At 39.9% G+C, this 111745-nt stretch overlaps 2 protein-coding genes across 3 annotated transcripts; one reads left to right on the top strand and one right to left on the bottom strand.

Moving 5' to 3' along the window:
* The first annotated feature begins 533 nt into the window (after positions 1-533).
* On the top strand, positions 534-33830 carry ACE2 (angiotensin I converting enzyme 2). 2 transcript variants are annotated; one of them, XM_017812242.1, is made up of 20 exons: positions 534-564; positions 8645-8975; positions 11810-11968; positions 13874-13967; positions 14580-14723; positions 16038-16150; positions 16693-16801; positions 17497-17594; positions 19037-19206; positions 20254-20480; positions 21267-21411; positions 22990-23088; positions 23748-23870; positions 24226-24398; positions 25311-25369; positions 29661-29761; positions 30764-30880; positions 32142-32336; positions 32994-33119; positions 33509-33830. In XM_017812242.1, the coding sequence occupies exons 2-19, from the start codon at positions 8787-8789 to the stop codon at positions 33112-33114; spliced, it is 2436 nt and encodes an 811-aa protein (XP_017667731.1). In that variant the 5' UTR covers positions 534-564; positions 8645-8786; the 3' UTR covers positions 33115-33119; positions 33509-33830. The 2 variants fall into 2 exon arrangements, with proteins under 2 accessions (XP_017667731.1, XP_017667729.1); XM_017812240.1 differs by having other exon boundaries at positions 32994-33830.
* Positions 33831-36589: 2759 nt separating this feature from the next.
* On the bottom strand, positions 36590-66178 carry BMX (BMX non-receptor tyrosine kinase). Its single transcript, XM_017812219.1, is given in 18 exon segments — positions 36590-36655; positions 37651-37805; positions 39681-39791; positions 40715-40778; positions 42489-42581; positions 42583-42709; positions 43565-43727; positions 44034-44061; positions 44484-44517; positions 44934-45045; positions 45048-45067; positions 50676-50828; positions 55326-55414; positions 58933-59074; positions 59684-59784; positions 60760-60827; positions 60984-61042; positions 66171-66178. Coding segments are annotated over 18 exon segments (1593 nt in total).
* Between the last annotated feature and the right edge of the window lie 45567 nt (positions 66179-111745).

Genomic DNA, 111745 nt, shown 5'->3' with positions numbered 1-111745 from the left:
ATTAATAAATTACTTATGAGTGATAATATCTCAGTGCTTCAAAATTACCATTCACAACATATAAGTATTTCTCACAGGAATGTCAAAGATGAAGCTTACCAGTGTTGAAGGGAACATACAGAGTACAGTGTTGCTATTGCTTCCTCAGTCGTTGCTCCAAGGTCTCTCACTCGGGCAGTTTTATTGAGGTAATTCAGATCCCATCATTTCTAAACCTTCACACTTTTCACATCCTTTCTATGACAGATAGCCACATCTCGGTGCAACCACAATGGATCGTTGTAACTGCAGCACCTCTGCAAGAACCTGTGAAAGATTTCAGTGAGAACAGCTTAGCAATGCAAGAGTAACCTCTAGCTATCCGGTAAGATTTACTGTTATCCTGTATTGTACTTTATGATATCGAAATAAAATGCACTTGAGATGAAAAAGGGCCAAGCTTATCTGAGCATACTTCTCAAGGCCTGAACGAAGGTTCTGTTCAGCCTATGGCACTGGCTAGCAACTTGAAAATAGATTGAAAGCCTCTGAACAAAACATTATGCAATGTGGGCTGACTCTGAGGTAAGTTTTTAATCACTGTCTTCCTCCCAGTTCACCTCGTAGCTGCATAATTACTTTACAGCAGTTTGGCGTAATTTTCTGCTAATGATGACATGGGATTCACCCAGAGCATACATCTTGCTTACTCTCTGCTGACAGAAAATGTCTTGAGAGAAGCAAATGATACATGAACGGGCAGATACCACACTTAGCAACACTTTGAAGTCAGTGTTGGTATTAGCTCTTTCACTGAAATAGATACCACGAATGAGGTTAATCAAGGGCATAGTGCTATATGGAAGAAATAAATCTCTAGTCTGTGCAGCAGGATCATATTAGAAAAAAATGAGCACTTTTATTTGGTAAAACCTGTCTCCAGAGCCTGCAAATGGTACGATGACAATGTATATCCCTGGAGGATGTGGCCAAGATATTTTTTATGTACTTTCACCTTTTTTTTCCTCTAAACCACCTGCCATGCAACACCTGATAACAAACAGGAGAGTGAGTAATAAGCAATATAGACTATAAGGGGAATTGCTTCCTAAAAAAATGAGTTGCTTCTGCTTCCAGTTACGTTTGTGCTGTGCCAATGAATTTTGAAAATGGTACATGGTGTGCTCAAGACTGAATTGTTTCGTTTACAAGAGCTGTGTTTGAGAAAAGAGAGGAGAAGGGAAAATTCAATGAAATGAAGCAATAAACCCAGAGTAGTTCTGATTTAAGAAAATCTGCAACGTTTATCACTAGCTCCACATCCCCAGCAAGCTGACATTTCAGAAAGGACATTACCGTTCTGTTCAGTTTACTTGAGAGGGAGCATTGATGTCTAAGCTAGAATGAGCACAAATCATGCATAAGTAAGTTGTTTATGCTGTCAGTTATTAGGTACACATTTAGAGTGCTGAAGAACATTGGGAACTCTGCAGTGCCCTCTTTAAATTAGGGACCACATTAGTGGTGCCACAACCATTTGCTGTGCACAACCTTCAGAGTTGTACCAACCACAGACTGGCATTGTAAATGAAATTAGTAGTCCTTGTTTATCAATATTTATTTAGGGAATATTGCAAACTGTGGGCAGATGCTGAAGTCCTTACTCACGCTCTTCTGCCACTTGCTTTAAGGAAAGCTAATCACTCTGTCCTGCAAACTAATGCTTACTCTGTGTGGAAAAAACTACACTGAAGCTTGTTCTGTCACAGCAGCATTTGCCTCTTCTCTTCCAGGACACTGCACAAAGTCTCGACAGAGTCTGTCTGTGGTATTTACCCCTAAGCATCTCCCTGTTAGCCTACCTTGAAGCCTGGTACTCACAACTGCACCCAGTATTCTCCTGGGGCTCTGCTGGTGCTGAAGAGCCTGGAGGGGTGACCTCATGGGCCTTGTGCAGACTATATGCACCCATTTTTCTGTCTGGGTACAATGTTTGCTTCTGTCACATTGGTCTTCATGGAGAACCCTTTCCTGGCTGTGCTTTCATAAAGGGCCACCTTTGTTCTACATTTTGAGGAAAGCCAGTCTATTGTTTCTGCTGTTGTTCACAAAAGAGAAGGGTGAAGTGGGCACAAGGAGCCTCAGGGCAGGATTCAACTCTTGTTGCTTCATCACTGTGAGAATGAAATAATTCCCAAATTAATACAAATCACAGTTTTAGCACAAGAGCTTCTGGTTTGATAATTTTTTTCAAGAACTGGGCATCAGTTTTGACCAAGCAAGGAATGTTATCACATCTTGACAGAAGAGTTTTTCATGTGTAAGCTCCCACATGTGGGAAAACAAAAGAAATTACTTTCAAGCTAAGGGCAGAAGCACAACAAAGACATGGAATAACTCAGTGAAAAGTAGGAGTCTGTGATTCTAGATACTCTTAAACTGACCAAATTTCTGAGGCTCAGATGCCCTCAGAAATTTGGTCAGTTCATCAGTGCAGTGACTGTGACTCATGAAATGAACTGTTTTAAATATGTCTAGTTTTTATGGAAAATGCAGTGACCAGCTGTCCACAATGAGTAATCTGTGCTTGACTTTCTATAAGTAGATCCTTTTGGCCTCTCTTGTTTTTGTTTCCTTTTAATGTGGCATGCAAGAAGGGATGTGTGCAACAAAATGACACCACAGCTTCCTACACTAACAGACAATTGCTAATGAAAAATTTGCAGTTAGATATGCCTAATTTCACAGACTGAACTTGCTAGTTTTCAAATCACATAAAGCTAAAGTACATTGACAGTGATGAGTGGTACACACTTGCCAGCACAAATATGTCAGTATGTTCAGTTTTATGAATACATTAAGCACTGTGAATGCACTTAGCATAATAGACTTGCATTTTAACTGGATATTTTGTGACTGGATTGATGTTTGCATTAGTTCAGAGGAATTCCACCTTTATAGCACAAATTCGACTTTGTTCTGAGTAAAGTCAGCAGGTTCAGTAGGAACCAAATTTGACCTAAGATCAAAAGGTAAAGTTTGATTTTGCTGGTCTGTCCTCTTCCTTCCTACTGTGTTTCCCTTTCCCTTAGAGGTGGCAATTTGAAGGTATCAAAGCATCTTATCAGCTACAGCAATGGCTAAATGGAAAACATTTATTTTCAGAGAAACTGCAAGAGTGAGCCGGCATTATCTCTTCATCAGCTTCTGCCTCTCTCCTATAATTTAAATTCTAATTGCTACAAATTACAGTATATAGTTTTTATCAGTTGTGGACCAACAGGAATTTTAGACCTTGGACTAATATTCTTTATGATCTTGTATCTAAACAACTTTGCATGTGCTGATGTGCGAACACATGGTCACTGTAAATGAACTGAGACTGCTCACTCCCACCTTAGTAAAACTGAAATGAGAAATGTGGGTTGCTTGGATGAAAAGCCATGTTTCACAGGATCCATACCCTTCCCTTCACTGGTGGGACAAGGTGGCTTTTTGTAATAGACAAGGTGTAAGGAATACAGAACACCATGCCCCTGAGTCGTTGCCTTTCCTCTACCTTCTCAACATGGTCTTGATTTTGACTGTAGCCTTCAAAAATAACACTTCATGATATCCTAATTTAACCTGCCAGTTCGTATACTCATCACCTTCCTGAAAATCGTTCAGCTTCAAAGCTTTCTCCTAAACCTTGCAAAAACACTTTGGTTTCCCGATGCTTCGGGCAGCTGACAGCATCTTTACACAGCTCCTGATGTTGTCTTCAGATGAGAGGCTTGCCCCTGCCTACAGGGCACTTTCTCCCTTGGTGATGCTGAGCACTCTGACTTGGAAAACAGCCACCAGCCTGTTGGCAACCTTTGAGTGCAAATTTGTTGAGTGGAAGTGACAGCTTTTCTATCTGAAAAACAGGGAGTGGATCAGCCTGCCTTGGAACAGGAGGTTATGGAGAGGTACGGATTTGTTGTCAAAGCCACTGGCCCCAGCCTTGGACCAGTGGCATACAAACCCCTCCCTGCTCCAGGATGTCACTGGGATATGGCTATGTGGTTGAACCAGCTGCAGGAGGTGGGTGCCAGCCAAGTGGAAACCTCCCTTCCCTTCTCCCCTCTGAGGTGGATGTCCTAAGTGGGGCAGCAGGAGCAGAGTCTCTGTACCCTGCACGCGCCGCCTTGACCTCCATTCATGCTGGGCAACAGAGAATTAATCTGACCAGCCACTCATCTGCCCTGTGTCGTTCCTACAGAGGAAGAGCCAGCTGAGCCCAAACTGCTGACGCTCGAGCTTAGACTGTCTGCTGGTACATGCCTTTTCCATGGGAGCTCATCCCTGATGGCTCAGATGTCGAGCAGGACAGGCTGTGCCTGCCTGCAGAAGAGTAGAGATATCCACCCTCCTTGCTGCCACACAGCTCTGCTCCCCACCTAGAGATCGGACACAAGGATCTCATGAAAGCCTCCTCTCGTAGGAGTGTTCCCAGCAGGAAAGCCCGGGTTGCATGGGCTGAGTGCAGCTGGTAAGCCAGGGAGCCAGCTCCCCAGTCCCAGCACTGGCAGGAGGGCTTTCATCCGAGAAAAGGCGGATGTCACGCATGCAGAAGAGTTAATCATGTGGGAAAAAGGCTGTTCGGGGGATTAAAAGGACTATTTGCCCAGCCCCCAGTTTGAAGAACGAGAAAGAGGGAGAGGATCGGGGATTGCCCCCCAGTGATGCCCAGGTGCAGCTGGGGCAGCACGGCCCCTCTCCCAGCACTGCTGCAGGGAGATGTGTGGAGGGGCTGAAGCCACCCCTGGGCTGTCCACTGCCTCCATAAAGGCACTTTACGGGAGTCCTCAGAGCAAGGATTTGCCAGGTATTTAACTGATGTACACTGCTCTTTGGCAAGCGGCAGAGCAGTGACAGAGAGCGGGGCAGCTGCAGCACTGTGCAGGCAGTGGGGTGGCTGTCCCACGGCAGCTTTTCTTCCCTGGGGATGCTCCAGGCTGTGCAGCCACAGCCCTTCAGAGCCCCTCTTCACAAACTGATCACTGAGTAATGCTTATGTCTGTCCTTTATGCACTAGGCAGAATGACATAGTGTAGCAGAGAGCTTAAACAGTGCTGCTGTGTGGAAAAAAATGGCCTGATAATGGTATTTTAAGTCATTTTAAGGGTGTGTGGTGGCCAATACACAACATAGAGGTTTCTTATTGAGGCATGTCCGAAATGCAATTCTCTGTTATTGCAGTCCTGGTTTCATAGCACAGCTTAGCCAATATGAGTGATGAGGCAGAAAACTGCTCAAACAGAGGCAGGGTATGGATGAACATTGGTGGGCAGCAATCTAAGCAGATGTCAGAGAACTTGGACCCTGGGGACGGGACTGGGAGTATCAGGTAGGAGCTGGGAGCCACAACTCACGCTGCAGCCTAGGGGGTGGAGGGGAGGACTGGCACACTGGAGGAGAAGGAGCACATCAGGTTACATGCAGCCTTTGTTCTGTAACGGCGGCAAGCTGAGAGTTGCTTTGCTCCAAGGAAAGCAGGCTGGTTGCCACCTCATATGACAACATATTTGGTTGAGATCAGGTTTAAACTCCCAGTTGCTCTTCTTCTATCACCTAAATCCATTGGCTTCTGCCTTGCTGCCCTGGCTGGAGGTGTGAATTTCCTGAAAAGGCTCAAGATACTTTCCTTTCTCAGCTGTTTACTCTTTCCTTTTTCTGTGGCACAAACTGTCTCCATGCTCTCACCAGCTTTCCGGACCAGCATGAAGGTCCACCCCAAGAAATACTCCCATCTTATCCAAGAATGGATGGCCACCACCATCTTGAGCAACATAAATTACTCTCAGCTGAGCCTGGCCATCCTGCAGAAAGCCTGCCATGGTAGTAAGGCTGACACACTCACTCCAGAGGGTGGTTGGGCACCAGAACAGGCTCCCCGGGGAAGTGGTCACAGCACCAAGCCTGACAGAGTACAAGAAGCATTTGAACAATGCTCTCAGGCACATGGTGTGACTCTTGGGGTGTCCTGTGCAGGGCCAGGAGTTGGACTTGGATGATCCTTGTGGGTCCCTTTCAAGTCGGGATATTCTAGGATTCTATGATCCTATGTATCCAGTGGTCTCCCATGTGTCTGCTTAATGGGAACAAATCCATCCATGAAAGTTTGATGTTTGTTGAGTCCAGTGACTCCTCACTGTTGTAACACTATTTCTCAAAACAAAACTTCGTGCTAATCTCACATCTTGATTTTTTTTCTCTTGTGTAAAGGCAATGGCAAGAAAGGTGGAATGTAATTATTGCATTATTCCTCAGATATAATATCAAGGTTTGCATTTAGATATGCAATAGAAAAGAACATAGAAATAGGTCTAAAAATTTGCAGCACAATTCAACATGACTCTGCCTGTTACGTTTTCAGCTCACCACATTGTTTGCACACACACTCAAATACAGGTGCAGATGCACTCCCTATATGAAATGAGGTGACACCCTTCTCTCCCCTTCAGGTATTCCACAAGTATTCCACTGTTTAAGGTCCCCTGGGTCCTGCAGGCATCCCTTGGGGGTTTCAGAGCTGTGCATGGGCATGTGACAGTGGCAGACTGGACAAGGAGCAGAGGTGACTCCTGCATCATGGCAGGGAGGTGACAACTATCAGAGCTGCCCCTGAGGAAGGCACCAGAGCACTGTGAAGGGGGGAAAAATAGCACCTGCATGTAAAAAGGCGTTTTGTCTTCAGCCAGCCCTGTTTCAGTACCCTAAAAAGTACTGATTCAATGATTGTGCAGTTAACTTGACACCATAGAAGAGAAAATAAAAGAATTGAAGAGTCATCATAATCCCTGTTCTCTACTGAAGAAGAAGAAATCATATCAAGGTAATAATAGACATAACTCTCTGCTCTGACATACAACAGCTAAAACAACAACACAAGAAGAAGCTTTCAAAATTTCACCAGGTAACAGTCTCACTGGCAAATTAAAAAATGATGAGCAAGACAAGAATCACAGAAGGCATGTAATTACTTAAGTACAGCCTTCATGGTTCTCATTCAAGAAGGTGAGTCATTTTAAGTGAGACCTCTCCTGGGCCTTAGTGTTTCCCATATGATCTACATGTAGGAGGAGAAAACCTATGTGTTAACAGGTTTGCAGGCATTGTGAAGCTGGAGGTCCTTTGAAGGATTACAGTTCCAAACAGTCATAACATTTTGAAAAGTGTTCTGAAATCAGTGTGATGGAACTTCAGCCCAGACAAATTCAAAATGCAGTAATTAATTCCACCCTAGAACCAGATGTACAGAGACAAAAAAGGGAATGGCTGAGAAAGTAGCACTACCAGAAGGATTTCAACTAGAATATGAGTTGATGGTGGCTAATCTCACCAGAAAGAAGGTGCGTATCACTGAGGAACAGCATGCAAGATGCTCCAGTGATTGCACTACTGGTCATTGGTAAGGTTTCAGTTATGTTCAGATGTGGACACCATTGCTGAGGAAGCACAAAATGTGGCAAGTCTGGATGGCACCAAGAAGAGTAACAAAAAATTTAAGGAACAGGATCTCTAGGAGAGGGTTGAGTGAATGTTGTTAATTTTCCCTTGAAGAAAAAGATTGTTAGAGGATTGGACATGGATGACAGAGATCACTTGTCCAGAGGACATGGATCCCAGAAGATACTGAAGCAAGGTGCTTCCTCAAGGTCCCTGTTTTCTGGCTGTGCTTGCTGGGGATGTCTGTGGCTGGTGGCCCTGCTGAGGCCGTCCTGTGTTCAGCCCATCGTAGGTGTGAGGGCTGGAGCTCCTTTCCCAGGGTTTGGCAATGAATGCACTGATTGCTGTTGCTCCCACGTAGGCAGACTCATAGTGGTTTTGAAGAAGCTCTCCTCTGGTTGGAAAACAACCCCATGGATGTCGCTACAGAGTTGCATCTCAAAATCTCCCCCACAAGATGCAAAACAGAACTAACCAAGTGATCCTGAGAAGAAATAGGCTAATTTAAAAAGTACTAAGGCGTCTGATCGATAAGCTCAACCCAACCTGCATTTCCAGAGCTAATTCATGCATTGATTTTCCCACTGATTTTCAGTAACCACAAGGTTCCTGGCTAGATTAGCAAAGGTATTTAGATCTTAAGATGGAGTCATTTTAGTAGTCTTAGTCACCTTAGTACTTAAATCCAGTTGATTTATAGTTCAGATTAGGTCTCTATGCAAGATGTGATCCCGTGAAGTGAGCACATTTAAATTTCTGGGTTTATATGCCTTCACTGCTTTGAAAAGGAGGTCTGTTCTCCAAATCACCTGGGCTTTGAAAAGCCTTTTAAAACATGGGCCTAAACATGCAACCAGGTACCTTATCTCAGGCTAACTGGGGTTTCTTCCTGCATGGGAATTAAGGTTCTTGGCTTAGTGTTTCAGTGAAGTTTCTAAATATTTTTACAGCTCATCACCAACCTGTTAAAGGATTCACAGACTCTGAGCTACCAAAGACACGGGTAGGCTATAGATAAAGTGATCAGCTGTATCATTGACAGCACATTTGGGAAACATTAACCAAAAGTAAAAGCCTTTTATAAGAAGGCCATAAAATGGGCAGGAGTAATTATGTTTTTCCAAAGTTAATCATTGACTTTTGTTTATTTGGCTTTTTATAAAAAACTTTTTCCTTTCTCTCCTGTAAGGAATAAAACCTATAAAAGGACCAGCAAATTGGATTCAGCCTTTCTTCTTCACGCTGGCCATGCTTGAAGGCTGATGAGACAAAGGCTGACAGAGAAGCTTACTGGAGGAAACCTACTTCATTGAGAGGTTCTCAGCCTGGACATGAATATGTTGGTCCACCTCTGGCTTCTCTGTGGTCTGATCACTGCTGTGACCCCTCAGAATGTCAACCAACAAGCCCAAAATTTTCTAGAACAGTTTAACAGGATGGCAGAAAATATCAGCTACGAGAGCTCCATTGCCTCATGGAACTACAACACCAACATCACTGAGGAGAACGCCAAGAAAATGGTAAGTGCTCCATCCCGTGGGTTTTACTGTTGTCATAGGAATCTGACAGCTACTTTCTGGTTTATTCTGGAGTTCCACCAAGCTTGGCTGAAATTGTTACTTGATATCTGTGGTTTAGTTTGAGGAGGGTAGAGGGGCTTGCTTTAACATAGCAATGCCTCACCGGGTGTGCTTGGGCCACTACTAGCCTCTACAGCCTTGGGTTGGTACCTGGACTGCCTTTGCACTGCACAGGGATGGCTGGAGCCTGGGCTTGTCCCTAGCCGTCACTTGGAGTCACCCCAGTGAGTGGAGGGAAAAGGCAAGGATGCTCTGCATGTTCGTTCCCAAAATCTGTGTTGAATGGAGAGAGATGTGACTGAATTTATGCCGGGCTTTTTACTGGCACAGCCATCGCTCTCTCTTCTCTGGTCCTGAAATTGTTTTGCTTCTCAGTGAATATGCAAACATTTTCTGAATGTAGGTATTCTATTAAATGTTTGCTGATGGGTTTATATGGTGGTCCACACCAGTTATCCAGTGGGGGACTTTTCCCCCTGCCTCCATCACTCTTCTCATAGTCAGGGCTGTTGCTATGCTGCCTGGAGGTATTAAACTGGGAAAAATGAATCGAGATCATCGACTACCAATTGCCAGCAGTGGAGTTTGTAGTACAGTGGTCTAGTATATTGGTTTGAAAGTCAATTTCTATCTGCAGGAAGGACCATGGCATTTATACCTATACTGTCTTGCAAAACAGTTCTTGCTTCTCAACACTAGCCTCTGGTTTTCCCAGACAACAGGAGCTCTAGGCAAGAACAGGGCTTTTTGAGAGCAGGCATCTATGGCCTGGCTGGTTACTGATATTGCCATGCCTCAGCCCAGCATCTTGTGAGCTCAGAGCCTCTCAAAATGCACAAAAACACCTTGAATTTTGTAGCTGTGTGTATTTTAAAGTTAACTCAAGCTTTAGAGAAAAGAATTTAGGGCATAAAAATGAAGCTCAACACTGTACATCTATTTTTGCATAATGGCTTGTCTTCCACTTTGTGGTCATATAGCTTAATTGAAACATGGTTTAATTATCATATTTCTTAATTAAAGCAAGGAGACTGGTTGCTGGAAGAAATTCAAATGACTAATCATTGTCAATCTGGAATGCTTTCCAAGGCACCAGGTGCTTAAACTGTAACGTTTCCAAACACATAAAATGAAAGCCTCATGTATTATTTCCAGCATTAATGAGATGATAATAAAATACACGAGAAGATACCAGCAATAAGAACCAATTAGTCCATTGCTCAGAGAGAATGTTTTCTCTTGCTTGATCTCTTCAGCAGCACTGGTAAGAAACCCACTGATTCCTCTTTTCCTTTTCTGCTGGAAGAGAGTTAATGAATACTGTCCCTTCTGGCTCCTTTCCATCCATTTTCCTTGTAATCATGTCACAAACCCTATAACTATTCCTCTGAGTTACCAACAAGTTCCTCTAATTGTGGAAATATCAGACAGCAAGTTAACTTCTTTCCTCTGGCTTTTGTAGCCAAAGAGCCCCCCCTTCTGCCCCGCCACTCCTAAGGCACCTCTCTGTCCCTGCTTAGGAGAAGGAGCTCAGGAACACATTTTCACAGTGATGCTCTTCCTCTGGGTGCTTATCAAGCTCTTGCCCACTTAGCTTTGCATGCTCTCATGAAAGGGAGAGTTTGGAAAATCTCCCAGTGGTGGCTGCTGTCCTGCAGAGGGGCTGCATGGGCAGGGGAGACGCAGGGACAGGACTGCCAAGGGCTTACATCTGCCACTGCTTCTCTCTGCTGGAGCCTAGAGCAGGTACAGTGGGCACTGCACACACGGCACACCTGGGGTTGGACAGCCCGGGCACAGCCCTGGCAAAAGCCTTGGCCTTGCTGTGTGTTTGTACAGGGGTGAAAGGTGACTGAAGGAGCTCTTCAGGCACAGTATGACATTTGTGTTTCCTGATTCCTCAGGAGGGAGGGACGGCTGTTATAGGTGCCCTCTCCACAACCTGGGAAGTATCGGTAATAAGCACAATCAATTAAACTGTCTGAAGGACCCAGGTCAATCAGTATTGTTCTTGTTGCCATTTGGAATGGGTGCCAATGTGCTAAACTGTGTACAAATACGCTAGAAAAAGGTGAATAAGACATTCCCAAATCCAAACAATGCTCTTATGGTGCTACTTTGTGCACTGAAATGTGGGAGTTTCACATGTATGTGCATAATTGCAGCAATGGTAAAAGCAATCTCATAAAATGTTGAGGGTTTGCATGCCCAATTTAGGCAATTGCCTAGAGCCTCCTATGTCCAAGTATAAAATAAAAGAAAAATTTATTTATCAATATTTCAGAAGAAAGTGATATTTGGATAATGAAAAGACTCAGTATCAATATCTTCTGCTGTTGCTGTTGGCTGCTTCTCTGCCACTGCTACTGCACCAAAAATAGGAAGTGACATCTGTGTTACCGACCTGTTTGTGCCCTTTCTTGTTTCCTCACAGGTGGGCAAAGAAAAGCACTAAAGGAAGAATAGGTGGTGATTTAGAGTAGCAGGGAACACAGAAAAGTGACACTGGATCAATTATAACAAGCAAGGTGTGAGGAGACAGTCATGCTTTTTGTTATTTCCAAAGAAAAATGGTTATCTGGATGTGTGAGTAAAACAAGGTCAAAAAGCTCTCCAGCCATTTCACTGTGCAGTGCAAGTGCTCAATCCGCAATCCACAAGTGTTCTCTACAAATGAAGTTCTCTACAGAAGTAATATTTTTGCCCACTGAGTACATTGGGCTGCTGCACTCTTTGGGAGGGAATAATTCAGGGTTTGTTTGAACCCCTTGCAGAACGAGGCAAGTGCCAAGTGGTCTGCATTTTACGACGAGGCCTCTAGGAATGCCAGCAGCTTCCCAGTAGACAGCATTGAGGATAACCTCATCAAGCTCCAGATCCAGATTCTCCAGGACAGAGGATCATCTGTGCTGTCACCAGAAAAATATAACAGAGTAAGTTGCTGAATGTACCTCATTTATGTTGGGTGAGTTGAGCTGTCTCCCACAACACCCTCAAGTGAGAGCATGGTGCTGTTGCCACTCTGCTTGTCTTGCGATGATGGTGTGTGTGATAGGGAAGAGTACCTGTTCTAGATGTTTGTAGGAATACAGGACTGGAAGGGGGTGTCTAGCCTAGGAAGCTGATTGCCATTCAAGTCAGCAGTTTTGCCATTGAATGAATTTCAAGCACACGCACAACACGAGCGTGCCTCAGAGTTGTCCTTGCACAAATGACAGGATTAGTCATAAGAGAAAAAAAGGACCTATGGTAAGTGCTTGGTGAAGTCCAGACCTAGGGCAATGAGCAGAAAGAGATGGCTGAAAGGACATCCATTGAGTCAAAAAGGTGCACGTGGTGCATTATCAAACTGTGACAAAGAGAGGATGTTTTGTTGCAGTGGGCACCTTGGGATACCTGAAACTGGGGAGGGCTGGTGACCTCCTTCCACAGAAAGCCACTGAAGGCCAACAAGATTTAGCAAGACTCATAAGGAGATTTGACATTTGCACTGGCAAGTTCATGTAAGAGGCAGGTGTATGGATAATGACTATTTGTGAAATTGGAGTGAGCAGCTATGCAGACTCAAAAGGGATTTATAGCCAATCATAACCAAACACTTGAGAGTCAAATTAGTTTCATTTTGCTGGAGATCGAATTGACACATAGCATTGAGTCATGGGAACCTACAGTCCGGGATCCTACAATGCTAATTATTGAAGGATCCTGAGATTTTTCTGCTAAGTGCTAGCAGTGCTAACCACCATAGAAAAAAACCAGTGGATTGGCTGAATCTCTTGTATCTCCAAATGAGATGTGTTTCTCGAAAGACACATTACGTTGGCGGGAATGCTGACAGTTTATACAAACTTATATTTATTTTGGAGCATAACAGTGCACTGGTGGTAATGCTGTCTCAGTTGAGGAGGTATTTTCTTCAGTACCCTCACTGTTCAGATATTTAGAGTTTCCTAGATAATGGCCTTTGAGACTGAAGTTGTTGATTCTTTCTTGAAAAGTGACTTTTTGTAGAGTCTGATGGGATTCAATAGAAATATTTAGGTATTCTTCACTAATACAAAAATTTCCCTGGGCACCATTTTAATGCTGACAGAGATAAAGTCAGAGCTAATCACTAACTACCCCTCCCACTGACAGCTGTTTATAGTTCTGATTTAGAGATCTAAATGAGAAATTTCATAGTCCTAAAGGAAAAGCTAAAAGTGGTACATATATTTCTTGAGTCATGAAAACATGAAAACATTAAAATAAACTCAAAAAAACAAAGCTACATAGCATAGGTTCTGAGGTGATTTCAGATGGGTTTTGGCCTTCAGCTGAGCCAAGACATGAGCCATAACTTCTCTGTGATGATGTATAAGCAGATATATGCAATCAGTGTGATGTGACATTAAAACCACAAGCAACAGTCAGCCTGGCAGCATCTGCAGAAGGGGCCCTTTTGCTGCCATTCAAAGCCATGATCTCCCTAGGAAGTTAATGTGGGTTCATGCTTATGGAACCACATTGCTAAACTTTTATTGTTTTATTGCTGCTGTGTATTTATAGCTTTCCTGTGACAGTCAGTGCTCATTAAATCCAGCGATCTGTTTGACTGGATATTCAGAACCTGTAGGTTACATCATATATTTGGGAGATTATCTGTCTTCTCCAGCTAGGTCTGGTTCACTAATGCATTTAGGCAAATTCTTTCATTAAAATCTACTGAGTTTAAACATATGCTTCAATGCTAAGCTGGTGGGTGAAGTGTTGAATCAAGCTCTTAAGGAATTAGCATAATTGGCTGTTATTTTGCACAGAGTGGGTTTCTAACAGACTGTCTTGCATCTAACTTGCAGCTGGGCACTGTGCTAAGTACAATGAGTACCATCTACAGCACTGGGACCGTCTGTAAAACCAATGATCCATCTGAGTGTTTGGTGCTGGAACCAGGTACGGTACTAACCACTGCCCCTACTGTGTCCTTTACCCTGAGGGTGCGCAAAGAGAAAGCCCAAGGGTGGCTCCTGACTGCAAGGGGACAGGCAGTAATTTCAATAGATATATCCTGCTATCTAAAGCTTAGTCATAATTTAATTGCACCTTGCAGTTCAGGGAACTCCAGTGGGCCTGCTGCCCACGAGACATACTGTCTCCTCCTTGTAGTAGACAAAATTTGGAGAGGGCTGCTCAGTTTGTTTGGCAGCCTGCCTGTCACCTGGGGTTTGCCTACATCACAGAAAATTTAATTTTTTTCCCCTGCTGTCAAAGTCTTGTTGGAATCAATGCTGTGTTGAGGCCAGTCCCAAGAACTCTACCAACTCAAGGGAGGGCAATGCAGAGAGAGCATTTAAGACACTCATGATCTGCTCCATGCTTCTTAAAAAGAAGGGAAAAACCTTAAATGAGAGAAGGATACAATAAAATAATGGGATATTTCAGTATATCAAACACAAAGTGCTTTCTTCTCAGTTCATGAAATTTCTTTCACTTGGGTTCATTTGCCTGCTGTGAAAGAAAAAGTCTGCTTTTTTAAGGCCCAGTACTTAATTTTCATTCTGACAGGTCTGGATGCTATTATGGCTGACAGCACTGATTATCATGAGAGACTGTGGGCCTGGGAAGGCTGGAGAGCTGATGTTGGCAGGATGATGAGACCATTATACGAAGAGTATGTTGAGCTTGAAAACGAGGTTGCGAAGCTTAATAGTAAGTAATTTTTTTTTTAATAATTTTTGTTTTCCATAAACTAGCAAACATACTGCAGTCTTGCACAATTTGCCCAGGAATTCAAAACTCGTACATAATTTGCACATAATTTGCTCTTGGTATGCACGTCCCAAAGTAGGACGCAATGCTGACAGATGCCATTGACCAGATCAGAGGTTTCTTACCAGCCTGGAACACCAGGCACCTTTTTGTTGGCACCCTTCTTTGTGGCACTTTTTCCAAAGGCCATAATGTATCAGTGCCCTTCATTACATACTGTCTTACCCAGAATTGCACTGCTTGTAACTTATGGCTAAGCACACTTGATTTGAACAACTTCTGAGTGCTGTTGAGTTTTGGGAACATCTCCTCTTTCCTATGGGCCTTGACCTTCTTTCTGGAACCACAATCATTGGTAGCACTTATAAGCATTATTCCTGAGCAGGAATGATCAGATTTAGTAGGCCTGGGCCAGCATATGCAGCTGGGTGTTTAAAAAGGATTTTGGACTAAGTGTGCTTCCAGTCTGAGATCTCCAGACAAATCATAGGAAACTGTCTTTTCAAGGAACAATGGCAGGTGGCTGCTAATTTTCTTTTGGGGTCTTCTAAGATAGCTTCTGAAGTTGCTACATCATCTGTCTTTTGGACAAACTGCAGCTGTATCACCTGCTTTCCTATACTCCTTGTGTTGCAAAACTTGTCAAGCTGGAGCTAGAGACAAGGGATAAGAAAATATAGTCCAAATAGTTAGACAGGGAAAACCCTCAAATATTAAGAAATGGTCATTATGACTTTCCTTCATACGACTAAGGAAGAAACTTCAGCAATGAGCCACTTCTACTCCAGGCTTGATGGAGCTCTGTGGACTGGAAGATTTAGTGGAACTGGGAGCTCAGTTTCAATTGGGGTATCTCCATCTGTCTTGGTGGATTAGTTGCTGGAAGAGGGGGCCCATATTTAATGTTCACCAGCCTATACCTTTGGTGAGAACAAACCCCTTGATATCCAGCTGTCCCTCAGGAGCTTCAGTCAGGAGTGATGATTTCCTCTGACCTCCATCTCCAGATGGAATGACCCTAATTAGCAGATAACCATGACTGCAATTTCTGAATTTCTTGGAAACCTCCCATACCTGCATGTTCATGGGACAGAGCCTCAGGGAGCTCTCTACTTCCTGCTAGACCCAAACTATCTTGCACTTTGCCTTTTTGCTTTGGGGGAAGGCTGCAGGTCACCATGGGATCAGAAGGGAGCTGCAGACCTAAGCAGTGCCACATGTGGTGTCCTGATGTGATGCATCCATGCTTTACAGATTATTCTGACTATGGAGATTACTGGAGAGCAAATTATGAAGCAAATTTTCCAAAAGATTATGAATACAGCCGTGACCAGCTGATAGAAGATGTGGAGAAGACATTTGAGCAGGTAGAGGCAGAAGAAGCTCTCACCTGGGTTGTGTTTTGAAATGGTGGGCTCAGATGTTGATGTTATGAAAAAAGATGAGACCACCTCTAAACTGGCTGATTGCAGTCTACCTGGGTTTAACAGATGTTGGGAGACACACATGAGATTTTTATCTCTGCAGCCATTCTAGGACCAGCTTGGTCCCCTTGGGCTGCATTGTCCCCAAAGGCTGAGAGAGGGAGCTCTGTAAGTCTGTGTCTCTCATCCAGGTAGGGTCCATGGCAGGAGGTATGTCTCCTGTGGGGTAGATGGCATCCTTGATACTCTGCATTTAAAGTTAGCAATGCTCCCTTCCTCATACCTGAACATGACTTCTGGGGCTAGGATCTGGACTCAGTGCTTGAGCCCTGAGGCAGGGAGCAAAGCTCAGCTGCAGGTTTGGGGTGCACTTATCTGCCAGGAGAATTTTGTCAGAGGCATCTTCAAGGCTTTCTGTTTAGGAGTGACGAGTGGCATAGAGCAAAGTGAAAATAATTAGTTTCCTTCTCCTTCTCTGCCATCAGATAAAACCTCTGTACCAGCAGCTGCATGCCTACGTGAGACACCACCTGGAGCGAGTGTACGGCCCCAAGCTCATCAGCTCCACAGGATGCCTCCCTGCTCACTTGCTGGGTATGTCAACATGTCCATGTCACGCAAGCCTGACTTTATACACAGGACAATCACCTTCAAGGCATGAGGGAAGAGAGTAATTTGATTGTTTAATCATGATAGTAGCAAAAAGGTTACAGATAAGAGAAGGGGAGAGGAGAAATGGAGAAATTCCTGGCAGAGATGACACGAGTGCTTAGCAGCAGAGGCAGGAAGAGAAGGCAAGTTGTCCTCATCCTCACCAGAGCTGGCAACACACAACTCAGAACTCTAGCATTGGGCTGGGGCATTTCCCTCCCCTTTGCAGCACTGGTCATCCTTAGAAATGAGAGTTTCGGAGAGAGTTGTTTTTCCTTTCAAATCTTAAACTCCCGCATTTCACGACTTTGCTTTCAAAGCATGCAGCATCAAGCTGCTGTAATTGTTGTGTACTTGAATATAGCACGGAAATCACATAGACTAACAACGTGGATGTTCAGTTCTGAAACTATATTGTACAAGAATATCTGACATTGGGTAATAAAAGCATCTTTGATGTGAGTTTGACCTATGCATGACTTCCCAGAACTGCTCCCCTCCACATCTGGATCAGACCAGTTTAGATATATAGAAATCCCTATTTATGACACTGCACAATTTATAGAGCTGTCTGGCACTTTTGGACAATACATAATAAATAATTGAAAGTATTTCTATGTTTCTCTCTTTTTATGAAGGTGATATGTGGGGTAGGTTTTGGACAAATCTGTATGCCTTGACTGTTCCCTATCCAGCCAAACCCAACATTGACGTAACTGATGCAATGGTTCAAAAGGTAAGACATGCATTTATGCATTGCATTGTGTAACAAATCTAGACAGTAGAAAAATTAGGCACCAAGTGTCAGCTGCTCTCTAGAAAACCATGGCTTCCCTCAGGCAGACACACTGCCAACAAAACATTGCTTTATGCATCCTTTTTTTGCTTTTCACCTTAATGTGTTTATGCATTTTTCACTGTACCTTTCCCCTTAGCTGTTCTCTTTCTTCCTACACCCAAGGCTCCAAGTCTATTTTCCTCTGAGACATCTATCCATTAAGAGATATATTTTGAACATATAAATATTTTAGGAGTTGGCTGGTATCAAATATGATCTTTGCCAGTCATTACCATAATAAAATAGTTTGTACATCACAGTTTGTTTCATTTTTGTCAGTCTTGTTTATTTGCATACATCTAGGAAACTGCATTGCTGCCTGTTATCTTTTGATAACTGCATAGCACCATAAGGTCTGTGTTTGAGATCTGTAGTGCTAAAAGCTGCGATGGCACCTTTACCAGACCAAGAATAGGGGTGAAGACAACTCTCTGCAGTCTTGCCTAAGCTTCACTTCTTTTAAAAAATAAACAATGATAGGTGGAATTTGATTTTTGAAATGTGCTTATTCACCTGGAATCTAACCTTCTGTCATAGGGAGCACTCCATGCAGATGTTATGCTGATAAGAGAAAAGAAACAGCTAAAGGTGATTCATTAGCAGTTTGCAAAAGTCTGCATCATTCTCACCTCTATTTTATGCTGCTGATCCCCCATCAAAAATCTGTATCTGTTGAAGTATCATCACAAGGAGGGGCAAAGGCTGAGCTCCTCCTTGTTGGTTGATGTCCCTAGTTAAGAATTCTCATCCACCTGAGCTGTTTGCCACCTAGATCTCTGTGAAAGCTAAAGTCCAGTAAATGCAGAGCTTCTGATATGTAGGATAATAAAACTGCTGAACGGCAAAAATATCTCGGGCATTACCACACAGTCACAACCTGATAAGCAACTCCCACAGACACATTTGCCAGGTTTTATAGTTCTAGCTGAAATCTGTCATGCTCGTCTTCTGGGAATGTAGCTCCACTCCATCAAATGAGTTGACCCAAGTTGACTGAAGTGGCTGAAGGGTCAGATCCCAGATCTGGCATGCTACTGACAGGAATGTCTTTCTTATCTTACCATATCTTTTATTGAGAACTTCTCTGGTCTGGGTCAGGTGCTATCAGCTGAACCTCTGAGTGCAGAAACCTATTTTGTTCTCAGGGAAAACACTTAATTCCAGTTCCAAGCAGAATTTCCAGAAGTGCCAGAGGCGCAGACACTACTATCTTACTCTCAGTAAACCAGGTGCTGATCTGAAGTTCCTTGGAGATAAAGTCAGCTGCCCTGCATTAAGGAAGCCATTGGGAACAGGCTCCATGAAGAAGCAGTGGGTATTGGTGGCATTTTCTCTTTCAGGGGTGGACTGCAAATAAAATATTCCAAGCTGCTGAGGCCTTCTTCACCTCCGTTGGCCTTTATAACATGACTGAGGGCTTCTGGACAAACTCTATGCTCATAGAGCCGACTGATGGCAGGAAGGTTGTCTGCCACCCAACGGCATGGGATCTGGGGAATAACGATTACAGGTACTGAAATTGCTATGATCCCCTTTTATACCATCTCCTAGAATAAACATATTTTCACTAAAGGTGCAACATCCTGGTTTAAGTTATAATTTCTCCTACTTTATTTTTTTCTGGTTGATAAGAGGGGAAAGGAAGACAAGATCCTGTAGGACTGTTAACTTTTCTGTGTAACTTTTTCCATGAAGGTCTAAGAACTACTCTCAAATTTTAGCTGAGAAGTGACTATTATTTATATGATTTAGAGAAATAATGACTATATTCTAGGGCTTAAGGAATAAGCAGAAAAGCAGGTGCTTGTGGATACCAGTGAGATTTGCGGACAACTGCATATTCTGCATCAATGGCACCGGGTCCCTGGGTAACAAGAGAAAATCTCCTGAGGGCCCACTGTCAATCTTTAGCAGAGAGATCCAGTTTCATAAAAATCCATCAATCTCTTCCATGTTTGGGAAAGGAGAAGGACGACAAGTCCCCACACAATGAAGTTTTTTGGCAGGAATTCTGTCCCCTCTTGCAGTCCCCACAGTTACCCAGGGAAAGAGCCTGGTCTCCAGCAAAGCCTTAGTGAAAGCCATCAGCCTCACACCTTAGCGCTCTGGGGAAGGTGAAAAGAAACCCGATTTGGAAGAAATTTCTTTATTAAAAAGTTCCTACAAGAGGATGAAGTAGCAGGAGTCACCAACACACAGGGTTTTTCACACTACTATCTTCCTAAGATTGGTGGTGGTTACTCATTCCCACACACACAGTGAGTTTATTGCTAGGTTTTAGGAAGCAGCTGCTTTCTCACAAAACAGCGATTTTCTCTTACTCTCTGCACAATTTCAAGGTGACTGAAGGTGTTTTGCCTAGTTCCCCTCAAAGCCTCACTCTTGCAGGAAGAACTGCACTGCATAGCAGGATGTAGCAGCCCAGGTTTTGTGAGGGGCAAGGGGCATTAGCAAGCTCTGGAGGGGCTTTGCCCCATGGTTGTGGCAGACAGGGCTGAGGCAGCCACTGCCTAGGCCACTGTCTCTCTAACCACAAGCACGTTGTTCTGGTGTGCAGGATCAAGATGTGCACCAAAGTGACCATGGATGACTTCCTGACTGCACACCACGAGATGGGCCACATCGAGTACGACATGGCATACTCTGCACAGCCCTACCTGCTGAGAAGCGGTGCCAACGAGGGCTTCCATGAAGCAGTAGGGGAAATAATGTCGCTTTCTGCAGCCACTCCTGAGCACTTGAAATCTCTTGATCTCCTAGAGCCAACCTTCCAAGAGGATGAAGGTAAATAAATGCATAAATATTATGTATTTAAGTGAAAGCACTTGCAGGCCTTATTATGCCTGCGAACTCAGCAATCAGCTGAGAAGCTTCTGAAAATCTTACTACACTAATTTGCCAAAAATACTATTTTTTCCCCAAATCACATTGTAGAGCAAGGATCACGGCTTTACAATGATGCTACATAATTCAGAAACAAATAGTTAGCACTTCATTATCTTTGGTACTGAATTCGTCCTTAAATCTTCATAGTTCATTTAGATGAGTCTCCACAACACTTTTCAATTTCTGTTGCATGAATCCGTACATATCTCTATCAAGGTATGTATTTAGCAGTTCAAATGAAACTGCAACCTTGAGATTTACATCTCCCATTTGAGTGAATATTGAGTGATAACATGTCAGCCCTTGTTATAATGCAGTTTGTCTGGCTTCCCTGGAGTATTGCCTTAGAATGATGATGTACATTTTTGACATTTTTAGATGTCTTCAACTCAAAATTCCCCAGAGCCTGGGAGGGCTCTCAGTGAAGGATAATGAAATGCAAATGCCAAAGGCCAAGGTTATTTAAGAGGTTGGGTGAAAGAAAGAGGGATAAAACTGCATATAATACCTAAGGATTTTACCTTATGTTTTTTTTCAGTTGTATTCTTCCTTCCATGTTTTCTTTAGTGAAAATCTGTGATTCAAACAAGATGTAAGCATTAACTGTAAAAGGAAGCAACTTTAGCCATCAAATCAGATACTAATTGTTACCATAACCATTACCTTAACTGCTTCTCTCTTCAGAAACTGAAATCAACTTTCTGCTCAAGCAAGCACTAACAATTGTTGGAACAATGCCTTTTACTTACATGCTTGAGAAGTGGAGGTGGATGGTGTTTAGGGGTGACATTACAAAGGAGGAATGGACAAAACGGTGGTGGGAGATGAAGTAAGTTTGTAAAACAAAGAGGATTTTTTTCAAATGAACCTGCAAAACCAACCCTTCATAGTTACTCAACATATTGAGGAGTTTGTGCCCCCATAGGGCAGGATCTGTTTCTCTGGGTGTTTCTACAAATCTCTGTAGAGTGTCAGCTAGAAACACCCAGTGTGGTTCACACAATATCTCACAAGCCATGTATCCCCATTATTACTGTGTACAGCCCCAGGCATTTACCTTGCCTCTCAAAATACTTTCCCCACCATTTTTAATGTCAGTTTCCTGATAAAGACAGCACACAGTGTTCCAGATCAACACTGCTGTCCCCCTGATTCATGCCCCAAGACATCTTTGTAGCTTAAGTGCTTAAGTACAGCCCTTCCCTAAGTCTCATTGGTCATGTGTTCTGGTGTGCTCCCCACATCTTCAAGGACAAGTGGAAAGTGAAGTTCATCACACTTGCCAACCTGAGAAGCATGCAGATCTCAATCTACCAACTATCTGTGCACACTTCTTTGCTTTGTGTTTCCTCCCCACTGTCTAGTGGGTTTGGAGACAAATTGTCTGAAAGGTTCCAGACTGATTCTTTCCTTTCTTATATATTAAGATCCCAGCTTTATTTGTCAAGAAAATACAGTTCCCTTGGCAAATAACATCCAAAAGTGCATTATCAGATTACGCCCACCAGTCAATCTATTTTCACCACCTTGGAGCTCAAGATTTAAAAGTAGTTTGATTCAGATTACATTTTGGAATTTCTCAGGTTGGTTATAATATGGGGACAGAAAAAGACGAAGAAACCAAACAAGCCCCACACTGAAAATGGAGCTTGCCCTCTGACATGAACATGAACACTAAGCCTCTGTCAGCAAACAGAATCTATAATAAAACTTGATATATGCAAGCTTCCTGACCTACTGTAAAAATCAATCAGCTTCAATGTATTCAAAAGTAGCAGAGATGTCAGATAAACAGAGAATGACAAATTGTTCAGGGAAGCTTATCACATCTGTTGCAGTGGCACCGCAAAGCTCTGCTGGAACAAGAACTTGAAATATGAGCATACAGAACGTATTTCCGTGAAAGCTTATTACCATTTTCAGAACTTAGAGCATGGGTTTGTTTCTGTAGTGCTGCTCAGGAAACACACTCTCAGGAGAGGAAAATAAAGAGAAACCTCCTCTACAGCCCAGTGGCACAGGAGGGCATCCACCTTTTGGGTCGCCCAGTCTCTGCATGCTCTTACCCAGAGCAAAAACAAAGGTCTCAACTTGGGATGGCCCAGGGCATGAGGTGTGTGTGTGAATCTCATCTTGTAGATTCTTTTATACCATTAATTCCTCCCTGCACACCCTGCTATTATACAAATCATTTCCTTGCACTCTTAGTTTCAAAGCAGCTTCCTCTCTGTGGTCTCCAGCTGTGGAGCAAAACTTGCTTGGGGTTACTGGAAGCTGTATGGAATTCTTCTGTTTGGAAATGAGAGAGGTACCCATACGTATCAGACAAAACAGAAGAAAAGCTGAGTTAGATTATTTTTCTTTATTGTCTCTTAACAAAAACCCTGTGTTTTTCCTTCATCCCTAGGAGACAAATAGTTGGTGTTGTGGAACCAGTCCCTCATGATGAAACCTATTGCGACCCTGCAGCACTGTTCCATGTGGCCAATGATTACTCCTTCATAAGGTAGTGCAATGTTTAATTCATTACTTAAATTTTGGCTACAGAACAAGCCCCAGCTACCTGAAACATCTACTGGAAGGTCTCGGGACTGAATCTTATTTTGTTTAAAGTCCAGACTGAAGGTCATTGATTTCAATGGAAGTGTTTCTGTGGACATCAAGGGCTGCTCCACAATAATCTCTGAGCAGTGAGGAGGCTGCTGAGCTTCTTGCTGAGCAGAGAAGCTTCATGCTGCCATCAAACCAGCAGAAGCATTTCTATATGAGGTGTTTACCTCTTGGGGAGTCACAGTGCTTTGTGTCACTTGGGCCACGCACATGAAGCCCTGAAGCAACTAACTCTGAACATCCCTCTGTGTCCCATCCATTACATTTTAGAGGGTTCAGCCAAAGTGGAGAGCTGGGCTTAAAAACCTTACTCTCTCCTGTTTTTTGTGGCAACAAACAGATCTGGGGCTCTTCTGCTGCATTTGATCATGGCATTTTTTTAGATTCGAGCAAGCTTAGCCTATAATATCATCTGGCTTCTCTCCCTGCAGTGCAGCCCCCCACATAGGAGTGATGGCTGACACAGCAGAGCTTTTCGAAGGCCAAGGGCCTGCGGGCTTCCTTGCCAGACAACTAACAAAACCTGTACCTCCCTTTTCCTTGCCCTTCCTTTAGGTATTACACCCGGACCATCTATCAGTTCCAGTTTCAGGAGGCACTTTGCAAGGCAGCTAACCATACTGGCCCTCTTCACAAATGTGATATAACCAACTCCACTGCAGCTGGTGAGAAGCTGAGGTAATGAAGCAAATTTCTCACACGTGTAAATCAGAGTATAACAAAGCCTAAGTCATCCTCGAAAGCTTCTGGAGTTAATGAGGTTGCATCAAGGATGAACCGAGCTTGGAAATTTAGCGTGTATCTGCTCAGTTCATTTGGACAAGTTGACTAGATTTATGTACACTGATGTTCTAAACATTGAAGGTTTAATTAGTTGTTAATGGAAATAAAATATTTTTATTAATAGGAATGATAGGAGAAAAGAGGGAATTCAGAAGCAAATAAGAAAACTTTTATAGTGATCACAGAGTATTTTGCTATTCTAGATGGAATGTGGCAATAACATATATTACTTCTCATTTCACATACACAGACAATTGCTGTCATTAGGCAGATCCAAGCCCTGGACTGAAGCACTGGAAAGTGTAACAGGAGAGAAATACATGAATGCAACACCTTTGCTCCACTACTTCGAACCTTTATATGAATGGCTGAAAAAAAACAATTCTGGAAGATTCATTGGTTGGAAAACAGACTGGGCTCCATGTACGTATGGCTTGTGAGTGATTTAAGGACTCCTGTCAGTCCTCACAACTCTTGATTAGCAAAGTCCCTCTCTGTTGAAGGCTGTTGAAGGCTCTTCTCCATAGGGAAGAGGGTTATGGGAAATACAAACCAAGCAGTAAGTTTTACTCACAGGAAAATGGACTGGCTTCCTCATGGCCAGAGCTGAAGAAGTCAGCACAAGGTTTGTCAGAGCCCCACCCAGTTTTCAGAAATTGAGGTGGATTTGGGTTTTTTTTTGTCATAGAGGCAGCTCTCAGAGTGTGGGATGGCTGTACAAAAGGAAGAAAGATCAGAGGCTTGGACTTGTGTGGCACTTGCCTGAAAGCAGTGGACCTGTTTGGTAGGGCTGGCAACCACTGGTCCTGGGAGCCAGCAGACCCTGACCTGGGGGCATAGGGACAAACCAGGGCAAAAAAAATTAGTACTGTGTTTTTTTACTGTCATGTGTTAGTCAAAGATGGGAGCTCAAGGGGAGGAAAAGGAGAAAAATGCATTTTTCAGCCTATTGTGGAGACAATAATTGTTGAACCACTCAGGTTATATATGTGTAATCACTATCTGTACTTGAGAGTACCATAATTCTTACAATGCTGTGCTAGTCTCTAATGCTGGGATTCACCTAACCAGACCAACATCTGCATCTAAGCTGCTCCTCCCCAGTGGTGGGAAATAGGAATTTTTCTTCTGTCTGCTGCAAAGCCAGGCTTGGGGACTGAACAGCTCACATGCATGTTTGCAGTAGTGGTAACTGAAAGGAAACAAGATCAATCCCACCAAGATCTCTAGGAGGAGCAGGGGAGCCCATAAGGAAACTAGCCACCCCAGTGTTTCCCAGGGACAGACTTTCTGTTAATGCAGCTCTAACAAGGCCCTTGTTTCTTTTTAAACCAGATTCCAGTGATGCCATCAAAGTGCGCATCAGCCTGAAGTCAGCGCTGGGGGACCAGGCGGTGAGTGTGTTTGTGCTATGGCTCCCTTCCCATTGCTCAGGCAACAGGGATGGTGTACTAATGGCTCTCAGAAAATAAGGCAGGATATAGCTGATCTTTGTGTCTGAAGAGTGGCATCATCTCAGGTGAAAACTTATCACATACAAGATGTCTTGTCTGAGTTTCTGGTCAAGACTCCCCCTAGAATCAGTGAAGGGACTTTCTCCAGAAAGTGATCCCACCCATTTTAAGAGAGACATCTCAGCTAGATGAGTTACTCCATGGAGATACCAATCACAGTTATTCACCTGCTACAGGACAGGCCTGGAGGGCTAACATAGGGAAACCTGTAAGCCTGAAAAGGGCTGTGTTTTTCCCAGCTATGTTGATTTGTCTAATAAGTCCTCTACCTAATTTCTTCTAATATTAGTTATCGTGGCTATGGTGTCTGACTTCAGAAGTTATTACAGCCGCTACTTCACATTTAATGTGGGGCTAAAGCAGAGGGGTTGATTCCAACACTCTATTCTTAAATGCTCTTGACTTCAAACTAAAACACTGCTGTCAGCCTTTCTTTGTAGATTTTTCTTTGCAGATTTTTCTTTGCCTGTTTGCTGTAATCTTTCTGGGCCCTGATATATTCGACTGCCTCCCTGCCCTCCAACCCTTATGCAGAGACAGCTTTGTTATTGAGAGGGGGAGAGTGCAGTGCAGCTACTTCTCTTTCAGATGAGGAGAAGGGCTTTCATTCCCAAGAGCTTGTCTGCTTTTCCCAATTATACCAGCTGGTCCAATAAAATGTATTAGAGCAACCAAAAAAACTCATCAAAGCCAAAGATGGCTTTTACAATTTTAACAGAGCATTGGCTTAGCCCATCTGCTTAACCCAGGCTGAAAATTTGCTCCTTATTCTAGCTGTTCCTCTATATGCTAATCTCAGGGAGGCAGTGTAGAAGGCTTAAGTGGAGACACTTCATTCCTCTTAAGAGCCATTTTCACCTTGCAGAAAATTAGTAATTTTCCAAGAATGAGTATGTCATCCAGCAGGTCATTTAGACCTGCGTGTTGGAACCTATTGCACTAGCTAGGACACAATAACATGGGCTCATTTTTCATATGAATTGGTGCTCTTTCTTCTATCACTCTCTCATATGTAAGCCCTACTGGAGTTTTATTGCTTCCTAGACTGCTGAGTTGAGTTAGATACAATTCAAAACTGATATCAACAGCATGAAAAGGTTCCATATTAAAAGACATTTATTAGTCATTATGGTTAATGTTTAGCTTAATACCATTTTTATGCCTGCCTTTTGCCATCACAGTCTTTTGTTGTGCAATTGAGCAGCTGTAAAACAATCTCATACAGATTACTTAATTTGAATTCTTGTATGGACAGTAGGTTCTTAAACTCTGAAAAGCAAGCCATACATTTTCCTCTCAGAACCTGTCCACATCACCAACTTGCAAAAAACCTTTTCCATTCTGTTTCTTTCTGCCTCCCCATGATTTTCCCTTATGCTGGGCCCCTGGGGACATGACTGAATGCTGGTATGTCAGGAGCAGGTAGTGGTACATGCACGAACTGGCACAGAGAAAAGGCAGGGGGAATCTCGGTTAGGAATCTCAGCCCAGCTACACAGAGCAGTATGTTTTGGCTGCTTTACATGGCTCACAGTGCACAGAAGCTGTGAACCCAGTGCAATCGTTTGTCTAAGATGAATTTCAAGTTGCTTTGCACTGTTAGGGCAGTAGAAAGCATTCTGAGTATGCCGGTATGTATTTCTGCTCTGGAGAGAGCAGAAAGGGAACAATTCCCCCCTTGAGCAGAGGCAGAGCTGCGCTGGGGTGGCCGAGGGGGCAGCTGCAGCTCATGCCGGCAGTTCTGTGCCTCTCAGCTACAGATCTCGACCCTGGCTGCTACCAGCAGGAGAGTTTCAATAGCCCAAAGTTCTGGCAAATTAAGCATCCAGACTCATGGATGGGCTTAATGCCAGCTGTACCAGAGCGTGCGCTGCTGCAATTACCCTGCTAATTGTTTCCAGGCCAATGAGATTAGAGCTGCATCACTGGATCACCAGTGTAGCTGAAGAGTCTGAAACACCCATGGCTTTGCTTCATCTGGGGCTTTATGGAAGTGTCCTCCTAAAGGAACCTGCTACAGGATCCCCACTGAATCTCTTGGGTTATGTCTTATTTAAAATAAAAGTTTCCAGGAGGATCAGTCCACCAACCATCAGTCCTGAAAACAGGACTCCTCTTCAAGCATTAATTCAAAATTCCCCCACTGGATCAATGCCATACACGTGATTACATTGTAAAAGGCTGGCACACAAGACAGCATTAGGGAATGGAAAGCTGTCAGCCTGCAGGCATTTAGATGTATTTTACAATGAAAAATCCTTTTTGAATCAGAGGCCAGAGTTACACGGTCTTTCAAGTCACACGTGGGATATTGGAGGGAACACAGTAGGAAAGAGCAGAGGCACTTGGCAGAGTTTCTTTGTCTCTGAAAGCAAAGCAGCTTCTGTCACAAACAGCGTAAGGTGTGTTTCTGAGATGCCTAGGGAAGGAGTGTGGATAGTTTTTACTCAAACACAGATCAGAAGCCAGCCAGGTACTTCCCATCCACACAGCCCATAATGTCTGGGCATAAATAGAAATTTGAGAAACCCCCACGATAGCATCATAGGCTGTTATGGTGAACAGTGCCAGCTGCCGGAGACAGCAGAGGTAACAAGAAGTGCTTCAGTGCAGGGCTGTGAAAGCAGGAGAAAGCCAGGGGCATTTGCCCGGCAAAGGTGACTCAGCCTCAGCCCTTGCTGGTGGGAGCAGCCAGGGCTGGCACAACCCCAGCCCTCTGAATGCCACGGGGACTGCTCTGATTGCAGTGGCTTTGGGTCACCTGCACCTTTCTTTCCTGGGGCGTGATCCTGCATGGACTGACAAAACCAGGCTCTTTCTGCTCTTTCCTCCCCTGTATTTGTAGAATCACAGAATAGTTTCAGTTGTGAAGAACCTTTAAAGATCATCTAGTCCAGACCCCCTGCAATAAGCAAGGATATCTTCCATTAGATCAGGTTGCTCAGAGCCTCACCCAGACTGACCTTGAATGTTTCCAGGGACTGAGCATCCACCACCTCTCTAGGCAACCTGTCCCACTGCTTCGCCACCCTCACAGTAAAGAATTTCATCCAGTAACTAAATCAATTCTCTTTTAGTCTAAAAATTTTACTCTTTGTCCTATTGCAACAGACCCTACTAAAACGTTTATCCCTGGGTTTTTTTATGTTTATACATATTTCTCTCTCTTCATTTTATATCAGTATCAAGAGGAGGACAGGATTGAAAAATGTACCTGATTTTTATAAAGCCTGTTACAACAGAGCTGCCTTCTACCTACCACACCTTCCTGAATGATAATTAAGAAGGTCAGGAGCTGTGTAAAACTATCACTGACAGCATGTATAGGCATTCCTGCCCAGGTACCATAAACATAATCAAATCTAGGCCTTAGGGGGATAAAAAAAGTTGCCACAAGTTCAGTTGGGAATTTCCCCTTTGTGCACATTCACTGTTGCACAACAGACCAGGCTGAATTATCAGCTCCTGTGGTGTTTTTGCCCCCTGTACAGCTCTTAGTTCCTGCTTCAGAGAAGCTGTTTTTGACTTCCACTGCAAATAACTTTGGACTCATAAGGTAGGCCAGGAGAAACCTGCACACAGGCAGTACATTTTTTATATCACCTATGTATTCTCCAGGGAAAAACAAGAAATTGGTGCCTGCTGCAGAAATACAGATGCAATGAATTTTTTTACCAGAACAAACACCCCCAAAAAATCCCAGCTCATCAAGCAAATAAATGAGCCACCTTTGTATGACACCTCCACCTCAAATATTCTCCTCCTTAAAAGAACAGAATAAAAGAATCTAAATTATGAAATCATTAGACTTCAAAGAGAATTCACAATATTTGGTAGGAATAGTGTTGCTCCTGACGCCTTTTCTCCTTGTAAGGCAGGGAGATGTGCTGGCACTGCAGCATCTTCAGCAGCCCTATGTAAACTTAGCAGAAATTGCAGAGGGATACCATGATGTCTGGCAGCAGGGATGCCTGCTTGGTTATTCCCCTGCAGAGAGCCAAGATTAACAGAGCTAAAGTGTTTGGATAGGTTTCTTATGTGCTATAATGGTACAAATAAATAATACTGAAGTGCATGCCAAGCCTTACAATTGCTATTTCTTTTTATAATGATTTCTTAGTGTCAGATAACTTGCCGTCTCTGATGAATTTCTCTTGTGCTGTTTCTGCAGTATGAATGGGATGACAACGAGCTCTTCCTGTTCAAGTCATCCATCGCCTATGCCATGAGAAAATACTATGCAGAGGTGATGAAAGAGAAAGTTAACTTCCAGTGAGTGGCTTGCTTAATTATGCCAGCTTTGTCTACATTGCTTCTGGTTCACTAAACAGCATGGACTGGTGGAATTAATTGTGCCTTCTGTCAAATGTAAGGTGATAGCAAACAATGTCAAACACCACCTGGTTACAAAAGGCAAGATGCCAGCTTGGGTACATGGTGTCTTTTCGCTGAAGAGTCTGAAGTTTAGGAGTAATGTGCTAAAGTTAGATAAGAAGGCTTTGACTCCCACGACGTATGAGGAGTGCAGGTGAGCCTTGAGAAATTGTGCCCAACACCTGCATGGGAATATCAGGGAAGGTACATTGATTGGAAATAAAAATCTCTAGCAATGTATGTGTTTGATACTGGATATCCAAGAGGTTTTGGGCCAAGAAAAGATAAACGTGTTGATTAAAAAATACTAGAATTTGGTGCAGAGTTACTAATCTTATCTAGATTTAGTTACAAACACAAAATCTTTCACATGAAATTGATTTTGGTACGAAAACCAGTCCTTTTTATTAAGTATCTTCAAAAATTTCCAGAAGCTATCTACTTAAACTATTAGATATTATTCTATAGAACATCAGTCATGTAATATCTAGATATTACTTTATAGAACATCAGTCATGTTATATCTAGAATCTACTCCCAGAAGAAAATAAGGAAGAACTCTTTTTTTTTCCCACTCGGTACTTCATATATCACCTCATTCATGAGACCAACCCCAAACACTTTCTGTTCTGCAAGTGATTATGTGCTGAGGAAAATTACACCAAGGATTGTCTTAGGTACAGAGTAGATGTTCTCCAACTAAAGTTACAAATTAGCACATAAAAAAAGAAATTCTGTCAGGAAAATTGACTTCACTTCCTAGTTGATTTCACTAGAAAGTATTCCCTCAGCATAAACTAAGCCCCTGGTACTGCCAATCAAACAGAACTGTTCACTTGCCTGAATTTAAAGCTAATGTATCTTAATGAAAATAACCTTTCTCTTCTGTTCCTCCTTCAGGATTACAGACATTCATGTTGGGGAACAAACACAAAGGATCTCTTTCTACCTGACTGTCAGCATGCCAGGTAACATCAGTGATATTGTGCCCAAAGCTGATGTGGAAAATGCCATCAGGTGAGATTTTCCTCTCTGGGAAAAAAAAAGCCAACAAAACAACCAGACGAGAGGGTGGAAGGGGAAGCAGTGCTCAAGTCAGCTGAGACAGAAGGGATGACAAGGAAGTCAATTATGTAGTTAAAATAGAAATAGTGGGATGAGAGAAACTAGGATGAGAACTGTTATGATAGAAAGAAAACAGTCCATCTATCTGATGTGTCTTGGACAACAGCCAATGTAAAATGCTTCAGGGGGCATGTAAAATTGCCATAACACATCTCATTGCATCACACCTTGCCAGAAAATATCATTGCTCAGACTTTAACAGGAACTATGTTATATTCTGAAATACCGAATACAGTAGTGGTGTGTGCATGCACACGTGTTTTCTTCCTCTCAATAATGAAAATTCAGTGAAGGAATTATTGTTAGCAAGGATTCCAGAATAATGGTGTACTAGAAGGACAGCCAGATGTATTTGATTATACAGAAGAGGTCAGAGCAGGAGCTAGTTCCCACTTACAGGTCAATGAACAGCTCTTTTATAGCACAGTGTGACACCACTGTAAGTCATTGCTATAAAAATGATAAGTAAAACTGCAACTCTGCAGATGAACATGAATAATATACAGTGGGAAATGAAGAGGGCACAAATCTAAAAGCAGCAGCAACATGAAATGGAGTTGGGAAAGCAGTGAGACAAGTTGGTGAGCCAAGGAAGAAGAATATGCCTGTGAAAGTCACTGTCCAGTTAGCTCTCAATAGCAGATGTGGAAGTTTGGGGAAAAACAGGGCACAGAAGATACACCAAGGAAAGGGTGTTTAGGGCAGTGAAAAACACAAGATTCAAAACTGCAGAAAACTGTAGGGGGGAAACAGGTAAAAAAATGTCAAAGCTGTGGTTTTATGTCACACATCTAAGACACTTTTGGATAGCCAAAAAACTTAGGGTAAAGAGAATGAAAAGCAAAATGCCAATAGAGAGGGAGACCACAAGGCTGTTTGCCTCATTTTGATAAATGTTAAGACTGAGTTTAAGAGTCCGTACAGTGTCTTATCATGTCAGTGAAGCTGCAATAGGTTAAGGGTTTAAGTTACTGTGGTTGTCACTCACCACCCCGTGCCAGAAGCAATATACATTTAGCAGTACCTCCTGTGCAGCCTTTTCAATTGAGCACTTCAGAGGACGCTTGGCACACTAGAGATTTAGAAAACAACTGAAAACTTTCTTTTCTTCCAATAACTGTGTGAAACTCTTTGAATTTGCATTTGATGGCAGGATGTCTCGGGGACGAATCAATGAGGCTTTCAGGTTGGATGATAACACGCTGGAGTTTGTGGGCATACTTCCAACCCTGGCCGCACCTTATGAACCACCAGTCACCATCTGGTTAATTGTATTTGGGGTGGTCATTGGTCTGGTTGTCATTGGAGTTATTGCCTTGATCATCACTGGCCAAAGAGATCGCAAAAAGTGAGTAATATATTTTGATACTATGATTATGACGATTGGGAGATGTCCCAATAATTGAATCATCGGGATTCTTACAAATTGGGCTGCCAAGTCTAACTGAAACAAGCTAAAGAATGAAAGCTTATTATCCCTCTCCCATCAACAGGGATAGCTAAAGGTTCAGCCCCCTGCCTTTCACTGCACGACAGCTTTGGCAGCTCAGTGCAATTCCCCCATCATGAGCAGTTTAACCAAGGCAGCTGGATGCTGTGGCCACAGGGAGCTGCAGGGTGGCCAGGCTTCTGCCAACCCTGCTGCAAGGTGGATGGGATGTCCTGCTGGGAACACAGTGCCTTCTCTAACAGCAAAGTTGTCCACATTCATCAGCACCTCCAGTTTTCTATAATCTTATTGCAGGCTGTCCAGTAATGTCATTTTCCTTAAATATTGTTGCATTAACAGGAATAAAGCTTGATTGGTTTTCTATGTCTCTCCATTAATAGGGATTCCAAGAACACAGTAGTTTTGCTACAGTTCCTCTTTAAAGCCAACACAATTCTTTTTATATAAATATTCCCAGTTAAACACAGTATTATTGACATTGGGGGTTGATTGTGGGTATTCAGAAGGACTTGAACAGAACAGAGACCTCTACTATAAAATGAATTTTCCTTACAGGAGAGCAAGAGAAAGTAGAGTTGAAGCAGGATCAAACCCTGAAGCAGTGAACCCTTATGCTGAAGAGGGAAAAAGCAACCTGGGCTTTGAGCCATCTGAAGAGACACAAACATCATTTTGAAAGATGTGGGTACACTAAGGGTTTCTGGTTTTTTTTCATTTCACTTTTAACAATAGTGCCTAGCAAAGGACTAAAACGCTATGGGATGTCTTCAAACATAATGTCTTCTGGTTGACCATTAATCTACTGATTCATGGCCAGTATCATCTAAATCTGCTGTTTATGTGGTAACTAGAAAACATGCAAAAGTCGAAGATATATATGTCTTGTGGCTTTTCTATGAATTATGTACATAACATTACACACTCTTCGTGCTGCTTTTCATAAGTGTGCCAACTTCTCCTTGTTTCCTCCGTAATGAGATATGAAAGCTTGGAAGTATATAGCTGTATAGAGATCAATACACACATGAAAATAACTCATATACTCCTGAGGAACATCTTGATCTTTCCAGATGGAGACCTCAAAAGTGGATCTGATAGACAGTGAGGAAAAGAAAACCACCTGACCACCAGAAGAACTTTAGTGATGAAGAACTCAATTTGATATGAAACAACTGCAATTTTTGCACCTTCAAGAAATCTGTATCGATGCAAAATGGATACTGGATGAAGACTAACGAGTACTGGAACTTTATTAGGAAGTTGTAACATAAATTATTTTTCTAACTGTTTGCTTGATAAGTATTGTAGAGACCAAATAGCCCATGCTCTCTCAGAAAAAAAAAAAAAGTTAAAATATTGCTGTGTCATGTTGTCATTAAAAATGGAATAAAACTCCTTAATACTATATGATCAAATTTGTTGGGTTTTTTTTCTATATCTTAGTCATTGCTTTCACTGCTACAAATACTGCATTACAAATGCTGCATACAACAAATACAACTGTACTATTACATACAAGGGGCAGTAGATTCAGGTTTGGGATGTTGTGATTGCACATGAAAAATAAAACCTGTTCACAAGGAGGACAGTGCAGCACTAGAACAGGTTGCCTCTTCTATACTCTAGGAGAGGCTGTGGGATCTCCACATTTAGAAGTGTTTAGAGATCAGGTAGAAAAATGTATGGCAGATGGAGCAGTGAGGATAATCCCACTGCAAGGGAGAAATTTGGCTAGATGACCTCCAGAGGACCCTTTCACTCAGGTTTTTTATGATTCTAAGTCTAAGTCTAAGGTCCCATGCCATAGCTGCCACCTTGCCTGTATGTTTTTTCTGGACACACCAGGGTCACTGAAAGTCACAAGGATGTGATACTCAGTCCTGGATTGTGACAAAGAGCCAGTAGCAAACATGAACCTGCACGAAAAGTGTCCAGCAAATGCAGGGACTCCTAAAATCATGGGCCTCCAACATGATCAGAATCTGCAGAAAGCAGTCAAACATATATCTAAAAACATACAGCTGGACTATACAGGACCACAAAACACTATCATAATGCTCCGCATTCATTTCCTGTTTGAGACAAGACCCTTAAATGAAGCAGTTCAAAATGGTAGGCAGATGATACTGATTAACTGCAAACTAGACAGGAATGCAAAGGAATGAAAATACTTTTTCTTTGAAGTTGACTACCTATACCACATATTCTATTGCCTTAATAACCCCAAACTTTAGTCCTGTAGCTGAACTTTTGGGATAACTAATTCAAGTCTATGTGGTCTTCCTTCCTACTTACTGTGCAGTAACACAAAAAGGGAATGGCAAAGCCTGAAACAATGAAATAATGCAATTAGTCATGCCAGCCATCTTCAGATTGGTTGTTAAGATTAACTTTTCCATTATGACAAAGCCTTCATTTCAATCCAATTAATTTTAAAAGTTGTGTTATGAATCAAAAAACACCATTCACAATTGTCAACATATAAAGCCACTAAAAAAATACAGTGGGATGTTGGAAGAACATAAATAAAAAGACAACATTTATATGAAAAAGGTCAGCTACGTGCATTAGCCCCGCCCACAGCTCACACCCTCTGTGCTAGGGGCTCCCTCTGTCTCCTACTTTCTCTGTGTCTGTACTCCTTCCTGACCCTTTCTCTGGGTCAGCGCTCCCTGACCCAGCCTGGTCCTCAGGTAGCATCATACCATGCCCTATCTCTCCCTCCTGCATAGCCTCCCATGGCCCCCAGGCCTGCATAGATTCCCACAGTCATTTGCATGACCCCAAATGCTGCTTTGCCTCCAACACACACACAGCTCCCCAGGTAGGCAAGGATGTGCTCTCCAAGCCATCTTCCAGTGCTGGGACCAGGCAGTGCCAGCAAGCACAGTTAGCTCTAGCTGGCCAGAGACCTTCATTTTTTTCTCCCTTTTCCCCCTATGTCTGCCCCCTGGATTTCTTACTCCTTAGGTTCAGGTGAGCTTGAACCAGAGCTGCAGAGGGGTCCCTGCTAGGGCTGGGCCAGCTCCACCAGGGAAAGGGCAAACAGGCACCACTTGGACTCTTAGAGACACCGCATGCTGAACTAGCTCAAATATAAGGAGAGAGAAAAGGATTATTTTTTTCAGAGCTTACTTTATTTTAAACCTTCTTTATTTTATACATATTAGATCAGCGTTTTACAACTCTCTGTGTCTAAATGCCTCTGTCATAATTATGTAGCTTCAGATGCTTCTGGTATCTCTAGATTTGCTGAAGTTAGCACTAATTTTTGTAGTGCTATGCACATTTGAAAGTTAGGTGTTCTTATTTAAATGCTAACATGAGGAGCCGAATTTCAGATCCTCAGTAGTAAAATATTTGGCTAAGCAATTATATTAATAGTATTTTCAGTTATCTTCAAATTTTTGCTTTTCAGGTTTTATAGCGAACAGCAAATTTACCATTTACTATTGCAATTACTATTTTTCTCCTTTACCTGTAGCAGAAAGCAATAACACTCTAGTAGATGCCACATATGTTGCTAAATTGCAAATATCCTTGATACGTAGCTCAGAATGAATTCCAAATCAAATGTACACCCTGAGGGCCAAAACTAAAGTCAATAATACTGGTGAGAAAACAGATATAATATTTCACCAGTGGTAATTTCTAAGTAATTGAAAGTGAGACTATATCTATTTATGTCGCTGTCACTTGCAGCAGTTCTAAGTTTGACTTCAGGTGTCAACTTCAAGTGATTATGAAGAAAAAACACATTCACATGAGTTATGATAATCAGAAAACCTAAAAAGCATGTATTTCCCTGTTTACATTACCAGTTAAGGCCAAATAATGACAGCTTGGAAGCACTGAAGGAGTGCACATAATTGGTATGTATACATCTCAGTGCCTGAGAATTCTTCTGAAAAAATGCTAACAAAATGAATTATATTCTTCCACAGTATCCTTCCAAATTCTGCCACCCACAGAGTGTCACGAAAGCTTTCTCCATATGCTTCTTGGTCAACTCCCTGATTAAATGAGAAGAACACTAATATATAGCATACTAGGCATGGCTAATGTCAGGCAGATTTCAGATGTAGCTCTCATACAGAAGGGAGGTGATATGGAACCAGTATGCACAGTCATCTGTTTCTGAATCTTCTTTTTCAACCTCTGTTGCCTTTTCTCAATGCCTTAAAAAATGGTAAGAGCTGATAAAAAGCTGATAAAAGCTGAAGCGAAGATGATGGATATAGTTGTTTCATTTTAAAATAATTCAAGTACTGTAATTTGCATTGGTTTCTCTTGATTTTAGCATGCAAAAATTTGTAGACAGTGATGTTGCTATGAATTTCTGCATGCTAAAATAAAATTAAAGTTACTTTTTATATATATCTTATGTTGTGATAATTTAATTTGCTTTACTTGCACTAACATGCCCTCAAATATAAGTCACTTTTCTCATTTTCCTGACAATTATATAAAAAAACCCAGTAAAACATCATGGTCATTTCATGGTATCATCAATAATGTGTAAAACAGTTCTTTGTTGCTGGTGAGAAACAAGTCATGGTCTACAGACAGGTGATTAAAATTTACATGAAGAGGAACAATAAATCAGGATCATTTTTGGCAAAAAAGATGCAGATCTCTCAAAATAAAATGAGCATGATCAGCATTTGACTCACAGCTCCTAGACTCATGGGTGGGGTAACACATTTCTTCTCCTTCTAAGGGCAGAGTTATTTTACACCTTAGCTGTCTAAAAAGGTGGAGGTCTCTTCTACATCTGCTGTTTAAGATCTCTGTATAGGAAGGCAAATATCTTTTATTCTGTGGTGGCTAAGAGAGAAAGGACAAATGACCATGGAGATGTACCAGCAATGGTCCTGTAATCATGGAAGAAATTTGGACAGTTAGTTTAGCTCAGTCACAATTTTTAATCAATTAAAATTAGGTGAGAAGAATCTCATCATGTTTATTTTGTTGATGTTGAAGGGTATTATGATTAAATACACGCTTCTGAAATGAAGTCAATCTTCCTTTATGACCTGTTTCCTGTATTGACAATTTCCTGAGCTAGATATGATATAGAATGTTCTACATACAAGCAGTGGCTTTTATAAAGGATATTTTTCCCTGTGAAATTCAGTTCAGCTGTCAGCAGGGACTCCTAGTGGTTCCTATTATTTTGTTTTCTCCAGTTTGTATGAGCAGATATACATACCTCATTCCAGCATTTGTTCATTATCTAGTAGAGGGTGTTTGAAACCTGTTGTGGTCTATAAAATCTGTATCCATGAGAAACTTTCTCAATCACTGGCATACTATATTAAAGCTCATAGGGCTGCTTTCCCAAAGTGAACACCTCCCACATTAAGACATGAAATGAAAGTCAAGAAATGCAAGGTAAGTCCCTTTTCACAGAACAAGATACACATGCAAGATACAACTGATCAGACTCAGAGAATATTGTCCAAAGAAAAGTATCGAGGTCACTGAAAAGTGTGATTCTATACACAAATGTAAAACAACTCCTACTGCAGGGGAAGATGACGTTAGGTTATAAAGTCAGCTATAAAATATATTTAATGTGGACAATGATGGACTGAATTTTTTACAGAATATGCGTAAACATCTTCTTATATATGCCTGTGTGCGCACAGAGAGGGAAGGAAAAACAAAATGACAACTATAGGTATCCATGTTTTTATAAAATAATAAGAAAAAGTTTACTGTGTTTTCTGAGTGGGACATACCCCTTTGGTATCAGAAAGTTTTCCAAATACTTTAAAGTGTCAGCTGCACATACCTTTAAAAACTAGTTATGCTGAAGCAATAGAAACACTGGATAATACCATAATCATCAATTCATAATTAAAGCTTTTCAAGAAACAATTTTGGTTGTAACTGGACATATGTGAGACTCATGCCTACCCTAAAGTAAAAAACAAATGGTGAAATATTTATTTTAAAATAATATATAATACTAGCTGCATTTTTTTTTCTTAGAAATTTTTGGGATCTTTGACTTCCCTCCAGCTTGAAGACTGGAGCATTGTAGTGTCACAGTGAGATCAGAATAAAATGGAACCTGAATCCCAGCTTTCCTTGATGAGAACATTAAAACCCCCAAGATTCTTTCTTTGACATCTGCTTTTGGGATATGAATACATCAGTTCACTTTTTAAAGACTGATTAATTAATAACAACCAAACAAAAACTGACAGATCCCACTCTCCCCTTGCTTCCACTGCATCAATGGATAGTGTTAAAATGAGAAAAAAATCTTCTACGGAAAAATAACATTTCTCATTGCAGTTAATACCAATATTGAAGTTAATGACAGTAAAGCCTGGGGCCAGAATTTAATCGATAAGAGCAAAAAGAAAACATTATCACCAGAAAATCCAACTTCTGATATAATTGTATAAATGTATAAACAACTTGTAAAGGGCATGAAGGAACTCTTTCTCTGCCAGAGTCATTAATACTGGGAGACTAGCTGAGGTTAAAGATAAGAAGCAGCCCAGCATTTGGAAACACTTCTATCTGCTTTATTCACTATTGTTCAATGTCAAGAACAGTGGGTTGCCAATCTTTCATCAACTTGACAGCTGCCAAAATTTTCCTGCTGGAGGAGCAGACCCAGATAAGTGGAATTCAAGCCTGTTCACAAAAGGTTCCCTTTCCTTTGACACCTGCTGCAGACTTTAAGAAACACTGAACAGACCCAGGGATTTGTAAATCATAGCTTGAAACCACTGAAGTAGAAGTTCAAATGTTCAAAATTCCCGGCTAGAAAGTGATCTGCAAACAGATATACTTTTTGCTGAGATACAGAGTCCCAGCTCACACAGACTGTCTCCCACAGATGGCTTATGTACAGAGTCCACTCTGACCTCTGGGACAAACAGAAAAGCCCTTTTGACTTGGGCAGCACTGATTTATGGTCTAAAGACACCAAAGATTACACTTGATCTCCACTGCCAAAATTTACTTTACTATATTAAACACACATGTAGCAAATGGGGAGTGGGCAGAGTTTCTATTTGCCTTAAAGAAAAATCTAAGGGCTAAAAAATTCCAAATAGGATAGGGCTTGTTTGCATAAAAATATTAAACAAGAACACAAGCTGTAACTGCTTTTTACAATCTTTCAGTGTGTTAAATGTCTAGAATTTCTGCTTAATAAGCTGATGAAATCCAAATGTAATGCCATATATACATACAAATTCATGTGTCAAATTCCATACGTACCAAAGCCCCATACATCTGACTTTGTGTAATGAAAAACTTTGGATGCTGACCACTTCACTGGAAACTTGGTTCCTAGAGAATTTATATGCAGATCATCCAGAACATATCCACAAGACAAGAACCAAACTTGGTTGTGATTGAGTTACAGTGAAAAACTTTACTGCTTCTTTCTTGTACATCACAATGTTCCTAAGAAAAGCCTAGGCAGAATCTTAAATTTCCAAAGAATACCTCATAGAGGCATTAGCTATAATCTAGAACAGATCATTGCTACCAACTTACTAGAGAAATAACTCAGAATCATAGAAACACCTGTTGTCAGGCCATCTAGCCTGGCCTCCTGGCCTCCTGCTCAAATAGCATGAGAGCAGGTCAGCCATGACTCTGTGTTGCTAAGTCTTAAAAGCCTCCAAAGATTACCATCTTGTAGTCTCCCTGACCAGCACATTTCACTGTTCCATCACTTTCCTGGAAAAACAACTTCTCTTACTATCCAGCTTGAAGTTCCTGAGCTGCAGCCTGTGGCCTATATCTGCTGTTATATCACCTGGCACAGATAAGACTTATTTGGCTCCATTGGCTTTGTAACTGTAAGTAGTTACAGGCCGCTTTTAGATACCCTCTTATCCTCCTCTTCGCCAGGCTAAGCAGCTTGCTCCCTTCAGCCTGTTCTCAGAGGACATGCTCTGTAAGCTGCTCACCCTTGCCATTGAGGCAGCTATTAATCACTTTATCTGATTAAGCTATTTGGTCCCCAAATTAGGTGAAAACCTCATACTCAAAATAAACTTTGAGATTTCTTTACAAACATGACTAGTGAAACCTCTCAGCTGCGATTTGCCTTTAAAACTTAACTTTTTGAGACAGCAGAGTGACCCTATTCTTCTTCTAAAATGTCTTACAGTCATTAATGGAAAGGAGACACAAAGAGCTGTATCACACTCTTTGGTTTAACTTTCCTATCAGCCAGCTGATCAATGCCAGTAAACTAACATCAGAGCTTCACTAGGCTCCCAGTTCTCTCACTTACCGAGTCATCTTAAAGTCAGATACTTTCACAGTAATTTTGCTGTCAACCAAACAGTTCCTAGCAGCCTTTATTGGAGAAATGAGATGAGGTGAATGAAAAGAACCTAAAGAGGAGCAAATAACATCAGGTATTTGGTGTTTGCTAATAATGTCTGCCCTCTAGCATTTCAGTGAATAATGACACCTTTGATTGACACAATTAAGTTTGAAACGGTAAGGGAACAGTAAGTGGCTCTCTTGTTTCACTTTTTGACTATTGATTGAAAAACATTCTGTACCATTATCCCAGCTTTACAAATAAGGACTTTGAGGGATGAGGAAACAGAGGTGAGAAATCCACATTCACCTAGAAAAACAGCAACAGAGCCAGGAACTAAACTCTGTCTTTCAAACGGCTTCCTAACCTGGGCCCTTTTCAGTCGTCTCAGAATTTACCAAGGCATCAAAAAGTGGAAAACATTGATTGGATTATTTACAATGCACTAAAAACAGAGTGGAGCAATGAAAGGGGACTGTAACAGCTTGATTTATGAAAAGTTCAATAGAAGCCTAGTTGTGTAAATGATCACTTGAGAACATTTATCTAAGGCTGTATTCTCTGCATGCATGCTCATTAACTTCTGTGATACTGTTTGCATCTACAGTTTTCAATCTGAAATCAAGCTCCAGTTTTATATCTGTTTTCCCATGGTTTCCCATGTTTTCAGGAAACTGACTTTAATATAAACTTGAATTCTGCTACTCAAGTTGTCTGATATTCCTGATTTCTGAATTGAGCTGTGAAAATTGGTGAGGTATGGATTTAACAACTGTGTTTACAAATAAAGACAATTCTTTGAAAGCATCAACAAGACAGCTAAAATGAAACTAAAATTCCATTTCCCCATTGGAAAATGAAACAAGTCTGTAACATAAATAGTCAAAAATCTTCTAACATTTTTATCTAGAGTTAGAAGGCAAAATATTGCTACTGACTCTGAAGCACAATGCACCAGGAATTTGGTTAGGTTCACTGTTAATAGGCCAATAAAATAACAGCTTATTTCCCCAAAAAATGGCACCATTCTTGAAAGGTAAGTTTTGCATAAACTTTAGGTACAAGTCCATTAAAGGACTGATCCCCTAATCAAAAGCAACTTGAAATACTTGCTTGAAAACTGGCAGATAAATGTATTTTAAAGAGCTGGGCAGTTGCAGACTTTCAAGTTCTGTTCCTGCTTGTAATGCACCAAATTCCAGTTTATCCTAGTAGCGTTCACACTCGTTTAATTTTAGCACAAATAGTTCCCAATTAGATGAATCCCTAAATCATTAGAAACAATGTAAGGGACCCAAATCTTTAACATTGCATTTCTTTCTCCTGGAGGACTACAGCATCATTGGACAGAACCCTTTATTTCAGTGGGCAAATTTTCCAGTTGGATGTCTGTGCTGTGTACACATTAATCCTTGAGCCCATAAATGCAGGCAGCACAGTATGCAGTGCTCTAGAACCTGTCAGCTCTGCCCTGAAGCAGAGCACATTAGGGTATATAATAGCCTGAGTTGGAAGGGACCCACATGGGCAGTGCTGTTTACATGTGACTTTAGTGCTGCTTCTCCAGAGCTGCCTTGTATTGAGCCAGCTTTGTGTCTCTGTTCAGCACACCACAATGCTTTTTGGGGTGAGTGCCAACAGAGCCAGTGCATCTGTGGCTGATACTGAGGCGTAGAACTGACTAATGTCGGGTCATGCCCCTGCCTTCCCTGTTCCGCTTCTCCTGTGGGATAGATTACCAAGTCTCCATGTATGAACTGACAGATCTCCAGAAATGCCACAGCATCACAAAGATCATAACATACTTTCAAAAAAGTTAAAGGGTAGGAAGGGTTCCTTTCCATGACTCCTTAGGTGGCTGATCAAATAGTCATTAGGCATGTATTCAGTCACTAAATAGGCAGGATATAATTTTGAGCATACATTGTACAATCTAAAGTGTTTGGGATTATTAATTTTCCTGAAATAAAGAAAAAAACAATTAAGAAATAGATATTATTGTACATTTCTCTAAGTTTTGTTCTTCAAATATCAATATAATGTATTGAAAGAAATTATTGAAACTGGATACAGTCCCAGTTCAGCCTTCAAATACTCCATTTCAAGAAGGACTGAGTGTCCTTCATCTTATTATTTTGAAACTTGGTATTGATGAAAACCAAAAGACAACTCAGCATGGATGAAAAGACAGTGTTGTAGCCAAAACCTGAAATAGGATTTAGCAGCACAAAAGTGTGGCCTTACAAAATTTTCACATTCAGAATCCAGATCCTATCAACTAGTTAATTGTCAGGAATGTAGTGCCTTCTTTCAGGATACAGGATATCCAAAATATTCTTGAATTCATATGCTTCAACTATCATCTTGTGGGACTTCATTGGAAATTCTAACATCTTTAACTCTTTGGAGTCAGAGACTGAAACTTCAAGTCCCATGTTTTTGTTTCTGGTGTTTCCTGGTTATTTGTCAGTCTCTCATTCCTACCTGTGGGATCTCATTCCTGCCTGTGGGATTGCAGGAACAGCTTTCTAACTGTTTATGTATAAATGCTAATGAAGCATAGTTTTACGTGGCATATGTGAAAGCTCTGAAATTATGGAAGAGATGTTAATTGAAAACTTTGTATATGACCCTATCGATCTTTGAAAGTTCCTTTGATAATACTTCAAATATCCTTTGTGACTCCTTTTAGCCTGTACTCACCATTACTTAATGCTATTTATAAGAAGAACTCTTTCCTGTGTGTGTTATACATTACTGATTAATGTTTGGAGAGATCATTATTTCCAAATAATTAAGCAATGCCATAGCTTACATCATGGCCTGAACTTCTATGAGTTCATCTTCTGCTCCCTCTTTAATCCTCCTTATAGCCGCTTCATATTTTTCCTTCCACTTTCCCTGAAGTACCACTCCAAACTGAGCACTCTCTAGCTCTCTCAACAGGACAATTTTTTCTCATTTCAACTCCCAGATTCCTAGTGGGGAAAAAAAATTTCTTTAGTGAAAAAACAACAAACAATGGACAAATGCAGGTGCAGTATCACTCCCAGGCAATGCTGTTTTCTCTGGAGAGTTGCAGCACTGGAGTAACATACCTGTCTCTCAGCTTTGTGTTTGAGTTATGGAAACTTCCTATGAGTGTTGTTTGCTACTGCTTAAATTTAAACCTTACATCTATAGATTTGAACAAGATTTATGCATGAAATCACAATGTGTTTTCATACAGGATATCGGAGAACAAATATTACTGTGCCAGGTGATGTGGCAAGGGAAAGAATGGCCATGGCTCAGATGGGCTGGGGAAGGAACCTTGCAAGGACTTGCACAGTTGATATAAGACGTGGCATAAAATGCCTTAAAAAGGGCACAACATAAAAGTTGCTACAAAATGCCTTTGTATAAAATGCCCCGAATGTGGACAAAATGCACTTGTAGGAAGGGATACACTATTTCATAGAACCATAAAATCTCAATGCTACACTCTACAAGAGAAAATTACAGAAGGAACTACTGACTGAAAGACCAATTTTACCAAATTCTCCCATTGCCTCTTGCATGGACAAGCAGAAATGGCCACCAAACAAAGATTCTGTAACCTCCTGACTGTAACCTGCAAGACTGAAAGCAGTGAGGGTCATTGTTCTCTGGTTATTCTTTTCTTGGTGGCCAAGACACCAGTTTCAAAAAAGAAAATGATCTTCATACAATTTCCTGATGAAGCTCTGGTTGACCTTATTTATTTTTGTAGATACTGCATACTGGAACCTTGTCACGTATTTATAAAGAAAAACTGTTAAAGGTCACGGGATATACATGGGTTTTCTGAAATAAAAGAAAATAAAGGGAAACAAATACCTCCCTCTCCCTACCATATTACAACCATCCAGGTAATGACAGAGTCAATATTCAATATTCAGCAGCTGCTGCATCGTGACACCAGATTGAAAATTTTCTGTGCTTAAGGGCTGTTTCAGCAGACAAGATGGGGTAATTCAATACCAAAAAACCATTGTACAGCAAAGTTAAGCAACTACATTGATTGTGAATATGTTAGATCAAGTTACACCCAAACTCTTCCAAAAGATGGCTCAGTATTTGGAACGTTCAGTATTGGAAGAGATTCACCATAATGCTGAGAAGGCCAGACGCCTAAGCCAAAACCAATCAAGTAGAAAGAGTACATAGGATAACTGGTGAAGTTGTGCTGATGGTAGTGTATAAGTTTGGGAATTGATTCAAAACAATAATTTTCAGCAAGGTAATACTTGTGCTCAGGGGTTTTATACACATGTAATATTTGACTGTTCCTTTTTTACTTATTAAAAACATCACAACATGCAGTATATGTCAAGACCTTGCAAAGTGCCTTCCAGTCCAAGTGTTAATAGATTAGTTGTCATGAGCTGCAACACTTCAACTGGCCAAATAACAAAATATGTAGTAGATGTCTCCAGGAAAATTGTTACATTTGCCTCAGCCTACTTTCCTCTCCTTAGCCCCTCCTGGCTATGCAGTACAGGTTCAACCCATTGGACACTTCTGTGATACACTTTAATGTAGTCTGATGGTTAGGAGTTGTCTCCCAACAGTTACATCTTAAGCAAAAGACTTTCGTATTCTGCCCCTGCAATAGGTCTTACATCCAATTTGGAACATCTTCCCTTCCCCTACTCCTTCCCATTCCCTCTCCCATTCCCTTTTCCATTCTCTTCCTTCTCTCTCACACTTGAATCTCTGCTGTTCCCCTGGATTATGTGCCTGTTACACGGCATTGTTCAGATGAGAAGATTCTGGACCTCTGTTCCCCCATTCAGGGAGCCACTGTCATCTATGAATTCAAAGAACCAATATGAGCTGAATGTACCCAAGGTTCATTTTTTAACACAATGTAGAGATTGCTGTTGACCTGTCACAGCAAGCAGCATGTCCATAGCATGGTCATATAAATGTTACACTTTCTTGGGGTATTCACTCAGGAACCTTGCTGAATACAGACGTAATACACATTCCTGCTTTGTAATACATTTGGCTAAACTTCAAACGATAAAAGCACCTTCTTTTCCCCAGTTAAATAAAAAAAAAAAATTAAAAAAAGAATGAATAATTTCCAAGAAGCAACAAGGTTGGGATTAATTTCAGTGAACTTTAGCCTTTTACACTGTAATGTCCAGAAAGGAGACATGAGTCATCTGAACTCCTTTAAGGACTTCATTAGAACAAGATGAATAATGCATGAGAAATCTTTCTTTCCAGTAAAAAGAGGGTTTAGGTAACAGGTTGTGGTATCCCACTATAAATATTTAAAATTAGGTGAGGTCTACTCCAGCCCAGACATGAAGCCAGTCATCTGCAATTCTGTTTTGGTGCAGATTTATAACTGGGGAGATTGAGAGTTGTTAACCCCATCTCCTTCCTCATGTCCCTTCCAGAGGCTCTATGTGTCATAAGACCCTAACACTGACACACACATATCCTATCTGAAAAAGAGTTCTACCCACCACACTCAGTTCCTTTACATGAAGAATTACACTGATATATTTTTTATTGCCAAAGTATTTCTGCATTACTGAGCAAATAAAAAGATTTTCACTGCACTCTATTATAGTTGCACTATTTTTAGTCTATGTGGTACTGTAGTCTTAACTTTTACTCTCCAGTTTTACTTCTGTTAATGATTACCATACTGGGCTGGAAATTCTGACTTTCAGAGTTCATTAAACAGCTACACCTCTATATTAAAAGGAGGAGTAAAAGAAGACATCTAGAGGTTCACTTCTGTGAAGTTTGAAGGAAATTTCATGTCCCCTAAGTTAACTGGACTAAGTGTTATCCAGCACACTTGGGGACTGAAACACAACTGCCTTTCTCCAGAGTTCATCCACACCTGACTTCCATTCCTGAACCTATGGTGCAGGTCCAAGGGAAAGGACACTGAGTCAAGGCTCCCAAAGGATCATGTTTCATCAAAGTTGTTAGTGGCTGGGTACCGATAACACTGAGTGTGAGAAAGTAGCAAGCCACAAGAGGAAAATGTTTACACAGCACATCCAAGAGGAAAAAATGTGTGAGGCTGTGTCTCCTCCAGGAAAGTATATGGACAAGTATTTCTGCAGTCATCTGCTTGTACCCCTGACTATGGTGCTATCCATCCTGGTTCCTAGTCAGCTGCATCCAGTCAAGACTCAGTGAGCATAACACTGAGTTTGCTCAGGGTTGTGTTCCTGTCTGAGTGAGCTGTAAAACTACCACTGAGGATTCCTCTACACTCATCTGCAGAAAAAACCGCACTGGAGCAAATAACACAGGACTAACAAAAGGGAAAAACAGAGCTTTGAGGGGAAATGCACTCAGTGTGGCTTTGTTCCAAGCCTATTTTAGAGGTGAGTTGTTTGCTCATTTATGTGGAAGAGGCATTTTTTGAAATCTGTTTATCCATACCAAGTTAGGACAAGGATTTCTAGCACTTTATAATACTACAGCTATTTGAAGAGCATCAGCATCCTCTAGCTACACTGTATAGCAAAGACAACAGACACAGCAACATTTCTGTGGTTGTTGATATACAAACAATAAAGAATGTGTAGGACTTTCAGACAGAGCAGCTACTCAGGCAGATGGAGACAGACTTTGTACAAGGCCTATTGTAACAGGACAAGGAGTAATGGTTTTAAAGTGAAAGTTGGTAGATTTTGACTGGACACAAGGAAGATATTTTTCATGGGGAGGTTGGTGAGACACTGGAACAGGTTGCGCAGAGAAGTTTTGGATCTCCCGTCTCTGGAAGTATTCAGTCTTGTTAGATGGGGCTTTGAGCAACCTGATCTAGTGAAAAATGTCCCTGCCCACGGCAGGGACTAGATGATCTTTAAGGTCCCATCCAACACAAACCATTATAAGATTTGATGATTCTATGAAAAATTCCTTCCTTGGGTCAAAAGTCATGCTACATGTATTTTTTGAGTAGTTATGCTGTGGTCAAGATGAGTATTTAAAAAATGTGAGACATATGTAATTGTCTGAATTTTTTAATCACTTGGTAAATACTTAAAAAATCTTTCTCCTCCACTGTGCAATGTGTTAGAAAGCCAAATATTCTCTGTGCATGCTGTAACAGGCAATGAAACTACATATGCCTTTAGTGACCTTATGCAGAGATTGCATCTACATTTTCAAAATGTACATGGAAACATTCCAAAACTGCACAACACTAGACTTTACAAATAAATGTTCTTAGCATGACAGACAACAGGAGTCCATGTGGCAGAAAAAGAAACCTCTAAAATAACCTCTTGTACAGAAATAATGATGATTCGTATTTATGGTTCCTTTCACAGAATACTATAAAAGTAGAGATTTTTTAAGGAAATCTCTGAATCTTCTCCAGTATGGTTTATTATGAGACAATATGTTATATTTCTGTGAATTTTTCATTCAAATAGCTTGGCATACATTTAATGCTTACAATGTCACGTCATCTTACTAAAAAGGGAAATATGGATCTGATGTCTCACTTTGACAGACCTGGACTCCCTTTATCCTGTACCAGACTACTCACAGACATACAAAGGCCCAGGAGTGCTAGGAAGGGTGATTTAATGCTGAAATAAGAGTACAAAAATTGAAATACCAGCATCACTGAAGTCAGGGACAAAACCCTTGACTTGATTTAAATGAAACCAGCATGTTTTTCCCATGAATGTATGAGACAAGAAGACAAATCGTATCTGATTTTATACATTTCAGGAAACCTTATGCTTAGTACTGAGAATGTTATTGAAAACGAAACATAATCCAGAATAACTGCCTAATCTTTGCTAGGCTAGTGTGGAAAACATTCAAGCAGTGGATGGCTGCGTATTGATTAACCTGGGCTTATCATCATTCAGAAACAGCTTTCTCAAGTAAGTGCTCAATACAAATCCTTTATTCCCACAAAATAAATAGTTCACAGTTTAGCTATTGTACATGACTGCATCTTAAATTTGGTCACTTAGGAAAAGGGATTAAACAGAAAGTCACTTTTCAGAATGCCACTAACAGAAATGCTCATGGTTAAAACATTCCTGCTTTTACTTACCACACAGAAAAACACAGAAGCAATTTGTTTGAGAAAATTACATTTCAGTGGAGTACTCTTTCTGCTAGTCATTGAAATGGTTTCTTCCTCCGTGGCTGGTTTCATGTTATGGAAGGTTGGAGTAGCTGTTCAACAATATCATTACATTCTGTCTCAGTCGCTGTGATGAAGGATGCCAGAGAATAATGGATGCCAGCAAACTGTCCAAGATCGAACACAGAGTCAATAGGCAAGCTCAGCACTCTTCCTGACACAATGCCAGATGAAACTGAGAAGCTAAACTAAGTGAACACCGACAGCTGAGCTACCACTTACAGCAGTTGGTAGCATGGCATGATGGATTAAGTTATGGGGGCCAACAGACATCTGTAGTTGTAAGGTGGTGGGCTGCATGTTGTGCCTATCAGAAAAATAAACGAGAGAAATAAATTGTATATTTGAGTACGGATGGACAAAGAAAGGAATCTTTAACATAGATCTCAGTAGCAGAAGAAGAAAACTGAGAGTTCATTAAAACAGGAGAAACATGACTCCTGATATTCGTTCCTGTTACATTCAAGAAAGGAAGATCGTTCTTTTTTTCAAGCAGAATTTAAAGCTTTTGTTAAGATGTATATGTAACTTGTCCTTACAGAAGCAATACTGCAAAAGTCTCAGTTTCTCAACCCAAAGGGAAAAACCCGTAAATGTCCCTCCTTTTTCTAGATTCCCTCTGCTTTTTTATTCATGATAGAGCCCTCTGCTCAGGCTCTATAAGGCTCTGTATTGTATGTTTTTACATAATCATAAGTGAGGGCATTCAGGTCCATATCTCAGCTTACCAATTTACTATTTTCTTCAAGTTGCTGAGGTTGTGTGCTGCTTTCTTCATCCAGAACAGTGTGTGATCTCCTTAGTTATAAACTGCAAACACTTTATGTCAAGTTAAGGTTGCTTTATTTGTTGGTTTTCTTACAGCTGTAACAGTAGAAAAGTAATTTCAGTCTGTTCCAAAGTAATTTGGGCATCCCTATCTCAAAAATTCTTCCCTTCCACACTTCTATCAAGTACATAAAATCAAACTCATCTAGTATTAATCATGAGACAGACAAGGAATTTTATCTCTTCCAGACAACTCCTGTTTGTTGCACTGCCTTCACCTCCAGTACCTCCTAAAACCATTTCTCATTTAATGACTTGGGAAGAGGTGCTTTTTTCTGCTCCAGCTGGATATTAATGAAAAATATCTTCAGTTGCTTAAGAAGATTTCTCTGCTTGTAAAACTCAAAAAGAATAATTAAACCCTATGCAGGATGGGGCTGCCCTGTCTTTGTGCAAAAGTATTACTAAAGCTGAGGAGAGACTGATGTGATAAGGGATTTGCACTGCAGCACTTCACACTGGTCTCCCACGGTGTCACTGCTATTGCAACTGTGATGGTGGTGGTCTAAGGAAGGTTTGTGCATACACGAGAGACAACATTTGTTAGGAGAGATTTTATCTTTTTGTCACTTAAACTAAATACTGGAAAAAAATGGAGAGCTTCTGTGTACACAAGCCCTTCTTCAGGCACATACAAAAATTAAGGGCACTGAATACTGTCTTAGCTATTATACTAGGCAGTGACTGCTGTAAATTTTATTCAACCTGCCAGCCAAGGATGGTAATGAAAATGGAGTTGTACAGAGACAACGAGGCTTTTAGAGTAATGTGTAAAAGTTACCAAGGTAATTCCAACATAGGTCCTGAAAGACACCAGGACTGCCTGCAGTCTTGTCTTCAAAGATGAGCTATGTGGAAGACCATGGTCATGGAACAAAAGCATTCTGCAGGGCATACTTACCCTTCCCAATCCATTATTTTTCACCAGTCAGAATATTTTTCTTGTGATACACAGTATTTATTGCTTCTGACAAGCTGGATAGCTGAATTACCTTCAGGTTTGTAGTTGCCTTGGGCCACAGCCACATTCAGGACTGACTTCTCTGGTGATAGTCTCTGGGGCAGGCTTCCACGCTTCCGTTTTTGAAGACATAGGAAATAAATGATAAGGAGATGTAGAACAGGCTACAGTAAGAAATAACACATTTATGTGATCAGTTATATCTTGGACATTTATAATGATATTAGGCAAATTAATCAAAGCTCAGAAGCTCAAGGCACAGACAGGCAGTTTTTCCTCATCCATTTAAAAGGACAGCCTAGACACTGTTGTCCACATTTGAGAGACAGGTGAGAACAGAGCCAAGTTCTGTGATAATGACACCAGCAGCAATTAACTCTGAGTGGAGGCTGACACTGCTGTAATAGGAAGCTCTCATTACCAGAATTACATGATAGACCTGACTTGTATCAAAATCCTGACACCTCTCTGGAGCTGATACTACTTAATGAACAGTTGCAATTCCTGTGCTTTGGACACCACTTGACCAAGTTGTTTTTTACTGTAACTAATGTCCTGTTGTACCAAAAGATCCCATCACAGTATTTTAAAAATAACTTCGAGGTTCTTTTTAATGGTTTTTGATTAATAGTAACGTTACCATCAAGCACAACAAACATTAGTCAACTGTTACTACTAATCACTGAAAGCAAAATAAAAGCTATGCTAATTCTAAATTATTCCTTTTTCCTAACATACTTTTTTGGTGTTTCTCAGCTAAGCATGTTGGATATATGTAATCTCACTCCTTGATGCCTCACTTTCCCTGTGGAGAGCTGAACACGTGTAGGTATGCAACCATGGGATTCATCTTACCAAGTTTTAACCCATGTCTTCACGTGAAATATGTCATCCTACAGGAGTGTCTACCTCTCATCATGAGTTGTTGAGGATGTCTGCAAAATTACTTGGATGAGAAGCCTGGCATTAAAATTAGGTGACAAAAATCAGATAATGGACAGAAGAGTATCTAAAATTAAGGCACTGAAATGTGTTTAGAAATCAGGGAATGTCATAACTGAGAAAATCTGGACATCACAATTCTTTAATTAAGAGGAGAGAAAGATACACTTGAAACACTGACAACTAAGGATGAGGAAAAATAAGAATGACTTATAAGAAAAGGCTGCAAATGGCACTTATTTATTTACGTATTACTGAAAACCACTGTAATTCAAGGTCAGTAAATAATGGCAAGTGTCCTGAAGCAGGCTATTATTCCTTTAAATCAAGTCCAAGTGACCATGTCATTGTATGTTTACTTGTTTTCTATGTATTGGCATTCCTGAATTTAAACAAGAAGAAAACACAGAACCACCTTATTAAATCCACTGAGCCAGAAGACATACATGATCTCTTCTGCACACACAAAACATGTCAATCTGAGCTCCATTCCTTAAAGAGGTATCAGTCACAGAAGAGTCCTCTTCATTTGACGAGAAGTAGTTCTGTTATACTTTTTGGTGGTTTCTATTGGCTGTATCTGATTTTAGTGGAGAGAAGCTTATAGTCTGATGGTCTGAGTTAGGCAGGATTCAAGTTTTAGACTATCCATTTGCTTTGTGGAATAATGACAGAACTATAGTTGCCTGCAGATTTCAGAAAGATGGGGAAAAAGTATAGTACAGAGATTAAACTCTTCTCTCTTTAGAGCATCTAGTGATATTAGAGCAAACTGATATGCAGTAATCATGCTTATGAGCTGGTGTGTACCTCTGACATTTGGTCTTGGCAATTTTGGAGATTAAATTGCTCCTTCATTTCCTGTAATTTTTTTGTTTGGTTGGTTGGTTTTGTTTTTGTTTGGTTTGGTTTGGTTTGGTTTTTGTTTGTTTGTTCGGGTTTTGTTTGTTTTGGTTTGTTTGAGTTTTTGTTTGTTTTGGGTTTTTTTGTTTTTCTGGTTTTTTTGTGTGAAGTGATCAGAGTGTCATCCTCTGATGGAGCTGTCATCTTTTTGGATGAACAGAAGAAACTGCAAAGCACTGGCCAAAATAAATGAATTATTATCATGGAAATTAATTTTGCTTTGTCCAACCTGCCAGGGAAAATAACCAGTCCAAGCTGAGCACATCAGGTTTGTGTTTCACTGCTGGATGTATATTTAACTGTTGCAATATTTTAGACAGACTTCATCTGTAATCTGGTGGAGATTATTATCCTGATTTGTGTTCATACATACAGCTTTCCATGTCCAACACTGGCTGAAAACCCCAGAACACTTCCTAAGAGTAACTGAGTGGATCTTATTATTTCCATTATGCTGGCAGTGGTATTTTTGTGGGTTTTGTATTGATGATCGTGTCACTATCATCTAAAGAGAGCCATAGGGGATGGTCTGAGGTTCAGCTGTGATGTGCATGAGGAACAGTTCCTATCTGCAAAACTGTACCCCTATCATATGGCTGGAGGCATGTGCTAAATCACTTCAGCTCCCATAAAGCTTGTCCAATACATACTAATGAGAGAATATGTGTGTGCACTCAGTGATCTTCCATCTGATCTACCGCAGTGTTGGTCTGACCTACGTGAACCATTTTCCAGTGCAAAGACAGTGGATGTCAGGCACCAGCAGAGGTGAAAGTATTTCTCAGGCAGAAAGCTCCTGCTTCCTGCTGTTATCAAAGCCAAGAGGAAGTGCCCTCTGCTTCCCATGAAGTGACCTTTTGTGCCCAGTATTCCTTCTAATGGCATCACGCTTCAGGAACCAGCTCCTCTGTGGGAGACTAGAGGTATAATGGTGAACTGATGAAAGAAATAGAGGTATCAAAGGTGCAGGACATGAGTGTGCAAAGGTAATGCCTCATGCAAAAGTAGTACCTCGAGTCAGCTGGGAAGCAAGAAGGGAGAAAGCCTTGCAGAGGCTGGAGAGGTGAGTGACATGAACTGAGGGAGGCAGAAAGAAGGCTGGGGACATGGTGATACCTCTGATGATCAAAATGAGTACATGAAAGGAAAAGTAAAAACGTGCTGAGAGCTTATAGAAGCAGTTCCGTGACTAAATATAGACTGTTCCTCACTGTGAGAAGTCAGTATTGGCCTTCTTAACCTGATTGTATCATATGGCTTGGGAAAATGAAGTCAAGTTGTTCTACCCAGATGTGGTAATTATATCTTCATTTACTGAACCTCTTTTAGAAGTACCCATCGGAAAACTGTTGTGCCCTGCTTTTTAAATTTCCTCTTCAAAATATCTTCTCTGAACTGAAGCACATAATAAAAAGAAATCACAAAGGCTTAACGGAACCCAGAATGTTCAGCAGCAGATTTGCATGACTGGTGATCTCTCCATATAGACAAAGCATCTCCTGATGGAACCCAGGCATAACAGACCATGATATTCAAAACAAGTTATGCTGCTGCGTGTTCACAATGCTATTGCTTTCAAATCTGAACATCAGAAAAAAAAGTCAAAGTCTTTTGTTCCTAGCTTCTTTCCAAGGGTTTATTATTATTTTTTCTTAAAGCTCTATTGCATAGCTCTTGTGATTTGTATCTTCTGTCTCTTGTCAAGCTATGTGTTTCTTAAAGCCCTGGCTGTTCATATTAACTCCATAAATAAAATTCGAGCTTTTCTTTCTTTTTCCTTTAAGTTACTTTCTGATTAACAGAGAGAAACTAGGAAATAGATCCAGATCTAAAGATATAGAACAGAAGACAAATTAAAATAAAGCAGGAAATATGGATTTAAAAATCCCATCATTTGAAACACAATTTGGTTTAATTTGTTAGAGGCTGTGTAACAATGTGTGCATACACAGTCAGACCATACTGCTAGTCCTTTTTTTTGAGAGATAAAAATATCATAAAAACTTACACCACTTTGGTGGCTTCTCTTGTCATTGTTGTTGTTACCTCCTTCCCACCTACAAATGCCAGTAATTAAGTTGAGCAGTAAAACTAAGGTCAGATGTTGCATTTGTCCAGGAGGAGATAGATGAGCAAATAAACATAGAAGCAGATTTTCCAGTTTACTTTTATTCTTAACCCTGACAACTCTTGACCTTCTTTATCAAGCAACTGCTGTGCTAGAGGACTCAGGTTGAATTGAACACAAGTAGTACTTTTTGTCATCCTGATGTCCTGTTTGTCTCTTTAGGTCTGTGAAAGCCTGCCTTTCTCAGATGGACAGTAAGGCCCAGTGGGTGCTGATGGGACACCACACTCTTGGTTTTCTGTCTGATATAAAGATATAAGCAAGAGCACATAAAGAGCTCAGAAACACTTTCCAATTCATTACCTTAGAGGCTGCCTCTGGGAAGCTGGGCTAAACTGACATTCCTAAATAGATATCTGACCTCTTGACCCAACCCCAGAGCAGCACAACTTGGGACTTGCCTGAGAAAAATGCAGTTCATCACCATTTCTCACCCAGGCAGAGCAGGTGTATCTGTTCATATTGTCAGTTACCATGTTTTCTCAAGCACTGTTTTCACTGAGGAGGGTGGTGGAGGGAAGATCTAGGATCTCCTGGAATGGGGACCTCCTACACACTAGATAGCTAATTTTATTGGTATTCCCTGATCCCACTGGACATAAATCTTTTACTTTATAGATGCTTCTACAATGGCTGACATAAAGAGAGTTTGAAGGACTGGAGGCAGTGGTTTCACACACCCAGTTGTACAACAGAGAATCCCATCTAGTTGTACAACAGAGAATCCCATCTAGAAGAGAGGAAGACTTGAAGAAAAAAAGCAAAAATTTAAGTAATGCTTTACCTCTTGAGGCTGTTTTCCTTGCCGATTTACACAGTGGCAGCAACAGCACCATGACAGCTGACATTTCACCTCCCCGAGGTATCAATATACTTTAACTCTGTATTTTCCAATCTTATTTGAATTTAAACACCATCTCAATATCTTTACAAACCCCATCAATATTGTTTTCATTTATGCAAAAATAATCCACGGAAATTTGCAGTTGCATTTAGCTCTGTGATTTTCCCAGTTTATTTAGAATCATTGAACATTTTAGGGTGGAAAAGACCTCTGAGATCATCAAATCCAACTGCTAACCCAGCACTGCCAAGTACACCATTAAACCATGTTCCTGAGTACCACATCTACATGCCTTTTAAATACCTCCAGGGATGGTGACTCCATCACTTCCCTGGGCATCCTGTTCCACAGCTTGACAAATGTTTCCATGAAGAAATTTTTCCTAACATCCATCTCTATACCTCTCCTTGTGCAACTCGAGGTAATTTCCTCTCACTGTGTCACTTGTTACCTGGGAGAAGAGACTCACCCCCACCTGCCTACAAGCTCCTTTCAGGTAGTTGTAGAGAGTAATGAGGTCTCCCCTGAGCCTCCTTTTCTCCAGGCTAAACAACCCCAGCTCGCTCAGCTGCTCCTCATAAGACTTGTGCTCCAGACCCTTCACCAGCTCCATTGCCCTTCTCTGGACATGCTCCAGCACCTCAATGTCCTTCCTGCATCAAGAGGCCTGGAACTGGACACAGGACTCGAGGTGCAGCCTCACCCATGCCCAGTACAGGGGGACAATCTCTTCCTTGGTCCTGCTGGCCACACTATTGCTGATACAGGCTGGGATGCCATTGGCCTTCTTGACCACCTGGGCACACTGCTGGCTCATGTTCAGCCAGCTTCTACTTTGTTGAAGTTTTTCTCATTGGCACTTTTAGTCTACGAATCAAGACATTATTAAAAAATACTTCTTTCAGTTACCCAGTGGTCACAAGTTCAAGGCTGTTTGGATCCATCCCGACAGAAACAGTCTCCCTGTGCTCTATGCATCTCTGTTAGCAACATCAGGAACTCATTTAGGAACAAATTTAGAGTAGATGCAGCACATCATCATGCATCTTGTTATCTGACATAAACAAAGAGTTCAATACACAAAAATTCTCTTTTTAGGTCTTCTCCCAACTAAGCTGTCCATGACTGGTAATAAGGTATTTTCTTTGTCCTTGCAACTGGCTGGGTGTTTCATGGCTCTTTTGCTGCTGTGACAAGTGGTTTTGAAGCTACAAGAAGGTGTTTAAATTAGTGTTACAAATCAGTTGATAATTCTGTACATTATTAAGTGTTCCATAATGATGAAACCTGTGGTAGTAGTAGATAAGCTTTTATGATTAATTTCAATTTTCAAAAGCAAGTGCCTGATACAGGCAGTCTCACAATTCTAAATTAGGTTCCTAGTTGCTCACATCTACATTTTTGGATTAATTTTTAATTTTGGGTTCATACTTTTTAATTTTTGACTGTAAATTACTAAGACCAAGCTTTAAAAAAATCAAGCCTTAAAAGGTTGAAGCCCAAACACTCATAAACTGCTGTTCCCTCTACCAAACACGGTCTTTCACTGTCAAGTATGTACACAGATATGAGAGAATTCCCTTCTGAAAAAGTTGCACCTAGGAGGGTACTATTGTACAAATTTTCCTGTCTCAGTCTTTACAGATAAAAACTAAAATCCTGGAATAATTGCAACTAAATTCTACAGAAAATATTTCAGGAAAACATGTTATAATAAATTATGCAAAAGAAATAACATTGTTTAGAGAAAATATATTAATATAAGACAGTTTGTAAAACTGTATTGTTTTACACTCATCCATATATTCTCTTGTGCTGAAATCTATTATCGCTACCCACTCAGCTTATGGGACATAATCACTAGAATGGTCTTACAACAAAAGACTAGAATTTAGCTAGAGATATTAAGAATAAAGACAAAAATAATTTCATCTAGTTTATTTTGTAGGTAAAAACATCACTAACTTTTTAATCAAATACAGCAGATATAATTTAGTGTTATTATTTCCTCCAGTTATACTGTAAGCTACATTGTATAGCAGCTATGATGTTAAAAGAAGCTTAGCACATACATGGAAAGGTGTGAGTATAAATATAAATAATATAATTATGTACTTTCTTAACCAAAGTGTACTAAAGAAAAGCTGCAGAAACAAAGGATGGCATCAAATATTTCCGGATATTCCCATCATCTATGTACAAAAGACCTTATAGTCCACATGTAAACTCTTTCTTTCCACTACAGTTTTTCCATGTTCATCCTCCAGCTTCTGGCTTGTGTTACACCAAGCTCGTGTTACTCCTCACCGAGTCCGGGAGCCTGTCTCTGACAGCATCCACTAACAAATACTGAGGCAAAGTATATGCTCAGGGCAGCTGTACAGTATCAGAGAATCCTGATCCAAAGGTGATGCAGTTATACCTAATGCCCTTTGAGAGGTACATTTCTTCTGTTAATTCATTCAGTTGCCTTTTTAAACAAATAATTAGTATCTATAACACCCTTCAGTAAGTAGTCCTACAGCTTAACTACCCAATATGGATAGTCAGCTTGCTTTGCTATCTTCCTATCTTCCTTTGATGCCTACCTAATAATTACTAACATCTGGTTTGCTTTTTAGATCTTGTTTAGTACTGGGCTGACTCTGTGTATGTGGCTGTGTTAGGTTAGGGTTTAATTTCCCTTATGTACATTCTTTTCAGTCATCTGCACTGAACTCTGAATTGCTTTTGTTATTGCTTTTGTTTGTTAGCCCAAAGAGCTCTTGTTATTAAATGTTTACTCTCACTGGTAAGTACACACATCTGATCAATTTGCTTCCTGTCTCCTTATTTAGTTAAATGATGGAGCCCTGTGAGCTTTTCTCTTTACATGTTATCCACCCATCTATTAGTCATTGTCAGGTCTCTCCTTTGACCTCTGTTCAGCTTACAACATCTTTCTTCAATTATAGTCACCAGAACTAGACACAATATTCTCCTGGTGATCACAGCAGTGCCAAAACATGTTGAGTGCTTTTACTCAATATGTGCCTCTTCCATGTCCAAGGATGCCATTAGCTCCTTTGGCCACAGCTTCACAGTGGAAATTTGTGTTCAGCTATCATGATCCTAAAGGCTCTTTTAGAGATGCTGTTTTGTGAGTCTCCCATCCTAAAACTATAGCATACACTTTTCCCCACTTAATTGAATTATGTGCTCCTGACATAAATACACTGATTTAACATACCTGTGTCATTCAGTGACACAACATAGGGTGAGGGAGAAGGGAAAGGAAGATTGGAATGACACCTCAGATCAACCAGGCCGATAAATGTTACATACCTGTCATGAGGTTGCCCTTGGGGAAGTCAGTTCTTGCAGGGTCATGAATTAATGCTTTATTTAGCAACGCTGTTACTCACTCTAGCAGCCTGCTGCTTGCTGTGGCAAGGTTTGTCCATGGCACTACAGGAGGGGATCTTTGGCCACTTCTCACATCTGCATGTCCCACTGCCCGTAGAATTGGGATTGATGGAGGCTCTAGGAGGAATCTGAGCAGGACAACTGAAAGAGATGAAAGGGAGCAAATTTAAAGTTGCGCTTTTCTCATGGCATTTAATTCTTGAACAAGTATAGTACTTTGTGCAGCTGCATATTCTGATATAAAGCACAGCCTTGGATTTCCTGACTGTGGCACATTTGAATGGTAATCGGGCAGTCATGGGGCACAGTCTGCTCTTGGTGTTGTGGCCTAAAAAGAGAAGTAGAACGAGACAGTGAGAATTAAAATAAGAATTTTAAATGCTTAATTATGCTTTAAAATAAGTGATAATCATACATATGTATTCCAGATAATATTAAACCAAATATCTCGTAGATTTTTGAATGTAAAAGAAACAAGACTTGATCAAAATTCCATCACAGTCAATTGAAAATATTCCAGAAAAATCACAGCTTCAGTAATAGGGACTGGTTTGGTATTTGCTGTAAATATCACAGAATCACAGAATCATTTAGGTTGGAAAAGACCTTTAAGACCATTGTGACCAAACTTAAAGTATCAGTATCAGTAGCACTCAGCAACATTAGGTTAGGACAAGAACACAAAGTGTAACCTTAGGATGACTGACATATTTCTCAAGAAATGTAAATGAAACAAATTTCATGGTTAACCTGAAAAGTCTTGCAGGAGGTGGTGTTGATTCCTCAAGATTCAGTGTCTCAACACATCAGATTTTCTCAATCTCAGTTGATCCCCTCTTGCTTCCTTTTCTCTAAGAGAGAAAAACACAGCAGACTGTAAACTAATGCTAACACAATATAAAGTATTCTAGTTTGATGATTTTGTACAGTTTTATATTTCAAACTGTATATTCAGACTTGTTAAATTTTGAAAGAAAGGTAGTAAAAACCTCCTTGGTGCACTACTTGCATCTAGTATATGGAACAAATTCCTTTCTAAATCAGCTACAAAAATAATAGGACACAGCCCTACATCTGAGAAAGCATCTGCTGCAGCTGCAGGAGTACAGGGCAGAAGGGGGGACTAAGAGGAAAAGAGGGAGGAGTTAAGAGGAGAACACCTTAAGTGCAAACCAAAAGCCTGGCTGTGACATTCATAATTTTTTATGGTAATGGAGCTTATTCTCACTGAGCTTCCCTGCAGTTTTGGAATGGGATGTAACTGACAGGATGAGTCCTAAAGTATGAAAAGGAGGGAAAAAAATTAAAGTTGCCTGAAACATATATTTGCATTCCCAACAGGAGATCTTTTGAAAAGCCACCCTTTTGTGATATACAGTCACTCCTTAGGAAACGAGGATACTTTAACCATCTGCTTTGTGCAGCTGAGGGTTGAGATTCTGAACTAATTATGCCTCATACAAGTAACTTCTGATGCCAGTTATTTACATCAGTTCAGAACTAAGCCTCAACGAGGAAAACATTCCTATTCAAGACAGTGTGTAAACATATGTCAATGTTAATTACTTGCCTAAATTCTCTTTGGAAGGATGCAAACAGATGCTCAATAGCAAGCACAACTGTGAGGGTTGTTCTGAATATAAACACTCGTAAGCCTGTGGGTAAGTGTTTTCTTGAACTGAAACTAGAATTTTATATCCTATAATTCTACTCAAAACAAAGTATGCATATTGTTCTAATACATAATATCCAATCAGGTTTCACAGAAGAAAACTGGAGTGGCACTGGACAACCTTAAACAGTTTACTTAAAAAATTATTTCTTACCCTTTTGTCATGTTCATAAGAAATGTTTGTCTTTGACAGAATAAACAACCCTTTCTTGTAATTTAATGACCACATCACAGAATCGCAGAATATTCTGTGTTGGAAGGCACTCACAAGAATCATCCAGTCCAGCTCTTAAGTAAATGGCCCATACAGGGTTGGATCCCACAACCTTGGCATTATTAACATCATGTTCTAACAAACTCATCTCAGGGTCTTGATCTGGGTTATTTTTTATTTCTGTTGTGACTTCTTTAAAAGCAGTTCTTCTAGAATTTTTTTTCTCCATTATACTTCCCTAAAATAACATCACAATTACTTTTATTACTGCTATTAATTAACATAACAACACCAACTATAGAGACTGTAAGATTGTCCTCTATAAGTTTTAAAAAATTTTACAGTAATGCATGTATATAAAGGATGTGTTTAATACTGTTTAAACAAATGAGGTTGTTTAGCTTATTCACTTGGTAGAAACAATCATAGTATACAAAAATTAATCTACAGATATACTGTAGTTCTAAACAAGGCATCTCTGTTACTTTATCGCCTGAGGATCTCTCCTTTTAAAGCCATGCACTCTTTCTGGCAAAGAGCACAGCCTGCTTTATCCACAAATGTATTACATCTGCAGCATGACACAAAAGTCATTACAGCAGCTAAGAAAATGACAACAAAAAAAGAAAACCCTTCTATTTACAGACCAGGAAAACATATCTAGTGCTGACTATCTGTTCCCTGCACTGAAATTTCTCATTTCTTTCTTTCAAATGAAACAAATGCACATTTACGAAACTATGATATGTAGAAAAGATTAAAAATTAAAAATGTTCTTGCAGGATGTATATATACACACATATATTTACATCTAAGTATTTTTTCTTAACCTTGGTAATCATAGAGTAGAAAATGCCAAGAAGGATGAAATCCATCAGCGCTCTACAAGTCTAATGTGGCTTCAGGTTATCTTACTCAAGTGTGAAGGAAGTAGGTCATGTCCTTTGCTCTGTATTTCTGGGGGTCCAAAGGGAAGCACTGTGCTAAGTACCCCCCTTGTTATGTTCCTGTTCACTACTGAGAGTCCAGCAGAAAGAGAAAATTTGCATGAGGCTCATCACACTCACTTGATCTATCCACTGAATCCTACCTGAACCCAGAAAGTAGCAAGTATTTTGTAGAAACACTGTGAAGAAGAAAAAGGGGAGTGGGGGGGGGGAGGGGCTTTGCTCATACTCTGCGTGGGTATCTGGCTACGCTGTCTTTGCAAATAAAATATTAGGTTTGATAGAAAATATAAAAATATAAAAACCTTGTCATTCCCACAGCGAAGCAGTAAGACCTCCTCTGTTTTTAAAGAGCATATGTGGTTTTGTTTCCTTACACTACGAAACATCCAATCTTTAGCTCCAACCCACTTAAGTTCATGGGACTCATTGGAGTACTGGAGGCCAGGAAAAAGGATAAGTGAGATGGAATTTCAGCTGCTTTATTTTAAAGCATTGTTTGCAGGTCTTTTTTCTGGGGTTGCCACTGTGTGATCTTCACAAAATTTCTTAGCCTACTGCTGCTTGAATTAATCGGAGCAATTGCCTGAACTACCAGGACCGATAACATTACTCATGTAAGATTAGATGTCTAATCCACATCAGCTCTAACACTGTGACCATTGAGAGCTCAGAGAGGACCAGCTGAAGCCACATGGAATGACTACAATCTACTCTTAGTGGGGCTTAGAAAAAAGGCCAAGTACTTCCGTTTCTACTCGTGGAAACACTAACAAAATCATTTCTGGATTTGACAAAGTTGTGCTGAGAAATGAATAGAGACAAAAGGATTTATCACAGTATGTAATTTCATTTAAATATTAGAATGTTATGTTCTTTAAACTGTACATTGCAACACTTATTTATTAATAAACAATATTAAAAATGTAGGGATATAAAATATATCAAATATAAGTTATGAAATAATTAGTAAGTGCCTACAAGTTTTATTAAATATATTTATAAAATAAAATTATAACTAGAGTTAAATATAAAAGTTAAATTTTTTTTTCTTGATATGGGAAAAGACACATACTCTTTGTTCTAATGTGTCTGAAAACAATATTCTGTTAAATTTAGGTACTCAGTGTCTTTGGATACGTCCTTGCATAGTAAATGACATACTTGATCACCTTGTGATATAATAATATGCCTTCTGCCTCTGTCTGTGGACCTGTGGCAAGCATGTGACCTAATTTTAGGATGCAATAGAAGGTTAAAAGCACAGGCTAAAAGAAACACCTAAAAGACTCAAAAAACCCTATAAAAGTATTACATCCCTTGGTTCTCTGAAACAGAATACTGAGTATTCAGTCTTTGAGGGAGCAGTTGCTTATATTGCAGCATATATAAGCCACTTCATTACTGGAGTGCTCTGGCTCAAGTTTAAAAAAATGTTATCCAGATTTTGACTTCTCATTACAATTCAAGAGAGAAAAAAAAATCCAATCTCTAAAAAAAATATTGACAGTGAAACTAAACTACTTCCTGGCCAAATCCACTGCACAATGCTCTTCTTCTTTCGCCTGTGGAAAAGAAATCACAACAGCTGAAATTATACCAAATGAAATGTTCAACTCTTTTTATTTCTGGCGTTTTTTTTCCATTTTTAAATGAGGTTACATCTCCAGGAATAAAATATGTCTGTGTTACACTGCCTTTTCCCTGTGCAGGCTGCCCTTCCTCTGTGTGCAAACTCACTTTGCTGAGTCAGTTCATGCTTGTACTGACCACCCGGCTGTGCTGAGGGGATGGATGATCCTTCAGGGCAGAAAGTGCAGAGAGTGGCTTGTGCCGTGTACAAATTTCTGCCTACCTAGAGAATTGCAACCTCCCTTTTTACTGGATGTAGCTCAGTTCCTTCAACTGTGAAATCTAATTTCTCCCTGGAAGAAAATAAAATGCCATGTGGAATTAGCTGTAAACATTTGTTCCATATGATTTGAAGAGACATGAAAGATCTAAGGATCTTTGATTATTTTTCCACGCTTGAAACTGTGCTTGTACCGAGGGTTGTTGCATTTTCTTTGCTTTCTGTAACACAGAGACAAATAAAAAAGGTTTGTTACTCCAACAGATCTTAGAAACAGGACTTGGAAACTTCCCCATGTTTCAGAAAGAGGGCTGTTGTGAGACAGTTCTATTGAGTTCATTGAATCATAGAATATCCTGAGTTGGAACTGATACACAACAATCATCAACTCCTGGGAACAAGCAAAAGGGGCTAGGACATTCTGGAGGCTAGAGGTACTATCTCTAGCATTCTCTAGCTGCTGCTTCTGTTTCCTTCTGTAGTTTGGATGTGGTGGTCACAATAAGCATTTTCTAATGGCAGGCTGTAATGCAGGGTACTCTGGCTCCTTCCCTCCTGGTATCCTTTTTCTTCAGGAGACTGAGCAGATGGAAAACTAAGATGGAAAAGGAGAGCAGTTATGACAGGAGAAGCTTGGAGAAGAACCTGGCTAATTTATGGTGGCTGAGAAAATAGCCATGTCAAAATCATGATTCTTCACTCAGCTCAAAATGCTGGCAAGGTGGAGTTCCTGACTCTGAAAGACACAGAAACATGTCCTCCACCCAGATGAAGTAAACAAACTCGTTGGGAAGTGCTTGTCATTGTGGCTTGGCTCTATATCCTCAACAACATGAGGCAGCAAGGGTAGTCTGGGGAGGGTGTGTGTGTGGGTGTAGAGGGACAAAGGCAGGACGGTGGGGTATGGTGGGCTAGGGCAGAGCAGGGATAGTGACAGCCCTGGTGGAGAAGTCTGGACAGCAGGGAGCAGTATAGGGTGGGGGAGATGGGAGAGAAGACGAGCTAGTTACAGGAGCAGCTGTCTACAGCAGGCAGGGGCTGTGGGTGGGGGTAAAGGCAGGGCCTTGGGCATCTGGTGGGAAAGTAACACAGTCCTGGGTTAGGCAATGGGCTGGGCAGAAGTGGGGGTCGAAGCAGGCAGGAGAGGCGCCAAGCAAAGGGCACTTGTCAGTCAGGACAAGCTGCTGCAGAACTAGAATACTCTCATTCTGCTAAGTGGGCATCATGGAGGAAAAAGACTCCACAATCTCCCTCCACCCCTGCCCCTCAGGCAGGCCTACTGGTGTGAGGACCCCTCAGCAAGCTGTGTTGGCATTCCCTGTACTAAATATGGCCAAAGACCACTTCATTTCATAGAAATACCCTCTATTTTTACTATACCTTTTATCATTAATGCCTTTTACAGGCATTCTTCCATGCAAGTTCAGAGAGATGTTTTTCCTTCATTTCAGGTGAACTATTTCAGCTCAGTGAGCTGTTCATTCAGAGCTCTGAAGAAACACAGAATTTGGAATAATACAAATTTTCTTTCCAGTTTCAAATAAAGTAGATGTAGAGGGCAAGAGCTACTAATTGTATAACTTTCAAGTCATGGATATACATGCAAAACCAATCATCTCTACTTACTTACAAATTCTATTAGCCTTCCCGGTGAGCCATAAAATTTAAGTTTGAATGTTTTGATAAACTGACCTTTTTATAATCCACCACACTCGAAATACAATTTAGTTAATTAAACAAGTTGCAAAGCACTATCTTGGTGTTTATAATTTATGATTAAGGTGATTCTAACTCAGTGCATAAAAAGCTATCTGAAATGAGACAAGTAATCTATTTTAATATGACAAAATGTAAACATAAAAAGTTCAAATGCATTTCCATCAAACCATAGTATTTAAATATCGATATTTGTAATGCATCCTTTTGCTATTCATTTTAAGAAGCCATATTTAGGCTAAGGGATGGAACAGTTTCCTGACCCTGCTGTAATGGAAACCAGTGAAGGAAACAACTGCAGTACACATGGAAAATGTAATAATTCTAATCTTTTCTGTCTTCTAATTTTAGAACCTAATTTTAAATGGTGCTTTAAATTATCCTGCATTTCAGCCCTTGCTTTTCAGTCAAAAGGGCATTGTGTATCTTTCCTCACATTACAAGACGTGCAAAATTATGCTTGCTATTTTGTACGTTAAATGGCAGTCTAATTTCACTCCATACAGCAAATTTATGTTCCCCCACTTCCCCTGAAGCTCTCTCGTTCCATCAATCTTTTTTCTGTGCCATTAAAAAACTGCTGAGGGACAGAACTTTATGTATACAGGATAAAAAACCAAAACTACTTTTTTGGGGCACGTCACAATAATTAATTGTTTATAAAGGGGATATTAGTGGAATCTAGCCTCAAATCCCTTAAAATATGATCACCGAAGTGTGTTTAAACATGGATTTCATTTACTATGGTTTAGGATTAGCCATTTGTTTTCGATGTACCAGCTGACTTCTATGTGAAGTGGGATATTATCCCATAGGGTGACAAATTGCAATCCTACTTGTTCATGTCGTGATGCAGTTGCCCACAGATGGACCTATACTTTGAGCAAGAGGTTGAATTCAATGACTCCTAAAAGTGTCTTTCAAAACTAGACTATTCTGTTCCTGGTTTTGATTGTTGCCAACATTATGCAAACAGTATATCTTGCAGGAATAGGTGAAAATCTGTTTTCTTATTTGAAGATCTCATCAGCCCTGCACATGGTGGCATAAAGCTGCAGCTGAGGTCCAGACCTCTCCTACAGACGTTTTAGGAAGCAAGTCCATGTTACTGTCATTTGAGCACTACTTTACTGTTTCTGTGACCTGAGCTCCCTCTGAAAGAAGTATGGACTTAATATATCTAACTTGCATAATCTGTTATCCCGATAATGTGTCTTTAGATCACTGAGGTTTCATAGTATTTTTTAAGCAGTCACTTACCTAGACAAATGAAGTTAGCAATGTAAATTATATACATTTGTAATATATATATCAGGTAAGAAATAATTTCTTCATATTATTGCCAAGCAATCAAAGTATCTGTCAGGTATCAAATGACAGTAAGATTAAAAACAAAGATAGATTTAAGGCTTATTTTTTTTATCACCTTCGGATCTCTTTAAATATTTTTACACAAACTTGAAAGCTAGTTTTAACATAATGAGAACTGATTATTTTCACATACTTACCTGCTGACTGGCAGTGACACAGCTCTGTGGCCAAGGCCCTGGAGTTCCCAATGGGCAGCAATGAATGTGACTTGAGGGGAGGGGAGGGAAGGAGAGGGGAGGGATGGAGAGGGAACGGGAGGTTTGGGGGAAACTAGTTCTGTTCTTCATATATGAAATTAATCAGATATTAAATATTAAAAGTTATTTCTAGGGAAGGTGGAGGCAGTCTTCAAAAAGATGCAGAACGACAGGGCAAGAGGCAACAGAGAAGTTGCCTCAGAAATTCTGTCAGTATATGAGGAAAAAATACTTTACTGCCTGAAGAATTTTTAGTGAAGTTCTCCAGTATCATGCTGGAATCTGCTTTGCTGGAAACAGCCAGGATACCTGCAGAGCTATTCTTTCCCACAGGAGTTGGGACTCGGGAGGTGCCTCCCAGCCAGACTGTGTTTCTCAGGAGAGCCAGAAGGTGGCACGGCTCAACAGCAGGAACAGTCCGCAGGCTGCACGAAGGGCTGTTATGTACTGGAATAAATGCTGAAAAAACATGTTGATTTAGGAAAAAGGGGCTCAGTAAGAACCAATTCTAGTTCAGAGAGGGTTACTCAGCATAATTTATGAAAAGAGTTTATTTTTTGGGTAATTTTGTATTAAGAGTGTGTTCTGTGCCCGTGTGCCCAAGCCAGGTAACACCACCCTGTTCTGGTAGCCCTTCCTGGCACAGAGTTACCCTGCAGCTTAGTGGTGTTTTCCCCGGCTTTCCTCTTCTGACAGGAAGGCTGTTTGACCAGTTAAGGAGCACCTTAACAGCACCTGTAAGTCCTTTATAGGTAGGCAGTTTCAGGATATCGTGTAATGCATATGTTGAACGAATGAAAAACGTGACCTTCCAACACAGCAGGGACACTAAAGGCTGTTCCTCAGACAGTTGCATCACTGGTGACCAACAGAACCAGAGGAGTACTGTACTCTGACAGAAGCCATGAATATATCAAAACCAATGTAACAAAATAGACTATTTCTGTTGATGTAAAAGAATTCCGGTTGAGTAATATTTGCCTTAGTAAACAGAAGTGGATGAAAAAAAGTGAGGGATCACAATGTACCATGTTCAGGTACATCCTGAATGTTGGAGCTGGAAGGTTTTCCCAAGATCTTGTCAGCTTGTGTGTATGCATTACCTTAATCTCAGGAGGAGCTCAAGGAAATGAGCAGACATGTAATGTAAATGGTTTTTATAAGCTGACGACTACTTGCACCTGAAGGCTTTGGGATTACTGTCAGTTTAAAAATCTTAACTGAGTGCTTGGAGTAAAAGCTGATTAATCTTTTTAGTGCTGGATTTATAGTATTGAAATGCCATTGCTCCAAATTACAGGACAAAGAGGCAGGTCCAAACGGAACAGTCTGAAGATTCTTAATATGATGAAGTAGAATATATTTGTATGAATGTTTAAGGGGAACAATCTGAACTGTCAGAAGTGGTTATTTGATGGATTAATGATGGCAATGGGGTAATTTTGATGAAACTTGTTTAAAAAAAATTCAGAAAAAAATTTCAAAGGACTTTTGCCCTAGAAGCCCACAGGGGTCAGAATACTAATTTTGAAGAGTGGGAGGAAAAAGAGCACCTTTCCTTAAGTTACTTCTTAGCCACGTTTGGGAGAGATTTTGAAACATGGTCCTGTGGAGCTTGTTTTGCCGTAGGCTGCAGAGAATTCAGGGTGGTTTCTTCTGGTCTTTGAAACTGCTTCTCTGAAATATGTATCAGATTAAGAGATGAAACCAAAACCTCTCCAAAGAATTTGTTTATTACCACTACACTGCCAGTCTTTCTCACTGGTCAGTAGTTGTCTGGGTACTGGAACTGGTGGAAAAGGATGAATGTAATGGGTCTCCCCGTTTGCTAGGAGTAGGCAACAAAGCTTTCGTTCAAACTTTTACTCACAGTGAGGCAGAGAAAGTGAGTGAGATGCACTCCTCTGCAAAGGTGCCAAGACTGTGCTATGGGAGGACATCAGAGAGATTTTAGGGCTATTTCTATGTCCACATGAGTTTAGCCTTGTATACAATGCCCACAATGACTAGCTGACAAGGACTGTGTCCGGGTTTTTTAATGTTACTTTTGCCAAAATCACTATTTTTAAAGTTTTGCATTAACAGAAATGGATTTTTGTTTTTGTTTAGCCACAAAACTGGGGATCTTGCATCTTGGAAACACCATAAAATTCATGTGGTGCTTCTCAGCAAAGGTAATTAGCCTATGAATAGTGAGGTTCTGATATAACTACATTGCTGCTTGTGTGACAGTTTGAGGATCTCTGTGCCATACTCCACTGCACAGTGTAAGGGTGCCCTCAGTCATCCTAATGTCTTCCTTATGTCTTTCTCATGCTTTCACTTTGATAAAAAAAATTACTGCTCCTGTTCCTCTTAATGTTTAGTGCTTACTGAGTTCAGCAGACAAGGTGGGGCTTCAAAATTCAGTCAGTTAAGTAAATTGATGGAAATTTACAGCAGCAAACGTTGTCTGGTGGCCAGAAATGAAGGTGAAATGGAGAAGAACAGAACATTTCAGTCTAGCTTCATCATGGGAGTAGAGTTGGGTCACTTAACAGCCATGTGCTGAAGTAGGAAGCTCTTTGCCCTGGAGGTGTTGGAATTTCAAAAGGTTTGTTTGTCATCAGCTTGATAATGTCAGAGCTCTGACACCAAGATCCAGCCATAGCAAAGGGTCATGCAGAGTAACATATGGTTATTTTCAGTCTAAATTGCCTTAAATGTAAAACCAATGCCATTAAATAAGGCTCGGAGTGAGGACAGAAAAGGGAGAGGAGGGGAAATACTATATATCCTCAGACGTGATTCAGAGCACAGGAAACACATTGTGCATACATACACTCTTTCTGTGGTATATGTGTCCATCCTTCCACCTTCCCATAAGGATGGCAATACATGTGCACAGCAGCAGCCCTTTCTAGAGGAAGAAAAAAGTGTTAATCTGTCCTTTAACTTATCCGTGTTTTCTTGATCTTTAAACTGTGTGAAATGACAAAGTAATTGAAAGGCCTTGGATGTGCTCTCTGTTTACTGAAACGAATCTTTGGATCTGCACTTCGTACAGACAGGATACTGGTGTAATCTGTATAAATGAAGGAATGCTGATGTCTGAGTAAAAATGCTTAAAGAGCTCAGAGTTAGGCTCAGGGTTCCTCAGTGCTAAGCAGTGTATAACCACAGAGGTAGGCCAACAGAGCTCTTACTCCTAAAACCACACAAGGAACTCCATTATTGCTCCATTATTGCTCTGCAAAGTGCACTGTCTTATTCCTGGAGTGCTGGTTTTGCTCCATTCCTTTATGAAACACAAGTTGAAAAGTTTAAAAGCTTAGATTTCAATTTATGGTATTCATGTTTTTCCAGACTTTCTGTGCATGTTAACAATCAAATTTTGTCATTCTTGTTGACTCTCCCTGGACTACATCAATGTCCTTTCTCTGAAAGGCTGCCAAATATTTCACAGAGGATTAAAAATGTTTTAAAAGAATAAGATTTAATTGTCCCTTCTTGTTTATTTGTAGTCATTTGTTCTTGTTGATGGTTTCATGAGTCTTCCTCACAGCCAGACCATCCCTATGTATTTGTGTAATATAAGGGGTTCAGCTTTCACGATGTGTGCAGCAAATTTGGGAAGCAATTCTGCAGTTAGATTCAAATTCTAAATTAGGTTCATTAGGTATAAACCCATATAAAGATAAGGCACGAAAATGTGCTGAATCTCATACAAACGAAAACTACATAGTGCTGCACATTGTTGTTGATGAGGTTTGAAAGAAAGTGCAACATCCCACTAGCTGGCTTATTTGAATTTGAATTGTGCTTGAGAGTTGAAAGTAAGTTGCATAATGGCTTTGTTGAACCAAAATATTTGCATTTATAAGTCCATCCTCTGAAAGAATTCCTGCCATATTCTTCATTGCACGTGTTCCAACCATGATGCTGAAATACATGGAATTAGTACTTAGAACAAAAATGACTTTTATGACCTATTCTGAGTCAAATCTGAGCCTTATGACTCAGAGCAGTGAAACTGTGAAAGATATATTGAGCAAGGGGCCAGTCACTAATGTATCAGGCCATGCATTCTTTGTATCCAAGACAACCTTAGTTATTCAGATATGTCTGCTTTATTTGAAGGGCTGCAGGAAGGTTAAATGTTAAAGCTCAAGATTCTGAGATAATAACAAGAAAAAAAATCTAGGAAGGGTTTCTTGGGTTTATTTTTAACTACCAGAAAGTATAGTGGAATTGTGTGATCTCTTCCCACCATAAGAATAACTTATTGATGATTGTTCAAATCGCAGTTTTTATGCAAAAAAATACTAGATGTCTGATACCTCTGCATTTGAAGTTTACACATTTCACTTGAAAAGAAAGTTTTAGGGGATGAAAACAAGATTCTGTGGAGAGAGCAGCTTTTGCTATTGACTGATCTCAACAATTCCTGATGTGTATGTCTCCTGAAAACACTTAGAGCATCGGTGAAGAGAGGGAGTAGCCTTGGTTGTAGCTGCTAAGGACTTTGATAACACTTCCTAGAATCTGAAAGGTTTCATGTTTTTCAGGAAATGGTGGTTTAAAATGAGCATTTTCTTAGCATATCAGACTCCCAATTGAAGCCAGGGGACCTTGAGGAAGGTGCCAAGTGCCACTCTTCTCCTGTACCTGTCCCATCTCCACAGATCCAAATTCTGGTTTAAATCTCTCTGTAGAAGTGCTGTTTCTAGAGGGAATATCTGTCTGAGACCTTGGCAACATATAAGTAAAATTTACTTATGTTCAAAATCCTGACCAAGGCATTGAATTTCAGCTAGCTAGGAACACTGAGCTGGTTCTCAGCTTCCCATCTCTTTGAGCAATGTTGTGCCCAAACCTTTTGCAGGTTTACACAGTTGAGTAGTTCTGTGTCAGAAGAACTTCAGCCAGCTGTACAGAGGCTGATATGCCTCCAGACCTGATGCTATGCAACACTAGCTAGAGCCTTGCATATGGGAGTAGCTCACTGCTGGTCATGGACAGTGGGCACACTGTTAGGAAGATACGGATTACCTCTTTCTATTTAGCCTCCAATTAATCCAAATAACTGGCTTCTGGTTAGCCACAGGAAACTGAACACATGGGAAAACAAAAACAAGTCTGGCCAAAAGAACTGTATGAATTTAGTGAACATTCAGAAGAAAAACACCTTTTCTAATAGCTTTTTCTGCCTGAGCGTCATTTACAAAAAAAGGAAGCTGAGGTAAAGGAGAAAATGATCTATCCAAGGTCACTTAAACTGCTTTCTCCTTGGCAGAAGCTGTTGGTTAGTGGCTCACCTTCTGCTGTACTGTTTTGACTCACTAGAACCACAGAAGTGTCATCATTTTTTGCCAGGTTGTTTATGTGCATTGCATAAGTTACACTGGCTCATGGAGAACTCTGACGAACAACATAAAAGCTGGCACAAACAAGGCAGCACAGAGAGTGCAGCTGGCAAAAGCAAGCTCTTATTGTAGCTCACGGTGTCATGAAACTGCTTCCAACATAGTGCTGGTGGCAGGGCAGGGCAAAGGAGAGAAGGTGTTCTCAAACTTCATTAATCTGTTTATTCTGTCTGGGAGTGGATAAAGCCAATGACCCCTCTTTTAATTCTGTAATATTATGCTTTGTTGTGGGCATGTGTGTGCTAATAGAGAGAAAAGAACCCCTTTTGAGTTATTTTCACATTATATAAAGATGGACAAGTTGATTATTTTGGGGAGTAACCATGGAAAAATTGAGGGAAAGCAACCCTGTGTCCTAGTCAAGTGCACATGGGAGTGTTGCAGGTATAGAACCTTGTGCTCTTGAGTCAGTCCATGAAGACATGAATTCAAGCCATTAACACATTTCTAATTTCATGCAGCTTTTTTGCTTCTAGATGTGTTGAGTCATCAGGGTTCATGTTATCAAACTTGTCTCTCTTTCAACAAATGCTTTTGTTTGTTTGTTTGTTTAATGTAAGTGATTTTTTCTTTATACCAGAGCAGAAGGGCTACCAGAAAACAGTTACTATTGTGAAATTAACACTACTATGGCAAATGCAGCTGATGCTGAGAGGGAGCAGATGTGCTCGGCCAAGGCCTGGGGAGTAGTTCTGGAGAGTCAAGAGCCTGGCTGAAGCCAGCTGAGCTCTCAGGAGGGTGCTCTGCAGTGTGTTTTCTTTGGACACAAGAAGTTCTTGCCCTTTCTCATGTCCTGGCTGCTCTTTCCCATTCAAGCAACACTCTCAGTTGTACTAATGTAACTGTGGTCTTTGCCATAAACTTATTGCTATGTGCAAAAAAGAAGTGCATTTTCATGATGAGGGCTGGGAATTGTGATGCAGTGTTAGGAATAAGAATATGAGAAGGGAGGAGGTGGCGTCACATGCGCCTCTTTCACCTACTCAAAACCCCATCTTGAGGTGGTGATGCCTTCCTGCTCTTACACGTCAGAGTAGACTCCTCTAATCCTGCTGGCTCCTGCTCTTTGCCTCCATGTCCCAGCCTTGCTTTCTAAAAGCAAATAGAGTCAAAGCAGTATTAGCATCAGACGCATTGGTTGGATTCTTTTACATGAAAATAAATTTTATGGAATTAGTCTCTCTTCATTTGTACCCTGAGCCTTATGTTGTTTCAGTGCAGCAGTATGTGTTTGTAGGAGGATGGTCACAGGGGCAGCGACCTTCAGTTGGAAATATTGCAGTGTGCCTTCATCCTTAGCCTTGGGATGACAGCTTTCTTTTTTTTTTTTTTTTAATTTTTCCATTCCTCTGAGGAGGATCTGATTTCAAATTATGTTAAAAGACTTAGGGTTTCTTTTTTTTTTTTCTTGACACTGCCCCAAACAACTATGTTCCATTGGCAAAAACACTCTTAATTTTTTAGTTACCATTGAAGTGGTTTTTATTCCTCCTTCTCCACCTTTTTTAATCTGGCAGAATCTCCTAGGCAGAAAATATGGATCTGGTTAAGTCTACAAATTGTAGTGTGGGCAAAGCATTCTGAGTTGCTGGGACACTTATCTGATGTATGTGTCTCATTTGGCTATTATGTAACAGAACTTGTGTGTAAAACTTTATTCAACTATTTAATGAATAGCAGCCTCTCTTTGGAGGTTAAACTGATTCACTGCAGTAAATGCTTTGATTAAAACCAAGCACTGTTTCAGGGTGAAGAATTGGCTCTATCTGATGATCACTATATGGCACTTGCTTTAAATGTGGAAGATGCTTTGCTAACAAGAGTAAGTGGTGACTAATTCATCTTTAAATTGTTCTAGTTGCGCATTGCATTTTAAATTGCTTGACCACAACCAGTAGTAATCCTTCTTGCAGAGTTAACAACTGTGGAGGAGCAATGGGTGCTTGATGTTATCCTTGTAAAGTTCTGAGTGTCTCTGCAAAGGAGAGGTAATATTTGCCTCTCTCTGTTGCTTCTCTTCTCCACTGTTTTATCTCAACAGTATTTTATTTCAGCAAGAGATCCAGAGTGACCTGCACAGAAGCATGAGAATCCTCTTTTTCTGGGCTTCTGGTAGCATTCACGCTTGGATGAGCAGCCTCTGCCAGTGGCAGCTCTCTGAAACTCACCTTCAAGAGGTGATCCAAGGGTAACTGCATTGCCTGTTCCCATAGTTCAGACACCTGGCAGCTCTTTCTTTTGAATTTATGCTCACTATCTCTAGATTGATAGTTAGGTTTAGTTAAAATCTGCTCAAAATTGTTGCAACAAAGTCTAAAGCAGCTTTAACTTTTCTGAACCTTTTTGTTATATAGCAGAAGGAAAGGGTCAAACAAAATCTGTACAGAAGTGTTTGTCACAGATCTATCCATACAACTTTTCTCTTGTATATGTCCATTCAAGTGCCTGACACAACGTCAATTTTGTAGTAATGTAACACTGCTGACTTTTTCTAACTGGAAAGTTTCACGCATAAAACTAAGTGCGTTAATAGTGAGTAAGAATAAGTAAAAGAATAGCTCTCCTTGTGCCTTGGGAGAAATAATAAAATGCTGGGTTTAGCTGATGACTGACAATTAAATCATTCAAACATCAAAGGAAGCATATATTAACTAGATGTCTTAGAAATTTAAGGGCAAATATGTTTTTTTACAGAGTGGACAAGACAAGGCATCCAAAATTCAAGTGAAAAGAAGTGGAAAATCATTGGGGAAATGCTGTTGTTAGATCACTAAATTGGCATTAAATGAAGATGCAATATTACAGATTACAATTCATAATGAAAATCATTGTTTTAACTGGGAGATGATAAACACAAATTTTTTGTTTTGAAACACTGCTTCTAAGTTTTATTATATAATTCAAGGTAAAGTAGTGGGGTGTACTGAAAACCACAGAAGGTTTAGAGGGAAACTTGAACGTAAAATAATGAATATCCTGCAAAATGGCATTTCACTTGATGAATGGTGTAGCACCAACACCATAAATCCCGAAATTCTAACTTTAGAGAGCTAAAAATGTTAGCAATACCCCTGTAGTTGTGTTATACATTGAAGTAACTTTTCATATATCCAGGATAAAGGTTGGAAAAAATTCAAGTTGAAGCTCTTTGATAAAAGGGAAGAGAGTTTTATATATATAGTAAAACTCTATAACCTCATATATGAATTGATAAGAATATTAATGTGGGTATGGAGATGGATTAACTGTCCTTAAAATTTGACTTTCAGCAACCTTTTTATGCAAATGCTGTCATAGCTGTACAAAATAGCTGTACAGTCATAGCTGTACAAAATAGTGCTGCATACAAAGAAATCTGTGTCTCCAAAACAATACAGGTGTTTTTGTTGAGGTTGTGATAATTTTGCGGACACCTGCAAAAACTGCTTTTTAATGTTTTGAAAGGACTTTTCTTCATCTTCATAAATTAAAAAAAAATTGTTCTGGACCAAATTGACTCAAAGCATAAGTAAGCAGTGAGCATATCACTATTCTTCTCTATGATGTGTATCTGTGAATTTAGTCCAGTGATACTGAGATGTCCCTAATTTAAATGTAATTTCCTTATTCCTGCCCTCCATCTCCTCAGTTTTATTTCCTCATTCAAAATAACTGCAGAATTCCCATCACTTTCAGTGGAGTCAGAATGGTAGGATGGATGTCCTTTATTTTAGTAATTTAAAGACACTTTCAATGTATTAAAAAACCCCCAAACACTAAAACGACAAAACAACCAAACAAAGAAAAACAAAAAATAAAACCTCATGTGATGGGCCTGGATGGGTGAGATGCAGTGTGAGAGAGATGGGGCAATGCAAATGTGTAGACAGACTGAGGAGATGAAGGAGATGGCGTGTGAGGGGGCATGAGAAGGCCCATGAAATAGATAGTACAGGTGAGACTAGAGGTGACAGGAGAGGTTGGCTAAAATACCCACCTGCCTAGTGGGGAGGTTTTTGGTATGATTTGGTATTGAAGTTGAAGTGTTTACTTACATACTGAAGATAGAAGGTTTCCTGGAAAAATAAACTGACACAGTAGGCAATGTCTATTTAGAGCAGCATAATTTATATATTTATATATTTATAAATTTATATATATATTTATTATATATTTAGAGCAGCATAATTTCTGGAGGCTTGACTTGTGGTTTATAGATGATTAGGATGGGCTGTATTGAGGCTTTCACTTGGAGTAGGTGGGCAGAGGCTTTTTGATAATCACTGTCTGTGTCAGTTCCTGCATGGGACATTATATCTGGTTTCATTGGCCCTGTATTCTAGATGCCCACATATACTGCTTTATATTTGACTTCTGATCTCCTCCCCTCCTATCTAATTACACTCATGGACTTTCTCAATTCTTGGCTTTATTGTCCCAGATCTGTAACTGGTTCCACCTTAGTTTTGCTCAAACTACAACTTCTTTTTGTGAAGCTGAGCCAGAGAGGAGACAGCACAGCACTGTTTTGTAGCTTCAGATGTTGGGGCTCATCTGAGGAGAGCAAAAGCAGGTGGAGAAATGTGTGACCCTCTGCCCAGCTGGCAACTGAAACCAACTGAGGCCCAGAAATGCCTGGCCAGTGGAAGGTATTCTGTGCCTCAGCAGTTACAGTCCAGCTAACCAGGGAGTTCAGCAGCTGGTTCACTCAGATTTAATTTTCAGTTCTTTGAAAACCTCAGAGTGAGTATTATGTGCTTGTGGGAACAGCCAGAACTGCACACTCCTCTGCAGATGTCTTGGCAGTGCTTTCTTCAATATGTGGTTGCAGGAAAAATTGACCATGGCTTGTGTTGTGGTGCTTCTCCTTCTGTTTTCCTCATTGAGGACAGTCTTAGGAAAATGTGGGGTTTTTTGTATTATCATTGTACCAAAACCTGTGGTATGCAGGTTTAAGTCCTAGCTAATTTCTTCTGCTCTTTCTCCTGTCCTAGAAACAAAACAAAACAACAAAAAAAAAAAGAGGAAAGTTTAAAGATAAAAGAATGAAGAAAGCAGAAAAGGTGGAAAGGTTTGAAAAAAGAAAAGAAATGAGGAAATGAGAGGAATAAAGAAAGGAAAAATAAAAAGTGTAATTTTTCACATTAGGTATAGAAACTAGACAAATTGACTTCTGTTTGCTGCAAAGAAATAGACTATTTCTTTTATACTCTACCCCTTTTATTAGAGTGTGTATTTTTATTCTTACTGTAAAGTATTTGAGTTTGTGGTTATTTTGAATATAACTAGAACTCATTGAGTTAATCTGTATCCCTTGTTCCTCAAAGTAACTTAACCATTAGAGGTTTTATGGCTTATGAAAATTTGTGTGTGACAGTTAAACTGAAGCTAAGCTATTTACAGGTAATGGAATCTTGACAGAAAGGAGTACTTGATATTTGAGAGTTCCATCTGCCTTCTTATGTGAATTGATGAAGACATTGCAGCCTAAAAACTGCATGTCTTTGTTACCACATCTCCCTGGTATGCTGCAACCAGCTGTTGAACTCAGCCAAAGTATTGTACTCTGCCCTCACAAATGTAGCATGTTTACATTCCAAATGAATTCTCAACATGCCATGCCTTACTGAGAATCTTTAAATTTGAGCTGCTTAAATTTTCACCAGCAGTAAGTTTTCTTGATCTGCTAACACTGATTAACATTTCAGTGGTATTTTTCCATGCACCCTTCCAACACAGAAAAATCAACAGATAACAGATATGAAGTTATTGTATACCTAATTTACCTTGAAATCAGGCGAAAGCCTCAGCTATATTTGTCCCACAAAATGCAATTCTAGTTATTTTTCTCCATTCATGCTTCCTCCAACATGCTCTCTACAACTGAAGCATAGAACTCACTTTAACAATGTGAGTTTTCTACCTACGTCACCACATTGTACTTTATCTTTCAGTATTTTGCTGTGGGTCTCTCCTACCTTGCAAAATGCTTTGCGGCATTGCTCTGCTTCTGTGGTCCTGTCTTCTAAAATTCAGTGACTGACTGACGACCCCAAAGCTGGACACAGCAGGTGGAGTCCCACAAGAGTGGAATAGAGGGGGAGAATCACCTCCTTCAACCTGGTGGCCACGTTGCTTTGGATGCAGCCCAGGATGCATTTGGCTTTCTGGGCTGTGAGTGCACACTGTTGGGTCATGTCCGCATAAAAGTGCCCGAGGTTGTTTGTTCCCAGGTGCAGGACTTTGCACTTCCCCTTGTTGAATTTGAGGTTCCTGTTGGCCCATTTCTCTCACCTGTTTATACCCCTTTGGAGGGTGGAACAACCATCTTGTGTCAAACACTTCATGTTTGTTTACATGTTTTTTCTTTCCTTAAGATGTATAAAGGCTGTTTATAGACAATCATAGAATCATAGAATCAACCGGGTTGGAAAAGACCTCCGATATCATCAAGTCCAACCCTTGATCCAACACCATGGTTACTAGACCATGGCACTAAGTGCCACATCCAGTCTCATCTTAAAAACCTTCAGGGACAGAGAATCCACCACCTCCCTGGGTAGCCCATTCCAATGTCTGATTACTCCCTCTGTAAAAAATTTTTTCCTAATATTCAACCTAAACCTCCTATGGCACAGCCTAAGACCATGCTCTCTTGTCCTACAATGTAAAGATTCATACTAGCATCCAGATTAGAAGAACTTCAGTGTATTTAAAATGTATACATTAAATATATTTCAGAAGTATAAGTTCCCTTTCATTGAGCCTCAGGAAAATTTTTTTCTTAATACATACTTGTACCTCATAGTAATGAAGTTATGGGCATCAGAAAGACATCAACCTTATATATTTCTTTTTAAAACTAGGAAAGAAAACCACCACATTTTTTTCCAAATGTCTGGTCAAATAGGAAATTGTCTTGGAAAAATTTCAGTGGTATACTAGGGTAGTATGAAATGGAAAAATTTAAATACTGGCAAAGAGAAAAAAACTTTTAAGTTTACCTCCTTATGTAATTTCCTGTCCTAGTAACTTTCTTGTGGCAAAGCGTGTCTTGTGTCAAAAGAATGGATGTCTGATTAAACATACATCTTGTTTTGTGTTTTACTTGCTGTTTCTGAGTGATTAAAACAAAGAATTCAATCTTTCCTATCTTTTGGGCAAGAGGTTTTGAATGTGAATGAGTCAAGATGCTTATTTTCACTCATAATTTTGGGATTAGAATGCAATGTGTTAGTAGGGATTGATTACACACAGGTCTAGACAGAAAAGTCACTGTCTTCAGATACAAGGTCTAAGTAAGGAAGAATGCCTTTGTGATCTACAGAAATGTATTTTGCCAAAGAAAAATAAGGTTTTGTCTTTGCTGTGAACCAGAAGAATGTTTTCATCACAGAAAGCCGGGACAGAAAAACAAAGCTTTCAGGGCAGCTTCCCAGTGCCCTCACTCCTGTTCACCTGAGCCCACTCTCCTACTCCCAGCTTCAGCCCCAACCTTGGCCTCTGCATTCATCCCCTTCTTTTAACCTGACAGCTCTGTAGCAAGAGTGTGTGTGTCTCTGTCAGGTTTATGTGTCTGTTTGGCAGTCTCCAACCCAAGGGGAGTTCAGTTTAGGTGCCCATTCAGGCAGTGGCTTTAGAGGAGAGAGCCTGCAGAATTAAAAAGAAGATCTGTGCAAAATAAACAGCATGTGTAAGGAAATGGGCTTATCACATTACACCTTCTAATAAACCCTTTTGCTTTCCTCCTTCCTGCTGCATGAAGATGGAACTGTCTGTGATGACTTTTGAGTGCCCTAAATAATTGCCTATATCTTGCTCTTCTGCCTCCAGTTCAGTGAGGATGGATAAGAGTATTTGTCAGACAAATTATATCTCCAGGCTATAACTTTTTTCAGTCAGAAAGCTTGTTGGTTTTGTATGTTTTCTATAAAGCTGTAGAGCTCTACAGAAATTAGTTGAACATCTGGACATCGAGTAATTGGTAGGAAAAGAAAATTCTCTCTCTATTTTATAGATGTTCTTCAGACCAGATAAACTATCTGTCCAGGTGCTTCTCTTTCTTCACCGCCTTTACAAAAATTTAGTTAGCAAAACCTTTTATGTAAAAAACAAGGCCTGATGTAGTTTCTTAGAGGTTGCCATTAGACTGGAGGTAAATAATGCAGTGTTGAAAGAAAATAAACTGTATATAGAGAAATAAACTATATATTTAAGTAATAGGGCATCATGACCATCTTATCCAGCAAGTCTGGCTGCATCTACTAGCACATCTGGGCACATCTACTCAGTGTTTTCTGACTGATGTGGGCTTCACTGTGCACAGCATGTGTGAGCTGGTTCAGGTCTGCAGCAGGCTAACTATGCTATGCAGCTTGGTGCTATGGTCAGGCTCAGGTCATCTGTTTTTCAGTGGGTATACATGGCTTTATCCCTAACACATCTGCTCCATAGCTGGCTTACATTTGACTCACTTTCAGCGGGGACAGAATTCACTGATAACTGTCTGGATAAATGCACCCAGAAAATCTGAGGAGCAGTACAAAGTGTACAGAGGGACCACTTCCTTACTGAGGAAGTGGGTGGTAATGGGTTCCATCTGTAATTGCAGATAGATAAATGAAGAGAAGAAAAAGCATCAGTTGTTTCAGGAATGTTTAGCTTTTTTTGGCTGTTCTAATTTGTTTCTGATAGGCTGATATGAACTAGTATACTGGGGACTGTGGATAGGAAGGGATCCAATTTTTCTGTTGCAAACTGTAGCTTGGACAGGATATTTCTTCCTCTCTAAGTAGTCTGTGAAGGATAATAAGAGTGTACACAGACAAAAAAATGCACAATTTTTTTTCACTTGACATCAAGAGTATTATGGATGATAGAAGGGAATTTTGTGGGGTAGCTTTAAAGGAAGAGCCAGGTTTCCCAGTAGAGGCATTCATGTTATGAATGAGGTGTTACTTGGGTCATCTTTCACAAGGTGTTGTTGTATTCTTCTATTTATTCTGTAGACCTCTTTCCATTACTAGTGGATGCTGCCCCAATACACCCCTCCATTGTTTCATACCAAGTCAACAACATATAAGGGCCATGACTAAAAACAGAAACTCTAAACTGTAGAACATTACTTCATAGCACAGAGATCATGCCTTTCAATTAATTTGCTTAGGAAAAGTACTCATAAGACACAAACCATTTTGCAAGCAGAAGGCACAGCAGATAGAAATTCCCACCTGTACAAAAGAACTGCTAGATATGAAGGTCCTTATCTTTCAGTTGGAAATATGCCCTGGTTTACACAAGAATGCACCAATTTTTTTTCTTGTATCCCAAAGAGAATAATTACCCGATGGCAGCTTATTTAGACATATTAGTGTTAATGAAAATAGACCTATCTTTGCTGCAAATCTGATGCTACAACAAATATTAATTTGAAGTAAGGTTATGCCACCAAAACAGCAGAAGCCAGCACTGCTCTTAAGAGATGCAGGAGTACTTCTAAGTAAAAGAGCTTGAGCATTTCTCTGAACATGTAGTAAAATAAAAGATAGGCCTTGATACATTCTGATTTTAGCTCCTTACTATCTCTATTTAGCAATGCCTATACTCATCATAGCCTTTCTCAGTTAAGATGCATCTCCAAGCTGCTATGCAGCCTTGATTACACCAAGTACCACCTCATTCTTTATTGTCTAGGTAAAGTGGATGGAGTTACAAGGCTCTTAACTTTAAAAACTCAGTCGGGTATATAACGAGCCTCAAGCTTGCAAATATACAGGTCATATGAAATACTGTGACTGAATTTCTTGCAAAAATGGTGCCTTTAGAAATAAGCAAGCTGGCTAGAGAAAGTATTTGATTTCACCTGTGTTGATGGTGGATGATTAGGGAGGACTCCTTTAACCACAGAAGGTTCAGCCACAGAAGGAAATTCAGAAACGACCAGGATTTTAGGAATAGCCTGTCCCCCAAGAAGTTCTTCCAATCTGTGTCTGTACTTCTGCAAAAAAAAGTTTTTGCCATTGCTGGTTTCAGTCTTAAAAAAACAAACTTTTCCTTGACCTCTCCTCTCTTAAGGAGAAAGAACAACTAGCCAGACTTAAAATTATAGGTAACTAAATGTCTTCTAGTACAAATGTAGTGAGTATGTAATGAGCACCTCATTAGTTGTGGGAATAGACAGATGGTAGCGAAAAGGACAAATTGCAGGATCAGGGTCTTCCGCTACATCCAGAATGCTGGACAGATGAGTACTTTCTGGTCAAAACCTCTTCTGACAGAAAAGAAGAGAAATTCCAACTGCTGGTCATGTCTCTGAATGATCTATGTTTAGGGCAGTAGCTTGGGACACAAAAACCTATTGTGTTTAAAATGCAAAATAATTGATGAAGATTTGTAATTATATTGTTATGGGTTTTTTTGTAAAGGGAATGTGCAGGTACAATTTTTGGTTGCTGTTTAGTACCACAGATAACTCCCACATCATACTGAATGCCTCATTCCATTTCAACAGAAGGGAGTTAGTGAAAAGTGAAAAGTTATGTAGGATTTTTTTTATGTATAGAGGGCTAACAAATTATATACAGAACTCCTAGAAGTGAGCAAATAGTGGGAACTAATTTTTTTTTCCAGATAGACTATCATACTTCACTAGATCTGGGAGCACTTGGTTTTCTGATGTTAAGACACAAAAAGGTGTGATTTGGTACAGATCTGAATTTTGCAAATTAAAGATTGATGAAAGCTAATGGGTTTTTTTGACCAAAAATGCATTTAGGCTTTGGAACTCATACCATAGGAGGTTGTTGATGCTGAGGATGTAACAAGATTCATAAACCATTTGACAGAATTACAGGGTTAATAAGAAATTTCAGAGTTGTGGTGATTATTTGTTTTAAAAAAATGGAAATATCAGAATGCTATTAAACCACATCCTTCAGAGTTTTAGACAGTCTCTGATGGAAAACAGAAAGACACTTAATCTGTCTGATGTGGGATTTCTTACGTTTCCTCTGAAGTGCTTAATGATTGTTGCTGCTTGAAAAAATGATACTGGGCGATTGAATAGATGCTGGACTGATTGCTTTAATAATTCCTTTTCCCTAAGTCTCTACACAGAGTATCATTTTCACATACATTTATTTTAAAAAATCCCTGAAACAGTTCAAAGCAGAAGATTTGAGTCTTTTTTCTTTTCTGTGCATTTACACATGAATATGCAATGCCTAGCATGTCATGTTCCTCTTAGCATCCTGTTCTTTGCCAGACCACTGTCACAGTAAACTAAAAAGCAGAGCTCATCTTATATGCAAAGATTAGAGCAGTGCAAAATCCAGATGTCTGTCTGAATTGCTTCAGCCTCTCATTTCTTCTGTCTCCACTTCTAACAAATTCCTGAGGAACAACTGATTGTATGCATTCAGCTATTTCATAGATTCCCAAATGCTATATGAAGCAGTTTCTTGGTAATGAAAATAGTGATAAGAACAATTTAATGTGGAGTGTAAAAGGCTTTAATGATTGATTTTATCTCTAAGACTGAAGATTTCTGACAGAAGCCTCAGGTGCAAGCTTACTCCTCAGATGGTTCTCTGCATTTTTATGGCTTTGAAAATCCTTTAAAATACAGTGTCAAAGTTCACAAAGCTGAAAGAGGCTCTACTTTTGTGGAATCTCACAATCTGTCTCTGCCTTTGTTTCAGCTGTCTGTCTGGTAGTTAACAGCATCATACAGAAATAATTTTTCAGTGGAACCTGGAGAAACCACCATCTCCTTGGCTTGTCTCCCTCTCCCAGCCCCTCAGTGCCCCAGCAGTGTCCCAGGAAGAACGTCAGATGTGTGCGCGGATCTCTCTGCACGTGGAATTCCAAATTGCATCTTGGGTACCATGCTGTAATATGAAGGGCTCTCTACTTTGCAGTTCTTATTACCTGTTTATGCCATTCAGCACCACTGCTACTGTGTCTCCTTCTTCTTATTTAAGTATCAATTTTTCAGATTACTTCCTTTCCCCCAAATATATATTTCTCCCAGACATGGTTTCACCAACCTCTCTCTCTCTGCTTTTGATCAAAGACTCTTTGCAGGATTTCTCCCTTCTGACTGGTGGTTGACATTCTTTCTGGTTTAGTAACATCCAAAAATGACATTTAGGTGGTATCTGCTTACTTTTCCTGATAGTAAATGGATACTTTAAATAAAACCAGATTTACATTGATCCCTAAACCTTCCATTAGCTGTGTCCCCTGACCTCTGTACTTAGCTATTTGTCATTACCCTTTGCTTACGTCCATGGAGTTTTTCAGTCCACATGACTGTTTCATACTAGTTGGCTCACATTACTTTTGCAAGTGAGATTTTGTAAGGGACATTGCTGTAATGGTGGTACTTGCTGCATTCTTTTCCTTCACTAATCTTCTATTTCTGACTGAAAGCAGTCATGAAGAAACACTGAATGTAGCGCTGAAAGACAGAAGGTGCAGCTGAGTCCAAGATGTGCAGCCTCAGGAATTTACAGACTAATTTGCAGAAGAAATACTGTTCATAGATGAGACTTCCACTCACATGCCTACAGAAGTGTTTTGCTTCTGCTGTTTGTCTAAATACACTTTGTCTGTGTGAACTACTGCAAAAATGCCAGAATAGCAAGTAGAGTCAGGGGAGATTTATGGTTCCCCTTGCCAGATGGAGCAAGTACATGTTTACACAAAGGAAAAGAAAAGGATGTAACTGAATTTTCAAAGATCACAGATGGATGTTGAATAGGAGGATTTTGGCCTTGATGCTCTATGATTTTTTTTTTTGCAACATAGAGAATGGAATTATTTCACCTGATTTTGAAAGTCTCAGCTATAAGAGAAGGATCTTATTTTTTTTTTAATTTAGATTTCCATTTTAGCTCAATTTGAATCAACCCTGTTGACCTCAGGAAGTAGTTTAGATACAGATGTCTGCATTTTATATGACTTCTTTTGATCAAATTAAACTGTTTCCTGATGTTATTGGAGAGGAGGAGCTGTGTTATCTGTGTGTAATGCCAGAAGAGAGAGGAGAGGCAGGCTCTCGTTTTTTATACGTATCATTCTACAGGTCACTTTCCACATTGCAAACAGCTGTCATAGATGTTGCTTCAAAGTGCTACCCAAATGCCTCTTCCTGTGCTGGTGAGTGCTGCATGGCCTGGAGGGGCTGTTGCTGCTGCTGTCATCTCCTTCTTCACATACAAGTGTGAGATAGGGCTGGAAACCTGTTTTCCTACACACTTTCACAGGCCCTGGACACAGAACTAGAGAACTGAAGCTGCTGTTGCCACCATTATGAACATGCTTAAAAATATTTCTCATGACAGTGGACAAATGAACAGGTGAAGCTTGGGAACTTCTGTTCTTCATGGATTTGTTGGATATCACTAAAAATAAGTTTAAAGAAGGCCTTATCACCAAGGTGAACGTTTCCTTCTCCAGCTCCACCTCTAGGGCATAGACTACTTGATTTTTCATTTAAAGCCAAACTTCTGATTCTGTTTTGTACATCCAAACCAAAATCTTACTGTTTTCTCACTGTTGTGCCAGTATTTGGGGGGCCACAGAGACTGAAGCTTGTAAACAATCCCTCAAATCAAGATAAGAGTCAACTATTTGTTACCAATTAAAGAAGCCAGATTTTCACTACAAGTGCCATGGGAGATTTTCTTTGCCAGAAGATAATTGTTGCTTTGACTCAAGTGCACATGGCCTTTTCCATTTTCCATAGTTGTTAAGGCCACTGCAATTTAGACTGTTGTCTCAGTGAAAGGATTGGATTAATTTTTATTAACTAATCAGCACCAATTAATAACTCCTTAAAATTGAACATCCCATTACCACTGACATAAGCACATTTCAGGCACTCTTGGTGCATGACGTAAGGTAGTTGTATGTAGCTCCTTCATTTTTATGCCTCTTTATCTGTTTTGCAGAGATATATGGCTCTGTGGTTCTATTATCGTTATTAAGATTAACATTTATGGGGGAGAGAGAAAGTGAATTCATATGGCAATAACATTTCTATATCTATTACTAACATGGCAAACAGATGCCTTTCAGTTTTTCATGACGGTTAAGCACAAAATTCTCATTGTTCTGCAGCTGTGATGCTTCTCCTAATCTATGGGAAAGGTTGGGTGTGGGAGCAGCCCAGTCCTCTTGATCTTTGTGATCAAGTTGGCAGCACATTTCCAGTTAACAGTGGCTGGATGATGCTGGTACCTTTCCTGTCGAGACTTCTCTTTACTCCCCCAGAGCATTGCTGACAGAGCCACTGGAAATTTAAAACCCTAAATAGCAAAGAAAGCACAAGTTCTGTGAGAGATATCCTTCAGGGGTAAAAGTAGTGAAGAAGTAACAGTGGGCAAGGCTGCAAAGATGACATTAGCTTGGCTGCATTACCTTCACCTTGTAGTTTTGCTTTTAGAGATCTTTTTATTTTCTCAGGGTACTGATAAGGTGCATTATGTCTCAGTCTTTCATCAGGGGATAGTGCCTTTGTGCAGCTGCAGTATGTTGAACACTTAGGAGTTGTCTCCTGTACTGTCTATTAGATAATTTGTTTTGACTTTGAGGAAAAGCACTTTGGCTGCCTACCTCTCAGATGGTCATGGTCTGTGCAACTTCATCTATAGCACTTTATTATAAAATAGAGAATAAGACCATGATTTTTCAGCAAGCACTTTTATGTGTGACCCTTCTCTGTCTTGCTCCACAATCCCCTGGATGCTGACAAGTGGGGTACAGATAAGGGCAGTAGTCTGAACTATCAGATCTAGATTTAAAGGTTAAACAAAACCTTTAGTGGTAGGCAGCTGTGGCTACATACGTAACTACATTCCCAGTAACCATTTTATTACCTATACTGGTGCGGAGCAGAGAAGAATTTGTAGATACATTTAAAAAAAAAAACAACCTCAGACTTGCATCTACTTATATTGCTCAGATTTCATGTTCCTGCTCCCTTTCCAAGGCCAGATGCTTGTTCTCAATGGGTGTCTTTGAACCAATGCAAGAAAAACAGCAGCTGCCCAGCCTACAAGTAGAGCATGAATTGTGGGATGGCCTTGATCACCTTTGACAAATGGCCACTGAAGGGTGGGTATTTATACTGAGGCTCAGCAGTTTGTTTGTTGAGTGATCTTGCTATTAGTATTAAGAAAGAAATAAATGAGAGCAAACAAACATTTGGGCAGGATATGCATTTTTAGGAGGTTAACTCATCCTTGGGGAAAGAAGGAAGGCTCTGATCAAAGCATAGCCTTACTGTAGAAATCCAACTGCAGGGGTAGTTTCATTTGTTGAGGATTCAGTCTCTCTCAGCTGGCAGCAGCACTGAATGATTTAAGAGATCTGCCCAACAGAGAGACAACAGACAGGAAGGGGTTATCACTGCCATGAAGTTTAATAGTTCTGGATTAAACTGATTCATTTTCAAAACAGGAGATATACTACAGTGTTGACATTTACTGCCCTCTGGCAAGAGTGTAGTGGGTCCATGTGATAGGGATGGGTTTCTTTCCTTGCTTTTTTTCCCTCAGCTTTTTTTCCCCCTCCCTAACTAAAAAGGGAGGAAACCTTCTGCTTTTCTTTTACCATTTGTCTTTCATATATCTTCAGCCAGTAATGGTAAAAAATGATGGAAAACCTCAGAAAATAGGTTGAAAGTGAGGGAGATTACACCAGTTATTAGGTCTGTTGTGAGGTAGTGTCCACCCAACCAGATAATGGGCAGAAAGGTTGGGTATAGAAACTAATCTTCTGATTTGCTGTCCACAGTGTTCTCTTCAGAACCACTGTCTTACTGCACTATCATTGCATCTTGCTGTTTTGTAAGATATCCTCACATAGGCTGTCCTAAAGGGATACTCAGTTACACACCAACAGTACACACAAATCATTATTTTACATTATTGTTAATAAAATCAACTGAGAAAATATTACTGTTTTTCTCATACTATCATTTCTAATGATACAAATTACTTTATCTGAAAAATTCTGGAGTGAAGTTCTGACCCTTCTGAAGTCAGTAGATATTTTGCTGTCAACAGATGAAGAGAGTGTTCTGTGCATACTGCCTCCCTCAGGCACGTGATGTTCAGATACAGCTTGATCGTGTTGTGTATTACTTGTTCAAAAATGGAAACCAAGTCATGATTCCTAGTTATGAAAATTAAGTTTCTGGTGTTGCTCTGGCCTGCACACAGAGGAGCACCTGATTTGCACTGAACTCTGTAAGACATCTGTACCCTGTAATTGGCAGGGGCTGTTGTTTGCTAAAAAAGGGATGAGGTAATCAAGTAGTGAGAAAACTGATTGCTCACCAGAACAGGCCTGGCAGGGCACAAACAGAAGAAAAGGATATAAGTCACTAGAACAAGTCATTAAAGGAAAGCTTATGTGGTACATCTGGCCATGATGTCATCGCTATATAGGGCATTCAGAAGTCTGCTCTGAGGTTGTTAGAAATTATTTTTATATTAGCACACCAACACAGAGTGTGTGCATTACAAGAAATCCTTTCCTCTCCACCTGTCCCATTTTTCCCTAAGAATATTTTCCAGGACTTTCTCTTATGTGCTGAGGGGCAGTTCCCTATGTGCATTAATGAGGAAACCTGGATTCCACTGTTCTCCCCGAACTGGTGAGTTCAACCCAATGTTGTGTTAATACACCATTGGGCTGTAATAGTGCACTGTGGCCACCACTACGTTTTTTTTCAGGATGTCTGTGAAGACAGACATCTTGTCAGAGGCTGAATTAAGATGTGAAGATTACACTTAGTGACTACCCAGCCTGCTTGCCAGCCCCAGATGTTCATGTACACTTTCAATATTTTTCCTCATTAACTGATGGATTAGTTTAAGAGCTTACACTAGTTGTATCCAGACTTACTAATTTACACATGTCCATGTTACTACAGAATCCTTCACTCCTTCTTTAAAACCACCTGTTTTCAGGCACTTCTAGAATGATTCCTTTTGGGGGAACTTCTTTCTTGTGTTTTATGAATCTGGCATTTTTGGGGATATTCACTACCTTTAGTTTAGTTTTTTTTCTAAATGCATTGGTTTATTTTGAATTGCATCTCTCCTCTATGAAGACCTCAGCAAATATATTACAAATATAATCTACTGCAGTAAGACAATGCAGGAAGAAGGAAAATATTATAAAAAAATCCTCTTCTCTTTTCTAAGAAGACAGCTTTGACCAAGTCAAACAAGCCCTTTCCAAACTTCTAGCGTGTCTGCACATCTGGTGGGAACACGTTTTAGCATATTCAGGACACCAAGCTCAGGGAAAATACAATTCATGGTGCATGGGTAAGACAACTTTGCTGACAGCTCCTCAACAGCATACCTGAATATTATAATAACTTTTAGCTCTCACAGTATTATGTAGCAGATCTCAAAATGGATAAGCTTGGTTGCACCACCGACCTTATAAGTTGCAGGGGGAAAGCCTCATAGCACCAGCATCAAGTGAGCAATCAGCAATGTTTGATTTGCAGAAAAACTCATGAGTTCTTCACTAGCTTTCTCTTTTCAAGTTAATATTTAATATGCCCTTTGTGTAAAATGCCTTGCAAAAATACTATCTAAAGTTGATGAAGATATGATGAGACTGGTCTTACTGTCTTTTTCAGAAAAGGACTGGCTGATGAATAAGCAGGAATATTTGTATTTGTTGTTAAAACTAGTAAAACTAATACAGCTCTAGGTATATTCACTGTTCTTTTGAAGACAGTTCTCCTTAATCCTACTGTCCTTTAGTCAGCTTGCACTAGTGACATTAACAGGTTATTTTTCCACAATTAATTTACTAATAACATCACAAATTGTTCCCTTTTCAGGTTATAGATGTTCATACATTTGTTCACATACATGTAAAAATCAGAAACAATATTTTCAAAGATGGATTAATCTAACTTTAACTTTGGAGATTTTATGATAAGTAAGTCTCAAGTCAATTGTGCATTCACCAGTTAGATTTACTGCACACTTCTGTCAATAGCTAAGAGTAGTTATATGTATGTACAGCACATGATTCTATGAACTATAGTTCTATAGGAAACTGCATATAAACCATAATAAACTACACATAAACTGACAGAGCATATATAAACTATAGGATACTATAGTATATATAGTAAAGTGTATATAAGCTATAGCAAACTACAGTGTTTGGAGATTACTTGGAAGAAACGTGTGTGTGTGTGTGTGTGTGTGTGTACATCATAAAATGAAATGGTTGCACTTTCTACACTTGGAATTTTTGTCTTGGTCCTCTTAATACTGGTCAAGTAACCTAATCTCAACAGTCACATACTTTTTGGACATCTTAGCAGGGAAACTATTAGTTGATTTGGCATGGAGACTAACCTTTCACCCCTTGGGGTGGTCCCTTCAGGACATAAGAGAAGGCACATAAGTGGATTAGTGTGTGGAGGCTTACGCTGCTGACAGTGATTTCTACGAGCATCACATTCTTACTGTTCTATCAGCAGTAAAGCCCTGCATAAGTTAAACTATCCATCTATTTCACTCCTATTTTTGTTCTGTCCTGTTGCCTATTAAAATTAAGGGTTTCTTCTGCCTTTATATCCTTAGTGAATAGTAACATCACGTGACTATAACTAATGAAGAGCAGTACCCTAATGGTGTTTTAAGCACTAATGGCCAATGACTTGACTATTTCCTGGCAGTTAATGGCCATCTGGAGGAGATCTGGTCATTAACTGCCAGGAAATTATTGACTTGGAGGTTGCTATTGCTCTTAAAAATGAAGTCAATTTTTTTCTTTCTCACTCTCCTTACCATCATGCTTGCATTCCTTAAATACTGTCTTCAATGAGGACTTTTTTCTTGATTGCAGAAGTTTTTTAAGCTGTCCAAAGTGTTTTCTGCACTTCAGAGAATCCCACAAATGTAATCCCTGCCTGAAACAGTCTATAATGTAAAGCTACTATTTTGCATTTGTATCTACATAGGAATAATCTTGAGCTGCTGTGAAATTATGTTTAGCTGAAGGGAGTTCTATGTGTTAAAAAAGGTTTTGATCTTCCAGATGCAACTGATAGATACCTGATAGACACCAAGATAGAACTGGGCAGAAAGAATATCTGTTGCAAGACAGATGCCAGAAAGCAACAGGAGAATGATAACAAAAAATACTCTTCTTAAGAAAAAGAGCTGTCTTAAGAAAAATAAAAATTAACATCACTAAAACTAAGAGTGGCCTTGGCCATTTTTGCCTTCATCCCACATTACTTTCTGTATTTGTTGTATGTTTGGATACAATCCAGTGCACCATTTAAAAATTTATGTTTGTTTATTATGGTAGTCTTTTAGTGAAATCTGCATTTCTGAATTTCTCCATAAGAACTAGCTTTTCCAGATTGTCTACAGCAAGCCTGAGTTTGTGCTGAGCCCACTGCCTATCATCACCCTTACTGGTTCTCTTACTCCTCCATTTGTCTATGCTGACTTTTGTCCTAAAGATCATACTTAAGTTCTCTGGGACTTGAAGTCTTTTGTTTTGTATTTGTACAGGTCATGGCAGAGCAGCATGAGGTTGATGCCTGAGGGACCTAGATGGTAAACTACTGCAAAACTGCTTGAGTAAAGTTAGGCCTGAGACTCAAAGGATTTAGGGAGAGAGCAGAGAGGAATTAGAAAGAGAGGATGGTTATAGAATGGCACCTTGGGGTTATGGTTCATTGATGCTGAGGGAAGGAGAAGAGGAGAAAGGGAAAGACTGAATGGATGACATACAACAGAAAAACAAAGGTAGGTGAAGGAAGGTGTCAGGTAAAATAAAGTTGGTGCTGCAATATATGAATCAAAACAAAACAGATAATTATCAATGTATAGTTTACTAACAAACAGCAATTATTCTAGGAGGTGCATTGTATAGTTTACTAACAAACAGCAATTATTCTAGGAGGTGCATTGACTAAATCTGAGTCCTATAGAAGCAGATGTTTACAGATTGGGTATGTCCAATATACGGCATTTTAAGAAGTAAAATTTGAGAAAATTTTGGCTGATCCCCATGCAAAGCACGGCTTATAGTGTTCCTGGAAATATGAATAACTGATTCTTCCAAACCAAACCATTATATGATTCTATGATTGTAATACAGATTCTGCATGCAAACTATTTGGTTTCTTTATTCTGTTAGGAAACTACTAGTAGAATAATAAAAAAAAAATATCCAAGGAGGAAGACTAATTCATTTTTTATAATGTCTTAAGACATGGTGTTTCATACCTTTGTTGCAAATTATACTTGAGTCAGGAAATTAAACACAGTACTCTGTAGAAAATTTAAAAATGGAGTAAGCTTGAAGAAAAACATTAAATAAAAATACCTTTAAAATATAATTGTAAAATAGTTATGGATACATTTGAAGCCACATGTTGAAAAACTTATGACTGCTCTGTTATGCAGACCCCACTCTGTTTCAGTCTCTCCTTTATTTCACTTTTTTATATTTTAGTTCAGTTTGGCAATAAAATGGACATATTAAAAAAGGTTCATAAATCATTTCTAATTTGCAAAAGGGGAATTTGGTGTGGACATACATACTCTTGCCTTTCATACTTGTGCTAGAAACTCCAGTGTCTCCCTGTTGGAGCAGCTGTGATTTCAATAGGCTGCGTAGCTTATGTGTAGCAATGGGGTTTTTTTCTTATAATTAAAAACACATTTACAAATAAAACCCAGGAAAGGAAGCAAAGAATGTTAAAGGTGATAAAATTAAACTTTTGAATGGAAACTCTTTGAAGGGTACACAATATGGGAAATTCTTCATTTCAGAAAGGGAATTTATAACTTTAGTTCAGTCCTGATTTGCATGTTTTCTGTACTCAGAGTGCATTTGGTTACAATGTGAGACTGCTTGCTAAGGGCCAGTTCTTCAAATGGTTAGGTCCTTAATTAAGGAACTATCTAGTGGTGGTGACAGAGATTGTGTTGGTAAAATTACAGGAAGGAAAAGAACATCAAAGAGCTTCAATTTTTAACATTATTTAACATTTGCTTAGGAGGTAGACAGCTCACCATCTGCCTGGACCCAGCGTGCTCTGTGGCCTCTTCTGTTCTTCAGCAGACTCTCCAGTTTTGAAGGGTTCTCCAAGACCAAGACAGACTGGAGAATCTGTCAGCAATGGAAAGTCCATCTATCATCTCCATTCCAAAATAAATATTCTGAGAAGTCTGTATAAATTACAGGAGAAGGAAACAAACCTCTTTGTATGAAAGGGGACCTATAAGACTGCAGCCTAATCTGGTATTTTCACTCTTAAAAATATAAATCTGTCTTTTCTTGGTCTGTGCATATATTAAGTCTTAGGGTGTGTAATAAAATGTGGTAACTACAGGCCAGTCAATCTCACCTTAGTTCCTGGCAAGATCATAGAGCAGATTCTCATGGAAGCTGTGATAAGACACATGGAAAAGGAGGTGACTGGTGACAGCCAACATGGCTTCACTAACGGCAAATCATGCCTGACAAACTTGGTGGCCTTCTATGCCAAGGCTACAGAAGTGGATACAGGGAAGAGCAACTGACATGATCTACCTGGAGCATTTGGGACTGCCCCACATGACATCCTTATCTCAAAACTGGAGACATGGATTTAATGGGTGGACCACTCAGTGGATAAGGAACTGGCTGGCTGGCCGCATCCAACGAGAGTTGAGGTCAATGGCTTGATGTCCAAGTGAAAAGTGGTGATGATTGGTGTTCCTTAGGGACTGGCACTATTCAACATCTGTGCTGGAGACATGGACAGTGGGATTGGCCATTGTATGAACTAGAACAGGTTACCCAGAGATGTGCTGGAGTCTCCATCCTTGGAGATACTCAAAACCTGGCTGGATGTGGCCTTGAGCACTGCTGTAGCTGCCCCTGTTTAGGCAGTCTTCAGAGATCCCTTCCAACCGCAAAGACTCTGTGTTCTATTCTGTCCTGTAAAGCAGATGTTCAATCTCATTCCTCTTCAGTTTTATTCATGGTTTCTTTGATGTTTTCCATTGTGAAACTTCCACTTAAATGTGTGTAGACTATGCTCAGATGTAAAATGCCCAGTAAAACTAAGATGGTATTTATGTGCCCAAATTTTAGAAGTCCATATCAGAGCATCTGTTGCAGAGTTGGTTTCCACAGATGATCCTCACAATATGTTGAGAGCTTTTTAGGATTATTAGGTGTATTTTTGTTGTTTAAGAAAAGACGAATAAGCTTTGAAGTGTCTCTTTCTCTCCATTAGTTGGAAAGGCAGCCAAAGGTGACTATTTCAGATCATTCAAGCTATTGGAATGCTTTGTATTGTTTCATTGAGTTTTTTTATCCAGAGCCTTTTTCCAAAGGCTATAATTTCTCCTTGTCATCAGCATCTGAACTTCATGGACTGAAAAAGCCAGGTGAGTGTAATATAATGTGCCATTTTGTTATTTCAGTGATGTACTAACCCTGTATTACTTTTTAGTAATATCTTTTGAGGCTTTGACACCCAGAACCTTTCTGAAATCTCTGGGTTTTGTGGGCTCTTTTTTTTTTCCCATGGAAAAAGTAGACAGGCATTAAAGAGTTGTGTACGTATTTTGAAATATAACAAACCCTACCTAAGAGCACTGGAATGCACTGCATACATTTATTGTATGACTGCAGTATTGGATTAAGTTTCACAGAGCATTACCACTGTTAATTTTAAACTCTATTTTCTTCACTTTCATCCAATGTATATTAATAAAGAGTGTGCTGCAGGCAAGGTCTACAAGCAGTTATCTACAATAAGTACGCTGTTATTTTGTTTTTGTGATTTCAGTAAAATTATCGCTCCAGTATTTTGATGAAATATTTGATGAAAAAGACAATTCAAAGCAACTGTGGGATGATCAATCACATAAATTAGCTCTGGAATTTCTTACTGCCTGGTTAAAACATCTAGGGTGTCCTGTCCAGGCAGAACACACATGCTGAAAGACGATTTTTTTAACATGTCCTGTAACTGCTGTGCAGCCTGGCACCCACAGAGCTCCAGCTGGTTTGCTTATGGACATAAGTAGCTGAAGTCAGTCAGCAGAGACCTGGAAAAGTCATGTCTATAACCATGACATATGTATTTGAATAGTCTCTGTGAGCACAGAGGAAGACCATACCCCTGCTTTACTGTTGTCCAGGCATTTCTGGTGAGTTCGAAATCTGTTTTTCATTGTTGCTGTGTATGGACAGAATACCATCTTGTGAAGCCTCCTGCAGTCTATGAGGAGTCCTATGAGGAAAATATATCGCAGAATAGCATGGGCATGAAATAACAATGCTTTGGGGGCTCCCTGAAAAGCTGCATGAGCTTTGAACAGTTTTTAACCTCTTTCTATAACTCTTAAGAAGAAATTTGATTCTCTCTTAAGATAGTTCAACTTGTCTCAAGGATTTGTTCTTGCTTTTCCTTTGCATATTAGATTCAATAGGCCTTCAGAAAAGAACATGAGCTCAGCAGCAACCTTTCCAGGAATAATCCCTAAATTGTTAACTTTGAAGAGAAGAAAGCTCTACCAGAATTAGAAAGTGATCAAATGCAGCAGCATCAGCATTCCACTGAGGAAAAGGTGATAGAGAAATGTCTGTCAGCACTTAAACCTAGGCAGTCTTCTGCTGACCTCCCAACCCTATTCATTACAGCCAAGTGGCCAAATAATGGGACGGTCCCTCCCAGTAACTACCTGGGCTTCTTTCATTCAGCTGCAGAGATGAAGGCGGCAGAGCCTTGGGGTTGTTATACAATACTGCAGGAAGTTCCAAAGAATTCTCATTGCTTTTCTTTTGGGGAGGGCTGATGTATACTTTGGAAAACATCAATGTCTAACTTAAACATGCTTACACTGTCTTTTTATTTGGTGGAGGGAAGGAAATAAAAGGCTTTTCTTATGTACATCTGGAATTGTCTCTTAACTAGAAGTATTTCCAAATAAGGGTAAGCCAAGTAAACACCCACTGGAAAAATTATTTTACTTTGTTGCTTTTCCTGGTGGATATTTTAATTGGTTTATTTATTCAAGTTCTAGTCATATCACTTGCATGGATGAGATTTCATAATTGGTATTGATTCCTATAAAGATTTTTTTTTTTGTTATAAAACTGTGTCATGTAACACTTTGAGCAGTATTTGCCAGTGAATATCAGTCCCAGGGTGGTGATTCTTCTTGTTTTCCAGTAATCTCTAAAGACAAGCCTACTATTTTCAGTGAAGTGTGATATTGGTTAAAATTTTAATTTTTCTAAGTTTTCCTTAATTTGCTTTGCTGTCTGAATGGTGATAGCAACAAGTCATTTCCTCATACACACTATTACTTTGTCTCTTGTTTCAAATTCTCTGTTTTCTTCTGCAGAGGTTCATAGGTACATAAATACTTAGAGAATACAGAGAAAAATTTGTAGTGCGGGAGCTGTCAAACAGAAAGAAGATGCAACTTCTGCCCATGACTTCGTTCCTTCATAATGGGCCTTAAATACTTCTACTCAGTGTACCTGAGGAAGTGTATTGAATATTAACCTCAAACTGCTCTCCTCGGCCAGATTTCCCAGTTGTTTTGCTGTTTTTTCCTCTTTGCTACCTTGCCTTTCACAATTATTTTTTCTCTGTTTCCAGATTATGTTTATACAGCTGCCCTTATTACTTCAGCCAGAATGTTACAAATGTAGAAATCTTCCTCAACTACTACTCTATTTACCTAAGATATTCCCGCTAACTTCCAAAGAACAAAGGAAACTGGTTTAGAATAGTGGTCCTAGACATCTTACAAACTAGCCCCTAGCTTCTAAGTATGTAAACAACATTTTCCTTCCCTACTTGCTTCATCCTTAGCCACGTGCTACCTGGGCTTCAAGCTGGACAAAGAAGTCAAGCACACACCACTTTCTTACAGGTAAAAAGATTACTAGTTTTGTGGGAGGAAGAAAGTGGTAGAAGAGGAATGTACTGAACTGGGTGTGATACATAACATGGTAAAGTATTTCACCTTTATAGGGTGAAAAACATGTTAATTTTGCAATGTTCTACATTCTCAGTGTTTGGTAACATATTGAAAAAGGCATTTACTTGTTCCCAAATTCAGGACAGAGCAGCACAGTGTTTGATGGGATCTGGGCTTCTGTTTTATGGGATTAGAATATCTCTACTGACCTAAAACACTCAAGAGCAGTCCAAATTCCATTGATTTAAAATCAAAAGGAATTGGGAGACGTAATACCAACCTTGTAAGTGTGACTTTGAGGTGTTGGACTGGAGCATGGGAGGACACTTGTAATAATCTAAAGGCGACTTATTTGAAAAGAACTTGTTTCCTTGAAAGGGCAACCATGGATTAACTCTGGAGCTGACTTGAAAGGGCTTCATTGCCTTCTGCATAACAAAAGGTCAAAGCACACCAGCAAGAGGGCTGAACTTCTTTCTCTCATTTATTAATGGACTGGATGAGAGAAGAAACTTTGTCTTCTTCAAAGAAAAGTGTGCACTTTTATTTCTAGGAATAACATCTTGGTTCTCTAATGATTCAAAACACCTTCAAGTAAGAGTGTGGTCTTTTGATGCCTTTGGTGAATGAAAAGTACTTTATTCATGCTGATTAATCAGTTTAGCAGTTCAATTTAGTGTGAATTAAAAAAAAAAAAAGAGTGAAGCTGTCAGTTATATAGACTGGTAAGTGAGGAGGCATTCCAAATGCCTTCATACATACCCATTGTATTAATGGGAGAACAGATGAGTGAGTAGATATTTGGGAGAAAGAATTAAACACAGACAGTTCAAACAGTACCATTTTTCATGTGATATTTCAAGTGTGTTGTTTCACTATTCCTTCATTATTTGGCTTCTGTAGATTTGTTAATTGTCAGACTGCAACTGGAAGATTAACTACAGATGCTAATGGTAATCAGATGTTTTCGTGTATAAATCTGCTACAGACAGGCTTTGAAAGGGAAAGAGAGTAGGATTACAGTGTGTATTTACTTCATTCTGAATTATCTAATAATATATGCAAACAATATCTTGTCTACATTGCTTTCAGGTAGTAAGGGAATACTTTACTATGTAGAATGTATATTTGGTCTCAGTCAGTTCACAGAAGGACATTGGTCACAAATATGCAAGTGATAATCCAAACTTACTGCAAATGGGAGGGATGGAGGCTCCATTTAGAGCCCTCTACTGAGGAAGACAGTAGTATGGACTCCACTCTTATTGTCCTTGTGAGAGTGGGTGTTACAGGTGCCCTAGAACCAAAAGGAAAATGTCACTCAGAATCTGCACTTCACCAGCATCAGGGTATTACATGGGACTGAATGGAAACAATAAATAAAGGGCAATACACATCCATTAGAGATGAGATTTCACGGAACTAGTTGTTTTTAAATTGCCTGGATGATTCCTTTAAACTGGCACATCTAAGAGTTAAATAGCTGGTCAGTGATTTTATCTCATAAAAAACAGATGTTTCAGCACAGTGTTAGAGCAGCGGAAGGCAGTCTGGGTTTTGAAAGCAGTACATTCTGCATGGCTTGGAGAGAACCCAAGGCCACATCCTGCAGCCCGCACCCATCTGATAAGCCCTCCTCTTGGGAGCAGTTCCCCACACAGCCTGCACTAGTCGCTGCAGTCAAGGGTTGCCCTCAGGATTTGCAGAATCTCAGCGTTTCATAATTCTTTCACATTTGTAGTACATTTCTTCCTGCTGGCTGCATAAAAGGGAATTCATTACTATCTATGGCAGTGGGTTTGATTTGCATCAGAAATCAATCTCATTTGCAGTACAAAATATAGTTGTTAGCTGCTTTCACATAAAAAAGGGCAGATGAGGAATAAGATAATGCCAGTCTTTACAAGCATGTAACACCTCTAAAGAACTCATCTTTACCGGCATAGGTTACAAATTACTTACATATTAGAAGAACAATAAAGATGAGAAGCTGGGCCTAGTGAATCACCCCAATTTACAGATTAATGCATCGTGCAGGTGTGTATGAATAGGCCTGCAGTTGAGTGGTCAGGACTGTATTCAATTGCTGTAATCAGCATGCTAGATCTTGGCTTTGAATTGCTAGAAGAATGGTCATGGCATGTGAAGTAACAGGAACATAGTGAGCAAATATTTTAAACTGGCAAAGAGTGAGAGTAACACAGTGATCCATGAATGACCTCACGGTCATGAATGAGTTAGAAGATGGTGGCTCTGATGTAGCAGACCACTTTAATCACAAATACACTTACTTATATCTTCTTGCATGATGACAGCTCCATGCACATTTGTAAATAGAGCTTGAGTTTCTAACCCAGCCCTCTGTGAATGCACGAATTCAGTAAGTGGAAATAGCTGAGTAGTACTCCAGTTACCATAAAATAGGTCACTTTTAACCTGTTGTATTTGAGGTAAGTTCAATATCATGGGGATTTTGAATTTAATAACATTTAGATACACCTCATCTTTTAAAATAGTCACTCTGTGTTGCTTCCATCCCTGCACATTACCATATCTACAAGAGATAAATGCTTTAAAAATGTTGAGTAAAAGTTGGTGGAGAGTCTTATCTTAGCAAAACCTGAAACAGGTTTGATTTGGTTGACAATTTCTTCTGAGACTCTTTTGCATATTCTAGCTAAAACTATTGTCTGAAATATCTTAAAAAGAACTGGCATCTCAATGTTCTTTATATTAAAGCTTCACAGCAAGGTGATTGCTTTTTGCTACCTTTGGTCTAGTTTTTGTTAGTTTGATGGTGGACATGACGTATTGAAGGGAAGGATTTTGCATTCCATTTGCCATAAGCACTCTTTGGTGAACCATGTAATGTAAAATTCAGTTCCAGGACTTGAGTGACTTTAAAGATAATTTCTTTAAATATTTAAAAGCACTGAACATGCTCCCATAAATTTTAAAAATTATGGTGACTGGACTTACCTACCTCTTTGCAGCAAAAATACAATAGTTTGCAGATAGCTTACAATGATTTAAAATTGCAGATAACAAAAACACAAATAGAAGCCAAACCAGATAGTGTTGATTTATTGTCATTATTCAATGGGAGAGAAAAGCAAAATCATTAAGCAAGACCATGCAAAACAAATAGGTCAAGTCCTTTCAGTTTTCACTATCAACAGTGCTCTTCATCTGATAGGGAAGCTGGAAGATATTTCTTTAACCTGAAGTACCTTTCTAAGAATAAATCCTCTGGGAGGATGTGGTACTGTTCTGTAGGGTAATACCCTGACTTCAGTTACTCTGGAGAATGGGATCAGCCAACTATATTGAGCCAAAACCAACAGTCTGCAGTTTGGCTTCAGGTGCAGATTGTGTGGCATGTAAAGTCAATTTGTAAGGTAAGCATGAAAGAAGTTAGACCTACCTGCCCACAAATGAGGGATTGGATGAGGGATTTAGAGTCTGTAGTGCCATTTAGGAATCAGCTTTGATTTAGGAGTTAACTGCAGATGGAGATAAGTTATTTTGAAAGGTTAATTGAAAGGTTTCCCTATGTATTCCTAACCTTAAAAGTATGTGAGATGGGAAAAAGAAATTACTGAGATATATCCTTCATTTTTATTAATGATTAACTGCAGGCATAAAAAATGGATGAAAGGGGGAAAAATAGGGATTTGGAAGGCATAGAATAAAAGAGATGACATTTTTGAGAATTTCAGAACTCAAGGACTACACCTCTCTCCCTACTGTCAGAGGTGATCACCAAGAACAAATGATTCCTTACACATAGCAAGAGAAAGGAATGTAGAAAATGTGGTCAAGTGTAATTTAATAGGATTTCCATCAGCTGATTTACTGTAGATATATTCCTGATACTAGCAGCTTCCAAAAGGCAGTAATTGTTGACTTGTTAAGTAGTTAATGAATGTGTGTGCATTATCAACATATGAATGGTTATTACTATGTTATTCATTGAGAATCTGACACACCAAAAATCATTTTAGTGCAAAGTTATAATTTGATAGGAATATTAACTCACCTGCATTGAAAAGCAAAGAATAGAAAAATGTGCAAAGGGCACTCAACTTAAGAATTTGATTAACATTTGAAAAGAAGCTACTTCTAAAGCCTTCTAACATTAAAAAAAAAAGTTGTGGAGTATTGGAATATTCAGAATAACATCTCCAGTGAGACTACTATACATCTCATAAAGTAAACCATATCCTCTACTGAATGTAATTATTTCTCCCATCAGTAGTGCAGCATCGTTCAATATAGAACAAAAGCTGTTTCCTTACTTTTAAGGAATCCCCACTGCTGCCTGCATGGTTAAGATGTGTGACTGTGAAAAAATGTGGTATTAATAATGGAAGGAAGCTTCCAAAAATGAAAGCAATATGTTATGCCAAAACAAAGAGATCGAATAAAATAGGGAGTAAACTGATGTAAAAGGAAATCCTTTGCTAGAGGTGAATGATAGAGGATAGCAACTAAGGCATAAAGGTGGTTATTAGAAGTTATTTAAAAAATTGACAGAATATCTAAAAGCCTAAGGGACCTGCAGAAAATTTTGGAAGACCTTATTTCATCTTGAGGACAGAAAGACATGAATATTTCAATTTTCATGAAGCAACAACCCCAGATGGGATACTTTTCGAATTCCGCAAGTGGTAAGTTATTGGCTCCTGGCATAATAATTTAAAATGTTTCTAGGAAATTGACATTTTCCAGGCAGTATATGAGAAGCAGAGGAAAAATGCATCTGGAAAATGCTCTGATATTATTACATGGCTGAATGACAACTGAAGGAGTTGCCTGCAACTGTGAAGACAGAATCCATCCACACCTGAGCTAGTCACCCTGGACTCACTGTAGGGTCAGTGGAGGCAAACAGGCTCACTAGGACACAGTCCTCATTTCAAAGCATGTGCATGCACTTGGTCTGATATACATGTATACTTGTTTGCAAAAGTCTAAAGTTAGAGGAAATAAATCCAATCACAGGTATCAATCATTCCCTTAAATACTGAGTGATTTGGCTCAGTGCAAGGCATTTCAGTGGTTAAGTTAGGCTTCAGATTTTCAATGCACAAGACTGCTAGGCTCCCACAGCCAAAGCTGGAAAGACTGCATTGACATTTACCCTGATGTGATTGTTCAGAGTACATCAGGGAACATTTGTGCATGGTTATATATGCACAAAACCAAGAAGCAGCGCATAACAGAGCTGCAGTTCTCTGGTAGGGTTGACACACACACACACAGCTTTTGAAGGAGATGCTACGTTTTCCTATGGTAGTGAGTCATTGTCCAAAATTACCTCGCTCACTCCAAGCGAGCTGTAAAGCAACATTAAGAATACTCTGAGTCTGTCACGCTGCCTTGTTTGTGCCTGTGAGGTTGGAAGTGAGGAGAAAAGACACCTTTCTATATCTGTTCTTATTGTCTGTCTCTCAGATGGCAACAGCACCTAAAGCTTACAGACTTTAACCACAGACCTGTCTGTGCCTGAACAGCTCACTGAACGTTTGTGAAACCCCTCAGCCTAGTTCAGTGTGGTCCTTCCTAGTTTCGCAAAACTCTGTACATTAAACTTCAGGTTTGGGTCTCACTGTATTCCATCTCTGATACCTTTATTCATACCAAGCCTGGCAGTGTGTATCTTGGTAAATCTGTATTCAACTCTCCTTGAAGCTTCTGTTCAGCTCTGCAAAAAAGGCACTCTGGTGCACTCCAACATGACAAGATTTGCGGCGAACGGCAAGATGACAAGATTTGCAAGTATGTGAGATGCTGCACTTAATAAAAACAACAGAAGTCTGTGGCTGAGCAGAACAACGTGCTGCTGTTTTGACAGCTTACTGCTTTCATTTCCTCTTCAGTGTCTGAGTACTGTTGATACTACTGTGCTCTAAAGAAAAATGCCCACAGAAGAGGTTTATATTACGAGATTATTATTTACATGCTCAATGTCATCTATCAGATCTGTTTTCCCACCTGCTGGAAATGATTTAGGACCCAATGCTCTCCACTCTTTTATCTCTGTGGGGCTGCATGCCAGCACACTGTTAGGGCAGCACAGGGGCCACCCATGCAGAGCAACCTGGGGGGAAAAGCGGTAACCCTGACAGTACATGTTCCAGCAGGGTGACCTAGATGTTGCATTGCAGCATCTGACTGCTTAGCCCTCCTATAATCTCTATATAGTAAATGGGTGAATAGGATGATCAGAACACAGGAACACACTTTTCCCGTATTCATATCTGCAGTCCTAATTCTCTTGCTAAGAAGTTTAGGGCAATCTTTAAGTTTGCTCAATACTTCCAACCAAAAGACAAAGAAGTAATCAGAACTTCACTATTTGTGCTACAGTTTAATCGGTGTGGTCTGTGTGTCTCAGGATGGTGAGAATTATTTCTTAATCCTTAGTACTAGAAGAAGGGAAGCAGACTCAATGGAGATTAAATGTGGTAGCCAATAAAAGTCATACCCTATGAAAATATTACAATTAGAAATGAAAGACAGTCTTTCCAGATAGCTTTTCTTGAGCTTTTACAAATGTTTAGACAGCCTAATCTAACGACATATTTAGAATAGCTATTTTCAGTGAGACCCTTGTGAACTGTGCTGTTAGTTAGCATTCTTGGCCCAGGTTAGCAATGGAAAACATTTCTTATCTGATTTGGCTGTATAAGTGAAAGACATGTAAAATGTATTTTGTCTTTTGAAACTTTTTTGATTTACAAAAAATAACAGTGTTCGTAATGTATCAGAAAAATGGCCTGTGAACATTTACATAATTGTCTTTGATGCTACTCTGCAACTCTTTTGTAAGCATTTTATGTATAAATAACAATGTATTTTACATATATAATCTAGGTTTACATAGCTATTTTTCTCCATTGTTATAAACAGACTTCAGTGATGTCTCGGACTATAGACAAAGCTCTGCCATTTAACCATGAAGCCAGAAACTGACAGTCCAGTAACAGATGATAGGAGATACATTTGTGTGTAATTTGCAATGATCTTTGATATCACAATATTGCTGTTTTCATCCATCCCTTTGAAAAGTGAGGAAAGGTAAAATGATCTCATATAAAGTCAGAAGTTCAATATTTTGGCAAACTGGTACTAGCGATGTGTAATGTAGAATTCTTAGAAAGGATATGAGAAAACACATTCTCCAGTGAGTATATATATCCTTTATTAAAAGGACACTGTTGATACATCCAAATTGCAGATTACTTCATAAAAAATTCTATATGTTGCTCAAAAAATGGTATTTAAGGCTTAAATGGAGACAGAGTGACAGAGAAGACCTTATGGGACAGTCGTGTGCAGACAATGAAGTGTAAGTCAGAAGATTATTTGAATGACACTATCCACTTTTTGAAGAGGACTCCTCTCCTTTGTATCATCTTTTGAATTTAAAATATGTACGAGCCATTTCTTACACATAGTCCATGCAACAACAAAAGATTTTGGGCCATCCTTTACAAAAATCCTCTATATGTTTTGAGAAAAGTCTGGCTGCAGACATCTAGTTTGAAAGAAGAGGGGAAAGCGCTTTCTTTTTTGGTAGAAACACTGAGAAAGTGTGACTCTCAATGTATTCAAGAAAAAAATTCTTGTAGGGATTTTGAACTGATTTTAAGAGAAACATAAATATTTCTGGGCAAAAAAAATTTTCAGAAGTGTTTAGAAAGAACATACAGCTCAGTTCCCATAATTTATTTTCTTATTTAAATGTCTGTTTTATTCAAAGATCCTGATGATGCCAAACAGAAACTTGAACTTCACCATAGTGTATTGACTGACAGTGACTGCTCAGTTTGAGAACAAGGTACCTCTGCCCTAAATGATTACAGTCTGAAGAACACCTACTGACAATATTTAATATGAGATTTGTTGACATTGTTACCATAAGCCATAACTGTGGGTTCATCACCTTTGTGACACCTCCTTGCAGCCTTCAAAGTATAAATTTACAAACATACTCTCAGAATTTTAGATCAAAAAGCTCCTAAATATTTCATAATGCTTGTGTTTTTTATTAATTGGTCAATTTTTTCTTGATTTTCGTGATACATACCAATCCTTCAACCTCTGTGTTAATTGTGAAGTTGGAGCTATAAAGGGGACCTTTCCGTTGACATCAGCAGGATCAGTTTCACCTGGACTGATCATTCCTTTTAAATTTCTTTTGCAATTTTAAAAATTCAACTAGGCCAGAAAAAAGTTCTTTTTCCTAAAAATCAGACAAAAGGACAACAATAATAGGCCAGTAGAAACACTTAGCATGCTAACTATTCTCCAGATGAGTTTTTCTCATGTGTTGCCTACTTTTCCAGCCTTGGGGATCATCTGTGAGATTGTATTAAGGAGATAGTGTCTCTTTGGGGAAGCAGACATGCTCAGTCACTCTGATTCTTCATGAATCTACATCCTGGTGGGATCTTCTCATCTGTCTCATCTGAGTTTTTGCTCTGTTCTGCTTCCTCTAATGCTGAGTGCTCTTTATTGTAGCAACAATAATGGTGGGTGGGGTGTTATGCATGCCAGAGAAATTTTCTGCCTGTGAAGTCCAGTTTGGCAGAAAGATTCCTAAGTAATTATCTGTTGAAATGTGTTTACTGTATTTGCTTTTGTCCCTCAATAGCAAAAGGCAATTAAAATCAGGGAAGTAAATGTTACTTGTATCAAAGGCCATGTAAGATTCAGAACATTCCTAATTCCATACATTTTCTAAGCCTGGGTAGTCCCTTGGACTATTCATATAGTGCTGGATAAGAGGAGAACAGGCCTTCTCCTTGAAGTCAAGATACTTTTGACCAGATTGCTTCTGTGAGCAGGTTGTGAATCTGGGCTATGTGGCATTTGGCCAGACATCTCCTCTAAGCTCCATGTGATGGTCCTGTGGCTTTAAGTTGTAATTATCCCTTTCTTATGAATTTTTAAACATTATTATCCTTAATTACTTAATTATTAGATCGTAATTATGTAGGTACCATGCCTTAAGGCACGGCAGGAAGACACTTCTGCATGTTTGAAGATGCAAAGCTTGCTTGAAGACTATGGTAAAGCTCTGTGTGAGGGTAATCAGGGAATCCCCTTGCTGCAGCCTCCGAAAGAGATCTGTGGAATGATCTATTGCCAGGGCCATATTTGGGTGTTGCTCTGGAGTGAGATAACTAAAGTGGTCCAAAACAGGACCATGGAGCAAGGTAACTGTGAGAGAAGTAACTGCGGAGAAGCAGAGATCCAATACTTACAACTCTGTCACTGTCTCTTTTATATTTAACAATTCAGAGGTGTCCTTAGTTTCCAGTCAATTATGAAAAAAATGATTAAAATCTGCTTATTGGATTAAAATCTGATTTTCAGTGTCTTTTATGGAGCCTGAAAAGAATTTACATCTCCAGCTCTTTAAAATCTTGCACCTGTCAGACAAGGACTGATCTTTTTACTGAAGAATTCTGTCAAAGTGAAACATTAGAACAGCAAGAGTTGAAGATTTAGGCACAAAGCATGTTTTGCAGGGGTTTTTTCAGTGTTTTAAAACTTGTGAAAATTTTTATATTAACTACTACTGTTTTCTAACTTGTTACAGCACTGCTCCACTCCCAGAGGGCTTTTAGCAAACTAAGGTTTAATTTCCTTTGGACTCATGTATACTTGTTTTCTTTGTGGGTTGTTTGTTGGTTTTTTGTTTTTTTTTTTAATTTTTATTTCTTGCTTTAATAAGTAACTCCTATTTAGGTATCTAAATAGTATTCACTTCTTATATTGGATTTTTTTTTCTATAAAATTTCTCCACTGCACTTAAAGAATAATGTATAATTGATATGAACTTAATAGTATCTCATTATTTTACTTGGTTGTTGTCTTTCTCCTCTTTTTTTAAACAGCACAGATTGGTTTGCTGCTCTCTCACTGCCCTCCTGAACCTAGAGGATTTTGTTATGAATACCCTGGTCAAAAGGTAGTGCTAGAGGCTTAAGTTCATGGTATATTCATCAAATACCAACAACACAGTAATTCCCAGATGGATAAGGAGGTCTCTCCAAGCTGTTGTGATGCTATAGAATAGTCTGGTTAAAACCTCATGGTTTATAAGGCCAAGCAAACTCTTCTACCCAACACCATCATGAGTGGTGGGTGATCCATCAGGCTTTCTGTGTTATCTGAACACAATTGTAGAATCTTACACTTGGGAGCAGATGTGGGGAACAGCAGGCAGTGGTCTCATCCATAAAAAAATAAGTTTGCATTGGGTGTGAGACCAGCAGGCTCAGAGATGAATGAATACCAGGGCACTCTTTGAGCTGCTTCAGGATTCCTCCCATCCTTTGAGAAGCCTTGATGGCACCTGGTCTTGTGAACCCTGACATCAGCAATGGATGGGCATCAGAGATAAACAGATCATTTCACGTAGGTGACTGATCAGATGATGACGGATCTGAAGTGTTGCTTTGATCTTGCATGTAGGCAATCAGAGCTGGAGCAGCAATAACAACTTGGGGATGAAATCTCTGTAGAAGAGTCAGTTAGCCAAGCCATCTTTTATTTTGTCTTCAGGAGGAAATAGATGGTGAGGTTGACAAACTCTGTTTATGCTTATACATTATTGATAGCAACAGGATGTAATAAAAATAGGAAATGGGGGTTTTCTTGTGAAAACACAGAAATGCTTTTGTGATTTGTGTCAAAAAATCATCCTATTAGAGCTAGAGATGAACTTTATGATATACATACTTTACAGTATACATTTACTTCTCTAAACGTTTGAGAGAGATCATTAATTCTCCCCTGCCGATGTCAGGGACCTGATTTATCCTTTTATTGGCCTAGTGTTTGTGAATGTTAAAGCAGTGAAACCAAAGGTAAATAATAAACATTTCATCTTCAAACTTTAATTTGCACCAGATGGATTTTATTTTTGTATTATTGAGCTGTTGTTACTCTAAAGTGACCTCAAATAGGTATAAGTTCTGAAATTAACTTTCGAGGCTTTGCTGTGATTGTAAACTAGCGTGTGCACACTCTTGGGTTGTTCTGTGCAATATACCAAACCCTATATTTGTTCTCTGATCAGCTGCTATATATGGATATATTGCTCCAAAGGATGTTGCTTCAGGGTGCTACGGAAGTAAGTAAGGAAATTACCTGTTGAAAATAAATGTATAAATCCTTCTATTATCATCCTCTTGCTGTCCTACCTCCTACAATGTGGTTTCAGCTTTTCTCACACTTGTAGCAAAATTTTCTCCTTCTGAACCTTTTAGCTTCTACTTCTCTGCCTGTTTTCTCTGATCTGTTAGTTGTCTTTATTTGTAAAAATGTCTATATGGGGAGTGGGAGTCTCAGTTTGGGAGAAATGCTGGGTGAAGGCAGTTTTTCCAAAGACTGCTGAAAGTTCCTCCAAAAAGCTGCTTTGTTTTCAGCGAAGACAGCAAGAGGCAGGGAGGGTGAAAACAGGTATCTTTAAGCTATCCTGTGTTTCTGGCTTGGCCTTGGAGTTCCTTGCTGTCTTTGAGGGGCAAGATGTTTTCACAGTATACTCTGGCCATACACACTGAGTCAAGAATCTGAGATTCAGGCACAGAAATTTTTTCCAGGCGGTTGTTTCTTTATTTCTTTATTTCAAGGCCTCATCTCCCTGACAGGACAACAGAACTAGGAAGCAAGAAAGATCTGAGCCCTGGAACTTGGCCAGGCACTTGATCTTGAGGTACTCTGTATTGCTTTTAAGCAAGAACTTTTTAAAATCAGATTGGATATATTAAAATGTCCAGAAAAAGGCCAAAAGCTAATTCAGAATTTAGGTAAATACATTTGACTGTGAGACTAGGTATTCATATTTCCTGTTCTGATAGACTAAGTTATGCCTACAGTTCCACCAGTTGCTTATGTTGGCAAATTCTAGCCTGGTGTCCAAAGTGCAAAGATGAAACTAATCTTGCATTTTCTACTTCTGTCATGAAGTCTGCCTACCTCAAAGAAGTGTCATGATGACTTGGGTGAAACTCTCCAGGAGCACTTGAAGGTGATGCTGTGGTAATGACTGCTTCAGAAAATATTTTTGCACAAATTCAGCTTTAACTGACCAGGCCTGTAACGTATATTGGTTTCTTGACCTTTGTGAGCGCAACAGTCACTAGAATAAATGAGTGTTTTCTCACGTAACAGATTCTGTTTTCATCATTATAAGGCTGTGTCAGATCTTCCTGATGTCTTGTAGCTGCTCTTGTATCACCTTCCACACTACAGTCACTTGGACTACGTTGCTGCAAGACTCTACTGGATGAGAAGAAAATAAATGTTTGAAGTACAAGCTGTACTATTGCTGTTCCACATGGAACTTGCTCAAGACATTACTGGACACTGCAAGGTTAAGGAGGCTGATGTTACCTCCAGTCACATCTTTCTCTTAAGAAATTCTGGGCTTGATGTGCATAATGCAACAAGTGTCTATTCAGTTACACAAGCTGGTGCAAGTTGCAGATACCCTTAAGTCCCAGGATAATTTAGCAACAGTGCCACGTGTGCTGGAGAAAATGGGAACATATTATTATTTTCTTCTTTACAAGAATCCATGAGTTCATCTGTTTTGCTCTCAACACATTCAGGATTCAGCAGTCTGGATACTCAGTATGCTTTGCAGTTATACTTTCCTTTCTTACTCTTCAGTAGCAGAGGATGAAGCCACAGAATGAATGTAGCCATTGAATGTTCATGTTGAAGTCATCCTCTTGGTAACTGCTTCTTTCCTTGGCTTTGTGAACTGTGTCAGACACCTGACTTGAACAGGTAGTGATCCTCAGACATACCTAAACACCAGCCAGTGTTCCACAGTCAGTCTGGAGGCAAAGGCCTGGCTACTGTCAATGAGATAGGTGTGAAGGATAGCACCTGGTCAGAGCTCCCCCTTGCCCTCCTCCCCTTTCTTCCTTTTCTCCTATCCCCTTCCTCTGCACTTTTTTCTTTCCCTTTCTTCTCCTTAACTGTGAGACCTCTTTTATCCTTCTGTTCAGCTTGCCTCACTTCTCTGTAGAAAGAAGTGAGAACTTATAAAAGTCACAAGTGAAATAAAGGCTTGTAAATGCTATTACATGCCTCTGTAATTAAATTTTGATTATTGTTTCAGTTGTGCCCTCATTAATAGTTTTGTAAACACAGATGGATGTGAAGACAAGCAGACACAGAGCTCCCATTATTGTAGATAAGTATGAATTACAGGAATCCAGAGGGAGGTCTTGCTCTCTGGATCAGAGGCCCTGTAGGTTAGACTTCTAAGAAGTTGGAGTTACATAAACAGACAAAATGGAAGCACAGAAACAAAAGAAACACAAATTTCTTCATACTTGGGCTAGCTAAAGCTGTTGCTCAGCACAGTAGCCATCCCTAGACTGATTTGCCATCTTTCCACGCATTAGACATTACAAATGTGAACTAGAGAAGGGTAACAAGGCAGCTGTGCTTTTCATGAGGTTGGGGTAGAGCCTATTCAAAAATAGAGCAATTCAAAGGTGTTTTCATCTCTCAGAAGTTCAACCAGCAATGTTTGTTTGTGATTTTTATCTGCCTTTTGCTGACAGCGCTCCTCCATTAACAGCAATGTCCCTCCTCCGAGCGTGGCCACAGCACGGGCTGGCACAGAACTGAGCCGGTGGACGGACGCTGTGGTTCGTATTAGCTAAAGCTAAGAGTGTGCCGGCCCAAGGGTGTGCTTGCAGCTTGTATAGACATTCCCTAGTGAACTTTCAGCCAGCTAGATGAAGGTATGGATAGCAGTTTAGCCACGGCAGCCTGGAGCGCAGTAGAGGCACAGCAACCAGCGGCATTTACCCGCTTCTCCGGCAGATTTTGCAGACTGCTCCGAGCTCTAGGTTTGCTGCAGCAAGTAGACAATTAAGTGATCTAATTTAAGGGTAGTTAAAGTGTAACCTGAGGAGATGAAGCAGCGTTCTGGCTGGCGTGAGGGCTGGCTCTGGAGCTGGCTGGGTGGAGCTGCCCACATTGTTCCTCCAGCCCAGCTACGGCAGTTTTCTTGTGCTCTGAATCTGAGATTCTGTAGATGGGATTTTGCATATTTTTTTTCCTAAATTTTATCAATCCAGTTTAGCTTTAGTGTGATATACAAGCATTTTGCTATTTGACAGAACTTTCTAATGCCAGTAGCCATTATATTAAACATTGATTTATTTCAAAAAATGTTTAATAATTACTTGATAATTAACTTTAAAATGTGTACTGAGTGACTTCAAATTGCCATATAACTGCAAGGTCATGAGTGTCTTATTAAATCTAAGTTAGATTCTTCTTTGCCATATTGGATAAACTGTCCCAATTTTTTTTTTCTAGGTAGCTTTCAAGAACTACAAAAGTTCCTCTGTGTGTGGATTACTTAGAGGGAATGTACAGATCTGCTTATAGAATCATCTTACAAATA

Source organism: Lepidothrix coronata, unplaced genomic scaffold (assembly GCF_001604755.1).
Source record: "Lepidothrix coronata isolate B3197 unplaced genomic scaffold, Lepidothrix_coronata-1.0 Scaffold35, whole genome shotgun sequence".
NCBI lineage: Eukaryota > Metazoa > Chordata > Aves > Passeriformes > Pipridae > Lepidothrix > Lepidothrix coronata.
The sequence above is the reverse complement of the archived record's forward strand: the minus strand, read 5'-3'. Positions and strand labels throughout refer to the sequence as shown.

What these genes read in the sequence shown, in the direction of transcription:
- ACE2 (XM_017812242.1), top strand. Translation starts at nt 8,787, where the DNA reads ATGAATATGTTGGTCCACCTCTGGCTTCTCTGTGGTCTGATCACTGCT. An exon ending in CGAGGTTGCGAAGCTTAATA is followed by an intron (nt 14,724 to 16,037) that starts GTAAGTAATTTT and finishes CATGCTTTACAG; the next exon opens with ATTATTCTGACTATGGAGAT. An exon ending in AATGATTACTCCTTCATAAG is followed by an intron (nt 23,089 to 23,747) that starts GTAGTGCAATGT and finishes CCCTTCCTTTAG; the next exon opens with GTATTACACCCGGACCATCT.